Consider the following 141,448-nt stretch of genomic DNA (forward strand, 5'->3'; position numbering starts at 1 on the left):
GACTAGGGGAGGGTGGGAGCTGCAGAGGGCAAAGTTCTGGCCCAAGGTCACCCGCTCAGCAGAGCCAGCGCCAGAGACAGGATTTGGATCCAGGGAGTCTGGCTTCAGTGCCCACAGCCCTGACAACTCTGCAGCACTTCTCCAGCACTCACCCCCTTCAATGAGCACTTGGCAAGCCTGACAATGTGGGGCCAGCCTCCGGCAGGGCCGATGTAAGGGCTCAGCCAGGCCCCAGTCAGGCTAATCAGAGCAGCAGGTGGACCCATGCTGCAAAAGCTCAGGGACGGCTGACATACCACTCACCAGGAAGCCTCCTGACCTGACCATCGTGACAGCCACCCACAATGTGTCATGATTCCCCACTTGGTCTCGTATACACAAGGCTCCAAATGTCATAGGGGGTTGCGGTGACCCAGGCCTGTACCAACCATAACCAACAGCCCATGGCTTTGCAACCGGCTGTGAAGGGAAGCTCGGCTGATAACTGCTGCAGAGTGAGCCTCTTCTCATTCCAGAAGGTGGGGATCAGCAAGCAAACATCAGAGAGCATAAAGGCCAGACTGATCCCCGGGTGCACGCACCCCATTCCGAACCCTGCGTAACACAAGGCTGCTGAACTGAGGCCAACGCATGGTCAGAACGCACAGCTGCAACCACATCAGAGAGGCAACTGGACAATGCTGCCAAATGTTAAGGGGGAAAATAGAACCCATCGGGAGAAGCGTGAAGGAGGTAACAGGCCACTTCCGTTAACAAGAGGAGGGTGGCATTCTTCTCCGTGAACTGGCCAATTATCAGGGAGTGTTACAGCTGCAGAGGCAAAAACCAAAGAGATGCCCATCAATCTGGCACCAGAATGATCCCAGAGCTCCAAGGACTCGCACTGCACACACACCAGGCACCATGACCATGTGAGAAGCAAGACAGTTCTGGGGCTGCCCAGAAACCAAGGTCTGGGTGCTCCCAGGCCTGCAAGAGACCAGCCTCATCTCATCCCCAGTCCATCGTTTCTTTCCCCCTCAACACCTAGTGCTGCCTGGTCTGTCCTCCAGTGCTGTGCCTGGCATGCAAGCTAATGAGTGCTGGGGGAGAAATTAATTGCAAGATACTTAGGATGGAAGAGGTGTGTTCAAGGCTTATGCCAAACTAAATACCTCTTTCAGTAAACGACAACACACCAAACACTTGCGGCATATTTCCTCAGGACAGTGTTTTACTCTTATTCTCTAGAAAGAACTAACTGTGGGATATTGGGAACTCCCAGTTACCCCAAACATCTGGCCCAAAAGCCCACATGTCATACTAAACTGGGAGTGACTATCGCTGCAGACGGTGACAGAGGGCATGAAACAGAAGCAGCATGGGGGTCTGGGGCTGGACACCTGCCATCCTCAGGCACTGGGGGAGGACGGGATGATCACCTGAGGTCTGGGGGTGGAGTCCAGCTCATGAACAGAATGTGATAAAAATACCACCACACTCTAGGTTATCAGAAACCTAAAAGAAGACGTCAGAGGAGATGAACAAGATGAGAAACACCCCCGTCTCCCACTGGCCCAGTATTTCTTGCGTAGTGGCCCCTATTCTGATCCTAGCCAGCCAGCTCATGCCCACAAAGGTGTCTGATTCACCATTTTCCACGCCTTGCCCATCACAACCCATCCTCCGCCCCCACAACCCCCAACTCAGCTCTTCATCCTTCAGTCCTCCAACCCAACAAGGCCACCTCCTCCGGGAGGCCTTCACTCACCTTCCTCTCCCAAAGCTGGTTTCTATTTCTTCCCAGATCTAAATCTTCAATCTGTGTTGACATGCTTATTTACTGTCTGTTTCCCCCTACCAGAACATCAGGAGAGGGACCTCATCTGTCTCATTTGTCCTGTATCCCAAGGCCAGCACAGTGCCTGCCTGGCACGTGTGGGTGCTCCAGAAACACATGTGGGAGGGGGAAGTGGGGTGAGCAAGCCATCCAGCCTGGCATGCAGGAAGTGCTGAACAGAGGGGCAGTGCTTTTATGGGGGAATGACCCATCGTGGTAGTGGGACCAGGGCAATACCGTGTGAGCCAATAAAGCCCTGTAGCGTTCTCTTCCCTTCTCTCTGTTCATGAAGCTGGAGGTTTCCAGCAGGGTCCTCTGGGGTAAGGTTATGGGCATCACAGCAAGTGGTCAGCAGGCAGTCAATCTGTCTCCCGGGATTCGAGTTATGTCCACCTGCTTCGTCTGTAGTCTTCAGTTGGGCAGTGAGCTGATTCACACCACTCCTTGGCTCACAGTCATTAAACCGCTGGAGCATCGGAGAGGGAAGTGAACGGAGTGGCCCTTTTCTCACCCCTGTGCGGCCCCCCAGCCTCCCATCAGACAAAGCACCCTGAGCAAAACCAAGTTTTCCGGTAGGAAGACTCCAACACGGACCAAGACTGGATCTCCTTGGCTCGTTACAGACAAGGTGCTCAATTCCCTTGTTATTTCAAGACAACTGATGTTTATTGCAGGAGCCATTCTAAACCCTGGGGACACAAAGGTTACGATGCTTCCATTTCTCCTCATCTGAACTCTGGAGTCTCCCAATGGCTCCCAAGGCACCACATGCCTCAGAGGCTTGTTCCTCACTGACCTCACCCTACTATACTCTGCCTTGCCATGCTGCACCCTGCTGTTCCTGACACACCAGGCACACTCCTGCCTCAGGGCCTTTGCACTGACTGCTCTTTCTGGCCAAAGTGCTTTTCCTGCAAAAATCTTCATGATTCACTCCCTCACTTCCTTCACATCTATGTTCAACTGTCATCTTCCCAATGAGCCCTACCCTAGCCACTCTATGGAGAACTGCACCCCGCTCAAGCCTCTTAGAGCTGCCCCCCTCCCTTCTCTGCTTTACTACTATCGCTTTTCTAAAGACTTCTCACGTTCTAACATGCTACAATGTTTACTAATAGTTTCATTGTTCCTCTCTCTTCCCATTATGACAGAAGTTCAGAGGTCTGGGGTCTTTGTTTTGTTCCCTACTGCACCAGCGTGCCTAGAACAGTGTGTGGTACCTGTCCAATAATCATTTGTCAAATAGATAAATAAGTAATTCTGACCAGGCTTCAAGAAACTCAGAGTCTCGTTAAAAAACTCAAATGCCGGGGCGCCTGGGTGGCACAGTCATTAAGCATCTGCCTTCGGCTCAGGGCATGATCCCAGCATTCTGGGATCAAGCCCCACATCAGGCTCTTCCACTGGGAGCCTGCTTCTTCCTCTCCCACTCCCCCTGCTTGTGTTCCCTCTCTCGCTGGCTGTCTCTGTCAAATAAATAAATAAAATCTTTAAAAGAAAGAAAAAAAAGAAAAAGAAAAAACTCAAATGCCCACAGAGGCCAGGCGGCTGATAAAAACTAACCAAGTCCCAGGACAGAGACACCAGAAGTACTGGGTGCCTCATTTTTCCATCCCTACCCCTGATTTTCCGAATTTTCACAGAAACCTGGAAGAATTCACAAATGGCTCTATGCAGGCTAGGGAGGGTCCCCATTCAACATTGGGGAGGGGGAGGATGATAATACCACACACCAGGGGGCAAGCAGTCCCCAGCCTTGGGGCCACCCCAGCACACTCTGTGTCATGCTGCCCGGCAATTGCAGAAAAGACATCTAGGGTCCAAGCCACGGAATCTTCTCCACCCCACCTCACCCCCACTTTACCCACTCTGCTTTTCCCTGCTGGCTCCTCCTATATATGGCCATTCCAAGAACCCCTGGCCCTTCTCGGGCTCACTGGACCAGAGGCAGCCTTCCTGGTCCCCAGGTGTGGTCAGCCACAGCGCTGGCTAAAGGCTATCCCCCCGTGAGCCTCCACACTATGGGACTTCCGTCAATTGTCCAGCCCCACCTGCACAGGAGAAAGAAAGAGGTGACTGTTTCTAAGAGGTCTCCCTTTCACAACAGCACCCTACTCGGTAAATGGAAGGTGCTACACTCTGGATTCTCTTTGATTCTGTCACATCCTCTTACACATGAATCAGCACCACCACGCTCACTACTTCTGCGGGCACCGGTGGTGACAGGGACCTAGCATTCCATTCAGGGATTAGGGGACAGACCACAGTGGCCCCACAAGAAAGGAAGAATACACAATGAGTTTGAATTCTTTTGTGGGAATGTTTGTATCTGTGCCAATTAAGGCCCTTGATTTATAGTGGTCTGTCTTTCCCTTCGGTGTGCACCATCGGCCGTCTCCCAGAAGCCTCTTACCACTTTCAGGAAGAACAATGTGTGCGCTTCAGAAGCAGCATTGATTAGCCAGGGATCATGAGTAAGGTCAGGGTCACTGAAAGATTCAGGGGAACTCTAATTCGGGCTGCAAACGGAGTTACTCTGTGTGATGCATTCAATATGCAGAAGGCCCGGCTGACGTCTGATTCAAGCCTGGTTTGCAAAGACAGCCCTGCAACAGTGATCAGGGGACCCAAGCCAACGACCAGTGCTCTGCTTCTGCAAACATGGAAGCCGGAGGAGTCAGACTGCTAGTTTCTCAGCTGCTGGCTCCATATGCCACGACCCAATGAGTGCTCTGCTAGCAGCTGACCCAGCTCCCAGGAAGACAGATGTCATGCAGAGAACTGGCAGCTAACATTTTAGCTGTGCACTCCCGCACTCTCTGGGATCCCCAGAGAATCACCTGGAGACCACTGCAGCTGGCTGAACTGGTGCCTATAGAGGGGTGGTCGACATCCTCATTTTGGGACAAACAAGCCTATTCTGCCCCAGGATTCTCAGTCCCCATTCTGAATTCACAACCATTCAACCACAGGAACACATATAAGCTGGTTAAGCATTTGCACTTTCCAGAGATCGAATCTGGGGCTGGCTGAGTTGCAGGACCAGGAATGCAGAACTCAGCCCACTGCCACCAAACAGCAACACTTAACTGTTAGTGCTATCGTTGTCATCGTTGTTGCTAACACCCGGCCCTCGGTGTCTTTGTGTCTGGTCATAAGGCACCTTCCTAAGGGGTGTTCTAAGTGTGCCCCTACCTTAATCATCCCCAGAAAGGAGGTCCCAAGTAGGGGACTCGGGGTTGTTGCGTGGCTTCAGAAACTAAGATCGTTGTACTGATAACATCTAGTATTTAGGTCCTGATGTGCACTAAGCTTTAGCAGAAGCACTCTACCCTGCATTTAATCCTCTATGCAGGCCCATGTCCTTTATTCTAAGCGGAGAAGGGAGGAAACGGAGAGCTGGGGAGGTAGACTAACTTGCCCTGGGGCATACCTAGTGAGACCAGGAACCAGGACTTGGGGGGCCTGGGCAGCCACAGAGTCCACCCCGCTAGACTGTCCCTCAAGGCAGGAAGCAGAAGCGTACGGAGAGCAACCGCTCTAGCACCCTCCCGAAAGCCTTCCGCGGGGCAAAGCCAAGACGGCATGTGAGGGTTAGGCCCTGAAGCTATTTCTGCTTTCAGAGTCATTAAGAACATCATGAGAGCCCTCGTGACCCGACCCCCAGTTCACCCATCGAGTTGCTCGTTCCTGCAGTGAGCACCCCTGAGCATCTCCGGCAAGCTCATGATGGCACAGGTGATGCCAGCATCTCCAAGACACAGCCCCCTCCGCTTGCCAGGCCTGGGAAGCCCAGCGAGGCCAGGGGTCCTGTCTTCCCTGAGCACCACGGCATCTCTGCTTCAGACACGGACCGAATGAGTGGAAAACGGAGGAAACTATTCCACAGAAGTGGAGGACAAAAACAGGCCCTTAAAAAAAAAAAAAAAAAAGAAAGAAAGCACCTGTAGGTAACGATGCATATCCCATAATCTCATCTATATGTTCATGTTGCAAAAATAACGAGGCGTTAGCAGTTTCAGGATTAGTGTTCTCTTTTTCTATTTCCCTCAACAAGAAACAGGATCTGCTCTGCATCAGAATTATAACAAGAACTGGCCCTTAGCAGGAACCATATGATTTTAATGCACAGATGAATTTCAATTAGACATTTACCTAACCATGTTGATGTGTTTTGAATTTAACCCTAAATTACAGACTTTTCAAATAACTCTGCTCTTCCCTCTGCTTCTCTCTCTTCAATTTTGGTTTGGTTTTGTGAAAGGTCTGCTGGTAAAAATGAAGCAATACCAGTAACTTATCTACAAATTACGGGAAGGAGAAAGTAGGTTAAAAAAGATCAAGAAACTTAAAACAAGCATGATCAAACCACATCCGAGTTAGGCAGGAAACAATAGGAGACCGTTCTTGCTCAGAGGGAAGGAAGGTGAATCTTACCAGGACTATTGTAAACCAAGTCATAAATGGGGTTCACCTCCACTCTGCCCAAGTTTCAAGTGCAGTCATCCGAACACAACAAAGTTCGATTCTGCACCCAGGGAAAGGCGATACCCGGAAGCAGAAAGCAGACACTTTCACTTGGGCCGGCAATTCCTTCCACGCTCAAAACAATCTCATTTTCAGATCAGGTGCCCACCACAACGAGCAGTTGTGTGTCTATCATAACGGAGGCAGGAACTTCATCCCAAAAGGAGGCCGGCAGGAGAAAGAACAGAAAGAACAGATCTCCTAATGCTCCCTCTCATTAGAGGGTTCGACCAAAGTGGATATCCCAAGCTGAGTGGTCGCCAGGAACCTTGTGCAATTTGCTTTTGCTCACATTGCAAACCCCAAGCATTGAGGCTAGTATCCCACTGTGATACTGTACTAGAGTTTTGCAAGATGTGACCACTGGGGGATGACAAGGGCAAGGGTATGATTATTTCTCACAGCTGCATGCCTATCGGTCGCAATGAAAAAACCTGCAAACCCCAGCACCCCAAAGATCTCTGCGTTCATCTCTTGGAACACCAAGTCAAACTGTGGCACTGAATGTCTTACGGGAAGACATTCTGGGACAAAGCCCAAGCAGCGACCAAAGAAAGTCCGGAGGGACTCAGTACATCCCAGCTTGCTATTAACGTAAACACCATACGGGTCTACAGCAGGCTGCGTGGGGAGCGGGCACATCCGATGGCAAAAGCATGCCTCGTCTGATGGCCGGGGCCACCTCGGACAAGCTTACTGCGGAAACACGTGTATAATGAGGACCAGACCTGCTAACTCTTCAACGCAATCCCAAGATCTGGATTTTCCTGTGAAACTTCCTAAATGTTAAAGTTGGTCATTCATAAAATTTTCTTTCAAATACTGCAAAGACCAAACCAAACAGCTCTGAGGGCTGGACTGGACCCCTCGGGTCCTGATGGACACTTTGGACGTATTTCCCTCCCATCCTCACCAACGCCCTCTGGAGTAGGACCTGCTCTCCCTGTTTTCTAAATGGGGTGAAACAACACGTCCAAGGGGAGCCGCTGGCTGGCAGGCCCTCAGCAGCCCTGACCGGGAGGCCCCATGGGTTCTACGCAGTCAGCACGCCACCGCTCGCATTTGGTCAGCAAGACGGAGTTCAAGAGAGTTGCAGAGAAATACCTCCAGCTCCATAAACACCAAGTCCGCCCCACGTTTTCTCATCTATGGTACCCTGGCACAGGCCCCGAGGGGAGTCCTCTCCGGTTCAATACCCATCACCCCTGTCGCCTCTAGGTTACGTCCTCTTGCCAAGAGCTGCTCCTTCCCTTTAGAGCACTTGTAAGACTTACGACAGTACATTTGTCTGTCTATTTGATCAACAGCTGTCTCTCCTACCGGACTATAAAGCTGCAACAAGACAAATCCTCTTTAGGATTTTGTATATTCGCAGAGCTAACACGGTGCCTGATCCAAAGAAAGGGCTTAATAAACACTTGTTGAATGAATCGAAGAAGGGATAGGCCAGACAGGGGCCATGAAAGGGCCCCTTTCAACTCAGCTGAACTAATGCCACCACCAACAAGGACAGAAAGTTTCTGGGAACCTTTTCAGAAGCTCTATGACTCCCTTAAACAGCAAAATGGCCCGGGCAAGCCGCCGTACACCAGAAAAACCAGCAGGGCAGGGACTCCCGATGCTGCACTCCGGGCGGTCCTAGCCTTTCATATTATAGGATCATTCTCCACCCACCTGCTAGCTCAGGTATGGCAACAGAGTCGACTCCCCAAGGGCAAACCTAGCCCTTTTACCTTTGTGCCTACCGCCTGAGAAACCGGTTGCAGACACAGAGCGCTCACGAAACAGCCTTTGTGTGAAACACTGTGCTCATCTCAGCCCAAGCTGCAACAGATACGAGGAGACAAGATGCCTGCCAGAGCTGCTGAAAGCTGCTTCAAGGAGAGGGAACTAGGAGCAAGGGCCTTCCAGGGTGCAGGTACTGTAAAGGCACAGGGACAGAGGCAGAAACACAGGGCACACTGGGGAAAAAGGAAGCTGCACCAGTACCAAGGAAGCCTGAAGCTCAGGACACAGAAGCAGGATGGTAGGAGGGAAAGACAGGCCAGAGACACAGGGGCCAAGCTGGGAAAACCTTGGAAGAAATCCTAACACCAGTCTCGGGAGCCTTCCTTTAGCAGAGTGCAAAATTCACAAACATGCACAAACTGCAGACGTGCTCTGTTTAGGCCACAGCTGGGTGATCATTTAAAACTTGGGAGTGTTTGCATCCAAATGCAGATTTCCAGCTTCTCTGGAAACATGAGGAAACCAGGCACTACTGCATCCATATTCCTGCAGAACTGCAAGCGGAGGTGGAACAGCAGCTGCTGACAGACGATGCATACGCACTCCAACTTGCCACAGTCCCCACCCTTCCCTACTGCACTCTCACGGGGGCCCACATCATTCATAGATGTTCTCTGTCCAGTCTCTGTAGGTATTTGTGCCTTAGACAAGGTATTCTCTCATTCCGTCCCAGTAACAGTGTCTCACAGATACATAACCTGGGGCCCAGAGGAGTACGATTTCTTGTTCAATAACACACGATCAATCAGATCCACTCAGTACCCAACCCAAGTTTTCCTGGGTACACATTTCAAGATTCTGATTAGGTTCCTTGAATCCCAGACCAGCTTACACATCATCGTTGCCGTACAGGCAGAATGTTGGTTTCTGGTTTTAGAGAAACACACACATGAGCAAAATGAGCAGCGGCTTCTTATCAAGGTCTAGGAACAGTCCCAACGCTAATGACTTACACAACTTCTCTGAACATCCTGTTCGGTCTTAGCGTACATCTCAGACAGATCACCGTTCAGAATGACTTCAGCTAACGAGTTCACCAGGGGTGCATGATGTATAATTAGGAAGACCTGGTGAGAAAGAAGACATCAGATTTGCATTACAGCCTGCAATCTCTCCACCACTTCCTTCCTGGATCAGAAACAACTAGGCTGGGCTACTTAGGTCCCGTGTTAAGCAGCATTCCCCGTGAAGCAAAATCCAAAGAATGGGTCCCATTTAGGAGAAGCCAGTTTTGCCTCTCTCCTTCCAGGGTCGGCCCCTCCTTCATTCAGACTCTCGCCTATTTGGCTGGCTGCTCCCCAGCGGAAGGAAGTTCATTAAAGCAAGACTGTCCCTCATGGCTGGGTGAAGCCAAATCTGCCTGAAGTGGAGCAACGTGGGAACTCAGCAGCCAAACCAGCACACTCCTTCCTCTCCGCAGGCACTTCAGTGTCAAATTTGATTATGCTAAGACTGGAAGGCACAGGCCCGATATTTCAGTTATATGGGAAGAAGGGGCCGGCGAGTCCTGTTCCAATCAAGGACTTGGCAAAGGGTTGGCTACCCAGAGATCCCATCGCTGGAATGAGCTCTGACCCCCGCGGTGGGTTTCAGCACACCAAGATTCCACAGCAGCGCTGGTAGGTGTGGACACTGTGGGGAAGGAAAGCCACACGAGCCAGAGTCGGGCCTAGTTGTGCCAGCATGCAAAAGCAGAAGGCGCTGGGCTGTCTGGGATGGCCCTGCTACCCCACCCTGTCGTCCAACATTCAGAAGAACAGCTTTGGGAATCAGGGTAGTCAAAGCTGCCTAGCAAAGCTGGCTCAGACACACCTGCTACTTTGTTGTAAAATATAAAGACAACACCAGTGGTGTAGCACAGCTTGGGACACACCTGCATTTATACAGAAAAAGGGTGTGTGCGCACATTTGCATTTGTTCACATACACATGGAACAGGACTTCTAAACACTGGCCATAGAGGCCATAATTTTTTGTTGTTGGGGGGCTGTCGTGTGCATTGTAGGATGTATGGCAGCATCTCTGGCCTCTACCTAACCGAATTGTCTCCAGATGCTGCCAAACATCTCCGGGGGGCAAAATCACCCCCAGTTGAGAAACACCCCCTGCAGGCAATGTCTCTGGAAGGGCACAGGAAAACCCTGTAACTATACTGGGCTCTGGGGACAGAAATCAGGCGATGAAGCAAAAGTAGAAAGAAAACCTGGTTTTCACCTGTTTGAAACATTTAACTTAAAAAATTTATTAAAAACATAAACATTGTTAAAGAAAGAAAGAAAGAAAGAAAGAAAGAAAGAAAGAAAGAAAGAAAGAAGAAAGAAAAAGAAAGAAAGAAAGAAAGAAAGTTAGTTAGTTGAGTCAGACCCTGAAACACTGCTACATCTGGGGAATGGGACCAGGTGCCTGGGGAACGGGAGTAAGAGGGAGACTTCTCCAAGGACAGCATCCCCAGTCACACTAAATTAGCATTGTTAACGTGAATTTTCTTGGTTCTGCAGCTGTGCTTGTCAAATACTTTGTAAGGACGCTTTGATGCAGGGACCAAAGATATGAGATTTCTACCTGATTCGAGGTTTTCACACATTTTGGCCATCAACATGAAAAAGCTCATTGAAAATGCAGGGGAGGATGAGCCCTGCTGCTTCGGCTGAAAATGCCAAATCACACGTTACACTTTTTTTTGTGAGATACTGAGACAGGTGACTTGGTTCTTGAATTGCTAGCCCTTCTCGAAGAAAACAGGAGCAAAGGGGTTCTCAGGGAAAGGGTGTGGCCTGACCCCATGCTCCTCAGAGGGGACTCTGTCTGTGCAGCACTCCAACAGCTACAGGGTCTTGGGAGCGCTTTCCACGGGATTCCTGTGGCTGAGCATCTGGCTGCTCAGGCCCTGCCAGACTCCCAGAATCCCAAGCAGGAGGCTCAGGCAGATTTGTAATGAGGCGGCGGAAAAGGGTGCCAGGAGAGGCTGGGGTTTGCACCGAGCTCCGTCGCACAGAAGGGCATTCAGAAGGAGTGGGCACCAGTGCAGAGCTCCGAGCAAACAGAGCCCCCAGGACAAGACTCCGGGGGGGAGCAAGGAGCAGGCCGCGTGGACCCCGACTGGCTTAGACACCACAGGGAGGCCGGGGCTGCAACGCTTCTCAGCCCTGCCTCAATCTCCAAATTGCCCAGGGACCAAGGCAGAAGGACATTCTCTCAGCGAAGCCAATAAATACCTGCGCCATTGCAGAAGTGGGAACAGAGCTCTGGTCAAACGTTTGACTACTTGACAGTCTAATGAGATGGCCTGAAAGTCTGGACTGCTTGTAATAAAAATATTTTTAAAGTTATGTAACTGGGTCACCATGGAGTTTTTCCCTTCTTGTAAATATTACATAATTACGAGAAGGAAACACACTTGTTTAAGGAGGGGGAGGCAGACAAATTGGCTCAAGACACAAATCTGGGAATGGAGGCTGCTACAAGATACCTTCCAGAGGTAATCTGGGAACTACAACCATGACAAAAGTCTTTAAAAACAGCCTCATTAGTGGAAGTTTGTTAAACCAAGGCTGCCGCAGGATACACACACTGGACCTTGCAGTTTGGGGCCTATTTCAAAATGCCGTGAATAAGACCCATGCCGCCCACGTTTCCAGAGTATTTAGAACACTCCTTGGTTGTTTAAAAACCTCAGTCCCCATGGTAAAACCAAGCACATAAGTACCAGGTTTCATTTATTTTTCATTTCTCATTCAATGTCTACCCACTACCATGAAGAAGATACCAGCTCCTCTGCTCAGTGTCTGGAAAATAGAAAGCCCCCCTCCCTTTTATTGTTGTTTTACTTCAAGATGGGGGACGCAGAAAGAAGACAGGGCGATGTGGCCTGGTCCTCCAAAGGACCCCCAAATGTGACTGGGGACACAGACAAATGATGAACCATACCTGTGACAGGAGATAGAGAGAAACCGGCAGGCTGATCTTCGGGCGTTCTCCTCCCTAGTGAGGATTAGGGGAGAGACAGAGAGAAGTCCAGGTCACACACACGAGCAGCACAAAATACATGAAGCCAAAAGCCACCTATCTGAAGGTGAGACGCCCTGTCCCCAACTTCCCCCACGCCCCCAAGGGTGTTCTTTCCTGGTACTAGTGTAAAGTCCACTCTGCAAAATAAATTCGCCATCTAATCCCATCCAATACCATTCTCCAGGCCTCTGTTTTTCCACCTGAGAAATCCTTCACCATTAGTCACGGATTAGAGGCTGGGTCCAAGAGAAGAACTCTAGCTCCTTAAATTACCAGGAATGTGAGTTTCCCTTAGCTGGGGCACAGAGCCCACTGCCCTGCAGGAGAGGCCTCTTCTCAGGAAGAGCTTTCAAAATGGGGCAAGGAGGGGTTGAGGTACTCTGGCCTCGGAAAAGCCCCTCGTTTGTACTGAACTTCAATGTGCTCCATCTTGTATCAACCCTGTGAGGATCTTCAGGACCCGGCTTTGGTTCACGGAGGTTAGCTGCCTTGGCCAAGGCCACAGAGTGAGGAAAGGGAAGAAGCAGAATTTGAACCCAGGTCTGAAAACTCCAAGTCCCATGCTTTCTCTCAGCCTCCCAGAGCTACCTCTGAGAGATCTGGTTAGGGCTGCAATTTTTTTCTATTTACTGGTTTTTAGAAACAATCTCCATGTTCCATCTCCAAAAAGAAAGCTACAACCCCCTGGGGCACATCCGCAGAGGCCGGAGCCCCCGCATAGTAACAAACTGGCTCCAGCCTGCCTCCTGCTGAGGTCTCTGCCCCTGAACTCTGGGAAGGACTACTCCCGGTAGGATCTGAGAACCGCCAGCTCAGAATGCCCGGGGGATGGGGGGGGGGGGACAGGGTAAAGATGCAGACTGCTGGCCCNCGGGGGGGGGGGGGGGGGGGGACAGGGGTAAAGATGCAGACTGCTGGCCCACTACAGATCCACTGAGCCAGAATCCCTGAGATGGAGAGCGGGCCCCCGGGAATGTGCATTTCAACACCCACATGGGATTCTGAGCCTAAGTGCGGACAGTCACTGCTCTGGGATCTTTTCCGAAGCGCACTCCATCCCTTCCCACCCATTCTATGCAAGTTCTGCGGCTGGCTGGATCTTCTGCAGATCAATCTGCTCTGGCGGCTACCAGGAGTTACTGGGGAGGAGAGTACTTCAAGAGAAAGATGCACAGAAACCAAAAACCTAAATTCATAGAGGTTCCCTGTTTCCTTCTGGTGTCAGTGTTCTTTTCTCATTCACTTTTATAGCTCCCCCCCACCCCCCGCAACACACACACTCCCTCCCAGACTTCCCTCTCTCCACCTACCCCTCCTCCCCCAGGGAATAAAAGGAAAGGAAAGAAAACCAGTGTGCTTTGAAAGCATCTCTCTCAGGCTCGAAGCCTTGGTCCCTTGCAAAGTTTGGTCCTATTCAAGGGGACCGTTCCTCCCCCTTCCTCCCCCCGAAGACAGCCCTCAGCCCGCAGGCACGGCGGGCCCAGGCCCCAGCCCCACCTTGTCCCGGTTCTCCAGGGAGTACACATAGAGGGGCAGGAAGAGCCTGTTGAGCAGATGGTCTGTGAGCACGTCGTTGAGGAACTCACAGTTGATGATCAGTATGTCATTGAGATAGTGCAGGTGGTCCAGGTGCTCGGCCACCAGGTCACTCAGCTTCCCCCGATTCCGGTGCCTGCCAAGGAAAAGGACGGCCTTAGCCTGGAAGCTGAAGCACAGAGCCTTCGGGCTTCGGCCTGAGACTTAGATCACTGGGAGTGTTTCATTCATACAACAAATATTCACACAACAAGCAGGCTCAAGGGACACTTACACTGGCCCTACTGGCGGCACACACAAAGGGAAAATGGGCAGGTACACTGCGATCGATTGTGGAGGACTGCTTGGGTCCCCCCCACACTCTGGGGGCCTCACTATAACTCACCCACCGCCACCACTACAGCCCAAAACAAAAATGGGTAAATAAAGCAAAAACCAGCTCCCTTAGCAAGCCATTCCACAAGAGTAGCAGCTCGTCAGCGTGGCAAGATCCCCCACCTCCTGAGATAAGGAGTATTAATGGGGCAATAAATCCTTGCTAATTAAACTGCTCAAGAGGAGTTCCAAAGAGAAAAGCAGGCCTCAGCAACCACATCCAACCCCCTGGCCCTGACCATATGGAGGGCACAGCACAAAGATGTGACCCTCGACCCCAGGCCCCAGGGAGGTGTCTGTCTCCTTCCAGGAAAGCAAGAAGCATGCTGCTTGGGCCCTATGGGTCATCAGTCCCCCACCTGCCAAGGACAGAACCCCAAAAACAGCTAGTAGGCACAGTTTCACTACCCCCAAAGTGGTATCACTGCAAAGAGCAATGTAGCTGGGGTAAGGCATTTTGTTTGTCTTATCATTATTACTCAAGTAATGGATGGTCATTTCAGAAGATGGGAAATTGAAGAAGAAAAAGCAAAAAGACATCAAGGTCTCCTAGTCCAACCACTAAGAAATAACATTTTGGGACTTGTGACCCTACAGTCTGTTTTCTTATTCCCATTTCTATGTCCTCCTATAATCACATCTAAATGCAGGTATTATGTATCTATCCATCTAACCATATGTGCTTTAAGAAAAAAAAAAAAAGCAAACATAGGATCAATTTTTTTTTCACATAATTTTTAAAAATTCTTCCCTCTTATACTTTAATCAACTATTTAACGAACATACATAGCAAATACATGTTGTAAAGGCTAACAGTAGGATGAGTACCTAGGAGCCCATCACCCACCTGAGACCATGTTTTGCAACCTTTTCCCCCATTTAATAAGATACTGTGGGAATTTTTCCTCCATAAAGATAGTTAACACACTTCCCTTTTTAAACCTTTAGTTTAAATATATATATGCAGATGGGTTTAAAGGGTACTGATAAGCTGATGATAAAATACAGAAGCTCTGGCCCAGCCTCCCCCACCCTGCCTGCTCTCCAGAGAAGGCATGTTTTCACTTTTGAGCTGTTTCTGTGGATAGTTCCCCCCACACCTCTAGAAAATCTGCAAGATCGTCTATTTTGAATTTTAACCTTTGTAGATATCGTGTAATGACCTCCTGTTATGATGAAACCCTTGACATTCCCTTCCCCCCGAATAGTCATCAACAACTGGAGTTGACATCATCACGACCGTTCACTGAAGGGCCACAAAGAGGATGAGGAGTCCACTTCCTTCCTGGAATAACTTTTTGTCTTTTCTGGAATCAAGTGCTACATTATGTGTCACATCCATGACCACTCATCTCCATAAGGTCCTGCTTTTCCCAAATGCCCTGTTGGATCTGCCACACACCTATCCCCGCTTCTTTCCCAGTACTGGGGCTCACAGTCGATGGCTTTAGCCCCATCCCCCATGAGACCTCCTTCCTGGATCCCCTTATCACCAGGGCTCTGCTGAGCTGTCACTCTGGGGCAGTGGCTCTCCCCGGAGGGCGATTTTACCTCAAAGGAGACATCTGGCCATGTCTGAGGACGTTTGGGGTTGAAACAACGGGGAAAGGGGCACCGCTGGTATCTAGTGGGTAGAGACCAGGGAGGCTGCCAAAGATCCTACAGTTGATAAACAGAGCAAACTGGGGAAGTACGGAACAGCAGGACAGCCCCCCAGAACCCAGAATTCCCTAGTTCCAAGGAGCGATACTGCTGACTTGGAGCAACCTTGCTCTCGAACTTGTAGTCATCGTTCTAGGGCCCAAATCACCACCTTAATCTGTTGTGCTGTTTGGTTTTTTTAACAGATTCACCGATATAATTCCCATACCATAAAGTTCTCCCATTTAAAGTGTACAACTTAATGGTTGTTAGTACATTCGCAGTCTTGTCCAACTGTCCTCTCGAGCCGCTTTAGAACCTTTTTAACTCTCCTCCCCTAACAGCCCTGTATTCCCATTTCCCGCCAACACACCTCCTCCTTCAGCCCTGGGGAACCACTAGTCTACTCTGTCTCTCCAGACCGGCCTGTTCTGGGCATTTCATATAAATGGGGTCACATAGAGTGTGGTCCTTAGCACCCAGCTTCCTTCACCGATCATCGATCATCGTGCTCTCACGGTCCAAGCAGGGCGTGGCCGGCGTCAGGCGTGCCCCGTTTCAGCCCTTTGTTTTACCGCTGAGAACTATCACAGCGTATGCAAACACCGCGTTTTGTTTATCCGCTCACCAGGTGGCAGAGCATCTTACTCTTTTTACCGGCTGCCTGGCACCCCATTTACAGGTGTGCTGAATTCAGTAACCTCTTCCGCGCTAGGAGGTATGAGAGTTGTTTCTAACTTTCCACAGTTATAAAAAGTGGAAAGGCGGGTGGAACCTTTCAGAGGACAGAAGTCCACATTCTGCCAACACACAGGTGGGGGAGTTTTGCGTTAGCGTTTTATTTTTCCTCGATGAAAATGGAATTCTCCCCTAACTACACTCTCTGCCTGGGAAGCCCCCCACCCAACCCCGCCGGCGGTCACTTACTCCTCATCGGTCTGCACACAGTTATCAAGTTCGATCACGTGGCTCCCGATGAACCAGACCAAATTGGAGAAGTAAGGAACGGCAGTTTTATCTCTGATATAGTGCAGCATGGCCTGGTTATCCACTGAGAAAATTCACAAAAAAAGAGAAGAAGAAAAAAAAGTCAAGCTACCAAAAATAACTGGGGGAGATTAAAAAAAAAAAAAAGCCACAATGCAAAAGCTCTCTGCTATAATCTGAACCTTTTCTGTCTCTCCTGGGAATACTCAAAAAATGGTTATCTTATTCATGAAACCAGACACATCAAGGCAGTTCTTATGCTATTTTTATAATTAACAAAATGAATTAATTGGGCTAAACATTAATACTGCAATCAGAAAGCCTACTTCTCAGCAATGCATTTAGCTTGACTGTAATGGAAACCACGCCATTATCAGGCAAGTTTCCTGTATTTACGTGTAAGGATAAGTTAAGAAAGCAGAAAACCAGAAGTTAATAACTTACATGACACTGGAATAAGGAACACGGGAATCGTCATTGAAGGAAAGGCAAAAAACAGACAACAGTTAACAGGGTTAGGAACTGGGATGGTGAGAGAGTTGCTCAGAGGGACAGAGGGCTAGGGCAGGAGGCATCTAAAGATATGGGCTGGAAGAGAACAAGAGAGAGGAGAGAGCAGGGGCTGCAGAACTGGGGCTCAGACCAGGGCACAAACTCAGAAGCCTTCTGGGTGGGCTGGTGACTCAGTGAGTGAGGCCGGAAGAGCCAGCCTGTGAACTAGGGAGCCCGGGCCTCAACCCCAGGGAGAGGCGCTGCTTGTCAGCACCAGCTCACCACTGCCCTACAAGACTGTGGGCCCAGAGCAGCCAAGTCTCTACTTTCAAGTCAGAAATCCAGAGAATGACCCAAGATCTCCCCGTGTTTAAATACTGGCAACTATGTATCTTTTCAAGGAATACCTAAGCCAATCAAAACACGTCTGAGGGCTGCATCCAGCTCTCCGGCCCTCAGTTTGCGACCCTGGGCAGGGGCCCACCGGCTCTTAGACAGGCTCTTCAATTTAACACAATCCCAGAACTAAGCTGGAGTGAGTCCCTGAGAAGCTCCCCCCAATCCCAATTAGGGGTCAACTTAAGTAATAACATCATGACTCATAACCCGTGAAGGTCAAAGCCCTTTAGTCCTTGAGAATATGGAGTCCCAGCTCCAGTGTGGTGACTCCAGGGGGAATAACCCCAATGTCAGGCAGAGAAGGCGTGCCGTCGGAGGCCAGTTTCAGGCCAGGAAACTTGTGTCCAGGCACCCTTTGTGCCAAGGTGGGCAGGAACCCATGCAAGGGCTTTCTCCCGGAGGCGATGTTTTGGGCATTAAGTACATCTGGACAAAAGGACAATTTGTTGGGTTTGCAGTAGGTTGAGAATACAATGCTGCCCCCTGCCGTTAGTGACATGAAATGCTTCTATGCATTATTTAAAGATTCCACAACCCCAGGCTGTACTTAAGTACACTTTATAGCCTGAAACACAAAAGTATAAATATGACATTTAAAAGATAACTTCGCTTTATCTAAGTATCACATGGCTGCTCGGAGTCCCACATATGCCTTTCTTAGGACATTACTACTACCATGTGTCTCTGTATGGAGACTTCAACATGCAGGACTGAGCGCACTCGAAGGCAATGGAACAAAACTTCATGGAAGGGGCCAGTTAAATGTTCCATGATCACAAGCCTTTCATGGGACATGCAACCCCAGCTGTCATACACGAGCTCCCTGTCCCCACCGGAGAAGTGTGTATACAGACTCATGAGAGCAAGCCCCAGCTGTCAAGTTAGAAATCAGACAAGGCATGAGCACCTAAGGAACCTTACCTTTGTAGACGTTCAAAGTGATGGTTCTTACAGCAATTCTAACCATGCTTTCAGGGTGATTGAAAAACTTGATGGCTTCTGTGTACAGGGCAAAGTCATTAGTGTGCTAAAAAAAAAAAAAAAAAAGCACCAAAGACAAGTTACAAACCCATAGGGCAGGCCTCCCCCCACCCAGCTTTCTGAATCCTATCAGACTTCCATAAAAGACGAAAAAACCATCATCCCCCACGAACCTCAAGCTAGTGATTCATTCCCAGAGAGGGGATGTGGGAAGGAATGGCAAGGCAAGACCGCCCCAGAACAAATACAAAAAGGGTCCCGACAATGCCAGCCCTGGGCCTGTGATCTCTTCTCCGCTTCGCAGCTGTGTGCTGTAATATTTCTAAGCCTCTGTGCCTTTGTCAATAAAATGGGGATAACAATTCCCACTTCACGGCTGCTAGGAGTCACTGAGATGATTTCAGGGGGTGGGGCCTCCCACCGGACCTCCTACCTAACAAGCACTCAGCAGCAAGGCTGGTTGTTAAAATTAGAGGCCACTTCAACTAATAAAAGGCAAGTGTGAAGTTTTACGACATTCGGAATCTCTTCTGGCTATGACACATTTCTCCATTTAGAAATACTAAAAGTAGACACATAATCATGGAGTAGGAGGGTTTGGGGAATCTGCTGGCATTAAAAAGATATCATCAGAAGGGATCAAAACAGTTCAGAAACATAGAACTGCACTTCTGGGGCCTTAAGAAAAGCAGGACCGGATCTCGGCCTAGAGCCGCACGGGGCGAGCTCTGCTGCCCTCTCCTGGCCAGTTTTCCCACATGGCTCTGCAACCTTGCACCAAGGGCACCGGTGGGCAGTGAGGGAGTAGGGAAGAGGCAACAACCAACCTACAGCAAGGTGACAACTGTCTAATGAGGACAATGCCACGCAGAGCACCAGATGTGTACCCTAAGCAAGTGGTAGCTGTAGCACTGGCCCACATATGACGAAACTGAGCCCACCTCAAAAATAAGGCTCTTAGCTCCTCTGGTGACCAGTAGGATGTTCTTCCAGAAGCAACGCTCTGGCCCCAGAATCTCAGGGTCTTGCCCTCCCATCCTGGGGTACACAGGCCCAGCTGTACCTGAGTGGAGGTACCTCTCTTTGAACTGAATTTCATCCACCTGGGGAGCCTCTGGCACAAAACAAAGACCACCTACATGTCTCTGGACGGGTTTAATAAGCACCTACCATCTGCCAGAAACCGGGCTATGCAATGTTAATTTTTCAAATTGCCATACATTATGTGGTTGTGGCTGACAACTAATATTTCTTCCCTCGGAGACCAGTCCTCCCCCACTCCTAATCTAGAAAAGGAAACCAAGGTTCAGGCCGTTCTGGCCGCATCATGTGGGGACAGCTAGATAGATTTTGCTCACACTCAGGGACTATGTTTGAGAGGATGGTCTGCCTCTAGAGAGAGGCTGTACAGCATATATGACTGCCGATCAGAAGACAGCTGCCATGCAGACAGCACGTGGCTGCGTAGCAGCCCACCTCCAGGACAGCCCAGTGACCGTCACGGCCTGTACTCACAGGCTATGCCCCCCCCATGGAGTCAGGGCCCACCTGTGTGACCTAAATAATATGGCGGGAAAGATAGTGTGTGGCCTCTGAGGCTGGGTCACAAAAGCTCGGCTTGGTCTCTTAGATCGTCTGGGCGGGGGAAAGCCAGCTGCCACGCCATGAAGGCACTCAAGCAGCCGCTGGAGAAGCCTATGGAACCGAGGCCTCCCGCCAGCAGCCACAGGAGGGGTCCTTCTTGGAAGCAGATCCCCCAACCCATCCAGCTTTCACATCTAGCCTCATGAGAAACCAAGCAGAGCTGCCCTGCGAGGCTGCTCCCAAATTCCCAACAGCCTGCGAGGGAGTGTGGCACGATGCTGACCAGGAAGACACAGCAGGAAGTCTGCTGGGGGGCTTCCGGGAAACAAGTGTTTTTGGAAGTCAGAAAGGAAAACAAGAAGGGAAGCAATCTCTTCAGGCTTTTCGGCAGTGGTACATGAATATGTGATGTTTGGAGCTGCCGCAGCCATCATGAGACCATGAGGGGTCGAGCCTGAGGACAGTTGCCAACTGTACGGTCAGCAGAGCAGGCAGATACAACAGCCTACATCCTCAATAAAGCAGCTGAGCCACAGGATGAACCAGCCCCAAGACAGCTGGCATCGGTACCTTCTGGTACGTGAGATAAACCGACCTTAGCAAGTACCTGTTCACTGGGAAAACAGCAGCAATTTATTTACTGAAATTGCTAGTAATTCTCCCAAGGAATACCAGGAACATTAGCTGGTAAAGGACAGCAATGGCTGTGATTTTAAGGAGCCAGGTACATACTAGGGGCTTTGAAGACATCACCTCATTTAATCCAACCCCTGGAAAATCCTGCAAGGTGTGGATCATCATTCCCCTTTCTCAGAGGAGAAGACTGAGGCTCAGAGGACGGAGACTTCTCTGAGGTCATGCAGCAGGTCATGTGTTTTTCCCACAGAGCAACACAACCCTGAGTTAACTTTCAAGCACTTCTTCCTGCCGAGAATGCAAAGCTCTCGGGTAGCACAAACTAATTTTTACATTAAAAACAGAGGTAACTTTCAATTTAAAAAAAAATGTTTTTAAAGCAGGTCAAAAATCTAACAGTGTCACTACGAAAATCAAGTAACGGTGAGCACACAAGTGCTTTGTCAACAGACACGAGGCCACCTGGCCCAAAGGTGCCGCTCTGACCGGCTAGCTTTCTGCCCCAATGCACCCCTCTGGCATGCACTTACCTCATTGTAAAAGAAGTGGACGGTGTGGTTGTTGAGTTTTAATGAAAGTGTTTTCAGGAACGATATATAATATGCCATAATCTCCTCATCGGAAAAGTCAAACTTATGGACAATGATAGAATTTACATAGTTATTAGAGAGCAAATAATCTAGAGGGAGGAAAAAAAACACAAAGCAAAATAGACAGGTTAATTCGTGCTGGAGGCAAGCCAAGCAGACAAAGTCAGGTAACAGAGGACTCTGAATGTGCTCGAACCCGTCAAGCTGGGTCGCTGGGGCCTAACAGGCCAACAGGGAGCGGCTTCACCTTTAGCCAGCACAGAAATCGGGCAGCCACTATGCACAGCCTCAAGAAAGTTCAAGAGCCATGAGAGAGAAAGGCCTGGGCTACCCTTTCTTCCTACACCAAATAGAAAAAACATCTGAACACTTTTTTCCTTGCTGGCGAAGTTCAACATAGAGCTGGGGTGGGGCAGATGTGCTGGTGTGTGGGCATTTTCACAAACCACCCACAGATCGGGGGGGAAGCACTGGATTTTACTAAAAGCTGCTCCATGTTGCCATCAAGAGTCACACTGCCATCCCCAAAGGCTGCAAAGGGCTACGTGGTTTTTCTCCTCCCATACAGCAGCGTGATTTCCTAAAGGCTGCTTTATGGCAAACCCCCACTACATGCCCAGCACCAGGCTGAGTGCTTTACATCATCACCACAGCGATCCAATCCGGCCCAGCAGGTTCGTTCTCCCCATTTTGCAGAGAAATAAAAAAAAATTCAGAGAGGTTGATTGACTTTCCAGAGGTCACAGAGACCATTAGTCCCAGAGACAGAACTGGAAGTCAGGTCCCAGGTCAAAGCCTGTGTCAGTGTCATGCACTAATGGGGATGAATAATGAAGAATGGGTGGTGAGGGCCTGACGCACTGGGGACAACTGCAGAATGGCCACCCTCCTCCACACCCCCAGCCCCTGCACAAGTGCAGGCCCGGCACCGGGGGAGCCTCCAGCTGTGCAAGGGAAGCTGGAAAACATCTGAATGCTGCATGCCCTGACTCTGCCATGGCGGCCAGGGGATCAACTGGTTCTTCATGACGGACTGGCGGGCTACAGCCTATGGGCCTGCAGTCCGTGACCCTGGCCTGGGGTCCTTTCCAGGCAAGTCCTGGAATCCTCACCAGCCACCCTGCAAAGCGGGCACTGCCACCCCTACTGTGTGTCCTGTAGGCTGCCAGTCTGAGAGCTCTGCATCATCCTACCGCCCCCCCACACCAGTGGTTAAAGGCAGAACAGGACCAACACCCACACCTGCAGGCATTCATGGTCAGGCAGTAAAGCTCAGTGGTTTGAAGCCTGGCTGCTCAAAGTCTGATCCTCAGACCTGCAGCCCAGCATCACCTGGAGCTGGTCAGACATGAGGAATCTTGGGCCCCAGCTCCGCCCACCAACTCTGGGGTGGACCTGACACGCTCCACATGTTAAGGAGCCCTGCCTGTATTTTAGAGGCCTTGCATTCGAAGGGGACTTAGATACACACTGCCCCTGCCATTTCCTAGCTTGGTGACCCTGGGAGAGCCGCTTATCCTCCCCACTCCCCAGTTTCCATGTCTAAAAACAGGAATACCAGTACCTTCCTCAGGGGTCTGCTGTGAGGATAAAGCAGATGAAGCACTAAGGAGAGTGAGGGGCACAAAGCAAGCACACAGTAATGGCAGCTGCCACCATTCCTCTTAGTGCTGTTATGCGGAGACCCCTAATCTCCACCACTGAGCCTCCAGCCACCAGGACTGAACACAGTTGCTCTTAGGGGGAACAGAAAATAGACCGTTATTTGGTGCCAAAGAGGGACCCAACCTAAACCAAAGTATGACTAGAAAGGCTGACATCACCAAACGCACCCCAAAGAGCCAGCCAGGAGCACGGGGCGGCGAGAAGGGCCATGGCAGGGCCTGCCGCTGGGTTCTCCTCAGAAGCCAGCTCTCCAGGAAAGCCACTGGCTTCAGAAAAGCATACTGGGTATTCTTGGCTTTACAGACAGGCCCTGAAGTCTGTAGTCGTAGCACAGTTTTCAGTACCTCCTGATTCTAACAATTCCTGAGGCAAATCTTGGGGCTCCAAGAGAGGAGGCAGTGGGTCTGGGGTGGGGGTCTTAAGAAGCTTAATTGACTTAAGTGTTTAAAAATGATATTACACATATCATAACTCTAAAGTGTACAGCTTGATATGTGTGGAAATGTACATATAGGTGAAGCTTAAATCTATGTACCTATATACTTACATATGTGTGTATACACACACACGGATACATACATCTACATACCACAAATCTTAAGTGTCCAGCTTGATGAATTTTTGCAAATATATACACCACGTAAGGACCATCCAGATCAAAGAGAACATATTTCTATCTCCACAGAAGGCTCCTTGACACCTGCCCAGTCAATCCCCTCTCCCCAACAAGAAGCCCTGGTTTGACTTGGATCACACAGACTTGTGTTGCCTGTTCTAGAGCTTCATGTCCATGGACCACACGACACGCACGCTTCTCGAGTCTGGCCTCTGTCACCAGTCACCACATCTGAGAGGCATCCGCACTGCCGCACACAGTGGCAGTAATTCACTCCTTTCTCCATTTTGCTATGTAGTGTTCTATTCTTTGCACAGGCCACAACCTACCCGCCTAGAATCTTCACCTGTAACAAGCAACCCAGGTGATGCTGAGGCCTAGAGCCCTTCTTCCTGGTTCTGTCCTGGCTGTGGCTGGGGATGAATGAGCTGGCAGGAGAACGGACTACAGAGATGTCACAGGGAGCCCCACTGTGACTGGTTGGCGGCTTCCGGGCCACCAGAGGCACAGACGCCGATGCTGGCAGCTTCAGACAGACAACCACGAGCCTTTCAGCTGCACTCTTGAGCTGGAAAAGCCACATGCTCCCATCATTCCCCAGCGGGGACTTTTCCAGGGCCTCCACAGGATGACTCTGTGGGTGGTGGGGGCCACCGTGGGGCCAGCTGAGGTGCCTCTATTATACGGCTGGGATTTTTCTACTACCCCCTCACTGGGTGGCCAACTTTCTGTGGTATCCTTTTCTCAACCCAGGAGTCTCTAAGTAATCTCAGTCTCTCGGGCCCTCTGTGACTTAGGTCACTGAACCCAACAGGCAACAGGTGCATATGTGAAATGGCTGCTGGTAATAGTGAAAACCCGGAAACCACCTCGATGCCTACAGGCAGGTTGAAAAACTCAGGGCTCAGCAAGATGCAGCTCCGGAGCCAAACTAGGTGGGGGGCATGTGAACAGGCTGCACGACGATCTAAGATACAGCAGGAAGTTGGAAAAACAGAAAACAAATGGCAAAATGGTATGTGTCCGCTGAACTGTGAAGGCGAGGCTCTGCGGAACTTTTGCTTTCTATATGCTCGTGCCGGTTGATCGGGTTGTTGTTGTTTTAGAACGAAGACGTTTGCTTCCTATGATTGGAAAATGAAAATAAAAGCCAAAGTCACGTGTCCTCCTCACCCCCACAAATCGAAGTGCTGTAAAAGCAGTGATGTCTACCGCTTCTGCAGGGCTTATAAAAGCGCTCCGGTGGGTTCGCCCTAAAGACAGTGGCGTCTGCCTGCTTTTCTTACAGCGCAGCACCCTTTCCAGTCCTAATTTGAGAAAAGCCACATGACCCAGAAACTCCAGTATTTTCTACCACCCCAACTACCGTGGCTAGCTCGGCTGAGGCTGGGTTACCCGAGAACAGACATTTGGGGGAATGCTGGATTTAACTATAAAAGCAGCTCAAGTGGACGCCTCCATCTGCCAGACCCCAGGTTCCGTTCTGCACATGCGCTGTCACACTTAATCCTCAGACCACTCTATTCCCCAGATACGAGCATCATCTCCCCTTCACAGAAGCAGAAACCGCAGCTGAGAGCGGAGAGTCCACCCCCGGAGCACACCCAAGGCCACTGTGGCAGAGCCGGGCCTGGGACCTGGTGGGTCGGAGTCCAGGGCCTACACCCCTAAGCTGGGTCTTCCCCGCTCGGAGTTTTCAGAAACCGCACACAATTCATATCCAGGGTAACAAAAGCTGTTAACACGGGAAACCACTTAGGGAGAGTGAGTCAACTCACATCTGTGGGGAAGTGCGAGCAGAGACTCCTGCGACGGCAGCACCACCTAGTGGCCACTTCCCAGAGCCACCGTGCACAGCCCTTCCCCGCCTCTCCCCGCTTCCTCCTGAGCAGGAATGCCCCCATCTCTACCTCCTTTCACCCACCAGAAACTTTTTCTAAACCCGTCTTGGGGACCTAGAGCCTGCCTTTGATACAGGCATTCACTGACTTGTCTTCTCTTCCCGGCTCCTGGGGCGCAGGGCCTGGGGCCTGCAGTAGTCGTCTTAGAGTGATAAAGCGAGAGGTCAAGCACAGAGGAAGAGGAGCTAAACCTGGTTTCTTGCCCTGGGCGCTGCTGACATTTTGGGCTAGATAATCCTTTACTGTGGGGGGCTCTCCTGTGCGTTGTTCGATGCTTAGCAGCACCCCTGGGCTCTACCCACCAGATGCCAACAGCACCCCCACACCCCCACCCATTACCACAACCGAGAATGTCCATGGGCACTGACAAATGGCCTCCAGGGGCACAATCACCCCCCGCTGTGGACCCTGAACTAACTTGGCTGCGCTGAAGCCGCTTCTGGATCTGGGCCTTGCTAGAGCTGTCACCACGGGCCATTGACTGGAACTCCCTGGGCACTAAGTGAGGGACGGGCAGCACCTGCCTCGCAGGGCGGTTGTTTCAGATGAAGAGCTGGGGCTTAGTGAGGGCAGAGAAGCAGCTCCGAGCCGCACCCGGGCTCGTCAGGCAGTGGGGCTGAGGCAGGCAGGTGCAAGGCCCCTTGCACGCTTCTGGGCCATTCTTCTTCACCCTGCTGCTTCTAGTGCTTCTTCCACTGGCTGATGATTCAGCGACCTCAACCAGTTATAAAGAAAAAATGTGAACAGCCCAGAATCACTGAGCAGAGGGGAACCCTCTCAGCCCTTCATGGCATGGTACCAGGCAGGGATAAACATGGTGTTAGGGACCAAACTGCATGCTACCACCATTCACACAGGGAAACCCTAACCCCCACTGCGACTGTACTTACAGACAGTGGCTGTAAGGAGGTAATCAAGGTTAAACAAGGTCCTAGGGTGGGGCTCTGATCAAAGAAGACTGGTGTCCTTCTAAGAGGAAAAGACCCCAGAACTCTCTCTCCACGTGCACGCGCACACACACACAAAGAAAGGCCACACCAGAAACAAGAAGACAGTCATCTACAAACCAGGAAGAAGGGAAGGTCTCACCAGAAACTACCCCTGAAGGCACCTTGGTCTTGGACTTCGCACATCCAGAACTATGAGACAGAAAGCTTCTGTCTCAGCCCCCAGTCTGGGGCATTTTCTTAGAGCAGCCCAAACACACGAAGACATACACAGGAAGCACAGCCATGCAAAACGCAACACAAAAACCACGCCGAGCTACATGCGCCAAAGCGCAGCAGTGAGGAGGCAAGGGTCAGGGACTGTCCTTACAAAGCGAGGTCTCGTGACTGATATTCTCAAAGAGGATGTTCAAGGTCTGCAGCAGCTGAACGCACACGTAGCGGCCTGACTTCTGCCGCAGGATGTTCAAGAAGAAGACGAACATGTTCTTCTCCAGGAAGAAGCTGGGGAGAGAAAGGGAAAGCATCAGTGGTTGGCTTCTACCCGTGGAAATACAAATCATCTGCGGGCCACGTGCGCCGCACACGGGCGTAACCCGCCCCGACTCCCAAAGGCATCTGCAGAGCAGCCCGATGACCCCGCCTGCAAGGCCCCGGCTTCCCCGCAGACACGGTCCTTCACGGCAAAGGGCGGCCGCTCGCGCTCTCTCCCCAGAATGTGAGCACAGTGCTGATCCTGGGAAGCAGAATGGGGAAGATCTTTACACACTAAATGATTACACAGTGATCTACCTATGCTGAGAAACCCGCCAGCCAGCTCTTCCCATCCAATACTCTCTACCCTTAGTTTTGTTTACTAGGCCTCTTTCCTTTGCTTTCCTATCTTTGCATGTTAAACAGCACCACCTGGAATTCCCTACAAAGGGGCAAGATAACGCTAGCAGAAGTTTCCAAATCTGGGGGGAAAGAACTGGAAGGGATTGAAGGGGCTCATAGAAAAGAGGCGGCTACCCAGCCCCCAGGTCAGCTTCTGCCTTTCTTTTTCTAGACAGGACATCTGTGTACATGCAGCCTGGAGACACAGACTTTTGGGGGTACACCCTGGCTCTTTTAGTCTTGCAATGGAGATAGAACCCCCTGATGCCTTTCTTGAAAGGCAGAAAGTGGTGTTTTCTAGTTATGTGCTCTCTGTATGCAAGCTAAAACCAGGTAACCATTCATCTGGGTGACTCAGCACAGGTCCCTGCAGTCACGAGTGTCTGTCACTTGATTCTGGGGGTTTCTCTCTCCTCGGCTGTCAATTCCACAGTGGCAGGATCACTGGCTCTTGTTCAGTGCTACGTAACTTCAGTTTGAATTCATGAAAAGGTAAACGAATCAGCAAACCAAAAAAACATGAATTCAAACCTTTTCCAATTATGATTCTGGGAGCCTGTCTGCCTACAAATGCCCTGCAGGTTGATCCCCAGAATATCTCTCTCATTTGACCTCTTTTGTCTTCCTTTGCTTTGGGTTGAAGAAATTAGTGACTCCCAAGCATCCCCCAAGAAGCTCACTGCAGCACCATGACCAACTTGGGAACCTGTTAAAATGTTTGTACCTAGATCAGGCCCAGGGACAGATTCTGCAGGTCTAGTGTGAAATCCAGGAGCCCAGGTTTTTAAAACTCCCTAGGAGAGGCAGGGCTTCCTTGGAAAAATGGCTAATCCTAGATGTGGGGCAGGGAAAATACAAGATGAGCCCCCAGCATCTCAGAGTACAGGAAAGTAAGGAAGTGCTCAAAAAACCAGAAGGATGGGGTGTGTCGAAGGGACACGGGACCCAAACCTGAAAGAGCCCCCAGTACCCAAAGCTGGAACTGGAGCAACACAATAAATAACACAGTATTGGATCCAAAGTCCGCTTTAATCCAATAACACAGTATTGCGTTTTAATTTAGTATTAATGACACACCATCTAATAACACCGTACTAGATCCACAGTGTGCCTTAATCCAAAGTATAAAATAAACATCTACAGCCCACATTGATATAAATAAACGGGGAGAAGAGACAAGTCTTTCGTGCAGAAAAATTTCAAATAATATATGTAGATACTCACCCCCCCTTCCAGAAGGCTAAGTTCTCATGCCCTCAGGTGGGCTAAATTGAGTGACTCTTTCAAAGATCAGGGTAGGGAAAGGCGAAAAGAATAGGTTTACAGTAGAAAAACCTGGCCGACACCACCTTAACCAAGCCACCAGATTAACCTCACCAGAGAGCAGGTGGAGATCCTGACTGCTGATACTGTGGGATGAGAAGCGCCACGCACCTGTGTGGTGTTCTTCCCCATAACTCCCCGCTAATCATGAGAAAGGCATCACCCCCCAGATGGGGGTAGGGGTCCTTCTACAGGACCCTTGGCCGGTGCTCCTCCAAACCATCAAGGTCAGGAAAACAAAGCTGAAAATCTGTCGCAGCTCGGAGGAGGCCGGGTAGACGTGGCCACTAAATAGACTGTGCGAGCCTGGACCGTGCTGCTAGACCAGCAAGCAGGGCTTCCAGAAAAACTGGCGAACTCCAGTTCAAGTCTGGAGTGTACTTAACGTTAACGTACCAGGGTTAGCTTCTGTTTCCCCAAACGCACCCCAGTCAGATAAGACGCTGACAGCGGGGGAGACAGGGTGAGGGGTGTTTGGGAACTTTCTATACCATCTTTGTGACTTTTCTATAAATCTAAAATTATTCTAAAATAAATGGATTAAAAACAAATTCTCCTGGGGACCCTATTGGGGAGCCATTTAGGAAGCACTGGGCCTCTAGGGGCTCAGTGGTTTTTCTGAGACAACAGATGCTCTCAGAAAGTCCACTCTAGTCAAAGGGGACACAGTCTCCGCCCTTTAATCCAGAGGTCATTCACATTTCCAAAACAGACACCAACCAACCTATTACCCATGATCCTCAAAGGAAGCCAGCCCCGTTTGCAGACAACACCTCCCTCTTTATTCACGTTTTTCTTTGGGGAAAAGGCCAGTGTCACAGGTTTGCATTTTCCACGAATAGCTTTATCTTGGATAACCCTACTGATGAAAACAGAGAGCTGTCTGGAAAATCAGAATATCTAGTAAGAAGCCAGGCTGGAAACGGAACACCTTTATTTGTTTTAAATGGGTTTTTTAAGTGGCCTCAATACTTACAGTTGAGATTATTTTACATAAGAATAAAATCTGTATTTGGTGGTTGTCATAACCCAGATCCCTCTGCACTCGGAGACAGGTCTACTGGGGAAGCTGTCCACAGCTTCTAGCCTTTTTGCTTTTTAACTGTCCAATAATAGGGACATCTTTATAAATTACCGTGTGCTAATGATTCTTGAGTGCCTACTCTGTACCAGGCACTGGGCAGGAACTTTCTCCCTAAAGATGTGGAGGGGCACCTGGGTGGCTCAGTCGGTTGAGCATCCAACTTTTGATTTCGGCTCAGGTCATGATCTCAGGGTTGTGAGACCAAGCCCTGCGTTGGGGCTCTGCACTGGGCATAGAGCCTGCTTAAGATTCTCTCTCTGCCCCTGCCCCCCTTTTAAGAAAAAATGAGGAAACTGAGGCTGGCTTACAACTGCTCATCGAGGAAGTACACGAATGAGGAGAAGCCCCTTCGCTGCTTACCAGCTGTGTGACCCTGAGCATACATGGCGATGCTCATGACAGGAGGCCTCCACCCGGGAGCAGCTGGGAGACTTAGATTATCTCACCGAGAACTCAGCACTGGGCCTGCCCAGCAGTAAACACAATAAATATGAGCTCTTCATGTCTCTCCAGGGCAAGGTCCTTTCAGTTCACATAGAAGCTAACTTCCCAGGACATTTTCACCTTCCATTGGGGGAGACTGTCGGACACTATTTGGAAAATTATCCATCACATTTTCAGATTTTTCGAGAGACACTCATTTCCCTGACGTTCCCACTGCCAGCTTACATTTCTCCAGTGTTTCAAGGACACTTTATATAGAGATACAGATCTGCTCAAGACCCAAATGGATGTCAAATCCTGACGTCATCAGGAATGACTCATGGCATACATTTCAAAGGAAGGAGAAAAATATTCAAAGGAAGGAGAGTCAAAAAACAAAAAACACTGGAAACCCTTACTCAAATACGGAGCTGTCATTTTGATCTCCCCAAATCAGGATCTCAGTGATGGAACGGATGGTCTCCACTAGCAGGTTCCGGTTCTGTTCTGTGACTGTGGTGTTTTTGGTTAAGACGTGGTACAGATACCTGACAGAAAGGAAAGAAAATTAAGGATTACCAACTGAAATATATGCCAGGCTCAATGACCACTAGTGACATTCTGGGAATAATTTGCCTGTGCTTTTTTGGATGTGATTAGCCCAACTCCCATTCAGAGAAGAAGCAACTCGCCACCCAAGAAAAATGGCAGACAATGCTGTAAAGTGTTAACCAGAAACACGCCAACCCAAAAAGATGTAAGAGAATCATCAAGCTCTTGAAGATGGCCATCCTCAAACTCTGATGTGCAAGAGAATCATCTGGAGAGCCAGATAAAGTGGGGCTACTGGAGCCCATCTTGAGACTCAGAACCAGCAAGACTAACGGGCCTTTTCACGCCCCCAGGTGATCCTGATGCTGGTGGAGCAAGTGGAGACATGTGGCCCAGGCCGAGCATCTTGCATAAAACCCTCAGCCAGGCTGATGCAAAGCTTTGGAGAGATGAATACCAGGTTAGCGAGGGGAGGTCACAAAGCTAGTCGCTGGGACAAAAATTGCGTACAATCAAGACTATCCTTGGGGGAGAGAGGGGTACCTAGGTAGTTCAGTCGGTTAAGCGTCCGACTCTTGATTTCAGCTCAGGTCATGATCTCAGGGGTGTGGGATCGAGCCCTGTGCTGAGCTCCGTGCAGAGTCTGACCCTCTCCTACTGCTCCTTCCCCCGTTTGCGCTCGCGCGCTCTCTCTCTTAAATCTTTAACCAAAAAAAAAAAAAAAAAAAAAAAAAAAAAAAAAAAAAAAAAAAAAAAAAAAACCACGGGCACCTAGGTGGCACAGTCGGTTAAGCATCTGACTCTTAGTTTCAGCTCAGGTCATGATCTCAGGATTCTGGGATCAAGCCCTGTGCCCGGCTCTATGCTCAGCACGGTGTCTGCTTCAAGACGCTCTCTCCCTCTGCCCCTCCCCTCTGTGTGGGGGCTCGCGCGCTCGCTCGCTAAGAAAACTTAAAAAAAAAAACCCACCTTTGGAATGCCTATGAGAACTCACAGCTCAAACGAAGTGGGTGGCTTGCAGTTCAAGGCACTGACCTCATTTGCTGGGTGTCCACTGTTGGGTGGGTCTGGGAGGCTATGGCACTATGCTTCACCCACCCAAATATTCCTAGAAGGCCTCTGCTGCTCCAGCCCTGTGCCTGCCGCTGGGGTAGAGGCAGGTAGACCAAGTCCTAACCTCAAGCCTCTACCAGGGGTCAGGGCAACTGGAAGAATCACTGAGGCCAGTCCTGGGCGGTGTGGGGACTACTGCCTGGCCAGATGCTCTGGGAGTGCCACCGCACAGCTTTAAGAGGGTTATTGCAAATGGCAAGACTTCACTCTTTTCTATGGCTGTGTCATATTCCATTGTGTATGTGTACATCTTCTTTATCCGTTCATCTAGTGATGGATACCTGGGCTCTTTTCCATAATTTGGCTGCTGTCGATAATGCTGCCATAAACATCGGGGTGCATGTATCCCTTCCAACAGGACTTGAAGATGCTGACATCCCTGCTTCCTGGCTCCCAACAGTGCTCCCTTCCCTACCTCAGGGCTGTCCCTTCCATTTTTTTTTTTTTTTAAGATTTTGTTTTTAAGTAATCTCTACACCCATGGTGGAGCTCGAATTCACCACCCTGAGCTCGAGAATCTCACGCCCTACCAACTGTGCCACGCAGGTGCCCCCTCTCCCTTCGAGTTAGTATTTTTGTATCTGATGTGGATGTAGCTAGAAAGCATAACACTAAGAACTTAAGTCAGAGAAAAACAAATAGCATACAACTTCTATGTGGAATTTAAGAAACAAAACAATCATGGGGAAAAGAGAGGCAAACCAAGAAACACTCTTAGCTATAGAGAACACACTGCTGGTTACCAGAAGGGAGGAGGGGGATGGGTGAGACAGGTGATGGGGATTAAGGAGTGCGCTTGTGGTGAACGCGACATTACATTCTACACCTGAAACTAATTACACGGCTAACTACCTGGAATTTAAATAAAAACCTGAAAAATTTAAAATAAAATAAAAAGCGTCTCCAAGGGCCCACAGACTGACTTCAACTGTCATGGTTTGGGAAGAAAAGGGGGCGACCAAGCGGGACTGACTCAAGAAGAGTCACCTTCTGACTTTTATGGCTACCTTCAGTTTGGAGGTGGGGCTGGTGAGAGCAAGGCGGGGGAATAGACAGGATCCTACCATCGAGAATCTCTAAAAACGGGTAGGGTATAAAGAGGTAGAACCTTGCAGATGAAACAGTAAGGCCTAATCTGCTTCAGGGGGTGGGTTTTACTTAATATTGCTACTGTTTGTTATGTTTTAAAGACCGTATAGTGAGTGAGTCACTTAATCATTTAATCAAAGATTGCATGCAACTTTTAACACACAGTAACTACAACAGCTCTCCAAATACAGAAATCTCCGCCACCTGTGCCCAAATCTACCAGCAGGGCTGCACGTGGGCGTGGAGGCCAGTGTCCCCCTCTGCGAAGGGGGCTCCACAGCACTGAAGCGCTCCGGATGACCTGCAGGAGGACCCACTCGTGAATCTCTGCCTCCACCTCCCCTCCTGTGCATTTTCCCCAAGAAGCTCAGAGGAGTTTTTCCAACTGTGCTTCGAGGGCCCTCTGTGTCCGAATCCCCTTTCAGTTGCAGATTCTAGCTCCCCACCCCAGACACCCACCGCACCCACCACCGCACCCACCAAAGCTGCCTCCTGGGCACAGGGGCCCAAGTTTGCATTCTGAACCAGCTCCCACTAAGCTGCCCGCATCGCCGCATCACTCACCCCATGGCCATCAGTGACCCACAGTATGCCCCCTAGGCATCGCTGGGACAGGCATCGCTGGCAGCCCGGGGGAAGGGCAGGTCTTCCCCACTCCAGCGTTTCCTTCTGTGGAGATGAGGGCATCCACAGCATCCCACTAACACACTCCTGGCCCCGTGGGAGAGGCAGTGGCTTTTATGGCTCCGAAGACCCCCCGGAGGGATGAGAGTGTTTAAAATCTTTAGCACCAGCCCTGACTCCTAACTCCTGGCATCTCCTGGTGAAGCCTTCTGTGTTGGGAAGCAGAGCTGGTGTGCTCAATTAAGAAAGTGCAGTTGCATGAAGAGGCACCAGCCACCCACACGGGGGCAGTAGGGAGCTCCTTAGCATGGACGCTCCCACCCTGAGGAAGTGAAACCCACTGGGTCGTTTTGATTGGAGGTGTAGTTTCAGTACACCCATGCAAAGAAGTAGAGTCACAAGATTCATTCCTTGCAGATCCCAGAAGCTGAGGGCCAGGGGTTGTGCGATGAGCCAGAGGATGGGCAGTTCTCCAGCCCTGGTCAGGGGAGCAGGAGACAGACAGTAGGGTAGCCAGCACCTGTTACTGCGATGTTTCTGTTTTACCTTGAAATTCTGACTTAGCATACATCTGGAACTGATTTTTCTGTGTATGGTGTAAGTTATTGGCCAAAATTCATTTTTTCCATGTGGAAATCTAGTTGACTCAGCATCATTTACTGAAAAGGTCTTGAGTTCTCCAATGCACTCTGTCACCTCTGTCATTTATCAGATGACTGCACATGTGGGAACTTTCTGAACGCTCTAATTCCACTGGTCTACTCATTTACCTTTGTGTTGATACCACGCTGATTACTGCAACTTTATGATAAATCCTGCTATGCGATCGTGGAAGTCCTCCAACTTTTCTCCCTCTGTTTTTTTCATTATTATATCGGCTATTCTTGGCCCTTTACATTTCCACATAAATTTTAAAATCACCTTCTCAACTTCCACAAAAATACTTGCTAAGATTTCCCTTAAGATTGCCCTAAATCTCTAGCTAAATATAGAGGGAACTGACATCTTTACAATAAGGTAACATCGTGACATTTACATTTCTTTCAGTGTTGGCTGGATCGGGCCTGGCACATCTTTTGTTAGATTTATTTGTAGGTAACAGATGTTTTCTGATGCTCTTGTAAATGGTAGCATCTGCAATAATCATTTTCTAAATGTTTGCTGTTGGTAGATACAAATACCCACTACATCTCAACTTCAAAACTTCTATGATGACTGTACCTGCACCTTGCTCATCTTTTTACACCCACTGTGCCCTATTACCCATTTTAGGTAATGTTTTAGACAGAAATAGGACCCTCAATCCATGTTTGCTTAAATGTACTGGGGGGGGGGAGCTGAATGGATTAAGGTTTAATAGGTCAATGCCACATCTAATACCAGAGCTTTGGAAGATCAAGTAATTCAACTACCCAGAGATATCAATACAGCTTAATAACTTTCTGATTTTGAGCATAACACTCATTTTAGGAAGGTTGACTACTTCAACAAAAGAGAAATGTCAATTATGCCACCGCCCTGAGATGAACACTGCTGGAATGTGATGTTTTTCTTTGGGTCCTTTCCTTTGCTGTGGATATTCACATAGTTGAGCTCATACTGTAGAGCCAGTTCCCTGCCCATCTTTCCCACCCCTTCTTAGGGTGATAAAAGCATTTTTGTTACAACTGTCTGCAAGCCTCTGTAATGGCTACATAGTTCACTGCTGACAGGACAAGCACAGCAGTTACTCCTCTACGGGACATTAGGATTCCTCATTGTTCAGATGATCAACAATGTTACTGTGGCTATCTTTGTGTGCAATGCTGTGTCACTATTTCAGTTAAGTTTCCAAGGTCAGAAGGACAGAGTTTTCTCTTACAATGATCACTGGTACAATGAAAACATTTTCTCTCAAACTCTGTGTGTGCACATTTTTATCATCCTCATCAAAAACAGTTGCAGCTAGGCCCTCCTTTTGCAAGCCGCTCTTCTGAGTGCTTTAGATGTATTCATTCATTAAACCTTTAAAATAAGCCGGGTTGACGCTCTGGGGATCTGAGGTTCTGGGAAGCTAGGACCTGCCCAGAGTCCCGATGCAGGGGACTCAAGCAGTCTGACTCCAGACCCCTTGCATATAACCATGATAGGATAGAAAATGCAAACAATGAAGTAAGCACTATTATTAACCAAGCATTTACATGAAGTTATAAATGAATGCCTAGCATGCAAGGAAACGAAGCAGAAAAACAACAAACCAAAAAGGCATGGAAAATACGTATCAGATCTTAGTCAGTCCATAACGGACCCTTACTCTATTTCTTTGGAAAACAGCCACCATCCTATCTCCAGCACAAGCTCTGTAGAATGTAGAATCCCAGTATCAGACCCGTGCACGCACGGGACTCTACCTTGAGTGATAAGCTGGAGTCTGAAATACCTGGATAGAAAACCATAGCCTGTTGCCAGTGTACAACCAACACACCAGAGGCTCCTCGCCAAGGACAACAGACTGTAAACGAATTCTGCCTCCACAGACGCTGCTCTCAAGAGTCCCGTATTTCACAGGTTCAACCATTACAGTCAATAATCGTTATGTCCACTTATGAGACAGACACACTAAGTTCATACAAGTTTTATGACCTGTATCATAATGTGCCTCTTAGGATGCTCCTACTGGAAGATCCTGAAACTTACCCGTAAGCTAAAGTGTGAGGAAGGATAAGGGGAGTGGCAGAAGCTTAAGGAGACTAGAAATCCACTCACCCCAAAGCACACATCCCCAAATAACAATGTCTGGGGGACAGAGGAACTCGGAGCCTTTGTCAGGCTGAGCGTCCACTCCGTGCCTTGGGAAACCACACGTGGTCAGTGCCCGGCCCTCCGGCCAGCAAAACAAGGAGACGCTCCACGTGGGGTGCAGTGAGACCAGAGGATTGGGGAAAGGTGTGATAGGCGGTGCTTCTCCCAATGAATCACCCCAGAAAGATGTCAAACTGGGCCAGCCAGTGAGACTGGGTCTGACATTTGGGATGCTGACAACCACACAGGGGTGTAGGCAGGGCTTGTAGCCCTATACACAAAGTCACAGCTCCAGCACGGACACTGGGACCAAACTGGCCAGAGCAGGCCTTTGTTAAGAAAAGTCCGGCCAGAAGTTGCCTCTTCCGTTCATCCTGTGACAAATACTCACTGATCACTCGTTGTGTGCCAGGTCCTATGCCAGTATCTGACAACTCCCAGGTGAACAAGCCACTGAGGTCTCTGTCTTTATGAAGCTTATGCTCAAGTTGGGAGAGACAAGACCATTTCTGATAGCAAAAGGACAAGCCTGAGGAACCTGGCCAGCTTCCTGGGGCTCTAACTCCCGGCTGGGATAAAGCCTGAAAAGCCCAGAGCATCTAACAGCTGGTCTAACTCTGGCGATGGGAAGACTGTACGTGACAATGTGGTAATTGAGTGGGACTGTGGGAACAAGAACAAGTGACATGAGAGATGACAGTAGAGCTTCCGGCTGGCTGAAGTCACCAGGGCAATTTTTATGGAAAAATTGGTATTTCAGTGATAAAGTGGGCATTTGGATGGGCAGGAAGAGGAGCAGAGCTCAAGTGGAGAGAGCAAAGATGCAGAGAGGCAGGTGTGTGAGGTGTGTGTCAGAGAGAGACAGGAGGTCCATCAGGGCGAAGTGGCACGAGAAACACCCCTGGATTAGGGGAGGCAGCCACCCTCACTTCCCAGAAGGCGGCAGCAGTCCAACTTGATGCCCACCTCCTGCCGGGCCCTCCCCCAACCTACCCTCCAAATTTCAGCTGGACCACGACACTCCAGTTTAAAAAAAAAAAAAAAAAAAAGAAACTTCAACAGCCGCCCACTGTTCTCAGCGTGATGTCCAAAGTCCTTAACGTGACTTAAGAAGAGGTCTCTGTGACCTCTCCTGCCTCATCGATCTGCTCTGGGGTCCTACACTTCCCCGTCCCCCCATATGCACCCCCTTGCCGAATGACCTGGGTCTCTCTCTCTCTCCTCTAGGTCTCTCAATCGCTGTTTCCGCTGCCTACAGCAGATCCCTTTCCACCCTCCCCCCTAGGGTCTGGCACACTCCCATCTTTTAGACCTCCCTTTAAATGGCTGTCTGTCTACCAAGGATACTCCTGACTCCCTAGCCTGCGTTGGAGGACCCTCACCAGCGCTCCAAAACTAGATGGATGGCAACAGACTCTAGAACACTCCAAAGGCCTGGAAGAACTTGGACTTGACACAATGGGTGCCTCCGGCTCATTGTAAGAGATATGATGAATATGATATCCTCAAAAAAAAAAAAATCAGTCTGGCAATACTGTACCCTTAAAAATAATCAGTGCTTGGGGCGCCTGGGTGGCTCAGTCATTAAGTGTCTGCCTTCGGCTCAGGGCGTGGTCCCGGAGTTCTGGGATCGAGCCCCACATCAGGCTCCTCTGCTGGGAGACTGCTTCTTCCTCTCCCACTCCCCCTGCTTGTGTTCCCTCTCTAGCTGTCTCTCTCTCTGTCAAATAAATAAAATCTTTAAAAAATAATAATAATAATCAGTGCTATCATAGACAAAAGTTGACTAAACCGGGAACAGGTGAGCATCTGCCTGCTAGATACACATTGCCCTTCTCTTTGGGTAATAACCCCAGATTTTCCCAGGGGGAAACCACCCCTTTCTCTCATTCACTCTCCACTAGCTTGGGGAGAGCTGATGCCACCCCAGTTCTAGGCAAGGGCCAATTAGAGCACCCCATGCCCATGGCCGCAGTCACTAGCTCAGGCTTGCGCATGAGATCCCAGGTTGGTCCAACTAAACTCGCTTCTGGACAATATTTAGAAAAGAAGCCCCCTTCTTCCCCATGGATTGCTAGACTGATAAGATGTAAGCCTGGAGCCTTCTGAGAAAGACACCAACACAGAAGAAAGTGGAGACAAGAACTGAAAAGAGACAGATGCTGACAGCTTTGTCTGAACACCTGGACTTGGCCATGACTTAGCTAGGACGGACTGCTCAGTGACAGGAACCAATCAATTCCGTTTGGGGCATAAGGCAATTCCAGCTGGGTTTCACTCATTTGCAACCAAGAATTATGACCCCCACACAAAGGTCAGAATTAAGGCAACAGCACAACACAACACCAACATAGTTTTACCAGTCTGTGGACTCACAGTTCTGCTAAAGGTGATCTTTCAGAAACAATCACACAACTCCATCAGTTAAGGTTCCGTTTGCTGGTGGGCATTTGTTAGTCCATGTCATGGCCTTGCCACTAGTCTGGGCAATAAACCACCCGTGCCGTGTAGCCAATAACCTCTTCCTATCTCAGTCTGCCTCAACTGAATCTCTAACTCGATTCAGTACACAAAGACCACAGGCGCACAGTTTCCTATTTTGCAAAAGTACAACCCTAACAGAAAGGTTCCTTTGAAAGCTGAGAATGTTATAAAGAATAATGTTGGTTCAAAAGCAATTCTAGCTCTCTACTATCTTCTCGATTTTTCTTTAAATCTCAAACTGTTCTTAAAAATAAACTTTTTAAAATGGGGAGGGTTCCTAGGTGCTTTGCATGTCCAAAAACACCTTTTTTTTTTTAAATACTAAATTCTTTTATTTATCTTAATCTTTCCACCCACACTGCCCTTGGTCAAGCCAAGAGTCTACTAGGGTGACCAGGACTTCCCCAGTTTTAGCACTGAAAGTCCCATGTCTGGGGAAATCCCTCAGTCCCAGGCACACTGGGATGGTTGGTCACCCTTCGTGTCAGATGAAGCCCAAGCCCCATTCTACCTCCAGCCTTATTTCCTACAAGCACCAGCCCCACCTCGATATTCCACAAACCCAGGGTCCCCCTCCCACATTCTGCAACCCCACATCATGGCTCCTGCTTGTCCTTCAAGAGTCTGCTCTGGTGTTGCCTCCCCCCGGAAAGCTTCCAAGGGTTCCTACAGAACCCTGAACCTACAGAGATCCCAGCACTTGTCAAGCTGTACAGTCACTGGCGTTATGGCTCTCTCCCCCACCAGCCTGCAAACTCCCTCAGGGAATGAGCTGTTCTATACCTAAGGCCCAAGATGTTTACTATCAGAGCCAAATGAAGAACATTACGAGCACTGGGGTGAGCGCTAGCTGTTAGGACACTCTTCTCCAAGTCATTTTGGGATCTTCTAAGCCGCACAGCAGTATGCAAATTGCCAGGCTCCTCAGACTGTAATATGGATTAAGCTGATGTGCCTGACCCAGGACAGGCAGCTCCGGTTTCCAAAAGCACCCAATGGCCTTTTAACCTAAACAATGAACCTGGTTAGTTCCCAGATACTTCAACGGAATCTGAGAACCTTTACCATTCCCTGGCTGGCTGGAGGGTGAAGATGCCCCATCCAGCAGAGACTCGACCAAGCTGAAAATCCTCCCAAACTGACTTAGGCCGTTTTATTCAGAAAGTCAGTGCTATCATAGACTGTGGGTGCAAGCACTGAAGTCAGATCCTGGCTTTGACCGTTTCAGTTAGTGTCACCTTGTGGCAAGTGACTTAACCTCTTTGAACCTTAGTTTCCACTTCTATAAAATGGAAAACAATAACAGTTCCTATAACTCACAGACTTGTGAGGACTAAAGGAAACAACACACAGGAAGTCCTGAGTAAGTACCTGGCACCAAAAAACAATGCATTCAATAGTAATTAAAGTACTTTACAAGGGCTGGAAGCAGGCAGAGTTAGGTGAAAGCCTGCAGGTGCCTGGATACTGGCGAGAGGCCCAACCTCCTTTAGATAACCATCCTCCCCTTCTCAGCCACATCCACCCACTCCCTAAATTCCTGAAATCCTTCTGCCTCTCCCTTTCCAGTCCAGCTGCCCTCCCATTTAAGATTCCTGGCTTCCCTACACACCCCCACCCTGTCCTGTGCTTCTCTTCTTCGTGTGTCCTCTCTCATCACTCCCCTAAAATCATTCCTTACTACATACTGATCCCTCCTGCCTCCCCACTCTGTGAGACCCACAAAAATTTATGAAATGCCTGTTTCATGCTAGAAAAGACACAGCTGAGAAGCAAAGCACTCTCACCCCTGGCCAAATGAGAAGCCCCATCTAACTTCCCTCCCACCAATCCTTTCCCTGGGCCCCTGTTTTTCTTCTACAGCTCCCTGCCTCCCCCCTCCATCCTTCTTCCTTCCCATTAGTAATTTTCAGCGCTCCCTCTGGAAACCAGTCTATTTCTTACCACCAAAGGACTGCCTACTCCCTACCCAACTGCCCCCCCCACACGCACACACTAGATTTTCCTCCCTGAAGTCATTCCCTCCAAAAAGTCTCAAAAAGTCTCTATTTTCCAACGCCTCCCCCCCACCAAAAAAAATCCTGGGTTTGTCTGCATGCTCTGCCCTGTCCCCAGTTCCCTCTTTTTCCCACTCTTCCAGTAGCCACTGAGCTCCTACTGTGTGCCAGGCACTAGCGCTAGATGCTGGAAATACAGCTGTGAGTAGAACAAGGGGTCTTTGCTCTCCTGGAAGTACCAGTTTAGGAACAGACAGAAAAGGAATGAAAACAAACAGGGTAAATGAAGGTAGTGAAGATATACATTGAATGAAATCAAGAGAAAGATCAGATGGAAAGGAATTGAAGTGGGGAAGCGCTTTAGGTAGGGTGGTCTGGGAAGGCCTTACCTAGCTGATAAACACAGCTACGAACATTAGCCACCTACTGTGTAAGAGACACTGGATCGATCTCTTTCCATGCACAACATTATTAAATCCTTGCACAGTGTATACCATCCCTATTTGCAGATGGGGAACCAGAGGCTCAAGGAGGTGAAGTAATTTGTCCAAGGTCACATAGCTATTAAGCGGTAGAATCGGGATTTGAATGCAGGTCTGACTGCAAGGCCATTTTGTGCACTCCTGCTTCCCAGGACCACGATGGCCACCTGTCCTCCCCCAGAGCTCTACTTCTGATAGTCCCCTCCTTAGACTCCCCCAAGAAAAAAAATTTTAAACGACTGCCCTTTCTTGAACACTTGTACATGCTTTCAGTTTTACGTGTGTCCCCTTACCCAACCCTCCAAACAATCAAAGGGAGTAGATGCTGTCACTATATCCACTTTACAACTGAGGAAACTGAGGCCTAAGTTCACACACTTAGAGTCGAACCCCGATCTGACTCCCAGGTCCAGATCTCTGAGCCCTAAGCTGTCGAGCCTAAGAAGTACCACCCCCGGAAGCTTGGTGCCCACCGCTGCCCCCCGCAACAACGAAGTGTGCGCATCCGTAAACTGAAATCTCTCCCCTTACTTTACAAATGGGGATACTGAGACTCCGAGAAGCTAAGCCACTTGCCCAAGGTCACACAGCGAGGAGCGACGGTGTCAGGGTTCAATCCCAGGCGCCCTGACTCCAGAGCCCTCACTCTTAACCGTGGTACTGCCTCTCCCGGGCGTCTCTCTCCGCCCTCCACCTCGCTCTCACACCTCACAGCGCCCCCCGGCCCGGGGCTATGCGCCCCCATCCCCACGTCCAGCCCCGCGGCCTGCCCCCCTCAGTCCCCAATACACTCACTTGAGGTGGTCCAAGGAGTGGATATTGCGGGAAGACTTGCCATGGCCCCCGCCCACCCAGCTCCGCGAGCGGCCAAACATGTCGGCGGCCCCGACCCGTTGCCCGCCTCACGGTCTCATGCCCGAGCGGCCCAGCGGCCGGGCGCGCGCAGGGGCAGCACAAGCGGAGGAGGCAGCGGCGGAGGTGGTAGAGGGACCGCCAGCCGCCTTCCTCCCCGGCGCACAGCTCCGCACTGACATTCAGCCGGAACCGGCCGTTCGACCGCCGCGCTTTACGGCCGCCGCCGCGAGAAACGCTGGGAAATGCAGTTCGCCCGCGAGGCCCCCGCCGACGGGACTCTGCGGACGAACTACAGAGCCCGGCGTGCATCGCGCAACTGCGGGCCTGCGGCCTCGGAGAAGAGGCGGAGCGAGAGGAGGAGAGCCCGCAGTATCGGATGGTGGGCGGGAAAGGGAAACCTGTGCGCGCAGCCCTGAGGAGGGAATCGGTGAAGATGGGTGCTTAAGAGTAACCGCAATGTTTACAATCTTTAGCCTGTATGATAAGAATAAGAACAGCTATTGCGTGGCGTATACTATGTGCCACTGTCCTGAGCGCCTTACATATACTGATATTTAAGGCTAACAACCAACCTATGCGGAGGGTACGATCATCCCCAGGCTACCCACAGGGGAAAAAATCACAGAGCGGTTGTCCTACCCAAGGTCATGCAGCTAGGAAGTGTGTGGTTCAAACCCTGGCACCTTCATTTTATGCCCCAGTAAGCTAATCCGTACCAAATCGGTAATGGTCTGGACTGTCCTTACAGCTTTTTTTTCTTTTTCCACTTCAACTTAAAATATAGATTTTGAAAGGCCTTCGGGTAACAGTGTACCAAAATTGAACGTCCGGCGCTTTCAGAGGATTTCTCTAGTCTTCACCCAAAATCCAAGCAATTCCCTAAACTACGACATTAAGAAGAAGAAAAGGAGAAAAGAAACACCCAACTCCCCACATGAGCCTATAAGATATGTTTAAATTTCCATCCTGGAGTAGGATTGAGATGCTCCTTGGAGGCAAGACTGCCCTGTTCACCATTCATTCATTCCTTTCTACCCCGCACAGTTATCTAAGGCCTACTGTGTCCCATTAACTGTGCTCAGAGTCGGTCTAAGGGCTCATGTTTTCCCTGCTGCCTAGCACAAAGTTTGGCACATCATTGGTGCTCAACAAATACTGGCAGAGTGAATGAGTGATGGAATGAAGGTTTGCTTCACCTTCAGCAGTTGGAGAATTAACGGTTTCCTCTGTAATTCGTCTAAAGGGGCAAGGAGACAGTAATGGAGAAAAAAGGGCAGGTCTGATCTCCAAGCACACAGAGCCCTAGCATCTTCCTGGGCCCTCCCTTTTCTCTGGCCCTAGATTTCCTCATCTGTAAAAAGAGGTAGCACACTACCCAGACATGTCTAGCTGCAATTAAGCAATGTCTGAAAAGCACCCAGCTCAGTGACACCGGAGACTTAAAGGTCTGTGCAGTCAGCAGAGCATGCGACGCTTGATGTTGGGGCTGTGAGTTCAAGCTCCACTTCGGGTGTAGCAATTACTTAAAAACGAAATCTTTTAAAAATCATAAATGTCGAACTGGTCTGGAAGGCACTTTGGGCAAGATCAGTCTCCTGAAGGATATACAAGAGTTGCTCATGAGAAGGGGAATCAATGAGTGCGAGACTCACTTTTCTATGTATTTCTTGGTGGTTTCCATGTTTAACCACGTCCTGTTTACCAACACGGTTTACAAAGCAAAAACAAGCAACCCCACGGCTGCAGGTCTGACCTGCCTGGGAATCTCTTTATTCGGGTGTCCCTGAACCCTGTTATGCGCATCCTTGCAGTGGGCGGTCCTTCTGGCTTCCAGAATTCGGAGAACTGAAGGAGGCACTGATCAATCTTCCCCACCACGGAAAATTGCCTCTTTGGAAAGTCCGAGATTTTCACTGGTAAATTCACCCCCCCCCACTGCCTCCTTTTGACAGGTAAACTGAATCCCAAAGAGGCGTGGGGCCATATCCAAGTCCAAGGCGGGGCGGGGGTCGGCTGAGGAAGCTCAGCGTTTCCTTCAGCTCTCTTAACCTTTAGGATACGTCTAGTTTTGAACTGTGTTCGGTCTCTTTCCCCTCCCGCTACTTCGTGGGGGATTCGCAGAGCCAATTGCATTTGAGACCTGGGAGGAGCCCGGAACCCGGGAGGCAGTTCAGAGGCCGGCGTCCCAGAGGGGCGGGGCGAAGCGGTACCGCCCCCGGATGGCTCGGGCCAATGAGCGCGGGAGTCGAGCGGGCCAATGAGCGCGGGCAAGGGGCGGCGGGCCAATGAACGCGGGGCCGCTCCGGAGGCGGGGCTCGGAACGCGACCAGGAGGGCGACGCGGCGGCCGCAGCCATGGGCGCTGGGCCTGCGGGGGCGCGGAGGGGGCTCGAGCAACTGCCGGGCGGGGCTGGAGAGACCGCCGCCGGGACTGGCCCTCGACGCTGAGCCGCGGTGGGGTCCCCGCCGGTGCTGCGAGGGCCTGTGAGCGCGAGCGAGGCGCGTCGGGGGAGCCGGGCAGCCGTCGGCCATCTCAGTGGGGGGCCTGCCTGGCAGCTGAGCGGATTGGGAGGACCGTGTGGGCACATCTGGGGGTGCGTAGACCCCGCCGGGCACGTTTCGGGAGCAGGGTCGCGTCCTCAGAAGCCGCCGTACACCGCCGGGGGCACCGCCGGGGCCCGGCGCCGCCTGGGTCAAGCCCCCGGGGCGTCCCTGGATGGCTGAGTTGACCCCTTGCCGGCCGCCCGGGCGCCGCAGCGGCTGAGATCGCTGGGATCGCCGGGCCGCCGCCCTCGCCGACCCCTGCATGCCCGGCGCCCGGGTCGCGGCCCACTTGGACGCGCTGGGCCCCCTGGTCCCCTACGTGCCGCCGTCGCTGTTGCCCTCTATGTTCTACGTGGGCCTGTTTTTCGTCAATGTGCTGATCCTATACTACGCCTTCCTCATGGAGTACATTGTCCTCAACGTGGGCCTCGTCTTCCTGCCCGAGGACATGGACCAGGCGCTCGTGGACCTCGGCGTGCTCTCCGACCCCGGCTCGGGCCTCTACGATGCCGATTCGGAGCTCGATGTCTTCGATGGTTACTTGGAGTAGGCTTGACTGCAGTCCTCCCCTGCTCCCAACGACCCGCACCCCTCGGCCTGGACCAGCCGCCCAAATCATGCCGCCGCTGCTGGTTGGGGGCATCGTCGGGCCAGGGATGGGATCCCCAGGACGAGGCCGTCTCCGGCCTCCAAGACCTGTAAGTGCCCTCTCTGCGACAGATGGGGGTGGGTTGGGGGCGCTGGCGAAGAGGCTGGCATCTCCAGACCGGACACACACCCTTCCCCCAGGCTCCTGGAGGTCTGCTTGGATGCCAGGAATGGCCAGACCCCGTTAGGCCTTTAGCTGGGCCTGGGAAGCTTTCCCTGATGAAGGTGACAGTTGTTGAAGAGGGGAAGGGAGGCAGAGCCTAAGTGGTGTTTGGGTTAGCCATGGTACCTACTGCCACAGCTGGTGGAAAAGCCTTTGCATCCAGATCCCTTTGAGGCAGAGCCGTCAGCTGCTCCCTTCTGCCTCAGTCTGGCTTGATGGTGACCTTGGCTTTCTGGGGATTCCCATAGTCCTGGAAAGATAAGAGTTTGGTGTGTTGGAAGAGATAGCAAGCCAGGCAGTGACCATCTTTGTCCTGTGGCCCTTGGGGGAGTGGGTGGAGACTCGAGAGCAAGGGCAAGGGCCCCAGCTGAAGCAGTGAGAGGAGAAACCTCCTTCAGCAAAGTCTGCACTTCCTCTTGGCCTTGCGTTTGCTGCTTCTTGGGAGTCGGGTTTCAGGGTGCCCCAGCTCGGCAGTTCTGCAGCTCGCATCTGCAAGGGCTGCCAGTTCGCAAGTTGCTTTTCCAGACCAGGCAGGCTGGGGCTGGCTTCACCTGCAGTGTTTGCAAGGCCTTAAGGAGCTCTTGGGCCCGCAGGAGTAGGGACCACAGGATCTTTGCACTGAGGTGTTCAAGTCCTGCCTCTAGGCTGTAACCAGGAAGCTGTGTGTCCTGCCCCACCTTGTGTGTTGATGGGAGGGAAATGAAGGTCCAGGAAGGAGAGGGACCTGGCCAAAGTCTCAGAGCTGGAAGAGAGGCAGCTGAACAAGATTGGGGGGGGGTGGTAGGCAGGCTTTTGGGTCTGGTGAGCGTTCGTGGGACTTGCAGGCACCCTTTGGCTGAGCCTCTCCACTGGACAGTGTGCAGTGTCCTGAATGGCAATGAAGGGAGGATACTGAGGTGGCAGGAGCTCTTTCTAGAAGACAGACACTAATGCCACTTTCCCCTAGCAGGCTGAGTTAACTCCCCTCCTCTGTGGGCTGCCTTTGCCAAGTGACCATAGTCAGGGAATGCAGGGTGGGGCAGGACCTGCTGGTAGTAATGCTGAAGCTGGGGGCTCCCGCTGAGAGGTGGACAGTGAAATTTCTTTGATAAAAGCTTCATTTGAGCTCAGTGAGACCTTAGCAAGAACCAAGTGCCGGGTAGAGAATGGGTCAGCTGCCCTGCATACCTACCCAGTCTCCTTGCCCACCTGTCTGCCTGCCATCCATCCATCCACCCGTTCTTGGGTTGAACAAATGTTTACGGAGTACACACTGTGCCCCCTGGGTGAACACAGTGAACAAGAGAGACTTAGCCATGACCTCCTGGCACTTGGTGAGAAAAGACAAGGAGATTCCCAAACAAGATGATCAGATTTTTTGAGAGCCATGAGAACATGTAGGAAGGACCTGGGCATCCCTAGTGAGTTCCTGCTGCTTTCTCAGTGCTTAGAAGAGTGCCTGGAATCTAGTAGGCACTCAATAAATGTCTGTTGAGCAAAGCTGAAGAATAGAGATGGACTGCGTTAGAAAGGAGGGTCAGAGAAGGTCTCTTTGGGGAGATGACACATTTGAGCTGAGCCCTAAATTGGTAGGAGCCAGACGGAAGATCTGGAGAAAAGCATTCGAAGCAGAGGGAATCACTAATGCCAAGGCTGAGGGGTAGGAGAGCTCGTTTTTACAGCAACCAAAAGGAGGCCAGCGAGGCCAAAGAGCAGTCCCAAGAGAGGCCTGTGGGGCAGGTGAGGGCAGACCCTACAGGACCTGGGAGGCCATGGCCATGAGCAATGGGAAGCCGTCAGAAGGCTTGAAGCAGGAGATGACACAATTTCAATTCACATTTTGCAGAGATGACCCTGGCAGTTGTGGGCAGAATGGCTGCCAGGGCAAGTATGGAATGGGGGAAGCCAGTGAGGAGCAGTTTAGTCGCTCAGGCTGGAGGTAAAGGGGGCCTGGATGGGGCAAGGTTGCTGAAGGTGGAGAAACACAGACTGAGAACACCTTTTGAAGGTAGAACGTGTGGAGTCCATTCAAAATCTGGCCCGAGTATCGATCACGGACCATGCCTGGTTCTAGGCCCTTCGTGTGTTCGCTCAGTCAGTCAGCCATTCAACAAACTTCGCTTCTGCCTGCTCTTTTACCGAGCCCTGTGCTCGGCCTAGCAGATCCCAAACTGAATCTCTGCCTCCAAGCCAAGCGCTTGACTTTGAGACAGTGTAACTTGGTGAAGAATGTCTTATTTTATCTCTTCACCGCATCAACAGAAACACTTCCCCTTCCAAATGAAAACATTGGCAGACTCCGAACCAAAAACTGAAGCCCAAATGCTTCGACAAACTTTGCAGCAAAGGCTGTTTGCGCAGAAACGCCAGGGAGTGTGTCTCAGGGACACCCTGCCTTGCAAAGCTGTCAGAGTGCCTGGGCCCGAGCTGGGAGGCAGGGAGGCCAGGGGCTGGGTGAGATACTCAAGCCAGAAGAAGTGGGGAAGCCATGCACAGCATTCCTTCTTCCCCACTCCCGAAGCCAGGCCGAGGCAATCTTGGCCCCAGGACCAGGGAAGCCCAGCCTGGGGGAGGGGAGGGGTGACCAGCAGCAGGACAAGCCTTTGGGAAAGCTCTAGAAATGGTCTGACTGGACCTCAGCTCTGGGCCCCTTTCTGTAACCAGAGGAGCATCGGTAGTCAGATCTCATTCTTTCTGGCTCGTTCTCAGGTGGACGTATTCTCATGTTACGCACGAGAAGGTCATGGAAGCACTGACTAAGGGTGTGGGGCATGCCAGGCAGTGGGGACTGGGGTGGATCTCAAGGTGCACTCACTTGCTCTCGTTCTTTTTTCTTTTGGGTGTGTGCCCACACGGTACGGTCCACCCAACATCTGTTGAGCCCTTACTGAAGGAGGCAGTATTAGGGTTGGGGTAAAGAACAAGAACCTGGTGCAAATCCCAGTCCTAGCTGCCCTTGGGCATGTTCTGTAGCTCCCTGTGTGTCAGTGTTCTAAAGAGTGCGATAATGTTCCTCATCGTGAGGATTAAGGGAGATGTACGTAAAGCTCGCAGACCTTCCTGTGTGCAGTGAGTGATACATTAATATTAACAGCTGCTACCGTTAACGGTCAGATACAGTGGGGAGTGTGTACACTCAGGCCCTTGTAAGTGTATAAACCTGCACGTGCACACATGCATGGATACTTACAACCCAGGATGAGCCGAAGAGGACTGCCTGCCCGAGTGCTGGGTGGGTTCAGGTGGGGACCACCGAGACAGACTTCCCACTCTGTCCTCCTGCCTGGGACCCTCAGGACACCTTTCCCATGGCTTGTGGTCTCCACAGTCCACCAGATCTGGAGCCCCGTCGAGGCGTGGCTCCGCAATTTTCCTAGAGTTGTCATCATTGCCTGGGAGCAGGAAGTGGGGAATCAGGAGCTCCCTCCTTCGCAGGAGAGAGGGCCATTGCAGCTGGCCTGGGAGCCAGGGAGAGTCCTCACATCCCAGCACTTCCGATGCGGGGGCAGAGCAGCTGGATCGATCTGTCCCTGTTCCTGGCACAGCGGGAGGGGTGTGGGAGAGAGCCTTTGTGCAGCGGAAATGGAGAGGCTGCAGAACGTTGTTGCCGGGGTCGGGAGGGCCTGGTGTAGCTCGGATACAGAGCCAGGGAAACGGGCCCCATCAGTCTACGTACTACAGGGTCTTCCGGCTTCCGGGCCCTGACTCGGTGCCGCAGCTGCTGCTTCTGATCTGTTCTGAGCCTGGTCCCGCCATCCCAGTCTGCAGCCTGTGCCAGCAGCAGAACACCCCGGCTGGCATGTTACTGCCCTGCTCAGAATCCCAGACCTTCTGCAGGGACATGGACCGTAGATTGAAGTCACAGGAGAGCCCACCCACAGGCAGCTAGTAGAGCTGTGGGGAGTGAGGGGAAGGAGAGCGGTCAGGGTAGGTGAGGGAAATGAGTCGGTCTCCCGTAGCTGTGGTCCAGACAAGAGATAGGTGATGGTGGCGAGGAGAGGCAGGTGCACCCTGGGCCTGGCTGACTTTCCAGCTCTGTCCTAGCACAAGGCTCACCTGGAAGCGTGCTGGCCACAGTGTGCTCGGGTGCTGGCTGCCCCTGTGGCCAGGAGAAGGCCCCGTTAGGGGTCTCAAAACAGCTGAGATGCCAGGGGTTCAGCTCCCTTGGCCCCGAGTTACGCAAACTGAAGGTTTCATCCAAGGAAGACCCTCATGGTCCTTGTGTCAAGGAAATTAAGGGCTCCTCTCAACTTGACCATTCGTATTCCTGGTTTACCTTCTGTCTTTCCCCCAAAACTTCCAAAAGCTTAGCTTGCTTGTGGGAAATCAAGATCACAGTTAAAGGGAGAGGCAGCTGAGGCCCAGAAAGGAGGAGTGAGGGGCCAGGGTAGCAAAGCTGAGTGAGACAGCTGAGCCCCCCAACCCAGTGCTGGGTTTGCAGGGGCTGCAGGGGGACTCCAGGAAGGGGCTCCCAAATCCCACCTTGGAATAGCGCTCACAGCTCTGCCAGGCCTGATGCATAGACCTCACTCCTTTTTGCTGAGTTTCTTAAATAAAACTGTATTTTGAAATATATTGTATCACTTCACAAGTATTTTGAAATATACTGTATCACTTCACAAGTATACAAAAATTGTGAGAAGAGTGCAAGGAAGTCCCCCCACCCTTCACCCAGAGTCACCAGTTGTACGGATTTACATTTTGCCACATTTGTTCATGTAGACAACGTGTGCCCACGCTGTATACGTGTGTGTATATACACATATGTGTATGTGTTTAGCAATTTTTCTGAACCACTTGAAAACGATTGCCGACATTGCGTTCCTTTACTCCTAAATATTTCACTGTATAGTTTTAGATCAGGACATTGATTTCCATAACCGCAGTACAGTTGTCAAGATCAGCAATTTAACACTTGATGCAAGCCTATGACCGATTTTCTTCAGATCTCACCAATTGTCCCAATAAAAACGTAGAGTTGGGGTCTGGGATCCCATCACACAGGTCACCCTTTGCTTTAATTCTTGTCTCTCGAGTTGCCTTCAATCCTGACCTCACTCTGTCTTCATTTTCATGACAGTGACATTTTGGAGGAGTACAAGTCTGGTATCTTCTGGACTGTCTCCGTTTGGGTTTATCTGATGTACTCTTGTGATTAGGCTCAGATGATGCATTGTTGGCAGGAACCCCCGCAGAGAAATGAGTGCAGGGTATCTGGGAGACAAGTGATGTCTGTCTGTCCCACCGCTGGTGATGGTAACTTTGATGGCTTGGCTAGGGTGGTGTCTGCCAGGTCTCTCCACTATAAAATTATTTCTCCCTTTGTAACTTGTAGTTATGATTAAATCCACTAGTGTTAGTACTTCGTTTTTCAAAAATCTACTTTTTTATGTGACTTTATTTTTAAAAGGATGGCGTGTAGCCCTTCATAAATGATGCTGTGTTGATGGTGTGTCAGACCAGAGGGGACTCAGCCCAGGAAGCCTCCCCTTTTTTCAGATACTTGCCTCCTCCTCTCAGGGGCCCATTACCAAGGAGGATTTGTCTGTGCCTTTAAGGCAAAGGGTGATCTGGGATGGGTTCCGGGACCTCACCTCTGCTTTTGTACCCGGTGAGTCCAGCTCATGCTGATGACATCACAGCTGCCGTCCCCTGCCCAGAGACTGGGGAGGGGCTGAGAGTGAGCTCGACTTCCCCACAGAAGGGGAAGGCCTCATTCCTGGGATTCCTTCCTGGCAGGGGTCTTGGCTGGGTGGTTAAAAATAACTATGTCTCCCACATCTCCCAGCTTCCCCCAAGCGTCATCTGCAAAGCAGGCGGGGCGGGGCTCATTAGCTCCATTATACAGGGAGGAAAACTGAGGCTCGGGGACGTTCAGTGACTCATCCCAGATACCCAGCCATGAGGTGGCCAGTTGGCCTCCTAGCCACAGTCCCAGTGCTTCCTCGAGTGAGGTCCTCTGCCACCCGTGAGGCCGCCGAAGCAGAGTGTGGCCAGGCTGTCGATGCTCTGTCTGTCACCCTTGGGCACCTGCTACTTCTCCATTTGACCAGAGAAAGCAGGCCCAGGCTCAGTGTTGCAGGCCAGGGGTATCTGGCTAGAGCTAATGGTTTCATTTTCATCATGTTTGTTTTTAGCATTGCCTTCTGTTTATGACAAATGATTCTGTTTTTTATTCATGATAGTGACGTAAAGGTTCCTTTTAAAAATTTGGAGATAAAAAAAAAGGTTCATTGATGTAAAGTACTAAATAAATAATCGTCCGGGCAGTTCTCAGGTGTGGCAAGACTTACAGGCAAACACTGCCCTTCAGAAGGGCCTCAGTAAGTCTGAGGCACCGACCAGCTGGAGACACGTTCTGGATCAGGAATCTTCACAAAACCCGCGGCTGGTGAGCGTCAGCAGGTGACACATAAAGCAGAATGCGGCTTTGAGAAATGGGTCCTGGTTTCTCCAGAACACTGACTTCCATCAGGAACCCAGGCAGCCGGGCAGCATCTCCTTTCCCACCCCCTCCGTCCGTGAACTCTTGGACTAGCCAGGGCAGAGGTCCTTCTGCCACACAGCCCATCGCTGAGACGATGGTGGACACACAGGGCCAATTGGCTCTGGGTGACATCTGTCTTTAGCCACTTGAATTGGTCAGTTGGTACATGGGAAAGAGGAATGAGCAGTGGGTTTCCAGCACGCGAGGTCTTTGGAGGGCGACAGGGCTCCTGTTTCCAGCAGCCCCCCAGCACTGTGGAGGCCCCCTGCCTGGTGTGTTTGCTAGCGGCGAACAGGTGGAAGGAGGGGAGGGCTGCTAGGTATTGATGCCCGTGTATTGTAGGCACGTGATTTCATATCATCCTCACAACAAACAGCCCGATGAGGTGGGCGCTGTTCTCCTGTTTCAGATGAAGAAAATAGGCCCAGAGAGAACTTGCTGAGGCCACACAGCTAGGAAGGGGCAGAGCCAGGATTCCCCCAGATCGACCTTGCCTTGACTTTCCCCGAGGAGGACCGTGGGAACACAAGAGTCTCAAAGGAGAGTCTTGCAGCATGTCCAGAGCGTTGCCCGCCAGCACCCCAAGACCCAAGGGCCCATCCCAAACTAGGCAGCCTCTCGCCGGAGGCAGTGAGCCGAGACGTTGCTTCTTAAAATGGATCCTTTGCCCAGCTGTCCTTCTTAATGACAGAAATGAGTCAGCTGGCCACTCCCTCTGTCCAGCTCTCTGGAGTAGCCTGGAATGAAAGGTTACAGTTTCAGAAAGAAAGGGGGGGGGGAAACCAGTGGTTAATGAATTGTCTGTCATGCTCTAATGATAGAAGGTTGGAGAACCCACTGCTTTGGATTCTGCAAGCTGCGGCTCCAGGATGCTTTCAGCCCGAGGCTTTTGATGCCTCGGAGGAAAGAGATGAACCTAAGATCAGACTACAGAGGTTCAAATCCCGCCTGCGCCATTTGCAAGCCCGGAGGCCTTGAGCAATTTACTGAAGCCTCTCTGAGCCCCTGTTTGAAATTCCCAGTGATGAGCCTGCTTGGCCCCACCTCCTAGGGTTGTTCTGAGGAGCGTGTGAGCTAGGCCAGGAGTTAGAGCAGATGGCACACAGTAAGCATAGAGGGGCTGGAGAAAGTCCTCCTGTGACAGTCTCAGGACCCTCCCTGGGGTTTGCTGTGAGGCTGGACTTGCCAGTTAGGGAGCAAGGGGACTGATCTTTAACAGCCACCGTGGGTGGCACTGGTGAGTCGTCTCAGGACATGCTGCAGCCAAGGCCCCAGAGACCTGGGCTGTCCTCGCCTTGCTGTATGACCTAGGGCAGGTCCCCGCCCTTTCTGGGCCCTTCGTGGAAGGAGTGGGACTGACCCCGATCCGGGTTCCCCAACCCCGTCTGCCACTGTCAGCAATTCCTGCTCTGTTGTCTGAATTCTCATTTGTGTCATTGTTTTCCTTAAACGAGCTCTTTTTAAAGTGAAGTAATGCTCTGAAGGGACAGGAACTTTGTATTACTATCAGAAGTAGGAAGCTGGCATCACTTGCCATAAATAGAAGCTGACCCTGCAGATAACACAGTGAAAACCGAGAGCAGCAGTGGATCCAGCTGGAGCCGGCGCCTGCAGGGCCCTGGGCCCGTTCAGATGGGAGATTGGCACGTGTCAGAGACACGTTCCAGCCACTGACACTCGTCTGGACCCGGTGCTGGTGGCAGACATAAAGATTGGGAGAGGAGTGGGTCCCCATGCGGGGGGTGATTCTGTGCTCTCTGACACCCAATCCACACAAGTCTGAAATGGGCTTAAGTGTGAACCCCTGCCTTGAGATCTCTGGAGTGAGCCCTGCTCTCAAGAGCACCACCACTGACCCCCACAGGGGTCCCCTGTGGGATGGGAGGGGGAACCGTGGATGCCTTTTGAGAGCCTGAGCTCACCAGTGCTCTGGCCACAGCCCTGCCTTCCCATCCCCATGCCAGGTCCAGTGGGGAGGTGGGTTGGGGCCCCAAGACACAAGGACTCGGCCTGTGTCATCAGTGGGAGCCAGGGAAGGTCTCAGCAGTGGAAGGATGTGTTCCCAGCTGGCCTCTAGAAGGTGAATCTGGCAGAGAGCACAAGAAACTTGGCTGAGTTGGCCCCTCCTCCCCTCTCCAACTGTGTCTACCATGGCCTGCCTGCTTGCTCCCTTCTCCCACCCTGTACAAACCTTAGGGGGTTCTAGGGCCTGCTGTGCCCTTGTCACCAGCCTGCCCCCTGCCTGGCGTGCTCTTCATGCAGCCTTTCCCGGGCTCTGGGCTCCATTCATCCCCTGGACTCCCTGCTGTCGGGTGTATCACCTTGGGCTGTGATTACTCACCACAGGGTATCTCAAAAGCATGACCACATTTATCGTGGGTTCCCCAGCACCCAGCTCAGGACCTGGCACGCAGGAGGTATGGAATTAGGTAGTGTGGAAAATCTCCAGTGGAATGAAGCCCTGAAGAACTGAGCATCCTGGACAAGTTACTTACCGTGTCTGGACCTTAGTGTCCTTGTCTGTAAAATGGAATCCCAATAGTTTTAGGAGAGCTGAATGACCTGACATGTGTAAGGCTCCATCTCAGGTCTGCTCTCCCAGGAGCAGACCCCGGGACAAAGGTTCAAGGGCAAGGTGTGTATTCAGGAGGTGATCCTAGGACTACCAGTAGGGAGTGGGTTGGTGAGACAGGAGAGGGTTCTGTCATCCAGTAGGTCACCACTGCAGCCCTGAGCTTAGTTCTGCTCAGGAACTCCGGAGACTCAGCTGCAGGGTGCAGGAGCTGGGGTACTGATCCACCACCTTCCTGGTCATCCCTGGTTGGAAGGCAGCTCTGGGGAGACATTGGCTCTGCCTGTACTTGCAGCCTGGGGGCCAGGCAGGCTTTGGAGGCAGGTCCCTACAGGTGGAAGCTGCCAGGTCAGCATGCCCTGGAGGGGTGAGTGGAGGGAATGGCACAAGGCATCCACAGGCTCTGCCTTGGGCTCGTGGCACATGGTAAGAGCTCAGGGAGTGGCAGCTCCCCGATTGTGATGGTTTCTACCATTGTCACCAGTCCAGTGCCAGCTCTGCCTGTCATAGTTGTGTAACTCGGGTCACTTGGCTTCTCTGAACCTTGGGGAGATGCATGGTTCTCAAGAGGAGCATTTCTGCCCCCTCGGTGCCCCTTGGAAATGGGGCGAGAGTGCATTTTTGATTGTCAATGTGCCCCGAAGCGCTACTGGCATTAGTGGTCCGGGACCAGGGATGCTGTTAGCGGTCTTGCAATGCCCAGAACTGCCTCCCACCTCGGAGAATTCTTTTGCCCCAAATGTTGGTGAATGACCGTCCACGTTGTGTATTTAACGTAGAAGTTACATTTGGTGCACGAAGATGTTTGCAGAAGGTGTAGTCCGAGCTGGCCGTGGTGAGGCACAGAGCTGGGGCAGGCGGGTGGGCGTGGGAGCTGAAGGTGCCACAGAGCCCCTGGCACCTAGTATGGGAAATGGGGACCAGCCGAGGGGCCAGGCACCATGGATGATACCATGTCCCGGGAGGACCAGAGCAGTGAGGCCGGTGAGGAGCTTGGCTGTGGCCACAGCCTTCCCGTAGCCTACGAAGCATTTTCCGGGCAAGGTGGGAGGTGCTGCCAAGCCCCGCCCTCTACTAGAGCTTGCTCAGCCACCCCAGGGCTCAGGTCAGCCCACAGGCCCTGGGTGACCCCTGAGCACACTGCCCTCCTTCGTCAGATACCAGGATCCCCCTCTTCCCTCCCAAGTGTGGACCATCGTTCCTCTTCCAAGTGAAATTACACTGGCTTTCCCATCCAGAGTCCTTAGAAATCAGGCAAATTCATTAAAAAAGAGTTAATAAAAGTTAAAACCCAGCCTGCATCTGGGGTTTCTGATGGCTCCCTAATGCAAGGTTTAGAGGAAGGTTTCCCTGCCCCGCCTTGAGCCTCCTGAGGCCACCACCAAATAAGTGACGACTGCAGGACAGTGCTTCCGTGCTGGTAACACCCCTTTTCCCTTCTCGGTAGGCCTGCTTCCCCCGAAAGCTCCGTGCCAACAGAGAGGTTTCCATCCGGACCCAGGAGGGTGGGGCGGAGAGATTGAAACTGAGAGCGGAGGCCCAGAAGGCCTTTGCCCCTAACCAAGGGGAAAGGCAGGGGCGTCCGAAGACCTCCCCCGCCCACAGCGTCGCACAAATGGCCTTGCCTTGGCTTATGACCTTTCGCAGTTGCGATGGATGTTTACAAGAACCCAGCCAGAGTCTGCCTCCCCGCTCTTCACCCCCGACTGCACCTGCTTCTCCCACTTAATCTTGCGAGAGGATACTTCAAACTGCGGACACACACAGAAGCCACTCCCAGCTCCGTCTGATGCCAGTGGAGCCCACAGCCCGGCCAGGTTGGGCCCGAGGCTGGTCTTAGATGCTATGACTATTTCAGGGAGTAAGTCAGAAGGAAAAGAAGCCACAGATCGTGTCAGGGGCCGAGGGTCGGGTGTGACTTATTCATTTCAAGTTGCTGTCCTTCATCAGGTTGCCAGGACTGGTCCATCATGCCAGGGGCATGCCACGTTGCTCCTCTGGCCAGAAATATTTTTGAAAATGTGAGGGGTATGAATACTTGATGTTGATAAACCTGTAAAAGCAATACTTAGGCTGACTTCTTTCAATTAAAACATGTATGCAACTCCAGCCTGTGGGGGCCCTGCCTTTTTTTTTTATTTTTTATTTTTTATTTTTTATTTATTTATTTTTTTTAGATTCGGGAAAGGAGCCCTTAGGCAGGACCTCGCAAAGGGCAGAAGAGTCAGGGCCTCCCTGGCTTGGGACCCAGCAGGGCTGGGAGAATTCCCCCAAGCCAGGCTGGCAGGTGAGTCAAGCCAGAGAGGCAAGGGCCAGCTTCTGGAGCGTGGCGGCCCAGGCTCAGTGGCCCGGATCCCAGAGACTCGGGAGGCGCGGTATCCCCTTGCGTGCACACAGCACACCCGGGAGACCTCCACTAGCCGTGAGGGAGTGAGGGAGGGAGGGAAGGAGCAGGTGAATGGATGAAGTTGGGTTGACTTGCAGTTTCACAGGAAAAGAGCCGTGATTCTCCGTTCTGCAGAGCTGCTGCTTCTCAAAGCACCCTCAGGTATGCACCGCGTTACACAAAGCACAACGATTGGCTCCGTTGTGTGGGTGAGGACACAGGTGAGGAAGGGTCAGGCCCCTGCAGACTCCAGAGAAAAAACAGCCCAGCACCCCTTGACTTCTTGTGCTGCTAAGAAAGGGAGCTAGGGGCTGTGAACAGAACACACCTGAGAGGCCCAGGAAGAGAGGTGAGCGGGCGAAGGGAGAGGTTTGTGACGGGGGAGAGGCCTGAGGATTTATTTAAAAGATGTGGTAAGGGGTGCCTGGGTGGTTTAGTCGTTAAGCATCTGCCTTTGGCTCAGGTCATGATCCAGGGTCCTGGGATCGAGCCCCGTGTCAGGCTTCCTGCTCAGCGGGGAGTCTGCTTGTACCCTTCCCTCTGCCTCTAACTCCCACTCATGCTTTGTCTCTCTTGCTCACTCTTTTTCACAAGTGAATAAATAAAATCTTTTAAAAATAAAAAAATAGGGGCGCCTGGGTGGCACAGTGGTTGGGCGTCTGCCTTCGGCTCAGGGCGTGATCCCGGCGTTATGGGATCGAGCCCCACATCAGGCTCCTCTGCTATGAGCCTGCTTCTTCCTCTCCCACTCCCCCTGCTTGTGTTCCCTCTCTCACTGGCTGTCTCTCTCTCTGTCAAATAAATAAATAAAATCTTTAAAAATAAATAAATAAAAATAATAATAATAAAAAAATAAAAGATGCTGTAAAATTGGAATCATGCCATCAACGTACAGCATGACTCCAGACAGATTCCCTGATTGCTCCGGGCATCGCTCTTCCCACCCGGGAAATGGCTCTCAGAGAGCAATCCCAGCACACTGTGCCTGGGCCCGTGGAGACCCACCCTTCCACAGAAATCCAAAGGGGAGTTTGCATTTCAACTCCCTCCTTTACAGGGGTGTGGCCTTAGGCAAGTCACATCTGTGAAATGGGGACAGTAATTTGCGTACCTCATAAGAGCTCTTTGTGCTGATAATTACAAAGGTGCCCCGCTGGGCTGACACGGCTCCGCATCAGGACTCACAGCTTGGCAAGCAAGAGTCTACACTGGTTTGCAGCCCTCATTTGCCCCCTTGTTTGGGTGCATTTGTGCAGTGCACGGACCACCCAACCACACCAGACAGCCCTGCCCAGGGAGTTACTTTCAAATTTACTAAAGTACAAGGCTTCCCAGAGCAGGAACCTTGAGCATTTTATTGAGTACCCCTCTGTGTCCTCTGTACATATTTGTGGAATGAATAAAGCACACAAGCAAAGTTGCGGTGAGGATCATTCATTCCACAAACATTTATTGAGCACCTACTGTGTCCAGGCACCTTGCAAGGTACAGAGGGCACAGCAACAAATAAAGTGGACAGGTGAGCTGCCCTCTGGAGCTCACATTCTAGGAAAAGAGCAGACAACACAACAAATAAGCATGAAAACGATAAACTAATGACCAGTTTGGAGAGTGGGGGAGGTGGGCTGTCCATTTAATAGGGTGGTCTGGTGGACTTTCCTGAGGAGCTGTCCTTTATAAACAGTCCTACAGGATCAGCAGTTGTCCAATGAGAAAGGCCTGGGAAGAACATTCCAGGCAGAGGCAGGAACAAAATGCATATTCATACATAACAAGGACAGCCAACAAGGATTGAGCTGTATGCCAGGTTCTTGCTGTCAGTGTCTTAACTCCTTGAATCTCTGCATAATGAAGAAGGCACTGTAATTATGCCCATTTTACATGTGATGAGACTGAGGCATGGAGAAGTAATTTGCACAAGTGGTGAGCTGGGCACTGAGCCCACGTGGTCTAGCTCTGGAGTCTGCAGCTGGCCCTAGTCTGGTCCCTTTGAGTAGGAGGGGCTTAACATGGTACTGGCACAAAGTAGTAGTTGCTAATATTTATTGAACACCTATTATATCCCTTCTACCGTGATGAGCACTTTACAGGTATCAACTTATTTAATAAATGGTAGCTATCCCACATTAAGCGAGAACTACGAATAATCACGGCCTCTGACTATAGTTTGTCATCTCTGAACAGACCCAAAGTAGTGCGTATGATCGTGCCGTCCCCATCCAGCTGAGGGGTGCCCATGCCTGTGGACTCCACACAGTCCACGAATGTGGACACACCCTGAGGAGTGATGCCCTTGCTATTTAAAACCCACGCCTGGGTCAGAACGCCTGGTGCCTTTAGCAGCAGGGCCGAGGCAGAAGGCAACACCCCTCTCTGCAAGCACTGCCAGCTAGGTAGCTGGGTCCAAATCCCTCTGACTCTCCTGACACCTGACTCCAGCTTTCTGGGAAGAGGAGGGGAGTCTGGGAAGCGGGCACCAGGGCTGGTGCACTAGAGCTGAACAGACAGCTCCCGCTGCCACCAGGAGAAAGCCAATTTGTCCCGAGTTGGGACTTCTGACCAAGCAGGCCACGCTCCAGTAAAAACAACAACAGCTGAGCTGGCAGCTCTCGGCGTAGACAGCAAAGCTTCTAGGTCCCTTCCAGGCTCACCATGGCTAAGGCAAGATGCCAGCTTGACTAAGAAACAGCTCTCAGGATAGAACATCGAGTCAGACAGGCAGAGGAAAACATGCCCTCTGCTAAGGCTTAACAGTGCTTCAACCTTGCCGATCCCCAAATACTGAATTTGCCGCTAAGTTCAGGATGCGTAGGAAGATCCTCTCCAAAGAGACAGGACTTGGGCCCCAGTGCACTCTGCTGGGGGGCTGGGGGCGTGGGGGGTGGTAGGAGAGCCCCAGCCCCTGTCCCACTGGACAAGGAATATGGAGGGTGTAGTGCTATGTGACTCCCAAGGCTGGGGTATAAAAAGGATACTTTTCCCTGTGGTCTCTGTCTCTGTTTCTGTCTCCCTCTTCCATGTTGCGTGATTGCCCTTCAACCCTTCTTGTCAGTTCCGTAGAGGAACCAAGGCCCCAGGCCCCCAGCCAGCATGGAGTCCCCGAGCCTTCAAATGATGCCAGCCCCAGCTAACACAAACTGGGGCAGAGACGCGCCATCCCCACTGAGCCCGACTCACGGGACTGGTCTGGGAGCAGAATCAGCGTGCGTGTCCTTTTAAGCCCCTGCATCTCAGGCGAGTTTGTGATGCATTTGATAACCGAACGGTGGGTTCCCCAAAATGGTGATCACGGCACAAACTCAAACAGTGGACACTGAGATCAAACGAGCCCTTTATAATGTAGTGAAACACGACACAAGAAATGAAGGCCGAGAGGCAGGTGTGGTTCCAGCCCACCTCCCTTCCCCCCCAATTAGTGTACCGTCAGCTCTTTCCAGCTCAAGTCAGTGTGTGTGCGCCAGGCCGAGCTCTGGCCTCGACAAAGTTAGTGCAAAACAGCGAGTCGTGCGGCCGCAAAGCAGCTGCTGCGAAACCCGTACCCGTCACAGGCGGGAAGGAGCAGGCGGGGCGGGCCACTGGTGTCCGCGGAGCGCGCCAAACGTGCCCTCTTAGGAGAGCAGCGTGGACAAGTGCTTCCTCCCCAGGCCGGCGGGGACCTGGGGAGGCAGAGATGGGGCCGCCCCGCTCCCTCGCCCCGGGCTGGCCACCTCTGTCAGAAGCGACCCGCAGGGGATGCCTCAGGGCTCCTGGGTGGACCGCAGCGGCCACCCAGCTCCCACCCCGTCTGCCAGGGCTGCCATCGACCTGGGCCCCGCGGGGGCCTGGAGCCGGGCCCGGTCTGTCCGCAGAGCAGGTCCTTCTCGCCGCTGGGTGGGGGCGACCCTGAGCTGGCAGGGCTGGGCGCCAGGCTGCTTGGCTCGTCAGCCCCAGAACAACTGTGTCCACAGATAACCGTTCCAAGGTCCGGCGTGGTCAGCATCCTCAGAGAACGTGCTGTGAGAGGTCAGGAGAAGGGGTGGGTCAGAAAGCTTCAGGCGGGGACAGCTCGACACGTGGACAGAGCACTGTCGAGATTGGGGGTGAGGTGGAGTTGGAAGAGGGGGACATCAGGTTGGGGGAGCACAGAAGTGGGGGGACAGTCATTTGCACAGAAACGTGGAGAGCAAATTCCTATGTAGACCGTGCAGGGCAGGTGGCAGGAGTGGCTGGGGGGATCTTTAGGGAAGCTCTTCCCCAGACTAAGGGCTGTGGATAGCTGACCAACCCCCCCGCCCCGCCGTCCTTTCCCCACCTCTCCAGGCCCCGCCGCAGGGAGGAGGCTCAGGGCCCAAGTCCCCAAAGCCTTTAAAGACACCTCCACCAGTCACAGGAGGAGGCCCCAGATGGTGCATGTGCTCACCCAGCAGCCCCCCCCAGTTCTCCGGTCCAAGCCCGCCTCAGTTACCTCGTCCCGGGCATCACGGAGCTCATCTCAGGCTGATCCGTGAGTCCAGCTGCTGCAGATGTTCATGGACGCCAAACGGGATGGTGGGCGTCCACATCCTGCGATGGGCACGGCATGCGAGGGCCAGGTTAGAGGAGAGAAGGGGGCCCCGGTCCCTCCTATCACCCAGCCTAGAACCTTGGAGACTTCCCACCTGGCAGAACCAGACCAGTGCAGGGTTAGAGGGATTGCAGAGGCCTCGAAGCCCCGAGACTCCTTTCTTTAGACCTGGCTCTGCTGCTGACTTGCTGTGTGACCTCAAAAAAGTTAGCCTCTCTGTGCCTCATTCTCCTCATCTGTAAAATGGGTCTTATAAATTCTACCCTAGAAGATACAAGGGATTATGTAGGTGAAAGTGCCTTGAAAGAGTACTGATATTGGACATTTGACCCCATGGTGACACATAAGTTTGAACCATATGAAATTGCCAAATTTGCCAGGTCCAAAATAATAGAATATAAGTGATTTCATATCGTTCAACCTAATACATTGAGCATTTTCAGGTATCAGACACTATTCTAAGATTAATTTGAGCCTCACAAAACTGCTTGGGGGTAAAAATTATCACTTCCATTTTACAGACAAAGAAACTGAGGCCAGGGTAGCAAAGTTTGCTCATCCAAGGTCCCACACAGGTGAGGGCCAGAGCAGGATTTGAACTCAGGACTCACAGGAGCTGCACCCCTGGAGAGCTGGTGGCTCTCCGCCCACGGGGGGCCGAGACTTACGCCAGTGTCTCCACATGAGGGCACTTCCTCAGGCTGGCGGCGAGCTGCTGGGCCCCAGCGGCCGTGAACTTGTTATACTGGACACTGGGGAGAGAAACCTATCCTGGGGCCTGGCCCTCTCTCGGGGCCATCCAGCCCCAGACCAAGGCCACCCCTGTGCTCTCAACAAGCAGCCCATCCCAGCATGGCAGCAGGAGACCCCGCAGTCCCCCCGAGCCCCAGACCCCTGCCACCCACTGTCCACACTCACTCCAACACCCGGAGAGACACCATGTCTGGAAGCACGTGTGCCAGGCTCTCCGCTCCCACGTCACAGATGCTGTTATTGTAGAGGCTGCCAGAAACAGAGGTCAGAGCCCATGGGATCCACAGCCAGCCAGATTCCCTGCCCCATTTTACAGACAGGCAAACTGAGGCCCAGAGACTCACACAGTGAGTCCAGGGAAAGCACCAGGAGCGAGCGGAAGTAGCTTCCTGGCTGAGACTTCCCAAGTTCAAATCCCAGCTACGGGGCTTGCTGCCTGTGTGACCTTGGGCAAGTTACTTAACGCCTCTGTGACTCAGTTTGCTCCTCCAGAAAATGGGCACAATAGAGTAATCACGGGGAGGAGTAAACAAGTTCAGGCTAGTACAACACCCAAAACAGAGACCAGCAGGTTTTGGAATGACTAAATCCTAGCTGTGGTTATTACTACCTCCTGGGGGGGGGCGGTGAGGAAGTTTATACGGGTTACCGTAGATGGTGTGACCAACACTGGGGAATAGTAGGGGAGAGAAAAACCAGGATCACTGGGCCAGCACGGGTTTCTGTGGTGTAGGCACAGCTGCCACGAGCAGCAGAGTAAATAAGGCGGTGGGTGTCGCCAGTGCCAACCGAAGCTATACACTCAACAATCATTCTTTTAACAAGCCAGGTGCTCCCGTGGTTCTCATTTCAAGGCCATGACTTTGCCATGACTCAGCCTCGGGGCTCCACCACAGCGCTGCATGTAAAAGCAGCAGGTCTACACTGCAGCAAAGCAGATTCAGGCTAAACTCCAGCATCCCCTGCTGTCACAGGTTGGCCAGGACCAGGGCCAGAACCAGGCGGAGGCTTTACAATTTCTTCCCGGGGTGGGTCTTCGAACCCAGGGGGCTTCCCCCTCCTCCCACCGACAGAAGATTCTTCCCATATTTCATCGATGCCGAGATGTACGTGTTCACCCTGAGTATCCCTGAGACCTGGAGATGTCTGGTTATCAATGAATATCATGGTTTAATTAGCAGTGTTTTGTCCTCCTAATGGTGTCTTACAGTGTATGGCATCTTAGGTTCCATAAAGTAGGAGGTTTTCTACATTGGCGGTCAGATCAGATATTGCCCCCATACACCCCACTTGCTTCTCCATTCACAATGGAAAAACTCCAAAAGCCCCCTCCGGACCTACAAGGGCCTCCCTGCATAATCTGGCCTCCCTACCTCTCTCACCTCACCTCCCACCCTCCGTCCCTCATTCCCTGTAGCCAGCCACAGTGGCCCTTCTGGCAAAGACTCAAATTCTTTCCCACCTCAAGGCCTTTGCATCTTCTGTTCCCTTCTCCTGGAATGCTTGTCCCAGAGCACCTCCCACAGAAGGGGGGATCTCCTGACCTCCTTGAGGAATTCAATACTCCCCATTGTACCCTCTTGGGCCCTTGTAAGTTTCTTCCCCAGCATGAATCACTATTTAAAAATATTTTGTTAGTATATATGCTAATTATGCAAGATGCTTCAAGGCAAGGAATATTTGTTTTGTTCATAGCTGTATGTCTAGTTCCTAGCACAATACTGGCCCATGGTTGATATTAGAGGTAATCAGATGCCCTGCACAACCCTAGGGAGTGCCAGTCAGATCAACTATGATTTGTACGTACACAACCCATACAGCTGCACATGGTGACCCTGGCTGGAATGATAAAAGAGGGGAGTTGTCAATAACTAGATGAACCAGATACCATCTCCCCCAGGAATGTGACTCTGGCTGTCCTTGGCGGGTGATGAGGGCTGAGAAAGGAGTAGGAAAGCCTGGCGAGAGAGGAGAGCTGGCAAGGCTGAGCTGAATGGCTGGGGCTGTGGTCTGAGCTCCCCTCCTCAGTCCTGAGACCACCAGGGAGCCAGGCCGGAAGTCATCAAAAGCAAGGAGTGCTATGCCAAGGCCCACCAGAAGGTGGCAGTGCAGGCACTGCGTGAGCGGCAAGAGCCTACCAAGGCTGCCAGCGCGCAGTCAACCTTCTAGAAACCGTCACCCCTGGACTCCAGAAAAGGCTCAGTGCTGCCACCCCCTGGGGAAGGAGGACCAATATTGTGCACTAGAGCCAGGCGTGGTGCCAAGGGCTTTCCATAGGCCACTGGGATGGTACCCATTTTCCAAACAAGTAAGCAACTTGCCCAGTTTGTCAGATGCATTTTCCCAGGCCCTGCTATCCTCCTGTTGGGGGGGTGGGGCATGTTCATATGGGATTTTAGGTCAAAGCCCGCCCCCCCCCTCCGCCCCTGTACCTAGCTGTGCAACAAAGGCCAGCGAACACAACAGCCTGACGGGATGCCTCCAGCCCCAGCCTTGGGCTCTGTGGCTCTGGCACAAAGCAGACTTTCCACCCACCCCCAGCCCGCCAGCTCAGCGCCTGACCCATGACAGGGGGAGGCCCCACTCACCTCAGCCTGAGGAGGGACGCAGCCAGGGAGGGCAAGGCCTCGGCGAGCTTGCAGGCGCCCACGTCGGTGATGCTGTTCTGGGACAAGCTGCAGGGACACAGCGAGGGGAAGGGCTCAGGGCCAAACTCCCATGCCCCTCCCCATCCATGCCCCCCTGCCCCAGGCAGAGCTGGGAAACTCTCACTTCCCCACCGGGTGGCCCGAGCAGCAAACACATGCTCATCTACCTCGCGGAGAGTTGTGGGTAACAGGGTGTGAACAACTTTGTGGGTAACACGCTGATTCTTAGTAAATAAAAGGATACTGTCCCACCCTGTGGCTGCGGGGGTTGTGGGGGTGATGATAAAAAGAGAGAGATCACCCTCCCCCCACGCCTGTCCTATGATTGGATAGCATCCTTCTTTTCCCATGGGGCCATATTTTCACACGAGAATAGAATATGTGTTCATATTATTTGTTTAGTGGCAGGTCTGTTTTGTTCGTTACTGTGTCCCTGTGTTTACATCAGTGCCAAGTACATAGTAGGTGCTCAATAAATACTTAAGTGGGTGAGAAAAAGGAAGGAAAGGTAGGAGATGGAGGGAGGGACAAAGAAAGGAGGGGTTGGGAGGGGGAGACCTAGCTTACCCACAGCTTCACCCAGAATACTCTAAATTACTGGGCAAGTCTCAGTGTCCTACAGTCAAGGAAATCCCAGAGTGAATCCTGCAGCCATCCCGGCCCAGTTATGAAGCAGAGTGTGGACCGACTTTGATGATCCCCTCTAGGTTCAGTAAACAATCACGCAGACCCTCTTTCGTCACATCCATCCACTTCCCAAAACCCAGGACAGTTTTTTTTTTCCCTAAGTAGGCTCCACGCCCAGTGTGGAGCCCGACATGGGGCTTGAACTCATGACCCTGAGATCAAGACCTGAGCTGAAATCAAGGGTTGGACGCTCAACAGACTGAGCCACCCAGGCACACCCTTTTTTTTTTTTTTAAAAGACTTACTATTTTGATGATAATGTGTCAGTGACACATCCTAGTTCCTCTCTCCTCTGCACCACCCAGCATAACTTCTTCTCCCTAAATGTTCTTTACATTCATCACTGTGTGCTTCATCATTATGGATTTATTTGTTTGTTTGTTTACTAGGAGATCCCTGAGGTCAGGGGCTTTGTTTGTTCTGTTTAAAGCTGGATCTCCGGGACCCAGAAGGGTGACTGCATGTAGTAGGTACCCCTCCTCCGGTATTTGCTGATTAACACATGAGCGGCTACGCGCGTGATTGAATCAAGAAATGACTGAATGGGTAAGTGGACGGAAGAAGGCAAAACCCAGTGCAGCAGGAAGGGCAGTTCCACACTCACTTGAGAGTCTCCAGGGCCTTCAGCCGAGGGAAGGTGGCTGACAGCTGCTCGACACCCTTGTCCCCGATCTTGTTCTCGCTCAGTGAATCCAGGCTGTGGGCGGAAGCAGACGGAGGGGCCATCAGCTCACACCCCGAGGCCAGCCAAGCAGCAGCCTCCTCCCATCCCCCCCTACCTCGGACACACCATAGGCAAACTTTCGAGAGCAAGTCCGCATCCCCTGGGGATGCCAGTTGGCCAGCCAGGGGACAAGGTTCTGACTCTTCATGGACCTGAATCTTCTCCCCCCCCCCAGCACCATGAGCTCAGGCAACTTCCTTAACTCTCTTGGGACCACAACTGTGCAATGGGATCCTGCGCCCAGACCCTGCCTCCTCGTGGTGGTGCTGCGAACAGCATGGGAGCCCAAGGAGGGAAAAGTTTCAGAGGTCACAAAAGGATTCAATCTTTTTTATCTTGGGGATTCTCCCATCCATCCTCCCTTCCCTGCAGTGGGGTCATCTGGTCATTCACACTAGCCATACTGAGGAGGGAGCAGTAGGGAGGGAGGGAGGGAAGGAGGGGGGGACAGAGAAGGTCCTTCTGAGTGCATTGTCCCCAGGGGCAGGGTTTGGGGTAATCAAAACCAGAAGGTGCCCGTGTCCATACTCACTCCAGATGCTGAAGGGAGGAAAAGGCCTCGAGGATTCTCACCAGTTTGGGAAAAGCCTGGGGGCCCAAGACGGAGCCCAGCCTAGGAGGCAAAGAGCAGAGTTAAGACCCCGAAACAGTCACAGCTCCTCATTGTGGCGCCAGGGTGGTGTGGACAGAAGGCAGGCCCAGTCTGAGGCCCCCTCCCCCTCCCCCTCCCTGCCTGCCCAGTGCCCTCCTTCCCTTGATACCCACCAGGTGGCACCCCAATCCCTTCTGCTCTGGCTGGACTTCACCAAAGCCCCCCAAGAGGCCCCTGGGCTCCTGGCCTGGGGAAGTGGTTCCTAAATTCTGGCCTGAGGACCACCACCAGTCTGGAGATAAATGACTTTACTTATCCGCCATTACATTTTTTAAAATTATTTTTTAATTTGTAAAAAAAAAATTATTTCTTTTTTTAAGTAATCTCTACACCCAACATGCGGCTCGAACTCACAACCCTGAGATCAAGAGTTGCACACTCTACTGACTGAGCCAGCTGGGCGCCCCTATGTCATTACATTTTAATAACAAATAAAACCATTTATTGAGTACTTGTTATGTGCCAGGCACACATGGGGTCCTTCACCAGGTTAGATTTCATTTCATCCTCACAACTCTGAGCTAAAGGCACTTCTTATCCCCATTTTCCAGATGGGGAAACTGAGGCACAGAGGGATTAACTAATACACAAGGTCTCAGGGGCTAGATCAGCATTTACACCCGACTTCCAGGGAATGAGAGAAATAAAGATAGTGCAGGGCTGTTTCATTCTGCTTTTAAAACATGGTTAAACGGACTCAACGTAAGAAACATCTTTTACTCTGAAATTGGGTCCTTTGGAGTGTTTTTGGCATGAAAATATTCATTCTTTGATAAAAGTATCATGTGGCTTGTTGGAATGAACACGCCTGATAAAAATGAAAAGGTGGTACTGCATATAGTCCTCAAATTTACTCTGAAATATTCTGTCTTTGCAATCTCAGAGTCTGGGAACCGCGAGCCTCCATGAAAGGTCACGAGATGGGAGTCCGGCATCTGATTTGAGCCTGGGCCCTACCACGTGGCTCCCGTGGGGCCTTGTGGACAAATCCCTTCAGTTCAGCCTTGGTCTCGTCAGATTTAGCCCCAGTCTCATGAGCTTGTTGGAAGGATTAGGGAGTTAATGCATCCAGTATTGATTGCTCGCCTACTGTATGCCAGGCCCATACAAGCCTGTCACGGACAGGGCCATGAGCAAACCAGAAATCCTGGCCCTCCTCTGTGGAGCTGACAGTCCCGTGGGAAAGACAGATAATCAAAGAAATCGGTAAATTATCTGGCACAGGGGATAATCAGTAATACAGAGAATAGTACGGTGGCAGGCGGGGTAGAATTGTACTTTCAAACACGGGAGCATTTGCTCGGTGGAAAGCAGAAGGAAGTGAGAAAGTAGTGGCGTGGGCTGTGCTGATATCTGGGGAAGAGGATCGTGGGCAGAAGGCACGGGCAGTGCAAAGGCCCAGGGGCCAGACTGTGCCTAGTGAGGATGGAGGCCAGCAGGGAGACCCCTGGGGCTGGAGTGGAGGGAGCGGGGAAGGCAGTCCGGGAGACGGAGGGTGCCTCATCAAAGCAGATGAGAGGCTGAATCAGGACCCTCATCCCCCCACAGAGTGCCTCACGGGTTCTGAGCAGCCAACAGGCCTCATCTCCAGGCCTCTGGGGCCTGCGTGGTACCAGGCACGGTGGCTGCCAGTCACACACCCGAAATAGTCCTTTCCTTCCTTCCTTCCTTCCTCAGAACTTCCTCAGGGCTTCTGGCCTCCAGGTGGCTAGTCTCCTGGTTCTGGGCCGTTCCACCTCACAGCCACTGCTCCCCAGAGCACACTTCCGACCTCGAACTAGGGGCTTTTTCAGCTGAAAATAAGTCAAAGCCAGAAGCGGCCCTTGGTGATTGTTCTCACACATTTCCTCTTTCCAGCAACATTTTTATTTCTGCACAAATGTGGCACGTTGTCTCTGTTCAAAACCAGAAATGCTTGCCTTTTTCTGGGGTGCGGGGGAGCAGAGATCAGGAGGGGCAGGTAGCTGGTGGGTGGGGGACCTTGGGCAAGTCACTGAACCTGGCTAGGCCTCAATTTTCTCATCTGTGAGATGGGGACGGTAGCGGCTACCTCCCAGATCATTTATAAATTGCACTGAGCACACTGTAGGTGTTTAATAATTTCTTCCTAATCGTTAGGTGATTTTAGATCCCTAACCAGGATCGCACACGAATTTAGCTTCTTTCTTTGTTGGAACAAGAACCAGGCAAGCTTCAGCCCTTGGGTCACCTTCTCCAGAGAGTCCCCTTGGCTTCCTCCCCCCCCCCACTTCCCCAGACAGGCCACTGATCACAGCAGGGGGTAATTGTCTGTTTACCCTAGACTTGAGGCTCGTGAGGACATGGCCTTAGTCAGTGCACTGTGTCTGTCCAATGAATGAACGGGGAGCGTGTCCACCAATAAATGGGCCACTTAGCATCACACCCGAGAGGCCCCAGCCACAGCCCTGACCGCCTGGGCCCCAGATGCTGGAAGCTGGCTTCCAAAGAGGCAAGACAAGAGGATAAGAATGATTTGTGGGGGGCACCTGGGTGGCTCAGTCAGTTAAGCGACTGACTCCTGATTTCAGTTTAGGTCATGATCTCAGGGTCCTGGGATCGAGCCCCGCATTGGGCTCCAAGCTCAGCACGGAGTCTGCTTGTCCCTCTCCCTCTGTTCCTCCTCCTGCTCTCTCTCTCAAATAACTACATAAAATCTTCCAAAAAAAATTATTTTGGGGACCCATCTCCATTCCTGGTGGCACAGGCCCAGTTAACAATGCTGGTAAGAAACCTCACGGGGACCCGAGACAATTCACCCTTCTGCTTACGCAAACTCAAGCTTCTTCAGGTCCCGGACAGCAGGGAGTTCTTCAGCTGCGTCTTCCGAGGAACTCCTCGTCCTGGAGAGAACGGGCAGTGTTAGCGGGGAGCAGGCTCTTCGCCTCTCCCTGAGCCCCTACGTGAGTGATCCAGGATGTCTGCCACAGTACCCCAAATTCCTGGGGAGGCCTGCCTTCCCTGGGGGATATTGTTGTCCCCCATTAAAAAGAAATACCCCAGAACAAGACGTTACAAAGGCATTCCTATGGGTTTCACAGAAAAGAGCCTCAGAGCAGGGGCTCACCAAACCCGGCCCAGACAGCACACAGTAGGTGCTCACAGAATGGATGAAGACAGAATGAGAAACAGTTATTCTATGGTCGAGTTTCCTCTGCCCCCTGGACCTCAGAGCTCTGCCATCTCTCACATGGGGACAGTACTTGTCCTGGCTGCCTTAAAACGTGGCCATTGGTGTCACTTCTGTTCCTAGATGCAGAAGGCAAGTCCTCGGTCCCTAGCAGGGAGTCCCTCTCGGGCTTTAGCTGAGGACGAACTGGGTTCACGATGGCAAGTTTTGAATGGCACAAGGTGATGGGTCCTGGGGGAGGGCACGGGATATCCCCAAGTAAGGGAGAAGTACCAATGGCGAACTTAATGTTGGGTCCTAGCTGTCTGAGCCACCTCTCACGCCCTCTCCCCCTCACCTCTGGATCTGCACGAGGTTGCCCAGGTCATCCACATCCTTCGGGGATTTGGCCTTGAAAGGCTCGATGGTGAACTTCTCCTCCACTGCCCGGAGCAGCTTGGTCTCCCCACGCTGCTGTAGAGACTCCCAGAGCCCCACCGTGTCACTCAGCGAAGCCCTGTGGAGGAAGGGCCTCAGACCCAGGCACAAGGACCGGGCTAGACCATAACGGAGGGGCAGCTCCATGAAGGGACCTCCTACCAATTCAGACACTTTCTGTCCTCAGCTTCATCCCTACCTCCTCCAGGAAGCCTTCCAGGACCACACCAGTTCCTACTGATTCCTCCCTTTTCTCAGCCCACCCAGTGGTTTTATTTCCCTTTTTGCTTTGGCTACTAGGAAGCTCAGTGGCAAATTCTTGGTCAAACCACTAAAATGGTATAGAACTTTAGAGCTTGGGTGAAATATATTTGGGGGGAAGGTGGGAGAAATTCTCTTCAGATTAGGTGAAGTGATCAAATTGATCACAGAAGGATTTAAATGAGCAAGTTAAGGAGTCAGAGGGGTGGGATATGATCCAATGCAAATTCTGGGAAGACTGCTCTGACGGTTGACTACGAAGGAGAATAGAAAAGGGGTGTTTGAGGGCAAGTTGTGGCTTTAACCATGACAAAATAGTGGCTTGATTAGGGGATGGAGAGAATACAAATTTGAGCCCAGATCAGTCTTACATCCTAAATGTGGCCCAGTGCCTGGCACCTGTCAGGCCTTCAAATATTGGTTGAAGGGGCACCCGGGCAGCTCAGTCGGTTAAGTGTCAGACTCTTGGTTTGGGCGAGGTCATGATCTCATGGTCATGAGATCGAGCCCCATATCCGGCTCTGCTCAGCGTGGAGTCTGCTTGAGATTCTTTCCCTCTCCCTCCCCCACTGCCCTTCCTCTCCTCTCCCCCACTGCCCTTCCTCTCCTCTCTCTCAAATAGAAAAAAAATTTTTTTTAATTAAAAAAACCACAAATGTTGGTGGAAGACGCTGTTCTTCACTGCTGTGTGACCTTGGGCAAGCTGCTGTCCCTCTCTGAGCCTGGACGTCCTCATCTTAAAAATGGAAGGAATCACTTCTGCCCCCGCCTGGCTACCACGCATACTAAATGAGACCCCACAGGGGTGCCCAGCACCGGGCACAGCGCCAAGAACACAGCGGAAGCCCTCCCCCCGCTCCCCTGCCCCCACCTGAAATGGGTGACACAGCCGAGTCCCACAAGGCTCCCCAGCCCAGAGGGGTCAATGCCCGTGCTGCGGAGGTCCAGGGAGAAGTCTCGGCCTGCCGCCGCCAAGGCGCTGCACAGCACGTAGGTGTTGGGGGGTGTGAGCCGGGTGCCCAGGAAGGAGAGGCGGGCCGGGAGCCCCTGCACCACGTGCTGCCAGAGCCCGGCGTCCGAAGCCTCGTGGGCACAGTGCAGCAGCTCCAGCAGCCGGCCGGCCCGTAGTGTCCCCGGCTGCAGCCGCTTAAGGTACCTGCTGAGGACCTTCTGCTTCCTGGCCCCCAAGGCAGCCAGCGCCGGCCCGGCCAGGGCTCCGAGGCAGTCGGCGTGGGGCTGGAACAACAGCCCAGCCAGGAAGCGCGGCACGCCCTCCAGCCAGTTGTCGTAGGGCCTCTTCTTCCTCGGGGTCAATGCCAAGTACTGTGGCAGCTCCTTGTCCTTGATTTCCGTGCTCAGCGCCAGCCACATGGCCCCCAGGAAGCACTGCAGGAGGAAGCTGGAGAAGGCCAGCTCCGCGTCCGGGGCCCCCGGGACGGGCTGCACCAGGCCTCTGGCCACGGCCCAGGCCCTCACCTCTGCCGACGGGAACTGGCTGTCCTGCAGGGTGCCCCGGTGTCTGCGGCCCAGCTCCCATGCCAGCCTGGCCAGTCCTGCCAGGGCCCCCGGGGGGCTGTCGCGGGCCGCAGGGCCCAGCAGGCCCACGTAGAGTCCCGTGAGCGTGGAGGGCAGCTCGGCCTCGCCGCCCAGCTCCAGGAGGGCCTCGGAGAGCTGGCACACGGCCCGGCACACGGTGGGGCTGTGGCTGTGGCTGAGCAGGAATGGCTGGCCGCGGAGGAGTGCCAGGGCTTGCTCCCGGTGCTCGGTTGCCCCAGCGCGCTCCAAGTAGCGCGTCACATAGGTCTCAGCCTGCTCGGCTGAGAAGCCGGTCACCTCGAACAGGATGTCGGCCTTGCTCAGGCTGTGGGCCAGGCGGCCCCGGGGCCGGGCCGTGAGCAGCAGGGTGCAGCCTCGCAGCAGCTTTCGCTGGAAGAGACCGGCCAGCAGCCCCCGGAGGGAGTGGGGCTCGGTGGACACGGGTCCACCTGCGCTGTGCAGGAGGCCATCTTGGCCCTCGAGCCCCTCGAAGGCATCCAGGATGAGCAGAACCCGGTCGGGCCTCCTCAAGATGTGGCCGAAGACCTCCTCGTCCACGGGCTGTGGCTGGGGGCCCAGGCAGAAGAGCAGATCCTGCAGGCGGTAAGTGTCCTTCGCGCGGTCCAAACAGTGGCAGGGCAAGTAGAAGACGAAGTCATACTGGGGCAGCTGGCCGCAGGCCCAGGCTCGGCTCACTTCCCGGGCCCAGTGGCTCTTGCCCTGTCCTGCTTTGCCCAGCACGGCGATCACCTGTGTCTCCCGCGGCCGCCGGCGGTCCCCTGCAGCCAGCAGCACCTCGGCCAGCCCCCCGCGGACCAGCTGCCGCTCTGCCCAGTCCGGGGTGGCCAGCTCCCTCTCCTGGCTCTTGCCGCTGTTCCTCTCCAGCCGCGCCCTCACCAGCTCCACCTCCACGAGGATGCCTTCCGGGTCTGCGGGCTCAGCCTGGTACTTGTCCCGTAGGGAGCTGCAGAACTGCTCCACGGTCTCTGCAAAGGCCCAAGAATGTGTGTGTTGGGTGGGGAGGGTGCTAGCAGCAGGATGGGCCATCACGAGGTCAGCCCGACCATCATAAATTTCTTCCCCCTGCGCCAGTCCGTCCCCACCCACGGCTGCCTTTATCACTGCCTCGTTCAGTTATGCAGACGTTCACTCATTCATTCATTCATTCATTCACTCTCACACCCATCATTCACCTGTCTTCTCTCTTGTTTATCTATCCGCCCCTTCATTTACTCACGAACCCCCTTCTGCTTTTGCTCCCTCACTACAGGAAGGCCATGAGGTGGGGGGCGGTGTTAAGGGTTAAGAGACAGAATCCACGTATCTGGTTCAAATCCCAGCCCCACTGCTAATTACGGTACTCTTGAGCATGTTATCGACCCTGCTACGGCTCTGGGGATGCCCCAGGAGTCCCTCATCTGCAAAAGGGGGATAACATTAGGGCTGTGTGCGACACGTGTGGTTTAACGTATCTGCTTAGAAGACCACGCAGAATGGAGTAAGACAGGAGTTTGGTCATCCTCTCATCATCCCACCTCCCATCACCCCCTTGCCCAGAGTCCACTCCCTCTTTCATCCACTCTCCCCCCATTCATTCCCTCGGCCTGGAAAAAAGATGCCAACACCTGGCACGGGCTTCCGAGGGCAGGACCTCAGCACACACGACTTACGCGTCGGTGAGTAGCAGAATCAAGTGAGCAAGTGAGCGGATGCATGAGCCAGCTGACAAACGGGGTGGGTACGTGGCGAGTGAGTGCAGGAGAACCCGATCTGGGCTTCCACCTCCTGCCCCAGGGCACAGAGAGCCCCCACCACTCACCAGGCCATTTCGGAGGCTTGCTGGAGACCTCGTGAGCTGTCAGGCATTGCGTAGGGGACATCTGGTCCTCTGGAGAGGAAGAAGTTCGGGTGAGGGGCCTGCCTGGGACCTTCCCGCCTCGGGGACATTCAGTCCTCTGAGTCTCCCAAAGGCAGAACCAATGGGGGGGGTCTGGGTCTCCCCAGAGACAACAGTCATAACGTGGTACCCTAAGGCTGTATCCCACTCAAAGAGGCCTTTCTTGGGCCGGCTGTGCTTTTACCAATGCTTTACAAAATCACAGCATCTAGGGGCGCCTCAGTGGTGCAGTCGTTAAGCGTCTGCCTTCAGCTCAGGGCATGATCCCAGCGTTCTGGGATCGAGCCCCACATCAGGCTCCTTCCTAGGAGCCTGCTTCTTCCTCTCCCACTCCCCCTGCTTGTGTTCCCTCTCTCGCTGGCTGTCTCTGTCAAATAAATAAATAAAATCTTTTTTTAAAAAAAATCACAGTATCTATGTAGAAACCGAGATTTGCAGATTTTGCAGACAATTCAGAAGATCTGGCCACGCTGGTCTGGTTTCGTGCCGGGGGGCAAGTAGCTGAAGGCCAGTGGGAACATGGGTGGTTTAGGTGGAACATGGGTTCTCCTACGCCCTCCACTCCCTGGAGCCCTCCTCCCCCCTGCCTTGTTTTATCCATAAATGCAACCTCCCTGGTCCTGTGGCTCAGAGACCTGATTGAGACAATTCCTTCCCCCAGGGCCTCTGTCCTGCCTCCTGTAAGTCTCACCAGCCCCCAAGGGGCCTTACCGGTCATATTTGCACGGGAGGTCAAGGCCGGCTCTGGCATGCCAGGAAGGTCAGCTGCAGACGGGGCAAAGGGGCTGGTGGAGCCGGGCCGCTCTGGGGATTTGGGGAGGCTCTGCATGGCGGGACCACTGGAAGGAAGCACTTGGCTGGCCTGGGGCATCTCGCCTACAATGGGACAAAGGGAAGGGTCAGAACAACCAGGTATCCACCCAGGACCCACACTGGGCCACCTCCCACCACAAAGGAGTCTGTGTGGCTTGAGAAGTCTGGGGACGAGACAGGAACTTCCAAAGTAAGACATTTCAGGACAGAACTGAGAACTCTGGAGTTACACCTAGCTCACCGCGACTTGGTTTCCCCACGTGTGAAATGGGCACAGTCAGCTCACAGGGAGCTTAGGGCAAATGCTACTATAATACTCTTCCTGCTATATGGTCAGTGCTCATTTGCCTGGATGTCAGGTCAGGGATGCTCCCTTGCTTCTGGGCCCCCAGGGCATTACACAAAAACCTGACATATGCCTTTAAAGGGTACTCTTGGGTTGGGTGGGAACCACCAACCCCCCCCCCCCCCCCCCCCCCCCCCCCCCCCCCCCCCCCCCCCCCCCCCCCCCCCCCCCCCCGGCCCTCATCCTCTCTCCCATCCCTGAGAGCCCAAACGAGCCTTGCCCTGGGCAATTCACAACTCCTCAGTGTGGGAGCTCAGCCAGGACCATCCTGCTGATCAGGAAATAAGGCAATTCCAAAAAAGCCACGCAAGGATGCACACCGAACTGTTTACCACGCAGTAGTAAGAGAGTGCAGACGAGAGCCTCATTAACTCTCTTAAGCATCTCGTTTAGTTTGGCTTGTGAATGAGCATGTATCGATGTGATTTTTAAATATAATAAGGTTTAATACAAAGAAAAAAAGGCAAAACTAAGGCTTGGTGGGGGAAAGTGATACACAGAAAGCTACAGCCGCTGGGTGGGTCACTCACCCAGACCACTTTAGGGAGCTCTGCCTTTATGCTTTGGTATTTGGGAAAGGGGGTCAGAGAAGGGTGTTCTGGGGGAGCAAGGATCAGAAGAAGGTGCAAATACCTGGAGCTGAGGGAGGACGGGGTCAGGGAGTAGGCAGGTAGCTGCGAGAGGGGATGGGCGGGCAGGCTTCGAACACTCACCTTGATAGATGACCATACCAGACACCCCTGTCCCAGGCCCTGAGATTTGCCAGAGCCCCTGGGGCAGGGAGGGGAGGCTGGGGACGATCTGGATGCGTCCAGCAGAAAGACTCAGGCAGCTCAGCAAGGAACTGGAAGGGGGCACTGCAGGAGACAAAGGCAGTGAAAAGGGGTCCTCCAGAGCGCCAACGTTTGCCATCCCGTCTTCTGATTATGCAATTAATATCCGACTCCCTTTCTAAAGGGCGGGCTCCACTGTCCCCCAGAGCAGCAGCTGTGTCTGTCTTGCCCACGGTGGCGTCCCCCACCCCCGGCAGAGTGGCGGGCACAGACAAGGTGCTCAGTGCATAGCTGGTGAATGAAGAGGGCTGGTGGGCAAATGCCCTCATGGTGGGGACTCCCTACTGTATCTCCCAGATGTTTCCTTCCAAGGCACATTCTCTGACACAGGGTGCGCCGATGGGGACCCTGAGGATGGGACTAGCTGGGAGGGAAGTCCCAAGGCAGCGGGGCAGGGCAGCCTCCCCTCTCCAAGTCCCTAACGTACCAGGCATCAGGACGGGCTCCTCCAGCCAGCTCTGGCTGGATGCTGGCTCCTTGTTGAACACAGCAGGTGGTGACAGGCAGGGCAGGGCTGAGGAGTCACTCGCTGACCCGACCAGGAACGTGCCAGTCACTGCAGGCACAGCGAGGGCCTCAGCTGTGAGGAAGAGGACCATGTTAGATTCAGGGGACCGTGGGCAGGGTCTGAGTGGATGCCTGGAGGGGCCCTTCTGGGGAGGATCGCAGAAGCAGAGTAGATCTCTCTCCTGGCAGCTGGCGGAAGCGCCTGTCCTCCTCTCAGCCCTGGGTAATGCTTTGCTGGCAACTTCTCGGTGCCAGGCAGCCCCCCACCCCCCAGCCCTCTCCCTGTGACTAGGTCCTGAGAGCTTCCTGAGAGGGAAAGCCACAGGCAGGCCAGGACCCTGCCACCTTCCACAGCCAGCCACTGAGCCCCTTGGGGGACCCAGAGAGGTCCCAAGCGCTCCCCAGTGAAGGCAGGGGCTGTCCTGTGCCCCCTTGTCCCCATCTGACTGGGACAGGGGTTTTTCTCCTCCGTTTAGTAAGGAGACAGAAGAGGGTAAAACCTGCTTCTCCCACAGATTGGGGGCGCTCTGAACATAGGAACTGCTTCCCTATCCGGGGCTTCGCAGGCACAGCTCCTGTCTCCCCCATCAGACTGGAGGTCTTGGAAAGTAGGAACCCAGTCTCTCCCATCAGACTGAGAGATTTCTGAGGACAAGGATCACTTCTCCATCATTCCAGATTCTTCATGGGCAGGGCCCCAGTCTCCGCCATCAGATTAGAACTTGCTGAGGGCAGTGACTAGGCTTCCCTTATTAGACTGTGAGCTATTTCCTCAGTCTGTGCCACTCAGGGGCTGGTCTCCCCGCCTTTGCAATAACGACTGGGTGGGATGAGAGGGGAGATAGAGTGAGAGGAGGCAGCCTCTGGTGGGAGGAGACGGTGAGCCTGGGGAAGAGGCTCGCTGAGGCATGGGGCTCTTGGGAGGCCAGAGGGCACTGGGTGACCAGCTGACCCTAGATGACTCTGGACTCTAAAAGGAGAAGTGTGGCCTGGAGAGCCAGTGGAGTAAGGCAGGAGGCGGGGTCTCGACTCTGACTGAGAATTAAGAAGGGGTGTCGGGGGAGAGGCTTTGTGGGAGTTGAATCTCCCAGCAGCCTTCAAACCGCAGAGCAGGGGCTATGGAATCGTGATCTTGGTTTGAATCCCAACTTCGCCTCTCACTAGCTGTGTGATCTCGGACAAGTGCCTTCCCCTCTCTGAGCCTTGGCTTTCCACTGCCAGTTCGGACATGCACCCGAGCGGCCCCGGCTTCCCTGCCTCATGGTCTCCCCAGGCCCACCCGACCGTGCTCACCTAGCTTCCTGTGCTTCAAGTCCACGGGCAGTTCCTCTGGGAAGGCTGCAGAGAGAACATCACGGTCAGCCACCCCAAGGAAGGTGTGGTCCTAGCCACGAGGGGCCCGTGAACCCCAGCAGCCACATGGCCTGGCCTTAAATGGCTGGGAAGCGGCCTTGCAGCTCCCATTCCCTCTCCTTCCTCTGACCCTCCCTGCCCTGCTTGTCCACTTGTGCCCAAACCCCACCTTGAAGACCCAGGGCAGCGAGGGATTAGAAGAGGCAGAAGGGCAAAGGGGACACCAGACGAGTCTGAATTTAGAAAAATAAAACAACCACCTGCTTGGGGTCCCTCCCTAGCCCTGTGTCTTTGCAACAGAGCCTCTGTGAGGCTTCAATCTCTCATCTGTGAAACAGGGGCGGGGCTTCCTACTTCGCAGGAGTACATGGAAAATGGGTGAGCTAAGAATCCCGGGCTAGCACACCAAAGGAGAAAAACCCTATATGTCTCCCTCAGCAAGGGGGTGGCTAAGCAAATCACAGTTCACCCAGCCTGCGACATTCCACGCAGCCCTAAAAAAGAACAAGAATGCTAACGGACGTGGGGGAAGTGTCCTGGTGTCTGCAATTCACTTTGGAACGTTCCCAAAATAAAACGAATGGATGAGTGGGTGGCTAGAGGGATGGACAGATGGATAGAGACGTGTTAAGGCAAATGTAACCAAACATCCCTGGAGAATGTTCGTGCTATGTGGATGTTTGCAGTACGATTCTTTCACCTTTATTCTATGTTGAAAAGTTTCATAGTAACATGCTGGGGAAAATATTTATCAAATAAAACCAAAAAAAGCAAGCAGAAGAGGAATTCCCTGGAGGGAACCAGCCACATAGGCTGTTTTCAGAGAGGGAAACCGAGGGTCTGGGGGACAGGGTGGGCGGGCGATTTTTCTTTTTTTCACTGAATATCCTTGCACTTTTAGAATTTTTGTAGCCTACACCTGCTTTACCTGTTGACAAATCAAGAAATAGGTACCAGTCTGACACATGGTCTGGAGCATAGTAAGATCTATGTGGACGGGTGGTCAAGGAAGGCCTTCCGGAGGAAGTGACTTGTTAGCCAAGAGCTCAAGGATTCAAAGGAGCCCACGATGGGAAGAACTGGGAAAAGGGCATTCCAGATAGGACTGCAAGTGCCAAGAGCCCTGAGGCTGGAAAGGGTATGCGTGTTCTAGGAGTAGTAGGAAGCCAGTGGGGCTGGAGTGTCCTGGCCCCAGGGCGAGCTTGGAGAGGTGGGAAGGGCCAGATCCTATAGGCCTTTTGTACGTATTTTGCAGCCATTAGAAGGTTAGCAGGACAGCAGAATGGTCTGATTTGCATTTAAAAGCTCATGGGGACTGCCATTAAGGACAGACTAAGGAGACAGGGAGACTGAGGAGGAGGTTCAGAGAGGGACAGGCACTTGCTCAAGGACACACAGCCCATAGATCGCAGACCCGGGACTCAAACCCAGTTCTTGCTGACTCCAGAATCTACAGTGGAAGACACCTCCCTCAAACACAGGGGTGATAACTAAGGATGAAAGGGAACCCAGAGCCCAAAGGTCCTTTGGGAAATGGCAATCAAGACAGCCAGGGGCAGAGACACACCTGGAGAATGGCCATTAGCACCTGGGCTGTCTGCTTCCTCCCTGGGTCACCAGGGTGCAGCAGTGAGGGGCGTGGGGGGTGGAACACCCAAACCCAGGCGGAACAGACAGGACTTAACAAGGGAAGCAACTGGGAGCCACAGCAGGCTCTGGAGTGAGGGCGGAGCCAGAAGTCAAGCAGGCTGAGGTCAGATCAGAGAGGGGCTTACTCACGTCTTTTCTGACTTTTCTGCCCTGCTTCCTCCACCTCCACACTCTCACTGATCATTTCTTCCAATCCTATGTGCTCAACTTTGGGGGAAAAAAAAAGACACCAACATATAGTCAGTGGATGCCCAAAGTGAGCCTTCATTGTCCCTATGTTGGGGCAGGATCCGACCGCCCTTTGAGGGGTGGTCATCAGGTATTACGATGCTCCCCAAGGAACAAGGAAGGAAACGCACACTGAGCCAAGAAGCCCCCAACTTACTGAAAATGTCTTTGCCCAGACCGTCCAGTTGGGAGTCCTGGAACACATACTGGTCCAGTTCCGCTGCCCAGACAAGGAAAAGAACAGTCAGTCCACGAGTTTTCTGAACGCCTCTTGTGTGCTGGCCTTGGGGTAGGCACCAGAGAACTGTGACCCCACCAGCCTCGGCACACATGGGGGGGCTCCATCCGTGTGTGCTGAATGAATGATAAAATTAATGAGGAACCCTGAACCTTCATGGGCTCTTAATCTCATTGAAGGGACGATACGCATCCATGAAAACGTAACTGTTGCTATAAAGTAATACAATGCGGTGTGGCGGTTGTCACGGGCTTTAGGTTTAAATGCCAGCTCTACCCCCATTAACCGCACTAGCTGTGTCAACGGGGACCAATTACTTCACCTCTCTGGGACTCCACTTCCTCATCTGTGCAATGAGAATAAATAATGCCCACAACCCAAGGATGAACAGTGAGGATTAGAGAGGCCCCACCTCTAAGTTAAATCATCAAACACAGTGGCCAGGACGCCATAGGCACTTAATAAATAGTGGTTAATTATATAAAGTGGTACATGACTTGGATCCCAGGAGAAGACAGCTCTCATGGCAAGAGGTCAGAGGAAAGAGTGTATGGTGACAAGGGTCTGTTAGGAAGGGCTCCTGAGGGAAGGGACCCTGGAGCCGGCCCTCGAAAGATGGTCACAGTCAGAGAGGTGGAAAGTGGAGGGCTTCGGGCAGTGAGGACAGTGAGGAAAGGTGTTTGAGAAACTCAGAGACAGGTGTCTGCGGGAAAGTTTCACGTTGGGGGAAAGGTAAGGCTTGACTGCATCAGCGATGGAGAGCCATAAAAAGGCAGCAGCGACCGTGATGTCTATGATGATGGTGATGGTGGCGGTGGTGAGCGGGAGGGGGGCGCCTCACTTACTCTTTGCAAATTCCTTTCCTAAACACTTTACACACAGAAACTCATCCGATCCGCAGCCATCGCACGAGGCAGGTGTGATGATTATACCCACCATGCACATGTGCAAGCCATTTTCTAGACATAGTTCAAGGTGCCTCAAATGACTGGATGCTCAGGCCAGAGCCTGGCTTTCTAGAAGCACAGAGAAAGCCCACAGGCTTGAGGAGCACGTTTGGATGAAGCTTCTGCCTCCCCTTGCTTTTGGCAGCTTCTATTCCTGTGTAGATGCCTTCAAGCGAATAAGCCCCTAAATCCTAAGTAATGCTCAAATCCTTCATCACTGCTTCCAGTTGGAGGAATACGAATGCCCTCAGCACCAAACACGTCTGCTCCCTCAAGTAAGTTCCCAGGAAGGAAAGGAATGAGCAGACCTCTCAGTTCTGTAATTTTTGAGACACGCACTTATCACTCTCCATTTTCCACTTTGTGTGCTGCAGGATTAACTGTGCACTGGGGAAAGACTGACCGCATTCACACTAAGCACAGACCACCTCAGTGATGTGGTGCTTGGGGTTGCCAGGAAAAGGGTCAGAAAGTACAGTTGTGCAGGTTGTTCACTGCACAAGGGTGCCTGCCCAGCAAGAGGACAAATGGGGGCTGCATCCTCCAGAAGAAGGGGCATCTTTTTCTAATTCAACAGAGCCTCTGTATGAGATAGTGGTGAGGAGGGAGACTTTACCCCACTCCCCTCCAAAAAACAAAAACAAAACCAACAGCAACACCTCCCTTTAAAGAGTTCTGCCCTTGTCTGCAAGTAGTAGCTGTTTTTAAACCTGCAAATCCGCTTTTCAGCTTAAGCCTTAGAGAACCTCCCTCACCCTAGACACTTTCCTTTTTGTGGCTAAAAATAAGGACTTTGAAATGAGAGAGACCTAGTTTGACTCTCAGAGCTACCCGTTGCTATCTCTAAGGCCACCTCGGGTACACTGCTTTCCCTCTCTAAGCCTCGATTTCCTCCTCCACAAAACGGAGATACTAGTAGGACCTACTTCCTTTGTTGTGAGGTTTCAGTGCAATAAGACACATACAGTGACCTGCGTGCAACAAGTGCTCCCCTCCAAATGGTAGATATGACAAATACTAGAGTAATTTGGCTTAGGAGCTAGGGAGAAGACCGGGAGGGGTATATGGTGTGGCTGTGTGGACGGAAGGAAAGAAGAGCAAGAAATATAAAAAGGTATAGAACTGAAGAGAGAGGACATAAAAATGAGACTTTGTTTGCCTGGTGGTCATTGGCCAAGGGGTCAATCTCCCTTCTTCCCTGGGGTCTCTTTTCCAGCCCTTGCTCTGTGTTTCCTCTTGCCCTAATTTATGAGGGAGGAGCCTGCTGTGGCTTGCGGTGAATGGGTGAGGTGAACAAAAGAGAAAAAGGAACTCTTCCCCTTAACTGGCCTTTTTTCTGGGTTCAGAATGCTTCCTCACCGATATTGGCATAAGCCTCCCTGGTCTCTTCATCACCTTCCATGTCACACAACAGTCTGCTGAACTGGTCGCAGTTGATGGTGTCCACGTCGGCTTCTGGGGGGAAAAGCCCAATGGATGAAGCCGGAAAGCTCTGGGAAGAGGGCTGGTGGGGAAGGAAGGAGAGGCGGGGCGGGGCCGGGAGAAGCCCCCTTTGGAAGCAAACAAGCAAGCGTTTGGAGCTGTCCGTGGTGCTGACCAGAGCTCAGTGGCCAGAACATCACCGGGTGGCTGACTGTCTCCACTGCAGGCTGGGCGGGGCGGGGGGGGGGGGGGGGGGGTGAAGAAGGACTTGGGAGGGGCCAGAGGGAGGAGAGCCCACCTGAGCAGAGCTCAATCTCTTCTCTAGCCAGGTCTGTCTGGTCATAGAGGTGGTAGAGCTGCAAGGGATCGGCACTGCTGTTGAGAAGCTCCAGGTACCCGCCTTCTAGAGGCCCCAACTCCATGGCGGCACACTGTCCACTGCCTGGAAGAAAGACACATTCAGTCAGCACAGGGAGCACTGGAAAGATGCAGAGAATTCATAGCTACCACAGTTCCTAGCTGGGTCACACAGTGAAGGCCAGAGTTTGGGAGAGCTAAAGAAAGTGAGCAGACATGCTCATTCAGCACCTCTTATACACTCCAGGCAGTGGAGAGAAGAAGTCCTATCTCCTTCCTCCAAGGAACTTATAATCACTCTGGAAAGATGCCGATCATACAGGAAAGGGAACTGGGAGGTGTAGGTTCAAGATACCTTACACCTGGGATCCAGGAGACTTGAGCTCCACCCCTAGTGCTGCCATGAGTGATGACAGTTGAGATTTGTAGAGCACCTACTATGTGCCAGACACACAGGCTAGCGCATTTCATTCTCACATCAACAACCATAAGAGGTAGATACTCTTACTATCCTCACTTTCCACATGAAGACATGGAGGATCAGAGAGGTGAGGAGACTTACATAAGGTGACCCACGTCCACGTGGAACCAGGATCTGCTTGGGGGCATTCTGATGCAAGGATATGCAATTAAGTGCTATGCTGTACTGCCTTGGGTGACCTCGAGCAAGTCTCTGCACCTCTCTGTGCCTCAGTTTCCTAATCTGTAAACTGAAGGAATTGGGGCAGATTCTAAGATTCCTCATTTGGTGAAGGGCATATCAGACACCTTAGGTACCACTTCCTTCAGTCTTCCAGACACCCTGCACATGTCCACACAAAAACCTGGATATGAAATTTCATAATCGTGCAATTCATAATAGCCAAAATCTGGAAACAACTCAAGTATCTATCAATAAAGGAATGAATAAACAAAATGTGATAAATCCACACAATGGAATACTATTCAGCCTTTAAAAGAATAAAGTACTGGGGCGCCTGGGTGGCACAGCGGTTAAGCGTCTGCCTTCGGCTCAGGGCGTGATCCCGGTGTTATGGGATCGAGCCCCACATCAGGCTCCTCCGCTATGAGCCTGCTTCTTCCTCTCCCACACCCCCTGCTTGTGTTCCCTCTCTCGCTGGCTGTCTCTATGTCTGTCGAATAAATAAATAAAATCTTAAAAAAAAAAAGAATAAAGTACTGACACAAGCTACAACATGAATGAAACTTGAAAACATGATGCTCAGGGGAAGAAACCAGACACAAGGGGCCATAAATGGTATGATTCCATTTATATGAAATGTGCAGAATAGGCATATCTCTACCGATAAAGTAGATTAGTGGTTGGCTAGGGTTGGGAGAGAGTTGTGGAAAAAACTGGGGAGCAACCGATCACGGAGGTGGGACTTCTTTTGGGGGGACGTCAAAAATGTTCTCTAGGTAATGTGGGGATGGCTGTACAACTGTGTGGACATACTAAAAAGACCACTGAATGGTGCATTTTTAATGAGTGAATTGTGGGGCACTCAGTGGCTCAGTCGGTTAAGCATCTGATTCTTGTTTTCAGCTCAGGTCATGATCTCAGGGTCCTGGGATCGAGCCCCGTGTCAGGCTCCACACTCAGCAAGGAGTCTGCTTGAGATTTTCTCCCTCTCCCTCTGCCCCTCCCCCCTTTCTAAAAATAAATATTAAAAAAAATAATAAATGGGTGAATTGCATGCTGTGTGAATGACATCCCAATAAAGCTGTAAAAACAGAAGCCAATCCAGGAAGATAGAAATTATTGTCTCCATTTTGCAGATGAGGCCAACTAGCCTCCCTGACGATAGGCAGCTCTTGCTGGCTAGAGCCACTGAGGCCTCATGTGTGAGGAGACCCGCTGAACAAAGTACCACTAAGAAAGGAGCTTAAAACCACAGAGCTTAAGTTGCTCACAGTTCTGGGCGCCAGAAGTCCAAAATCAAGGTGTTGCCAGGGGCTCTAGGGGACAGTCCTTCCTTGCCTCTTGTAGCTTCTGGAAACTCTTGGCATTCCTTTACGTGCGACGCTGTGGCCGAATCACTCTAATCTCTCCCTCCGTGGTCCCATCATCTCCTCTTCATGTCTCAAATCGTCTGCCTTTCTCTTAAAAGGCCACTTGTCATTGGGTTTAGGGCCTACCCGCATAATGCAAGATGATCTAATTTCAAAATCCTTAATTTAATTACACCCGCAAAGACTCTTTCTCCAAATAAGGTCACATTCCCAGGTTCCAGGGATTGGATGTGGACATATCTTTCGGGGGCCCCCATTCAACCTCGTCCCCCTACATGAAATGCAGACACTTGCTGGAAGTGTCTTGGAAGAGGTAAGAGGAGAGTTGGCCTTGAAGGCCAGAGGACCTACCAGAGCCTTCTGAATACCCCTGCCTGGACCACAGGGCAGTGGAGGTATGGTGGGAAGGACCGAAGAGGGTGGGGTCAGGAGAATACACACAACTGTGCGTACCTTCCAGCTGCTTCTTTCCTTCTGACTCATTAACAGCCCTCACCACCCAGGGAGGGTCTCTGCACAGACCCCAGACATCACAGGGAATGAACTCTCCAGTCCAACATGGGCCCTGCCTCGGGCTGCCTGTTGATAACGGGTTGGGTGGGGGCTGCAGGAACACAAACATCACAGACTTGCCTCAAAGGTCCAGCCAGCCATGACCAGAGGAAGCAGAACTGAAAGACTGGGGCCCCTGCCCTTTTCTTGTCATGAAGCCAAGCCTGGGGGAGGGGGGAGAAGAATTCCACCCGTCCCAGCACAGTGGCCTGAGAGCTAGAGAAGAAATCTGTTCTCTCCAGGGAGGTAAGAAAAGATGTCCCCCGCCTCAAATCTTGCCCAATGCCTTCCTCCCCTTTCCAGTCTGTGGTATGTATGGACAGCGCGCATTGTAGCAATCTGCCTCCTTTTCCAGGCAGCTGGATCAGGCGACAGCAGCCCTGGATGGAGCCCAGCCATTTCACCACTGAGTTGGGTGACTTTGGTCAAGTTACCCAAACTGTCTTTTCACAGGGTAACAGGTCGGCCAGGGGCCTTCAAGACCAACCTCCTTCACTCTACAGAGCAGTTGAGACCCTGAGAAGGGACCCTACTTGCTCAAGGCTGCATAGCCTGTCCCTGGCCAAGCCTGCACCTGACCCCTCCCAGCAGAAGACTCTCAGTCCAGTGCTCTTTCCTGCCAATCAAAATGTTTCCATTCAATGAACAACCCCTGTCATATCTAGGCTCAGGAATGGCGGGACCAGGTCCTATCACAGAGCCTGAGGAAGTGTAACCCAGCCTCAGTATCGACGGGCTCAGCTTCAAACTTTGGACAGCATTACCCAATGCGATCAGACACCAGAGAAACACACTGACAGAAGAGAAAAGTCCAACATGTGTGAGCTTTGGAGCCAAACTGCCTGCCTCTGAAACCACTCCCACCTACCAACTCACCACAACCTGGGCAAGTTCGTTTTATCAACCTCCTGGAGCCTCACTTTGCTGATCTGTAGAATGGGAATAATAACAAGTAACTCATAAGGATCAGATGAGTTAGTTCTCACAAAGCCCTCAGAAAGGCGACTGGCGCTTAGCAAGCGCTTAGTGAATGGTGGCTCAGAAAGGCATCCATCACATACGTGGCGAGCAAATGTGGGTGATGGCCTTCACCATCGCTATTGTTATTAATGATTATTAATACTATTAATGATTATTAATTTGCTTTTAACCTCTGTGAGGTTGACAAAGGGACCCCTTCCCTTTCATTCCTTTGTAAGTCATAACATCATGAAGCGAAGCGTTCTGTTCTTCTATATAAGGGGGCCCCACAGAGCCCACAGGCACAAGAAAGCCCCACAGCCAGCAGTGTAGCCTGGCAGGTCTGCTCATGTCCCTCATCACTACCCCTGAGAAGGCGCCTGGAGAAACGCATCCACGGGCCCAAGTTCTGTGTCCTTGGCTAAACCCAAACAGGAGGACATCTACTCTTGGGGAGCTTGGGTGGCTCAGTCGGTGAAGTGTCTGACTCTTGGTTTTGGCTCCGGTTGTGATCTCAGGGTCGTGAGATCGAGCCCCGCATTGGGCTCCATGCTGAGCACGGGGCCTACTTAAGATTCTCTCTCTCACTCCCTCTGTACTCCCAACCACCCTGCTCATGTGCTCTCTCTTGCTCAAAAAAGAAGAAAAAGAAAAAGAAGAAGACGACGACATCCACGCTCAGATGCCCCCCCAACATACACCCCAGCACCTCCCTTCCAGCTGCCCCGAGATGAGCCCTGCACCTAATGCCCTTCTCTTGACGAGACAGGGATTTCCAGCTCAGAATGAATGGGCTTCTGCCTCCACCCAACCCCCCATCTGAGCTCCCAAAGAGCTCTAGGGAGAAGGCAGGATTTAACGTCCATCTGATAGACAAGGATACTCAAACACTTCCAAGAAATGACTTGCCCAGGGTCACCTGGTTGGAGAGTTTGAGTCTGAATCCTGGCTAGGAGGCATGAAGCAAGTGCCTTCACCTCTCTGAGTATCAGTTTTCTCACTACTAGATCAGGATTATGACACTTCCCTTGTGGGACCATTGAAAGGCCAAGAGAGGCTCTTGGAGGCACACAGGAGGCCCACGGTCAAAGGAATCCCATGATGTTGGGACACTGCAGAGCTGGCGCTCAGTTCCGGAGTCTAGTCTCCTGGTCTTGATCTCCCAAAGCCACAGTGCGTCGCACTCATGCCCAGATCGACTCACATCTTGGCTTGGGCCCTTCCAGTGTTCCCACAACCATGTTCCCTATGTCTCTAGATGTTTAAGAAGTGCTTCAAAGGCCCCTGATTAGACTCTTTCCCCCATGTGTCACTCTAGTGGGGACTGGGGACAGAGATGGCTCAAGTCACCCCACTGTAGAGAAGAGGGTCCCCTTCAGCTACCCCAGCACAGGGCAAATCACACAGGCCAGGAGTCCTGTGAGGGCAGGAGCCCTGTCTGTCTAGCTCACCTGTCCCCAGGCCCCAGCAAGCTCCTGCACATAGCAGGCTCTCTCCATCCACAAAACTGAAGCATTAACTAGAATTCACAGGTGTCCGCTGAGTGCCAGGCACCAGATGACGTGATCTACAGACCTTATTCTCTTCGGTCTAACACACACATTTGTGATTTGTCTTCCCATTTCTCCGATAAAGAAACAGGCTGAGGGGCGCCTGGGTGGCACAGCGGTTAAGCGTCTGCCTTCGGCTCAGGGTGTGATCCCAGCGTTGTGGGATCAAGCCCCACATCAGGCTCCTCTGCTATGAGCCTGCTTCTTCCTCTCCCACTCCCTGTGCTTGTGTTCCCTCTCTCTCTGGCTGTCTCTATCTCTGTCAAATAAATAAATAAAATCTTTAAAAAAAAAAAAAAAGAAAGAAAGAAACAGGCTGAGAGAAGACTGGTAGGATCTGAGCCAACTACCCAGCTCCAAAGCCACGGCTTCTTCAATCGGTTCTTGGTCCCCAGGCACCCCGGGGAGGTGCCCTCGCCTGGTGACAGGAGGCGGGGGTGACAAGATGGTTTCTCCTTTTGCGGAGCTGTCTGGGGCACAGCAGAGAAGTGGTCTGTGTCTTTTTGGTAAACGAGCAGTATTTTTAGAAGGTCCTCTTTGAACATGCCCTTCCCCCTGGGCTACCACCTTCCACATCCAACTTGAGAAAAAGTTCCTAATCTTTTGGCGACCAAAAGTCCCTTTGGGGGTTCATTTCCATGTCCGCTTTGTACTACAACGCAGGTTTTGAAAGACCGTAGGCACCAAGATGGTTTCTGGAATAAATTCATTTCCCTCTCCTCTGAGGGAAATCCAGTATTACCAAACTGTTCTAACCGCTCCTTAAGTAACCTGACAGCCCGTGTCTGCTGACCTAACAGTCCTTCCCCGCTGGAAGATCCGGTTGGGTTGGGGGCGGTGCTGGACACCTGAGATGCACAACCTTGTTTCCACTGTCACAGCAACTCTGGGAAATTGGTATTATTATATTCATTTCACAGATGATGACAATGAGGCTAGGCTCCGTTTAGCAGGTGCTTTCTTCCCAGAAAAGGCGGTATATCCTTGAGGGTCTCAGGCAGCACTGAGAGGGAGAAAGGGGCACCTCTGCTCCCCCTGAACTCTCCAGCATTGCTCCGCACTGTGATACAAGAGCAGGAGAGGAAATACTTCCCTGCATGCCGACTCCACTTCTCCTCCTGAGGAAGGAACGAAAATCTGCGAGCTGCGCTGCATGTCTAGGGCCATGGCGTTGCATTCCAGCTCTGCCTTTGATCTTGAGGACCCTCTGAGCCTTAGTTTCACCAAATGGGGGTGGAGCCCACTCAGCGGAGGTATTTTGAGATTCTAGATTCCTCACTGCTTGTCAGCCTTCCCCCTCTCCAATCCAAGCCCCTCCCCCAACACGGTCTTGCTCCCCAACCTCATGACACGCTGCTTCCGGGGGTCACGTGGTGGTAGGAAGCCAGGAGACCACGGCTACCTTATCTGCCACGACCAGCCCCCAGTCAGTATCTCTGTGGGGCTGATCGATCAAACAAGTTCCTCTTCCCTTGCCCCTTGCAGTCCTCCAGATAAATTCTGAAAGACACACTGCACTGCTTTTCGTCCAAATCTGTAAAACAATGATTAACGGAGCATCTCCTACCAAAAAAAAAAAAAAAAGTACGAGACTCAGTTCTCCAGAGGCGCTAAGGACGTTGACAACACAGTCCCTGCCCAGAAGCTTGCAGGGTAGACTCAGATAATATTTTAAGAGGGAGACAAATCGTGATGATAATAATACGGTGGTTAGGAGTGCGTGCTCTGGGTTCGAATCCCAGTCGCCGCTAAGCGCATGACCTCACGTAAGTCCCTCAGCCTCTCCCGGTTGTGAAACCTCCCGCGTTTGGCTGGCAGAGCCTCTACCTAATTATGTGGCTGTGACTTGCCCAAAGCGACATTTCCGGAAAGCGCTACGATGATGTAAATTTCCAAGTAAAAACAGCAAGCTGCCACTTGATACTGCACCACTGGTCAAAAGTAGAAAGCTCCGAAATGCCAAAGACTGGCAGACGTGGGCTGGGGCAGCCACCCCGGCGAGCAGCCCGGCACCTGCTCGAACACCAAAGGAGGCGGAGATCCTACAACCTCCCAGTTCCAGGCCGGGGATGGATCTCCCAAAGAAACGCTCCCACAGCTGCACAAGGACAGCCATCAGGCGACGACGCACTGGACTCTGCGGTGACAGCGGGTGGATGCCATCCGGGTGCCGCTGGCTGAGGGAGGGGCAGTCAAAAGTAGCCACTGTGATCCACGGCGGATGATGCTGTGTGAGAAGCGACAGACCAAACGCACACCCAGCCACGGAGCGCAGACTGAAAAGTCCGAAACGGAACGAGCTCTGACAGCCCAAAGCTAGACGTGCAGAGTGACATCCAGGTGCATGAAAACACAGCAGAGAGCTTCCAAGAACACAGGCAAACACGGGGCCACACCTCCAACGCATCAGAAGGCAAATCTCAGAGCAGGTGACGCTGCTTAAAGGGGTCGGAGGGCCCACAACCTTTCCTTCCCAAAAGGGGCTGCAGAGTATGGTGCAAACGCTCCGGAGAAGTGTTTAGACCTTGCCTTCTGGATACTCTGACTTAACCATTGTAACTGGAGTGATGTCTTACACATAGTATCCGGCTACAACACGGATGAACCCCGGCAAGGGGCTGAGGTCAGGGTGCCCATCTACCAGCTGCTGGAGGGCAAGGGGCTCACAGCTCACAGCTCTGGGCATAGCTCCAAGTCACACCCCTTCTCCAAGGGGAGCCCATATCCCCTTGGTCCCTGTGGGGTGCAAAAGTCCGGTCTGATGCCTCAGTTTGCAGTAACCCTGAAGGCTGTCCCAGCTTCAGTGCGCTCCGTGGGGGCAGGGGGAAGGTTGAAACCCCTGTTGAGACTTATGGCTAGCAGCCCACTCCTGCTTCTGCCCGGTCCTTCCTCTTCCCTCTCCCTGCGGTGTCCCCCACCTCACGTCTCCCCAGTAAGCCTCCCACGTACAAATCAACTCCGAGTCCGCTTCCTAGGAACCTCATCGCAGACAAGCTCATTCTGTTTTTCCACCAAGGGGTCTGGCAACCACACAGAACCTCACAAAAGCACCCCTGCCAAAGACCACCTCTGAGAGCTTGGGCAAGCCACCTATCTAGTCTGGACCCCTACTGAGGACATCCGCCTCATTGTGACTTGGAAAACCTTTGGGATTCGAATGATCCCACCTCAGCTGGCGCGTGTGCCTAGAGACGGCAAGCCACTGGGGGTGAGGGGCCTGCTGGACGCAGGATGAGAAGACAGCAGGCCAGCAGTAAGAGCGGCAGCTGGGGAAAGAGGTGTGGCCAGTGCTTGTCCAGAGCACAGGTCCCCTTCCTGCCGGCCTGGCCCCTCCCACCTCCAGGTGGCCTTCCCTCTGCACGCCCCAACATTCCGAGCTGCAGTCAGTGACCTGGAAAGGAGTCCAACATGTTCCCTCCCCTGCCCCCCCAAGACAACTTGAGCCAGGTATTGGAATGGGGAGGGGAATGAGCACCTTGTGGTCAAGCCAGGCCCTCGGCTCCAGTCCTGACCCCCAGCTTGACCTAACGGGGTGCCTAAGCCACCACCAGTCCCTCCGCTGGGTGCTGGAGCCTCTTAGCCATGAATCATGGGCCAGCCCTGCAAGCCAGCATCTGACGACAGAGAGGAGCCGTTGGCAGGCTTGGCTGTGAATCAAAACCGCCCGGAAAGGGGGCTCAACAGACAGGAGCTGGGGGCCTGACTCCCAGAGAGTCTATATTTTTAAACGAGCACCCCCTGTGCCCCTACATACACACCTGCCTTGTAGGAATTAAAATGGGTTTTCTTTTCAAGGCAGCCTGAGTTTCCACTTGTCAGGAAAACACGGCCCCTCCACTGGTGTGACTTTTCTTGAACCCTGGGAGGTCTGCAATTCTCGGTCTCCCAAATGACCCTTCCAGACTCTCCCTTTCTGCCACCTTTCCACTTCTTCGCAGCTGAAAATCCTAGAACCAGACTAAACACCTTCCTTAATTCTTCTCCTTCTCCTTCCAAAAGTCCCTGTCAACAGCCATGCCATTGATGGAGGAGCCCCCAACCCCACACCCTGGATTGTTACAATTGCTACCGGGTCTTTCCCCCAATCCAGTCTCCCAAACTTCAGCTGTTCATCAGTCAATTTTTGGGTCAGATCTGCCCACCACCTGTTCTATAATTTACCTTTGTATTTTCCTTGAATTAACTTTTTATTCCTTTTTAAAAAATATTCATTTGAGAGACAGAGAACACAAGCAGGGGGGAGGGGCAGAGGCACAGGGAGAAGCAGACTCCCCACTGAGCCAGAAGCCTGGCACGGGGCTCGATCCCAGGACCTGGAGATCACGACCTGAGCCGAAGGTAGACACCTAACCATCGGAGCCACCCAGGCGCCCCTGAATTAACTTTTTTAAGGAAACAAATATATTTATGTTCAAAGAAAACCTTCCAGAATTGAAAATAGGCAATCAAACGCATACCAGTACACCCATGTTCATAGCACACTTTTTGTAAAAGACAAAAGGTGGAAACAACTCAAGCTTCCATCAACAGATGAATGGATAAACACAATGGGGCCTCTCTGTACACTGGAATATTACTGAGCCATTAAAAAGGAAGGAAACACGGACACCAGGGACAACATGGATGAGTCTCAAAGACACCACGCTCAGTGAAAGAAGCCAGACGCAAAAGGACACACACTATAGAATTCCTCTTACACGAGGCACCTAGAGTGGTCAAATCCATAGAGACAGAATATCAAAGGGTGGTGGCTGGGGGAGGCGGCTGGAATGGGGAGTTAGCATGTCATGGGAACAGAGTTTCAATTTGGGGCGATGAAAAAGTTCTGGAGACAGGTGGTGGTGATGGTGGTATAACAGCAGGAATGTGTTTATTACAGCTCAATTGTATACTTAAAATGGGTTCATTGGTAAATTCTCTATTACCATTAAAAAAAAAAAAAAGGAAACTTTCTATAGCTCCCTCCCATGGGGGGTAAGAAACCAGTATCACTTGCCACTAAAAACAGAACAATGTTATCACAATAAGGTCAACTGCTCTCTTACTCTGTTAAAAAGAAACATCAGCCAGTACGAGTGTTGTTAAAGATGTCTACACCCAAAAAGGGGAAGGCGGATTGAGAAAGAATCTGAAAAGCAGGGATCTCCTCTACCAGGAGAACTGGGGTAAATTAACTCCTCTTTGAGAACTGTCTTTGGGCCACCCATCAGGTACATGTCACAGTCTAGAAGCCTCCCTTCCGCCACAACTTGCCCTCAAATCTTTCCATACGATCCCTGCAGGAGCTCTGACGCTTACTCCTGGCATTGGCGCACTCTTTGCTGACTTTTCCCAAGTTTTTTCAAGACAGGGCTCATGTTTTAGCCGTCTTAGAGATGCACCTTGGAGAGGAAAGTCATGTATCCTGAGTGACTGATGGCAAGTCTGAAAGCCAAGTCCAGAAGCTTCCCCCCTCTTCCTCAGGCCACTTCTCTGATTGCCCGGGATTGACCCCGGGGCCCTGGCGTTGAGTCCTTTTGCTAATTTCCTGACTATTCTTCACGAGGGAACAGGGGCTGAAGTCTCAAAAGGTCAAACCAGGTCCCTGCCATCTGACAGGCTTTGCTATATCCGTAAGACTCTGACCCCCCAGGACCTGCCCTGCGTTTGTGAAGCCTCACGCCCCTGCCCAGGCACTGGACTGGGCTCTCCACAGACTTGGACTCAAATCTTGACTCAACCAACAACACGACTATGTGACCTTGGTTACAAAATCTCCTGGGGAAGTCCCCAGAGGTTTTGTAACATGGTGAAAGAACAGGGTTTGGACCACATCAATGCCTCTCGATGCATGTATAACCTCTGGGCCTCTGACACAGGAATCACCAAGATAAATGGTTTAGCCCAGGTGGGGCTCAGGGGCGGGACCCAGGGGCCTCCCCGCTAAACAGGTGACTTCCTTGTGCCGGAAGCCTGGCTCAGTTCCCTCTGAGGATCTTTCCATCGTCCATCCTGGGATCTTGGAGACCAGGTCCTTATCTAAGGCAGCCTGGGATTTGGAAGGTGACAATTTTCTAGGGTCTCTCCCTCTTCCCCCTCAGCTCCACCAGGCCCTAGAGCAAGAAGCACCAATTTCTTTAACCTTCTGATCGGCTGGGAGTATTTCCCTTCTGGGTTTGTGGGAAGGGGAGCTTCACAGATGGAAGCCGTCTTGCCAAAGTCAGGAATGCCTGGCTGTGATTGCAAGTGGGGCGTGGTGGACTGCTGGGCGTCCGTCTCCTAACCTGTGTCACCTTGGATGGGGGGGTAGGGGGTGGGACTGAAAGGAGAGCGGTGGCCTTTAAGGGTCCCAGACAGAGCTAGACATGGCAGTTCCCAATTCTGGCATTCTGGGACCCCGGAGAGACCCGTTTCTGGGGCTCCTTGGTTTCTCTCCTTGGAAGGCAGGGCTCAGGACCCCAAAGCGAGGTAGAGATGTCAGCCCTGTCAAAGCAGTCCCGAGAAAGCTGCGCCCCACCCCCCAGCCCAGATTATCAAAGAGAGGCTTGGATTGTATAAAATTCCTGGACATCCAAAACTACATTTTAAAGTTCCATTTTCCTTTCTAACTAATGAACTCTTGAACTGGGCCAGAAGTGGTAATTGCTTTATAAGCAGTTGCTCATAAAAAGTCAACAGAACAGCAGGCATTCAGACTGGACGGGGACAGGAGAGTTCGTACCTACGAGGGACAGTGTCATCTGATAGCACCAACAAAATAATAAGATCACACACAGAAGCAGCTCAGCCGGTCAGCACCCAGCTAGCAGTCTTTTTCTTCTCTGCTCTTCTTTACCAAAATCATGCAGTCACCCCATCCTTTCTCATAAAAACCCCTGGCTTTCCCCACATGAGCAAGAGGTTTTTCTGTGCTCCCGGAATTGCAATTCTGAGACACCCCCCCAAATCAAGGTCTTTGTTCTTTTTCAGTTTAGCCTCTGGTTGAGAGAGGTGAGGATTTCCCCAGAGCGCCCACTAAAGGCCGGGCCCCCCCACAACCCTTCCTGCCAGGCACCGCACCCCAGGGCCGGAAACCTGCGCTCCTGAGTGGGAGAAGTGCTATGATACCACTGGAAAACTGAGGCTCGGAGAAGGACAGCCCAGGCCCAGGTTCCCCGTCTGGTCTGTGTGCTCCTCTGCGCGCCCTGTCGCCTCTCCACACTCTAGGAAGCACCGAGGGGGTGTGCGTCCTGGCTTTGGCGCCGAAGCCGGGCTCCGCGGGGCGTGTGCCTCCTGTGCCCTAGAGTGTCTGCAAACGCCCGACTCCCGCGCGCCTCCCCTGGCCCCGCGCTCTGGGCCCCGCTCCCGGGCACTGCGGCCCACCCTGTTCCGCACCCCCAGTCCCTGCGTTCCAGGCCGGGGACGCTGGAAACGCGGGCTTTCCCAGGTCTGCACTCCGCACACTCCCCTCCCCCTCCTCCCAGCCTTGCTGTGTGACCTCAGGAATGTATCTGCCAGCCTCTGAGCCTTGATTGCCAGGCCGATTTTCGGGGTGCACGGGGTTGGGGGGGGCCCTGGTTACCTGCCGCTGCTTCCCGGACTCCCGCGTGCTGCCGGTGGCCTCTCCTTCCCACCAGTCTCTCACTTCGAGGAGACTGGGGCGGGTCTGTTGCCCAGCCACCCCACCTCACCCCCTGGGACTGTCCTTTTCTCTTTCACTTTCTCTCTGCACTGCGGGATTTGAGCCAAGCTGGGGAGTAAGCAGGCTTGCTGGACCCACCACGTGCTTTCTCAGAAGCTCCAGAGTCCCTTCCCTACACCCCTAGGCACTCCCAGAGCGTCTGTCAGCTCCTGGAAATGGCCAGTCCCCCGCTTCGGGGCAGCCAGCACGCCCCCGGCGAGCCGTCCGCAAGCCCTAACTTGCAGACAGCTCACCCTGGCTTTGGGGTGGCCTCTGTGTCTCTCCAGCTCAGCCTAGCAGCAAGGGTGGCAAAACCACCCTTGCAAGGCGCCCAGTCCCAGACACTTGCTCAATGAGCCATGCACTCCAGGGAAGGCAAATGCCCTCCAGAAGCCGGGGAAAGTGCCTCAGGCACCTTCATGGGCTGGAAATTCAGCCTTGGCAACCCTGCCTCCCCATCACCACATCCCTGAGGACATTCCTCCTGCTTTTCCTCCTCCAGAGGTCCTGGACCCCAGCTCCACCTACCAGGAGAATTCGGGGAGGGTGCTTCCTTTCCCAGGCTTAGAGTTCCTATCTGGAATTGAAGGGGTGGGTCAAGGTGACTCCTGACCTCCCCTTCCCCATCAAAATTCCCAACAGGCTCAATCCAACAGAGCTGGCAAACGTGACATCAACGTGTGGGTTCAGAGGAACCCACACATTTCGGGGGTGTCTGAGGAAAGGAGTCTCACCCCTCTCAAACACACAGCACAGCAGCACCAGTAATATTGGGCTTCTGTGGTGATATTCAGTTCTTACAATGTTCCAGACACTGTGCTGGAGTTTGATCCCTCATCATTAGCCTGCCCTAGAATCTTCAACGGCCCAGGAAAAGAGCCTCAGAGAAGGTTGGTGAAATGTCTTGTCTCACATCACCCAGCCAACAGTGCAGCCTGCCTCGCTGACTTCAGAGCGGGGGCCGTCTGTCTCCTTGCCCCGCTTCTTCCCCAAAACACAATTTAGAAACTAGGGAGAGGGGAGCATCCGTGCAGCCAGCCGGGGCTCAAAGCTACACCAAGGAGCTGACTCCAGCTTTGATTTTCCTGCTTCTCCCGGGATTGGGGGGGGGGTGGGGTGGGGTCTGGCAGGGATCCTGTCCTTCAAGGGCACCCCGCAGTGTTTACCTGCTGGAGAGAGGACCTGTGGTTGGCTGAGCAGGGCCATCAATGCTGAGAGCTAAGGACACGCCTCCTGAAAGTTGGCCCTCTAGAACCCTTCTGCGCTGATAAAGTCCTCTCACATGCCAGGCACCAGGGCCGATCTGAATGTCCCTCAAGTAGAAGGAAATAACCAACCACCTCACCTTTTCCAACAGCCCCGACAGGACAAGGACCCCCTCTCTGCCCCCACCACCCAGTTCTGAGACGGTGGGACCAGCTGAGACGTTCCGCTAAATCAAGCATCTCAGCCCCAAGTTCCTTCACCCCCCTTTTTACCTTGGGGCTCCGGCAGGTAGGACCCTGCAGGGCGTGGAGCCAGGCAACGCATGGTGTGGGAGACCCAGTCAGGCAGCCGCTCCTGGTGCCCTCAGCCTGCCCCACGAAGCCTCTGAATGCCCAGTTCAGGAGCAGACTGCTTCATCTCCAGCTTCTCCGCCTATACCGGGCAGGAGCCCGCCAAGACGGAAGACCGCATGCAAAAGACGCAAGCAAGGGACCAACAGAAAACTCTCCCCCTATGAAGTGACATCCAGCTGCCCCAGTTCTCTAAAACTCTCGAATTTGCCCACGCTCCCTTAAACTCTCCCCTGTGCCTCTGATGGTAATTTTAGTTCCTTGTGGTGGACCAAAGAGGGGCTGTGACCGTAGAATGTTGAGAGTTGTCTCCTGGAGGGGGACCTTCGACACAATGACATTCTGAAATTATGGTGACCACAGTGGAGCCCCACTGGTGCCAGCTGGCAATTCCTGCCGTCCTCTGCTGGACGGGGCCAGGATCAGAGGCCCACAAATGCTTCAAGGCAAGCTGACGCGCAGCTGGGGTCCAGCAGGCTTCCCAGATTCCACTTTCCTCCACCGCCTCACCCCCATGCCAAACTGCCCTGAATTGCCTTGGAGATCATGCATGGTCCACTCACGATTTTTATTCCAAGGCATTGATCAAAACGCAAATTACACATAAAACAGTGTCGCCCCAAATGTGGTCTACTTCAGCCAGGTGGTTCGGGGTGGCACACAGATGCAGTGCGAAATAGCACTGACCCGCAGGGGGAACGTCAGCGCCTCTGCAAGTCTCTACCCACGCTCCTGATGGCATCTGGGAGAAAGTCTTAGGCTAAATAGGTCTCTAGCAGCTCTTCAAATGCAGGATATATCCCTGTTTCCCAGAAAACATTCCCTAGCTGCAAGCCTTCCGTGAGACAACAGTATCTGGCTGGACTTGTGCAAACATTGCCCTGCCTTCCTGTTTCATAGTTCGCTTCAGTGGGTGGTATTCCTTTCACTTACGGTGAACATAACTTTCCTGGGAAAACAAAGTCGAATTAAAAAAAAAAAAAAAGTGAGCGCTTTGAAAAAACACCTGTCAAGCAAATAATAGTATGACGGTGCGTAGAAATTGTGAGGGTGGTCGAGAAGTGAATGAAGTTTGGGAAGCAGTGACAAGTGCCTCCTTCCTACTTTTTTTTTTTTAAGATTTTATTTATTTATTTGACAGAGAGCGAGAGCACAAGCAGGGGGAGCAGCAGGCAGAGGGAGGCGGAGACGCAGGCTCCCCACCAAGCAGGGAGCCTGACGCAGGGCTCTGGGATCATGACCTGAGCTGAAGGCAGATGCTTAACTGACTGAGGCGCCCAGGCGCCCCTCTTTCCTGCATTTTTACCGAAAGAGCGCTGGGTTGGAAGTGTGAAGTCTGAAGAGTTGCCGTGAGTCCCTGCTGTTAGTAGCAGGTGTGTGACCTCGGACCCCTCACTTCCCTTGTGTGGGCCTCGATTTCCCCACATACGAAATAAAGATAACGATGCCTATCTTTGCAGGGTGGCTATTTTGAAACAGTCCCTGCTTTTAGAAGGCCCAGGGAGGAAGTACGCAGATGAATGGGAAATGCTAATAGTCAATTTGAAACACGGTCTTGCCTTGTTAGGCTAATAAAACAGACGTGACAAATATTAGAAATCTCAAGAAGTCTCATCTTCCCGTGACCCGGTGCCAGGGGAGAGGCACCCCTGCCCATTCACTTGTCTCAAAGCCCCTTCTGAGAGTTCCTTCCCATCCTCGGAGGCAGCCAGTTCTGACGGCCGCGGCCGAGGCGTTCATGGGCAGGAATAAGCTTGTAGTGAGAGTCGGTCCGACTGGGGTCTGCCTGCCTGAATGCCATCATCTCTCACCAGGTCCAATCTCACCTCTGCTACCTGGTCTTTCCACGTCCTCACTGAACTGCCCCTCCCCCTCCAGACCCACACTCCAGACCCAAACCTGTCCATGCATATGTCAACACAGGTCTCTGAGCTGGGAGGTGACAAGAACCAGGCTGCATGTTTGGCTGATGCCAGAGGCTGTAGCTTAGCACGGGAAGGGCCCCTGGCAGAGACAGTGAAGAGGAGCCATTGCAGTGCCCAGCCAGGAGCCGATGGGTCTTAATTTCGACAGGGGCAGTGGAAACAAAGGGGTCAGGAGTGGGCAGGCTGGCACTGTAGCAAGCTAGAAGGCCAAGCCTCCTGACTGCATGGGCAGAGCAAGGAGCAGGGCAGAGGGGATAAGCCGAGCCTAGGATTTCTCCCTATTAAAGCATCCTGCATTCCTTCTGCTAACATTCCTCTTCGAAACTCCCTCAGAGACGGTGATCTTTCTCCTGAGCCCAGGGATGCTTTGAATAAAATCAATTCCCTCCCTACTGGAGAGCCCTCCCAGCGCTGTTCAAGCCAGCCTTGCCCTGGGCATGCAAATGGCTTTGCCTCCAGTGGGGATCCAGCAGGAGAAAGTCCACTGTCTACCAGGAGAAACACTGTGAAAGTTGCCAGCCGGGGTCCCCTGCCAAGTCCCACGGGGAGGACATGGGGCAAACTTCTCTTCTGAGTAAGCTTGTCATCCCTTGCTGCGGTCTCCCCAAACAGCCCTGCTCGACCTAGGTGGGTACCTCTCTGCTCATGCAGGGCTGAGCTCCTGCCTTCTCCCCACCAGGCTCTATTTTAGCCATCCTTCAAGGCCTGAGTTCTTGCTTTCAGCACCCTTCCAGGTAACATCAATCTTCTGCTTTACTCATTTTTAGAAAACTTGTTGCCATGTATTTGGCAATGCATCAGTGAACTTCCCATTTCATAAGCAGAGGCTCTGTTCCCTCTGATTAGATCATGAATTGCAGTCTGGGACCCAGTGTTTTATTTTCTTATGTAAAAGTCACACTACTCCAAGACTCTTTGAATGAAGGAAGCAAGTCTGGATTGGCACGATCAAGGCAGACTCAAGTTCCCAATAGTGAAGGGTCCCCTCTCCCTAGGTTGTAAGTGCCTTTACTTATGCTTTTTGGTAACCACCACAATCCCTAGCAGGTGTTAAGACAATGATTAAGGAGGAGGGAAGAAGTGTAAGTCAGGAAGGGAAAGAAGTGAGTAGAGAAGCAGCTGAACAGATATGATAAAACTGGCATGTGTCCAAATTGGCAGGTAGGAAGGTGCATGAGAACGCAGGCCTGTTAGTCGGTAAATACGCAAGCAGATGGGTTGGTAGGAAGGCAGGTAAATAAGTTGATACAGAAAACTATACATGGTCAGATAAATAGATTTTTAAGTATGTAAAAGTGGATAATGGATAGAAGTTGATGGATTGATAAATAGATATTGGTAGGCGGTTATGAAGACCAGGTCAGTTTGAGGGTAGGCAGGTAAGGTGTCTGGGCAGCTGGCTGGAGAGATGAATAGATACTACGGAAGGATGCAGGTGGGCTGCTTAAGGTAAGGACAATAGAGAACAGAAACCAGCTCTGGTTGGGTCAGGCGCCAAGCTTGGAGCCAAGTGGAGTATGGAATGGGCCACTGGTCAACCTGGGAAAACCCACGGGGAAGTGCCAACTTTCGACTGTAGGCGCTTTTCCTTCTGCGGCTCCCAGGGGGTGAAGGTGAAGGGGGTGTGGTTGGCGGGGACACCGTCCAAGGTGAACCGACAGGAGCTGTTCCTGCCCGTACATCTCCTTCCAGGAGGCAGAGCAGTCTCCCCAGATTAGAGCAGAAATGGGGCGTGGGAAGGGAAAGAGGAGGGTAGGAGGGCACAGCGCCTCTCCTCTCCAAGGTCCGGGCTCCAGTGGCTCTCAGGCTAGGGGCCAAATGAGGAAGGAAGCCGGAGGAAGAATTTGGCAGCCTAGGGCTGGGGCATGTCCCTTCCTTTCCAATAAATCAGGCAACATCCTGGAGGGAGGTTTGGTTCTATGGTTCCTAGAACAAAGTCCTCGTGGGCCAATATAAGGCATCAGGAAAACACAGAGTGACCAAAGGACAAAAGAAAGTCAAAGAAAGCAATAAAATATAAACGCCCGGGGAGTGGGGGGTAGGGAGGTTCCTACGGCCTCTGAGAATACCTGCCCAAAGGCACCGCTGGGCAGACCCTCCATTCACAAACCCAAGCCGGCTGTCCCCTCGGGGCTGTAGCTGCCCGAACACCACTACTGAGGCCGATGAGTCAGAATCCACTCTCTTCTTGCCGGAAATGCAAGTTCCCTAAGTTGGATGAGGTCACTGAATCCTCAGAGCACCACCCTGGGTACCATTATCGCCTCCATTTTACAGATGTGGGAAACTGAGGCCTGGAGAGGTTCCCAAAAATGCTCACAGCCGCACCCCTTGGAGTTAGGGAGCCATTGACCAGCACTCAGGCAGTCTGAGGGCAGAGACCATGTGCTAGCCCAACAGTGGGGGCACATTGATGCACTTCTCAGATATACACAGCACCCAAGCACTCAGCACTGTGTTTCACGTGGAACAGGTGTCTAGATATTCTGTGTGGGCCCCAACGAGACTATAGACGCAATTGTTTTCTCTGCACCTCAAACCCCTGGTTTATTCTTCCCTGTCCGATTCTCCCTGCTGTGACCCCTCTAGACTTAGCCATCCAAGGCCAAGCACTTCCATCTCATTTAATCCTCACTATAGCCTGGGGGGCTTTATATCATCATTCTCATTTTCAAGATGAAGAAACAGAGGGTCAGAGTGGTCCAGTCATGTGGCCGAGGTCACACGGTTTGTAAGAATCAGAGCATGGCCTCGGACCCAGAGCTCTCCAGGGTCCAGCCTGGTCTTTCTCCATCCCTGCCATCCTCCCTGTCTCTTCTCTGTCCCCAGACTGCCTGCCATGCATTGTCACCCATTGTCGCCAAAGAATGCCCTGAGCCTTTGCTTTGATTCCCCAGGGAAGCTGCCAAGTTGTGTCAGGACAAGGACCTTGACTCTCAGGCCTCCCCCCACTCTTCCTGACCTTGCCTGGGGTTGCGGGCACCCATGCTGCCTCCTGTAGCAGAGTTGGACCCCCGAGGTCGCAGCCCCAGAAGGAGGCGTTCTGCACAACTGCACCGAGGCACTGTGGCAGCTAAAGGTGACTTCTGAATCAGTTTGAAGTTTCGGACCTAGTTTCAGTTTGAAGACAGTCAACCTGTTTCGGGTAGATTTACGGTATCCCTCGGGTTGTTTAGAAGAGGCAGCCGAGCAGAAAGTGCAGCGGTAGATCTGGCCTTGTAACAGCCAATACCCCCCTCCCCAGGCCATCTCTTAACCTCTCTGTGCCTCAGTTTACCATTCTGTAAGGTGAGAATAATGTGCCATCCACCCACCCACTCATCCACCCATCCCTCCCTCCATCCAACCATTCAACATTCAACAGATCTGCCTTACACACTTACCCAGTGCCAGGCACTGTGCCAGGCGTTTGGGATACGCTGTGATTAAAATGCAGGTCCCTGCCCACGGGGAGCTGATTTTCTAGTGGGAGAGTCAGACAATGAACGACGAACATAATACGAAAGTAAAATATATAGAAGGTGAAAAATGTCAGTCTAGGGAGGGGGCTCAGAGTGTGGACAGGGACCTGCAATTCTTTTTTTTTTTTTTTTAAAATTTTATTTATTTATTTGACAGAGATAGAGACAGCCAGCGAGAGAGGGAACACAAGCAGGGGGAGTGGGAGAGGAAGAAGCAGGCTCATAGCAGAGGAGCCTGATGTGGGCCTCGATCCCATAACGCCGGGACCACGCCCTGAGCCGAAGGCAGACGCCCAACCGCTGTGCCACCCAGGCGCCCCCTTTTTTTTTTTTTAATATTTTATTTATTTACTTGTCAGAGACACAGAGAGCACAAGCAGGGGGAGAAGCAGGCTCCCCATTGAGCAAGGAGCCTGACGCAGGACTAGATCCCAGAACCCCGGGACCAGGCCTGAGCTGAAGGCAGATGCTTAACCGATCAAGCCACCAAGGTGCAGGGACCTGCAATTCTAAAGGGGATACTCGGGGTAGGCCTTGTTGAGAAGGCGAAATCTGAGCGAAGAGCTGAGGAGGTATCCTCCAAGGGGATAGCTGGAGAAGTTCCAGGTAGTAGGAACAGCACGTGCCAAGGTCCTGTGGTAGAGCGGGTGCCAGGCCTGTCCCAGGGACAGCAGGGATACCAGTGTGGCTGGAGGAGATGAGCAGAAGTAGGGGCTGAGACCAGAGCAGTGACGAGAGCCAGATTGTGACGAGCCTTGTGGGCCACTGCCTGGATTTGGCTTTTCCTCTGAGTGATGGGGCCAGTGCAGGCTTTAGAGCAGTGGAGGGTAAAGATCGTTAAGGGTTGTGGAGAGAGTTACAAAACCTTCGCATGATGATTTCTTTTTCAGAACCTCCGTCGAAACCAGAGTCAGGGCCCTTTCTTTACAAAGCACGCTATTCTCTTTCCCCTTCCCCTCTTTCCCTTCAAAGGCTGCTCCGTCCGGCTTCTACCACGGCCACACACCTAGCAGCCCTGATGGGGGGCTGACCTGGAGGACAGTAAGAAAGAGCAGGGACGGGAGGCGCCTTGCCCTTCTCTGTCTCCCAGCCCCCTGAAGACCATGTCGCTCTGAGCCCAGTTCCCTTTCTAGAGTCACATGGGCTCAGAAATAAAAATATGACATCCCCAGGGAGGAAACAGAGTTAAATAACAGGAACCAGCAGACAGAGGAGGGGGTGCCGAGGTGTCAGGCAGCCTCCACATAAAGGAGCAAGGAGCATGCAGTTTGCAAGGAGGGAGGACGGGGTTGACTCCCCCCCCCCAACCCGGGGTGGGGCTGCTGCACCCCCCTCAAGACCACACAGGCTGCTTGCACCCCCATGAAGAAATCAGGGAGATTCTGCAGGTGGGAAAGGGCACAAGTAAGAGACATGTCCAAGAAACCAACAGAGACGATCTGGGCGAGAATTTAACCATGAGGAAAACCAACCCCTTGTAAATTCGGTCACGGCAGAAGAGCGGGAGAAATGCATACAACCCCCGCCCCCACCTGGTGCCCCAGTTAAGACCCTCAGAAGGCTTTTTACTCCTCAAAGCTGGATCGAAGATAAAGTTGGTCTGCCTTCCAATCCAGCCTCCAGTACGTCCCACCTGGGGACCTGGGGTGGGGTCACCTCTGGGTGGTCTGTGTTTTCTTGGTTTAGGTCAGAACTCAGCGCGGCCATGTGATAGGTGGGTCTGGCACACGGTCAGTGCTCAATAAACGTGAATCATTGTGACCCTCTCCCACTTCAAGTAACTCAAAAACCGTAAAGGGATCTTGAAAGCCTAGAATCTACGTACCGTGTTATTAAATTGGAAAAGCCCAGATCGGGGTAGAGCAGGAGGCAGAGCAGACACGCATCTTTAGGAAGAACGCTGTTGGCAACAAAGCGAGCACTTCTTTGCAACAGGGAAGGAAAACCTACAAGGTCTGCGGGGCCGGAGGCGTGGGTGGGAGCAACATGGTTTAGGCTTGTTTTTCCGATTTCAGATGCGTCAAGTGGCGTCAATACACTAAAAGTAAGACCCTCTTCCTCTCTTTTCACTGATCGGGTTCCTGTTCTCTGTCTCCCTCTTTCTCTTTCTCTCTCTCCCTTCCCCCCACCCCTCCCCCTTCCTTCTTCCCTCAGTCCTCTCAGGCTGCCTCTTTCTGTCTCTCCCTTCCTTTCTCTCTCACCCTGCCTGTCTTTTGATTTCTGTCTCTCGCTGACACAGGTGCACACACACGCACACACGTACACACACGTGCACACACAAATGCGCGCGCACACGCGTGCACACACAGCATCCTCCGTTCTCCAGCTTCTTGGCCCGTCCTCTCTCTGGCACCTCGTTTCTCCACATTTGAGACACAACGAGTGCCTGCAGCCGTCTTCCCCACTGGACCATGAGCCCCTTGCAGGAAGGAGCTGATCCGTAGCCCCCGCCAGCACCCAGAGCAGAGCCTGACACGTGAAGGCCTCTCAGAGTGTAAATCAAGCAGGCATTGGATGGCACGCCTCCGGGATGGTCTTTTCTTAGGCAGAGCGGGAGGCACGCCGTACGTGCCTTCAGCACACCCAGCATCACAGACCGAGTCCTCCAAAGCACTTGCTGCCCCTACCAGCTCATCCAGAGGCCCTAACTCCTGTCCAGCTCTGCCTTCCCATCAGGGGGTGGGGACGAGCGCAAGACTCTCCTTTCAGAGAGGAGGGAAAATCCATGCGCTGCCTACGGCCAATCATTACTACTAGGGCAAAGGGGATGCTGACTTACCACTGTGGTCCTTGGAGTCGGGGTCCCTCTCGGCCACCGGGGCCTGCCACCCACTCCATGCCCACCTCAAGAGGGCCAAGTCTGGGTCTCCTTTTTCCAGCAGGGTCAAGGAGATCTTCCTGGCCAGGGCCTCGCCGTCAGGCTCGCGGAGCAGGGCGCCGTGGTACTCCTGGGACAGGAGCTCCTTCTCCAGCATGTGGTCCAGGAGGGCCTGCACCTGACCCGGCCGATAGCTGGACAGCAGCATCCGGACCCTAGGCAGGATGGTCTGGAAGTGGTTCATGGCAGGGCTCAGAGGCAGGCCAGCTGCCTGGGCCAAAGTCTAGGATCTCTGCTCACCCAGCCTGCAGCATCCAAAACACGAAGTGAAAAACAGGATGAGGGAAACTCTGCAGTTGGGTGCTGTTAATTCCTGCTTAGACAGGTTTCCTCATTTGTGCTGTAGGCTGGGGTGCCTGATGTATGGTGGGAAATGGTTGCTCTGGCTGATTTGGACCTCACCGATACTCGCTGGGACCGCCCACGTGCCTGGGTCAGAGAAGCCCGCAGCCTGTGGCTTCCATTTGATCCAGTCTGATATTCACTAAACGGGAAGCGAACTTGCCTCTCCGGGAACTTACACCATGATGGTCCTTTTCAGATGTTTTATCGTAACAAGTAGGCAGTTGGGGCATCCAGGTTAAACAATTGGCCTTGGAGCAAATCTGTCGGCGTTCACATCCCAGCGCTGCTCGCTAATTCTGTGAACCTGACAACTTGCTCAAGACCCCATTTCTCCACCTGAAGTTTGGGTGATGAGAATCTTCCTGACCTCCCAGAGCGCGGAGTGACAGTAACAGCGCTGAGCTGTGGAAAGAATGAACTGAGCTAACCGAGCACATTATCTACAACATGATAATAGTTTGATAAAGACGACCCATTATTATTATTATTATTATTACTATTACTATTACTGATCAATCGTGCATACGACTGTTATCTTGGGCTCAACCTCACGAAACCTCAGTCCCCTCCTTGGCAAAATCTCCCAGTGAAAGTAATCCAACCTCACTGAGTTGTCTTGAAGATTAAAAAAGATACTGCATTGCAAGGGCTTAGCGCTGGACCTAGTAAGCACTTAGTGAACACTGACTATATGTGAAAAATCATCCCTGATATACTGATGCACAAAACAGAGGCTTTGCGTAGGAGGCAGCCTATTTTAGGATTCTATTCTAAAAATTCCCAGCCCAGGGGCGCCTGGGTGATGCAGTCCATTGAGCCCCTGATTCTTGGTTTCCACTCAGTTCATGATCTCAGGGTCGTGAGATCTGGCCCCGCATTGGGCTCTGCGCTCAGCCTGGAGTCTGCTTGAGATTCTCTCTTCCTCTCCCTCTCCCTTCCACTCATGCTCTCTCTCTCAAATAAATAAATACATCTTTTTAAAAAATTCCCAACCCCAATTTTTTTTTTTATCATAGCTGATTGCTCTCCCTTACCATTTTGAAACACACCCGTGACCTCATTTCCTAGCCTAGCCTCAGCTTTACCATCTCTCAGATGCGGACCATTTGCATTGTTCATTTAAGTGAGACAAATCAGGATTTCAACTTCCAGCCTGGCGGAGTAGCTCCTATCTGACAAATTCTACCACAGATAACAACAAACCAAAAGACAAAAAAAAAAACTACCTAAAGGCACTGAAGAGTGACCAGGGCTGGCAGATGCTAGAAGGGAATCAACACATGAAAGACAAGAATACCATTGGTGAGTTCTCAGCTCACCTGGGTTTAGCCTGAAGGCAAATCTCGATCACTACTGCTCAGAGCAGCTAAAACTCTTAAAAAATGCAAAGTTTTACTACCCTGAATAACCAGAGGACGGAATTTGGGATAACGATAGCTGCTGGAAAGTGGGAGTAGAAATTTCAGAAAGGGGAGAGAGAGGGGTTGCCTCAAATTCTGTGTATAAACTGCCCAAATATCTAGCTGACTTCTGAACCCTATACGCATTCACAGTCAGACTCCAAACAGCTCAGCTAAGGCTAAAGGAACTGAATTGAGATTTGAATTGCAACTGACCCTAAGGGTGGGGAGGGAGTGGAAGACTGCATTTGATTCCAGACAAGTTAGGAGCCAGCTAGATCAACAACGACGAAGAAATGAACATTGTTCATATTATAACAAACCAGAGTATTTGCGATATGTAACATGCAGTATACATCCAAAATGACTTGACTATAAAGAAACAGGAAAAAAGGACCCATTCTCAAGAGAAAAAGATAACCAATGGAAACTGACCTCTAGGTGAGGTGACCCCGACGTTGAAGTTGGCAGACAAGGATTTTTAAAGCAGTGACTATAATTATGAATGAAAAAGACATGAAGGGGGGCTCCTGGCTGGCTCAGTTGGTGGAATGTGAGACTCTTGATGTTGGGGTGATGAGTTCAAGACCCATGTTGTGGGTAGGGATTACTTAAAACAATAAAATATATATTTTTAAAAGAACCATTTCGAAGAAAAGAAAGAAAAAGGAAGGAAGGAAGAATCATAAAGGATGTAAAGGAAAATATGCTCATAAAAGTGAAAAGATAGGAAATTTCAGCAGAAAACTATAAGCTATTCAAAAGTTATCAAAAGGAAATTATCAAAGTAGAAAGTACAATATATGAAATTTTGTCACTGGATGGGATTCACAGCAAAATGGGGAATGACAGAGGAAACAAACTTTCAGTTGGAGCAGTAGAAAGTATTTGATCTGAAAAACAGAAAGGATTGGGGGAAAAAAAATGAGCCTCGGGGACCTGTGGGATGATATCAAAAGGTCCAACTTCTCCATATTTGGAATCATAGAAGGAAAAGAGAGAGAATGGGGTAGGAAAAAGATTGAAGAACTAAAGCCCTAATCTTCACAAATTTGGCCAAAGGAAAACAAATCCATGAAACTCAGTAGACTTTAAGAAGGGTAAATACAGGGTCGCCCGGTGGCTCAGTTGGTTAAGTGACTGCCTTCAGCTCAGGTCATGATCCCAGGGTCCTGGGATCGAGCCCCACATCGGGCTTCTGGATCAGGAGGGGAGCCTGCTTCTCCCCCTCCCCCTGCTCATGCTCTCTCTCTCATTCGCTCTCTCCCTTTCAAATAAATAAAATCTTAAAAGAAATAAAAGAAGAAGAAGAAGAGGGTAAATACGAAGAAACCACACCTGGGTACATCGTAGTCAAACTGCTGAAAACCAAAGATGGGCAGAGGGAGAGGGAGAGAGAGAATCTTAAGCAGCCTCCAAGCCCAGCGTGGAGCCTGACACGAGGCTTGATCTCATGACCCTGCGATCATGACCTGAGCTGAAATCAAGAGTCAGTTGCTTTACCGACTGAGCCACCCAGACGCCCCATCAACACAGATTTCTAAACCCAGTGAAAATACCCTTCAAGAATGCAGGAAAAATAGATACTTTCAGATAAAGGAAAAACTAAAAGAATGTGCTGCAGCCCAACTGTATGTCAAGAAACCCAAAAGTATGTTCTTTATATGGGAGGAAAAGGATGCCAGTTAGAAACTCCGATCTCATGAGCATCCATCCCCAAGCATCCAAGGTGGGGAAGAGGACCCGCCATGAGGACCCATCCCCACGCATGGAAGGTGGGATAATGGATAGTGAAAACAGCAAACGCTGGGAACACAGAACCAGGGATAAGGGTAGATTCTCTCAACCGCCTGTAAGGCCACCTTCCTCCATCCTATCAATCCAGCCACTACCCAGTCATGTGCTTGGTCAGGAAAACTTGAACTCCAGCCTCCACTCAACCACCGATTCCCTGTGCCACCACAGGCGACATTTCCTCTCTCTGGACCACAGTTTCGTCACCCGTGAAAGAAGCGGTTCAGATTACATGATCCCTATGATGTCTTTCAGTTTTGAAACACTCAAAGTGTTACCTAGTTGCAGAACCCTGGTCCCAGAGCTCCACAACATTCCCCTGTGACGAGTCATGAGTGTTGCATTTCCCGTGTCTTTAGTCACTCAGGTCTCCCTGCACGACTTGTTCTCCCCTCGTGATCACATGCAGTGTGTACTATTCTTTATCTGGCCTATTTATGTACCATCCAGGGAAATTTCCTGTTGTTATCAGAATTGGGAAGTCACACCACACGCCCAAGTGTGGTGAGCAACTGTGGCAAACACGTGGCGAGTAAAATGATACAAAAGTGTAGGTTCTCCTTCTTATTAAAGCTTCTGATCCTGGGGTCCAATCTCTCTCTGTGACAAAGTGTGGTTTGCAGGTGGTCGAGAGAGGTGAGAGCCTAGCCCCAAGCTGGACCAGCCTACATCCACACACCAGTAAAAATTGTCAAAGTTGTCCATAAGCATGTAGAAAAATGAGAACTGTCCTACTCTCCTGGAGAGCATATGGAAAGGTGCAATCACCTAGGATAGCAATTAGGCAGTACTTTTTTTTTTTTTTTTTTTAGAGAGAGAGAGAGCAAGAGTGGGGGGGGCAGTGTGAGAGAGGGAGAATCTTAAGCAGACTCCCGGACTCTGTGCTCAGCACGACCCTGAGATCACGACCTGAGCCGAAATCAAGAGTTGGACCCTTAACCAACTGAGCCACCCAGGCGCCCCAGAGATGGGCATTCTTAAGCCTTACACACAATATACAGAAATTCACTATTAGGGGCGCCTGGGTGGCACAGCGGTTAAGCATCTGCCTTCGGCTCAGGGCGTGATCTCGGCGTTATGGGATCGAGCCCCACATCAGGCTCCTCCACTATGAGCCTGCTTCTTCCTCTCCCAGTCCCTCTGCTTGTGTTCCCTCTCTCGCTGGCTGTCTCTATCCTCTGTCAAATAAATAAATAAAATCTTAAAAAAAAAAAAAAAAAAAAAAAGAAATTCACTATTAGGTTAAAAACCATCCAACTTCGCCAAGCTAATCGAATAATTTTAAGAAGCACAGAATGCAGCCAGAATTGGGAGTGGAACTCAAACTCCCCCAACACCTTGCTAGGCTCCAAAGAGCTGGCACCCACCAGGCGGGTTTGTTTGGTCATTTTCCCACTGCGGGATTATCAGACAGAAATCATTTAAAGACACTGTCCTCCGATACACATAAAGAGAGACAACACTTTTCTCTAAAATTATCGGCTTCCCTTGGACGTGTAGCCACATGGCCCTAACGACACATAACTATAATGATTCTGGAAGAAATTACAGATGGGAAATCACAAATAACCAATGCCACAAAAGTTATGGAGAGATTGTACCAGCAGATGAGCTCAGAAGATTCTGGAATGTCTGTATCTGCATTCATAGCCCTTAGTAACCTCTTTTAAGGGTCTCTTAGAAATATAACGTTCTCATGGATGTCATGGCTGTTAGTTTTAATGTGTAAGACCACCCTGGTATGAAAGAAGGAGAGAAAATTGTAAAGACTCAAGCATTAAACCTTTAGAACATGGCCTGTATCCCAATGTAGAATTGATTTGACCAACTTTATTTTGACAACCATTAAATTCCTCACACAATGGGTTGGGTCCATTGAGCTCAATCTGTTGAAGCCACACTTACTCCAGAATGCTTATAAAAGACATTTATAGCTATTTTTGTGTTGATTTCTGTTTATTTATTTTTGCCATCGCAAATATGGCCACCTCGTGTACTATATACACATATGTAAGAATTTCTCTGGGTGTATACTGAGGAGGGCCACTCAGGGTCTGCGTTTCTCCCGTGTTAACAGGTGTCATGTAGGGGAACTCTAAGAGAAAAAACGGCCATCTCCGAGAGGAAGGCATTATAATGTTTACGAGCAGTGACAGAGCACTGCACATATCTACAATTTCATTTTTCTTTTTTAAAATTTATTTTGTTTTTGTATAATTTCCTTTTTCAGTGTTTGCAACTTGTTTAGTTCCCTCCTCCCATGTGATATGGCCACGCCAAGAACCAGCCAAGCCCTTGTGAAGTTTTGTGGGGCTGTAGGCGTCGGCAGCATGAGAACAGCATGTAAAGCAAGGTTTTATGATTATAGTATCAACTGTAATGGACTTTTATTATTGAAAGTTGAACCTTCACAGGTATAAGCAAAAGCCAGTAAGAGAATATAATCATTTCTTTGGCTATAAAAAAAATCATCCCAAGAACCGAGAAATAGCCTCACTGTCCTTGAAAAACAGACTAGGTCAGCAAGCTGTATACATTACTCAGCTGGAACCCTGAACACAATTCAAATGCGAGAAGCAGGGCTACCTAATTTATAACCTGCAAAGCTCAAAAACTTAATGAGTAGAAAACCAGCTTGCAGTCCACGGAGCAGCGTCTAGGGGTGAGGTACACATGGGGGGTCAGATGTGCATGAAATGATCAATTGCCAATTCAGGAGACTGGTTCTTTCTACAAAAAAGAGAATGAGTGGGAGGAGGGGCAGGGGAAAGGGAGAGAGAATCTCAAGCAGACACTGTGCTGAGCATGGAGCCCGACACGGGGCTCGATCTCACGACCCTGAGATGACAAACTGAGTGGAAACCAAGAGTCAGATGCTTAACCGACTGAGCCCCCCAGGTGCCCCCATATTCTCCTTCTTTATGACTTCTTGTATATCTAAATTATCCAGTTAGGTTGAGTCATATGAAATTGTCGATATTTGTATTAATCTACAAAAACAGCCATTTCATATGGTGTAATTTAATATAATGATAATAATGGGCGCCTGGGTGGCTCAGTTGGTTAAGTGTCTGACTCCTGATTTCAGTTCAGGTCTCAATCGCGGGGTCATGAGTCCAAGCCCCATGATGGGCTCCATGCTGGGCATGGAGCCTACTTAAAAGAAAAAATATATATATAGATATATATCTAAATATCTATATATATAGCGATAATGATGATTCTTGTAAAGCATGGGAAGGAGGCTCCCTTTCTTGCTATGGGATGACATATTTCAAGCCTTCTGTTCTCTGGTCCCCAGCAGGCTGGTACAGGAACCACACTTTGGGAAACGCTGACTTAGTAAATATTGTCATGATTCCATCACAAATCGAGGCCGGGGGTCTGGCCCTGGGGATGGCAAACTTACGGTCTGAGACTACACAGGGAGGACGCCAAAGGGTCTGCAGAGGGAAGGCAATGCCTCTGGGCAGTGTGCAAGGTGTTCACGCTCTAGGCGCCCAGAGCCAGGTGAGGGTTCAGGTCGTTGTCGGGGTCCCCAGTCCGCACAGTGAGAGGCAATCACATTCTCTCTATCTCTGGCTCTTCCTGTTGGGGCTCAATGATGAGAAGGTTGATGTACTAACATATTCAAGTGCGACTTCCTGAGTGAGACCGGTGAGCGGCTAGATACTTTCCGTATGTGGTCTCAGCATCACCAAAGGCACCACGAGGAAGGCATTAATCATCCCATTTCACAGATGAGGCCCAGAGATGTGAAGTCTCAGATTTCGAGCAGGAACCTGGGGAGAAATTCCAGGCTGTGACATGCAAAAGGAGAAAAGGGTGGAGCACAGTGTCTGCTGGAGGCTGGGGTGATCAGCTCCCTGGGGCCACGGGCCCCGTGAGCATGGCAGGCCTGAGCCCTGTGGCTGCGGTGTGGCTGCCCACAGAGCAGAGAGAGGGGCTGCTACGTCTCAGCCTGAGTCACCTTGACCACCGCTCGGGGACTTGGCCTGCTGCCTGTGCTTCCTGGGTTTCCCCCGAGGCTCAGGGAGTCCACTGCTGGCTGTGACTGTAGAGGTGAAGTGGGGAGCGTGGGTGGGGACTGGCTGGAGTCTGCGGCATGATGACACCATCTGCTGTGGCTCCCGTGGGCCAGAAGTGGGAGGCAGGGGACCTGGTCTGGTGGGGTACTGGAGTGGCTTCACCACCTCCCCCTCCAGCACCTCCACCCATCGCTTCCTCCCTCCATCATTTCCACCGTTACCATCATCACCTCCCACTCCACCACCCCATTGTTCCCTTCAGGGTCACCACCACCTCCACCAGCCCCGCAGCCTCCTCCTGATACGCGCTATCCGGGCCACCACATTATTACTACCACTGCACCAGGCAGCACCTTCTTCAACTCAGAAATTGCTACACCAGCCTACAAAGTGGGTGTTCTTTCTATTGCCATGATATATGAAGCTTGAGGAAGATTCAAAACCAGGTCTACGTGATTCCTTCTGACACTTAGCAAGGGGATGTTGAGCCCACTCGTTGACATGGAACTGGACCCAAGACGGAGATGCCATCTGTCTCCCCAGTGGGTCAGTTCTGGAGGAGTAGAGAGGATCTAATGGTTCTCTGCAATAAGGTTCACACTTACGCAAGGAGTTTGGAAATCACAGGAACCTGAGGATCAGAGACATCTAGTGTCCTCCTCAAGGCCACACAGCCAGTAACTGCCAGGATGCTGTCAACGCCTACGGCATCACAGCTAGATCTGTCTTCGGCACGGAGCAGGAGTGATGCAGCTCCTTCGCGACCATCAAGGCTACAGTAGCCATGGGGACATGTCACTTAGCTCTCTGCAAAAGACCACCTGCCACAAGTACAAGGCACGTGTGGGAGTCAGTTGAGAGTGTCCAGCCGTGGATGGCTCGGGCTCAGCCTCAGCTTGTAAATTCAACCCAGGTGCTTCTGGGCAATCCCTGGCCAACGACTGAGCATGGTGCTGACACAAGGTCTCAACATTTCTGGGCAGTGCAGGACTCTGCTACGGGCCATCTCCAAACCCAGGCTCCCTCTTGACCTGGCTGCGCTTCCCAGAGCTGAACCCCAGTCTGAAGTTCTTCCTACATAATCCTCCTGTCTTCCCTTTCTCTTTTCAAAGTGTCAGATTCCCCTGCCTGTTCCTGCTCTCTGCCCCCTTTATCTTTCAGCGGCATCACCTGCCCCCCTAGATGTCTCGTACTCCAGCTCTGGCTTGGTATCTGCATCCTGGAGGACCCCAGATGACACAAGGTGAAGTCTGCACCATCACAGCAGAGGGAATTACCTTCCCCGCCCTGGACTTAAGATCTGACTTTAGTACTTTTTTAAGATTTTATTTTTAAGTAATCTATACACTCAACATGGGGCTCAAACAGACAACCGTGAGACCAAGAGCCACATGCTTCAACAGCAGGGCCGGCCAGGTGCCCTAAGATCTGACGTTAGACACACACACTCTTCAGCCCTGTGGAATGAGTGTATACTAACATGATTGCTTCCTTTAGTAACAATACAATTATGATAAACCAACCACTGCATCATTAACACTGCACTGACACACTTCTGGCCCATGGTAGGCGAAAGGAAGCCACAGGAGAAGAGGGAATGGCTGGTTTGGTTGTTAGCATAGGGAGATTTGGATCCCTGTTCTACGAAGTCCAAGCTGGAGCGGGTCCTTTTACTTCTCTGTGACTTTAATGCCTGGATTTCCTTCTGTGGACCATTCCAAACATCCCGGGTTCTTCTGAGGTCCAAACTATTTAAGTTAGCAGAACACACGTACACATAGCCAGGCATATCGTAGGCAACCACACATGGATTCCTTCAGTGAGTGCCTAACCCAAGCGCGGAGCTAACATCAGGACCTGGGAATACAGCAGCGAACGATAAAGAGAAAAATTCCTGCTCTCAGGCAACTCACAGTCTTATTAGTTGAAGCTAAATCTGGAATGTCTTGAAGATACCTTCATAGCTGTAAAAGCCAAATAAAATAAGCTTCTCCTTCGAGAAGGGAAAAATACGAGACCAGATCTGTGCGTATCTTTTAAGAGGGAAATCAACTTTCGTTAAAGGAAAACAAGGAACAGTCACTTGGAGCTTTCAACCCCTTGGTGCAGTAAACTCTCTCTGCCTCGACAGATGGGGCGTAGATTAGTCAATGTGGGTTAGTTGGATCTCCTTCACTAAGGTCAAAGGTTCTGAGCCAGACTGCATTTGCTGCTTCTTGCGAAGTCCTGTTATCTCAAGGTGCAAAGAGATCAGCGCTCTCTGCAATTCAGGCAAAGTCTGTTTTTACTTCGTTCGGTTATCACATTATTATTTAGTTTTAACTTAACGAAGACAAGAGGTCAGAGAATGTAATCTACGTGATCTTTGTTAAGGTTGATCCTAGCTCATAGTCAATGTTTGTAAACATCGCACGTAATGCTTAAAAAGAATGCGGATCTGGGGCACCCGGGTGCCTCGGTCAGTTAAGTGTCCGATTCTTGATTTCAGCTCAGGTTGTGATCTTGGGGTGATGAGATGAAGATACAGCTCAGACTCCCCGCTTAGCGCGGGGTCTGCTCAAGATCTCTCCCTCTCCCTCTGCCCTTCCTCACCACCACCCCTGCCCCTTCCCCACCTCACTCGCGTTCTCTCTCTTAAAAAAAAAAAAGAAGAAAGATTAAAAGAAAAAAAATACGTTTAACAACTAGTACTCTTTCTAAAACATACATTTAAAACGAACAAATAAATAAATACCCCACTTTACTGTGTTTGCCAGCTCCCGTGGTGTCCGCGCTCCTTGGGGCCGATTTCAAGCTACCAATGTGCTCTTGCCAAACACAGAGTAGAAAAGAGACACTCAAAATCAGCCCCTCTGAGCCATCACGAGCTGGCTGAAACCCATCGCTGGTGTTTACGTGTTTTGTATTTATATCCTAGACTCTGAAGTCCATGGGTCTCTTTCTACCATCATTTCTACTCATTTTCCACTTCTTTTTTTTTTTTAACCATGAACTCTTCATTTCTTAGAACTTCATTGTAGGCCATCTTTGAGTCCTGGTGTAAAATCAAATTGCATTAGTGAGCTCGTTGGGGTCCAGTTCTATGAAGGAATCTACTGTTAAAGTCTCACCTGGGGTGTGCCCGACATTGTGTCTTGCCTTCGCTCTTCTGTGGCCGTGAAAGGGGAAGCTGACGTTTTTCAGAGTTTGGAAGAAACCCTCAAGGAAAAGACCGCCTTTGGTCGGTGCTCACCACCTGGCATCTCCGACTTTGTGTCTTTGGGAACTCTGGATTTATTACCTTTGTACCAACCAGCAATGTGCCAGGTACCTTATCCAGCATTTACTTGTTTCTGTGGGCAGAGTATTAGGGTATCTAGTCCCTCAAAGGGCTGGAATTAGGCGTCTCTTTATTACCTCTCAGAAATAAATGACTTCAAGGTGTGCGAGGGTTACTAGCATTTTTTTCCTTAGTCCTCTCCCTCCTTGAACAAAGTCGATTGCTCCTCAGGCTATAAAAGTTTGGCGTAACCCCACTACAGTTGCTAGGGTTCCTTCTGGAACTATACATGACAAAGCTGCAGATACACAGATAAAGCGACCTCACTGCCGTCGGCATCACATGCTTCTGCCTCTGCTCAACACCGAGCCCACCGCTTCTGAACTCGGCACCTGCTCCTCCTGGCACCTGTTTGTTCCTGGAGTCAATGAAGGAGACTCCCTCCAGCTGGGCAGCCAGATCCTGACCCAGAGTCCAACGTCCTCCTGCACCATGTCCTCCCCCTGAAGTGCCCTCTGTTCCCAGATCATCTGATTAGAGGGCCAATGTATTTCTGGAGTTTCTCATCCTTTATCTCTACCCAGGCTAAATTATAGTCCTTAATTTCAACCCTTCCCATCATCCCTCCTCTAGCCTCCTATGGGTCTTCATCTACCAGCACATTCCTTGAGAGTTACTCCTCCTGAAATCCCGGGACGGAGGTACTGTTATCATTCCCATTCTACGGATGGAGAAGCTGAGGCTTGTCAAGGTCCAGTGGGGGGGGGGTCCCAGGGCTGGTCTGTGGTAGAGCCTGGCTCCACACAGGGTTCTAACCCAGAGCCTGGGTGTTGGCTCCTGCTCTCCAAGGTTTGTTTTCGTGCCTTCATGCCTTCAGCCTCACCTCCCTCAACGCACTCTCCCCTTGCAGCAGCTAGAGGGATCTTTGTAAACTGCAACACTGATCGTGTTCTGCCTCAGCCCCAAACCTTCCGGGGGTTGCCCATTGCCGTGGGATAAAGCACCATCGCTTCAGTCAGGTTCCTAGCCACAGCCCCTGCTGCCTCATCTCCTGTTCCAGAGAATCACCCCTCACCCCACTCTGCTGCGGCACATCACAGCCCACTCACAGCATCCGAAGTGAGGCCATGCTCTTCCACCCTTGGGTGACTTCTACTCCCACTACCATCTAACTGCATACATTTTCTCCACTTGGTGAACTCCTACACATCCTTCAATACCCAGCCCAAATGTTACTTTGTGGAACACTTTCCTGACCTCCCCCAGGCCGAACTAGTCATTGTGTACTTAACCCTATAATACCTTGGCAGAAAATTCTTGACCTCTGAGGATCATTAGTACCCAGGACATTCATGCTAAAGCAAATCTGGTTAGAAGGGGACTAAAATTTCATAGTAAATATTGAGTTAAAAAAAAAAAGAGGATTTGATTGATGCTTTGCCTTTAAAAAATGAAACTAAATGAAACTAACATTTAAGGGCATTATTCCATCTTTAGCTAAGAAAATTACAATTGAAATTCTGTACTAATTCTTAGACCAGATTATGGAGCCAGGGCTAATATATATACCTTTTTTTTTTTTTGGCCTGGTATGATTTCCTGACCAAAATTTGCTTAAAGTCATGATATGACATCCTTTTCTATAAGTTTCACACCATGATCCCACAGAGAGTCATTTTTGAAAAAAACAAAAAACAAAAAAATGATAAGATGCTATCAGTTTCCCAGCAGGGTTTTCTTAGCCTTTTCATACTGAAATTACGTTCTTGTGAGCACCTGTCCTGTCCTCTCATTAGTATCTCCTTGTTTAGTTGTTCATTGGTCTGCCAATGGGATGGGCCAGATACTCATTTGTCAACATCTTCGGGGTGCTTTGAGCAGTTCTCCAACATCCAGTGACATCAGCTTCGGGAAATTCTGTAACTTCGCAAGCAAGGATGGCAATCTTATGGGGCAGATGTGGCAAACTCTCAGAGTGACCAACACCCAAGAAGGACGGTGTTGATGTCAGGGGCAGAGCCAGACAATGGGTTCAGCACGAGAGTTCAGTTAGTAGCTAATTCTATAGGCTAATGTCAATTTCCTGGTTCTAATACACTGTCCTAAGATGTTGCCATTGGGGGTTGTCGGGCAAGGGACACAGCACACTGCTTCATACTATTTTTGCAACATCTATGAGTTCATGATGATTTCAAAATGAAAACTTGAACATATTACAGAAACAACTCAGAGCCAAGAGGAGTCTAAGGAAATATAGAGACTAAATGCATTGGAAGTCCTAAGCTCGTAAGTTAAAAGTATAAGTGACCAGATACTTTGTTAACATTTTCTTGTAATAATCATTTTTATTTCCCCCAGGCAATCTCTTCACCAGGTGGGGAGTAGGGGTTCCTCACTGAATACTTAGGTTTTCACTACATCCTTCCATGGAATTGTGACTATTACGTAACTAACTTCTCCCTTTGGACTGTGAACTCCTTCAAACCCAGGAGTGGCTCCCAGTCATCTTTTTGTTTCCAGTGCCCATCGTAGGGCTTGGCATTGATTAAGCCTCTGATAAAAAATGAATGAATGAATGAATGAATGAATGAAAACATGCACAAAAACTAAAAGATGGGATTTCTAATTTGGTCCCAGCATAGCTTAGCCCTGGGAAGGACAGGGCCAGAGATGTTTCCTCCAGCGGTGGTTTGGTTTGAGTCTCAGATGTAACAATAGCTGGCGTAGGGGATGGGAAGCCTACCGGAAAGATCTGCTCTGCTCTCTCCGTAGACACAGGCGGGTGGTGCTTGCCCACATACCTCTTCTGGCCCCCCTCATCAGTAAGGAGGGCTTGGGGAATTTCAGGGATGGTATCTTTGAGAAAGCCCAGGTCAGGGCGAAGCCACCTCTAATGCCCCCCAGAAGGTGCCCCATAGCCCAAACCAGCTCTTCCCCATGCTGCTCAGCCCGAGACTTAGTAAGGGGGTCTAAGAGTTGGCTTTGTTCTCCTGGGAACTAACAACTCCATCTGCCCGGTGGGCATATCAATTCTCCCACCGTCTTGGCCTCTTTTCTTCTCCCTGAAACTGATAAAAAAGATAAATCCCGCTACCCATGCTTGTCTCTCTCCCCAGAGGCAATCTAGGGAGATTTTCTGACGTCATGCTATAGCCTCTGTTCGGAAACTCATTTTTCCTATTTTTTGTTTCATGTATTTTGGACATCTTTCTATACCCTCGTGTGCAAATCTCCTCCGTTCTTCTTCATAGCTCTGTCATGTTGCACAGAACAGCTAAAGCATTGTTCACCTAAGCGGTTCCTCCTAATGATGGGCCTTGATGTTGATTCGGTTTGGGCATAGCGTGCCAATGGCCGCACACGTCTGCACGCCTACACGGTACTGGTTAGCACGCAAAATGCCCTCCCTGATAGTAGCACTGCTTTTCACACTCCCAGCTATAGCTACGGCCATGAAGCCCAGGCTTGTGAAAGAAAAAGAAACCCCATTACCCATGATGGTGATGCTTTCCATAGCAAGAGAAGAAGGGACCTTGCTTGACAAGGAGCTTTCTTGGCATTTTTTGGTTTTGTTTTTATTTCACTCTCTGTCCCCTAACAACCTTGTGGGGACCGTGGAGCTGGGGACTGGTCTTGCTATTATAATCATTACTGAGTTGACAGACATTTTGTGCCAGGTTCATGCTGGATGCCGAGTGGGGGGCTGGGAGGGGGTGATGGCCAGGAGAGGGCAGTCCTCTGAGGCGCTTTGCTCAGCTGCTGTCCCCTCCATCCCTTGTGTCCCTTCTCAGCTCCCTTTATTTCTAATTTTTCCCCAACTTGATGAGATACAGCTGACATATAACATGGTACGAACTGAAGATCTGATACCCTTGTATATTACAGTAGTGCGACAGCGCTCTAAGCAGCTGAAGGATTCATTTGCTTCAAGTTTGTGCAGTCCTTGCTGCTGATCTAACTCCCTTGGTTTGTAGCAAAACTAATCTTTTTCCTTGAGATGTGCAGACTGCTGGCCTTGAGGAGTGGAGGACTGCACTTTCCCAGAAGACAAGGCCTGTCTGCCTTCTGAAACAGCTGCCATTGATGTGAAGTCTGTTCAGGGTCACGTCCACAGATGACTACCCGCCTGGGCACCTGCTTCTCCTGCATGCAGCCCCTCCCCCCCCTTCCAGTGCCTTGCCCTTAAAAGCCCTCCAGCTTTGCCTGGACAGGACAGCAGCTTTCTTAGGTTGCTGGCTTCCTGAATAAAGTTGCCGTTCCTTTCCCTCCATCCTCCATCACTTGTGTCTCGAGTATTGACCTTCGAGCAACAAGCAACCAAACCTGAGTTTGGATCCGGTCCTCTGGCAGGTAACAATATGATTGTCACCGTAGTGTTAGCTAGCTTCCCCACCCTGCCATTGAATCACCACTTCTTTTTGTGATGAGACCATTTAAGATTGACTGTCTTTGCAACATTCAGATATATGGTCCAGTGTTTTTATCTATAGTGCATTAGACCCCAGAACCTATTCGTCCTCTAACTGGAGGCTTGTACCTTTAGACCAACCTCTCCCCATTTCCCCCACCCCCTTGCCATTTCTCACCACCACCCTGTTCTCTGTTTCTATGAATTCAGCTTTTTTTGGGATTCCACGTATAGGTGAGATCATACGGTGTGTGTCTCTCTCTGTCTGACTCATCTCACTGAGCGTAATGTCCTCAAGGACCATCCGTATTGTTGCAAATGGCAACAAAAGGATTTCATTCTTTTTTGTGGCTGGATAATATCCCATCGTGTATATACACCACATGTTATTTACCTATTCATCTGTTGACAGACGCTGAGCTTTTTTCCATGGCTCTTTTCCTTGGCTATTGGGAATAATGTAATGAACCTGGGACCTTCAATATCCTGTTTCCATTGCTCTTGGATGTCTCCCCAGAAATGAGATGGCTGGAGCCTACGTTAGTTTGATTTTTAATTTTTTTTGAAGAACCGACTTCCATACTTTTTTCCACAGTGGCTGCACCAACTTACATTCCCTTCTCTCCTCATCCTCACCAATACTTGTCTTTGTGACGACAGCCATCCTTACAGGTGTGAGGTGGCCTCTCTCTTGCTCCCTTTCAAGTGAGACTTGAGAACCAGCGATGACATCGCACTTGAACAACCAGCAGCGTTTGGCCCTGTGCCCCACCCTCTCCTGGAAACACCTTCCCCACTGTGTCGTCCCATTGCCGTCTCCACCCGAGGGCTTTGTCCTCACACCTCTTCTCCTCTCTAGCCATGCTTCCTCCCTGGGTGATCACATGCAGTCCGGTGCCTTTAAATAGCATACGCTCGTGACCCCAATCTGCATGTCACCGTCCCAGACCTCCACCATGAACTCTGCGTGTCCCGCAATCTTTGCATCGTCTCCACCTGGACGTCCAAAAGAAACAGCCCAAAGGTAACACATTTGTGCATCAGCAGATGCATTAGCCATCAGGGAAATGCAAACCCCAACCACTTCACGCTCACTAATGTGAGTGTCGTCAAAAAGATCAATGGTAGTGAGTGTTGGCAAGGATTTGAAGGAATTGGATCCCGCATACAGCGCTGGGTGGGGGGAAATGCAAAATGGGGCAGCCACTTTGGAAAATGGTTTGGCAGTTCCGCAAAAATGTTACACAGACAAGAGCACCTGGCTGGCTGTATCGGAAGAGCGTGTGACTCTTGCTCTTGGGGTCGTGAGTTGGAGACCCACACTGGGTGTAGCGATTACTAAAACTAAAGAAAGCTAGAAATAACCTTTAAAAAGTTACGTGGACAGTTATCGTGTGACCCAGCAATTCCGCTCTTAGGTGTCCACCCAAGAGAGGCGAGGAAACATCCACGCAGACATTTGTATACGAACATTCGGAGGAGCGTTATTCAGAAAAGCTAAAAAGTGGCAGGAAGCCAAACGCCTATCAGCGGATGAGTGGATAAACAGAATGTGCCGGAGCCTCACAGTGGGGCATCACTGGCCGGGGTGAGCCTCAGCAGCACGACCAGTGAGAGACACGAGTCACAAAAGCTCCCACGCTGGATGATTCCCTTTCCAGGAAATGTCCAGAATACGCAAATCCATGCAGACAAAAAGCAGATCAGTGACTTCTAGGGACTGGGAGGAAAAGGGGTGGGAAGTGCCTGTGGAAGGGGTTTCTTCTGGGGGGATGAACATGTTCTCAAGTTATGTAGTGATGATGGTGGCATAACTTTGTGAAAGCACTAGAAACTCCTGAAAAGTACCCTTCGGAAGGGTGACTCTCATGGTTATGTGAATTTATCTCAATTTTTCTAAAGATTTTATTTATTTATTTATTTGACACAGAGAGAGAGCACAAGCAGAGGGAAAGGAAGACGCAGATGCCCCACTGAGCAGGGAGCCTGATGTGGGGCTCGATCCCATGATCCTGAGATCATGACCTGAGCCGAAGGTGGACCTTTACCCGACTGAGCCCCCCAGGCGCCTCTATCTCAATTTTTTAAAAAGTTAAAACCCCTTTCAGATTTTTTAAAGAGAGAGAGAGCAAGCAAGAGGAGGGGCAGAGGGAGAGAGAGAATCTCAAGCAGGCTCCACACCCAGCATGGAGCCTGATGCGGGGCTCGATCTCACAACCCTGAGATCATGACCTGAGCTGAAACCAAGAATCAGATGCTTAACCGACAGAGCCACCCCAGATTTTTTTTCTTTTTTAAACATAACAAACAATTTCCTCCTCCAAACCAGTCGGCCACCCTTGCACCCTCCGTCCTAGCCATCCACAAAACCTGCTAGCTTTACCTTTGAAATTTATCCTGAGTCCAAACCCTTCTTCCCACTTCCCCACCGCCAACTGTGTCTGAGCCACTAGTCTGTGTCATCTGCCTTACCCCATAACCATGACAGTGTGTCCTCCATCCAGCAGCTAGATGTTCTCCTGCAACAGAAGCAAATGAGCCCCTGCTTGCTCACAGCTCCGATGGCTCCCATCTTGCTCAGACAAAAAGCCCAACTCTTCACTGTGCCTGTAAGACCCTGACATTTCCACCCCTCCTCGAGCTCTCTGGCCTCCTCTCCTCCCAGCCTCCCTTTGCCCACTCTGTTCCTGCTGACCTCCCTTCTGTTCCTCAACATGCCTGACTCACCGCAGGGCCTTTGCACTTGCTGTTCTCGCTGCCTGATTGTTCTTTCTCTCAGGTATCATTATCATTATCTTTCTCTACACTCCTTAGCTTTATTACTGTCTGTAGCATGTGTCTCCCACCTGAATGTGAGCCATTCGGGGACAGGAATGTTGCTCTCGTCCACTGTTAAATCCCCAGAGCCTGGCAACCTACCAGTTGCTCAGTAAATGCTTGTTGAATGCATGAACCAAACAACTATACACAGGTCATGCTTGGAAACGCCCAAGCGGAAGGGAGACGGGAAGTCTCAAGTATGGAAAGTTTCCAGGCTTACAAAAGCTTGGTACCGGGCCATCTGGCTGGCTCAGTCAGAAGAGCAGGCAACTCTTGATCTTGGGGTCATGAGCGAGAGCCCCACGCTGGTAAAAATAAATAAATACATAAACTTAAAAAAATAAACAAGAGTCTGATACATATTTTTTTTTCATATAATCTAACAGCCCTATGAGATAGGCAAGCATTTAAACTATTTCCAGATAAGGAAACAAGTTCAGAGCTAACTTGGCGGAGTACCCAGCATAGGGCAAGCCTTCAATTAATATTAACACTATTGTGGTTGTTTTATCATTCTCCCCGCTTACCATTTCAAGCCCACCTCAGTTCACCTCAGCCTTCTCCCTGAGACAGAGCCCATCTGCTTCCCCATCCACACACACAGCAGGCTAACTCCCCTTCCTTGCTTTTGCTGACATGAGTCCCTCTACCTTGAATCCCCTCATCCTTCCTCTCTACTTGTCAGTAGCCCAAATCCACTGCACCACTGACTTCACTACTGCTTCCTCCAGGAAGCCTTCTCGGATTAACCTGCCCACTGCTCACTACTTCCGTATTCTCCTCCCCTCCACTCCTGGTCCGCTTGCCACTGCTGGCAACATTGTAGCTTTGCTTGAATCTTGACATCTCACGAGTGTTTTCACAGATCAAATAGCACACTTTGGTGAGCCTGACGACCTTCTCCCGAGCTGTGTGACCTTGGGCAAGTTGATTGACTTCTCTGAGCTTCACCTGTGAAGTGGAAATAGAACTCTCTTAGGGTTGCCATGGGGCTAACACGAGACATGGTAAATCAGACAGCTATGTCAGCATGCAGTGAAGGTCCAGTCCAGATTAGTGCTTATTATTATCTCAAAACGACCCTGCAAGTTACGTAGAGCAACACGAGGATGGAGTGATTTGTGCAGCTCACGGCAGCGAGCTGGGACTCGAACCCCGATTCCTGCCCTTCTGTTCGACTTCACCACATCTTTTAGGGATCGTTTCCGACGGTTCACATTATGCCCACTGGTGTTGGTGTCGTGCGTGATCTCGGAATCACTCTTGGATGTCTGGTTTCACCCTCCGGCGAGGACAATGCCCCGAGCTCAGGCTTGGAGACTTTTGAGGGTGTACTCATCTTGGCTTTCACACCCAAGCTGCCCAGCCCCCTACTAGGCAGGCGAGGCACACCGTCATTTTGCAGACAGGACAACCGAGCCTCCAAGAGGCCAAACCACTGGCTCGTGACCTCACAGCAAGAAGAGCAGAAAAGCCGTCATGAGAACCAGCCCGGCATTTCGTCCTTTGGTAACTCACGGCCTTCTCTTTTCTGCTCTCCGGTGCCACCGAAAGGCTGTGCCTTCTGCACCCACCCTCCAGGGTGGGGGACGGTAAAGGCGCGTGACGCCATCTACAGAGACACTGAGGGACATGGGAGAAGGGGCAGGTGGGGTGAGCTGTGGCCTTAGACCCACCGGCCCTGGAAATTCTCCTGTCCCCGAGCCAGCCTCAGCTGTGCTCACCCGTGCGTGATCTCAGACTCCGGGGAGGGGTGATGGCGGTGGTAATTCTAAGTACCCAACATTTCCTGGGAGAAAGTATTTCAGTAGCAAGTTTTGTTTGTTTATTTTTTGTAAACTTCCTCATAGGATGGAGAAACCACAGGGGTGAGTTCTCCTTTCCCAGTAAGGGCTTTAATGTGTTTCTCCAAATCAGAACTGTGTAGGGGACAAAGATTCAGCCCTGTTCCAGCAAACTCTGGCTCATCTCATCGGGGAAGCTGCCTTATTCACTGCTCGCTGCTCTTCGATCCACGCACTCCTTCACAGCCAGCAGCCCTGGGGGGGGCTGAATGTGGGTGGTTTATAAAATGGAATTATTTTTTCACCCATAAGGGAGTATTCTCGTGAACAGTGTCATGGGCTGAATTAGAACTCCTTTCCCGAAGGCATATACTGAAGTCCTAACCCCCAGTGCCTCAGGATGTGACTGGATATGGAGATGGGGTCTTTAAAGAAGTAATTGAGTCAGGGAGCCTGGGTGGCTCAGTCGGTTAGGCGTCTGCCTTCAGCTCAGGCCATGATCTCGGGCTCCTGGGGCCGAGCCCCACGTCCGGCTCCCCACTCAGCGGAAGTCTGCTTCTCCCTTTGCCCCCGCCCCTTGCTCAGGCTTGCTCGTACTCCCTCTCTCTCTCAAATAAATAAATAAAATCTTTTAGGAAGAAAAAAAGAAGTAATTGAATTAAAATGAGGTCACTGTGGTGGGCCCTGATCCAAGGTGACTGGTGTCCTTATAAGAAGAGGAGACTGGAACACAGACATGTGCAGAGGGAAGGCCAGTGAAGACCCAGAGAGAAGACAGCTCATCTCCAAGTCCAGAGAGAGGCCTCAGAAGAAACCCATGCTGCCGACACCTTGATCTTGGACTTCTGAATTGTGAGAAAATCAGTTTCTGTTGTATAAGCCGTGCAGTCTGTGAGAGTTTGCTGGGGCTGCCTTAGCCATGGCACAGAGAAAACGTCTCCTTAGCTGGGCACAATCTCCACCACTCCCTATTGCCTTACACATGCCTGCGTTACCACTTACATTGCCTCTTCTCCCGATGGTGTTTGAATTTACATCTACTAAATGGCTATTTGTGGAAGAACAAAGACTAGCGACTTTTTTCCCCTCTAAATGAAATACACGAAAGAGTAAAATTATCATCCGAGCCCTTTTTAACTGTGCTGCTCAGTGGTGTTAAATATATTCTGATGTTGTGCTACAATCCCCACCATCCATCCCCAGAACACTCTCACCTTGTAGGACTGTAACTCTGTATGCATCAAACAATAACTCCCCGCTCCCCACTTCGCCCCAGCTCCTGGCAACCACGACCGCCATTTTACTTTCTGTCTCTATGAACGTGGCTACTCCAAAGATCTCATGTAAGCGGAGTGATACCATCTTAGGCTTTTTGCTGAGTCTAAGTCTATTTCACTTCACATTTGTCCTCAAGGTTCATCCATATTGTAGCATGTGTCAGAACTTCCTTCTTTTTGGGGCGCCTGGGTGGCTCAGTTGGTTAAGCATCTGCCTTCTGCTCAGGTCGTGATCCCAGGGTCCTGGGATCGAGCCCCACATCAGGCTCCTTGCTCAGTAGGGAGTCTTCTTCTCTGCCCCCCAAATAAATGCATAAATTTTATTTAAAAAAAAAAAAGAACTTCCTTCTTTTTGAAAGCTGAATACTATTCCATTGTACGTACACACCACATTTTGCTTACTCATCTCTCGATGAACAGAGATTGCTTTCACTTCTTAGCTGCCGTGAACACGGGCACACAAATATCCCTTTGAGACCTGCTCTCAATTTTGGGGGGTTTATACCCAGAAGTGGAATTGCTGGATCATAGGAGAAGTCTACTTTTAATTTCTTATGGAACTACTATCATATCGTTCTCCCCAGCAGCTGCACCATCTGACACTCCCGCCAACAATGTGCATGGATTCCAATTTCTCCACATCCTCAGCAACACGTGTTTTCTATTGTTGTTGTTGTTGTTATGGCAGCCGTCCGAACGGGTGTGAAGTGATACCTCATTGTGGTCTCGACTGGCATTTCCTTGACGGTTAATAATGCCAAGCACCTTCTCATATGTTGATTGTTCATTTCTGTATCTTCTTTGGAGAAATGGCCATTTAAATCCTTGGCCCCATTTTGGATCAGGTCGTTTGTCTTTTTAATTGTCGAGTTGAAGGAGTTTTCTATATAATCTGGATATTAATCCTTTATCAGCTATAGGATTTACAAATATTTTCTCCCATGGTATGGGTTGCCTTTTTTTCTGTCGATAGTATCTTCTGATGCATGGTTGTGTGTGTATGAAGTCCAACTGTCTATTCTCTCTTTTGAGGCCTGTGCCTCTGGAGTCACATCCAAGAAATCATTGCCAAATCCAGTGTCATGAAGTTCTTGCTCTCTGTTTTCTTTCAAGAGTTTTTTTTTTAAAACTATTTTTAGTTATTTATTTTTAGAGAAAGCAAGGGTGGAAATGAGAGAGTGGGGGGAGGTGCCTGAGGGAGAGGGAGGAAGAGAATCTCAAGCAGATCCCCCCCTGAGCAGGGAGCTCAATACAGGGCTTGATCTCACGACCCTGAGGTCATGACCTGAGACAAAATCAAGAGTCAGACGCTTAACCGACTGAGTCACCCAGGCGCCCCTTCTTCCAAGAGTTTTATGGTTTTAAGTCTTACATTTAGGTCTTTGATAACATTTTAAGTTAATTTTTGTATATGGTGTGAGGTAAGGGTCCAACTTCATTCTTTTGCATGTGGATATCCAGTTTTCCCAACAATTTTTGTTGAAAATACTGTCCTTTCCCCATTGAACGGTCTCAGTGACCTTGTTAAAAATCATTTGACCTGGGGCACCTGAGTGGCTTGGTCAGTTAAATGTCTGCCTTTGGCTCAGGTCATGATCTCCAGGTCCTGGGATCGAGCCCGGTGTCCAGCTCCCTGCTTGATGGGGAGTCTGCTTCTCCCTCTCCCTCTGCCTCTCCCCACTGCTTGTGCTCTCTTTCTTACTCTCTAAATAAATAAATAAATAGAATCTTTTTAAAAATCACTTGACTGCATAGGTGAGGGTTTACTTCTGAGCACGCTGTTTTTTTCTATTGGCCTACATGTCTGCCTATATGCTAGTGTCATATTTTGTTTACTGTAGCTTTGTAGTGAATTCTGAAATCAGGAAGTATGAGTCCTTCAGTTTGCTCATTTTTCAAGATTGTTTTGACTAATCAATTGATTGTTTAACTTTGAGATCCCATATGAATTTTAGGATGGATTTTTCTATTTCTGCCAAAAACACACACACACACATTGGGATTTTAATAAGGCATTGCATTGAATCTGTAGATTGCTTTGGGTAATATTGACATCCGAACAATATTAAGTCTTCCAGTCCATGAACATGGACTGTATTTCCATTTATTTACGTACTCTTTAATTTCTTTCAGCGATGTCTTGTAGTTTTCTTTGTATAAGTCTTTCGCTTCCTTGGTTAATTCCTAAGTATTTTATTCCTTTTAATAACATTATGAATGGAATTATTTTCTTAATCTCCTTTTTGGATTGTTCATTGTTAGTGTGTGGAAACACAACTGATTTTTGTGGGTTGGCTTTGTATTATGCTACTTTGCTGAATTCATTTATTAATTCTAACCATGCATGCGTGTGTGCGTGCATGTGTGTGCGTGTGTGTGTGCATGCGTGTGCGTGTGTGTGTGTGCTTGTGTGTGTGTGTGCGTGCGTGTGTACTCTTTAGGGTTTTCTACATTAAGTTGATATCATCTCCATAAAAGAGATCATTTTACTTCTTCCTTTCCAATTTGGGTGCCTTTTATTTCTTTTTCTTGCCTGACCTGGCTAGAACTTATAGTACTATGTCAGACAGAAGTGGTCAAAGTGGGCATCCTTACCTTATTACGATCTTAGAGGAAACGCTTTCAGTCTTTCACCATTGAGTGTAATGTTCGCTGTAGGGTTTTTCATGTAGAGTTTTTATTATGTTTATGATGTTTCTATTCCTGGTTTATTGTGTGTTTTTATCTTAAAAGGGTGTTGACTTTTGCCAAATGCTTTGACAATTACATCTGGTTTTCCACATCGTCTGACTGCCAAAGCACCATCTTTAACACACTCCCTCACCCCATTCATCGAGCAAACTATTTTAAGAACCACTATTCATCCACTGCTCTGTGTCCTTCAGTTCCAGGACATTTTCCTGTATTATCGCTTTGGTAATTTCCTCTCTTGGTTTTCTCAGTTCTCTTTCTGGAACCCCTTCTCATGAGATGTCAGTCATCCTGCATTGACTCTCTCATGACTGTGCCCTTTCTTTCCTGTTTTCTGCATCTGTGTCCCTTCTTGTCAGCTCTTATGTTTCTCCTTTCCCTGCCCTGCCCATCCATCACTATCTATTAGCTTTTTTTTTTTTTTAAGATTTTATTTATTTGGCAGAGAGAGACACAGCAAGAGAGGGAACACAAGCAGGGCGAGTGGGAGGGGGAGAAGCAGGCTTCCTGCCGAGCAGGGAGCCCGATGCGGGGCTCGATCTCAGGACCCTGGGATCATGACCTGAGCCGAAGGCAGATGCTTAATGACTGACCCAGGTATCCCGTTTTTTCTTTTTTCTTTTTCTTTTTTTTTTTTTTTAAAGATTTTCTTTATTTATTTGACAGAGATAGAGACAGCCAGCGAGAGAGGGAACACACAGGCGGAGAGGGAGAGGAAGAAGCAGGCTCATAGCGGAGGAGCCTGATGTGGGGCTCGATCCCATAACGCCGGGATCACGCCCTGAGCCGAAGGCAGATGCTTAACCGCTGTGCCACCCAGGCGCCCCTGTTTTTTCTTTTTTTTAAGATTTTATTTATTTATCTGAGAGAAAGAGAGGAGGAGGGAGAGAAAATCTGAAGCAGACTCCATCCTGAGTGCACAGCCTGATGCGGGGCTCAATCCTACGAACGTGAGATCATGACCTGAGCTGAAACCAAGAGTCAGACACTCAACCAACCCACTGAGCCACCCAGGTGCCCCACCATCTATTCACTTTTACCTTCCAGAAATGTGTTGATTTCTCTTGTCCATTTTTATCTCCTTTCCATGCTTTTTCTCTGTTCCCCTCTCCTTTTTTCTTTTGTCCATTTCTGTATAAGTTAAGCTGATAAAGTGATAAAGCCCATTCACAGAGACCTCCCCAGGAGGAGAACAGGGAGACACCCACCAGATTCATGGACCTGCTCGGGTTTTCTGCCCCCAGCCTCTCTCTTCTTCTATACAGAGAGCAGAATGGTGGAAAGAATAGAAACAGGTAGAGGGTAGTCAATTAAATTGTGCCTCCCAAAAGGTGGGTCCAGATCCTAACCCTTGGTATCTGTGATTTTGATCTTATTTGGAAATAGGACTTTTGTGGATGTAATGAAGCATCTTGAGATGGGCTCAGCTTAAAATTACAGCAGGTACTAAATCCAGTGACAATGACCTTTAGACAAAGGATGGAAAATGTGAAAACACAGGGGAGAGGACCACACAAAGATAGAGGTACAGAAAGGATGCTGCTATAAGCCAAGGGACACCCAGGATTGCAGGCAAGCACCAGTCACTGGAGGAGGCGGGGAAAGTTCCTCCCCTAAGGCCTTCAGAGGGGAGGGTGGCCCCAGGGACATCTTGCTTTTGGATTTCTGGCCTCCGAAACTGTGAGGGAATCCATTTCTGTTGTTAGGACCCAGCCCTGGAAGAAGCTAAAGACAGAGCTGGATGAAATTCGTGTGTCCTTGAACAGCTCACTCCACTTCTGAAGGACATCTTCTTTCCCACCCAACCCCCCCCAATGGGAATGGAGATAAGAATCTCTCTCTCCCGGGGCTGTTGGACTTTAGCACCCCCAGAATTCCCTAGGGGGCTTGTGAAAGCCAGACTGCTGGTCACCAACCCCAAACTTTCTGGATCTGGACGAGGCTTGAGAATCTATGAGCGCTGCTCATCTCAGAACCACCGCTGTAGAGGCTCCAAGAACTGCGCCCACTAGAAAAAAGCAAACTCCACAGACATTGCACCGAAGAAGAGCTGAGAGAAGGGAGAGACCAAAGATGCAGGGAAGCCACTGGGCTCACAGGGGAGGGAGAGAGCAGGGGATGAAGAAGAGGGGCTCTCAATCACGGTGGCTTTGCGGCCGTGCGTGGAGTCATCTTTGGTTCATACAACTGGGGGACGCGGTACTACGGGCATCTCAGGGGTGGAGGCCAGAGATGCTGGTAAAGATCCGACAGCACACAGGACAGCCCACGACAAAGGACTAGCTAGCCCTGAATGTCAGCCTTGCCACGACAGAGGGACAGCGGAGACGGATGGTTCTCACTTCTGCTGCATTATCAGAATCACCTAGGGAGTTGTTAGAGCATCTGATGGCCAGAGCACATTAAATTCACACGGGTGCGACCCAGGCGTCGGGGTGATGGCAGTGAGCAGCCTCGGTGAGACTCAGAGACTCGCTGACGGGGACAGTTGAGAGCAGTATTTATCCACACAGCAATCACGCCGAGACCTTGTTAAAATGCGGATTCGGATTCACTGGGTCTGGGGTGGGATGAGATTTTGTTTCCAACAAGCTCGCAGGTGATGAGCACATTGGGGATTATCTTTAAGAGCTGGGGCTGGGTGTGGGGGGGTGGGGGTGTCACTGGGATCTCCTCACAAGCTGGAGAGGTTTTTCTAAATCCTTTGTCCTAAATCTACCACCCCAAACTCTTTCATCCGGGACCCAGAGAGTCTCTCTTTGAAATGCAAACATTCAGGGAGAGAAAGTTCTCTCCCAGTCCCTGTGGAAGGTTAAGGGCCAAATTCCGTGGTCGCCTTCCAGCAACCCTCACCGCCCCCCCCCGCCCCGCCTTCTGGCATAAAGGTAGCAGAACTTGGCTTCTCCTCCAGCCAAGTGTAAAAAGCCAAGCGGCCTAGTCACAGGGGCAAGCCCCCTTCCCAACCCTCAGTGCCTTTTCCCTTAGCAAAAGCCTTTCCTTTCAAGGCGAGTCGAATCTGGTTTGCATGGGGGCAGGAGAGGGTTCCTGGTTACAAGAGCAGGGCTGACGAATACACCTGTCCTCACCACTTTATTGACCAGCTTCCCGCTGTGCGGGTCGCTGATGGAGGCCTTAGAGGAGTGAGATCCTCAAGCTCAGTCTCCTCCACGGCCCCTTCTCCTGTCTGCCCGCCCCCCATTGGCCGGTAAGCAGGGGGGAGTGGGGGGAGGGCACGGCTCGGATCTTGCCTGGGGTCCTGGCGGGTCAGCCTGTGCGGAGAGGCTCAGAGGCACCTGAAGGGCAGCACAAGGGCACCCTCACGGCAGCCTGACAACGGTCATGCCATCGGTTTACCTTGGCAGAGCCCTGAAAAGGCTCCCCCCCACTTCCCCAGAGCATGCTCCCAGCTACGGGACCCCCACTCCCACCCAGCTGTGTCTTGGCCACGCTGAGACATCCAGCTCTCCAGGTGACCTCTGATGGCAAACACACTCTCCAGGGCTCTCAGGCCACACACTGCGGCCGTGACCTTGAAATTGTGTGTCTGGCCCATGCCCAGATCCCAGCCAAGGATGTAGCAGCCCAGACAGAGCCCCAGCTTTCCGTTTGGGGCCCAGTGCAGGTGCCGGGGGCCAAGCGGCGCCTAAGAACGCTAGAAGACGTCTCCTGGCTCTGCAACTTCAGGAAACCCCCTAAAACTCCCAGTGGGGTGGCTGTGGCAGCCCCACAGACCTCCCTCACTCTTGACTCGGGAGTGCGGTTTCCCTCCTGGCAGCTCCCCAGCCTGAGGCTGCCCGGCCTCCATGGCCTCCCTGCCTCCTCCTTCTGGGCATGGAAACAGGAGTCCCTGGGAGGGGAGGCGGTCTGTTCTTGGAGCTTGCTCAGCTTTCCCGCTATAATGAACAGAGAGAGACTGAGAAGCCACCCAAAAGCATTGCTGAGACCTGGGAAGGTCTGAGCCTGGGGGCCCGGGGCTCCCCGTGCTGGAAGGAGGCATGGAGTCATGTGTACGGAATGGGCCGCAACTTCTCACCAGGATGGAGACTATTTTAAACCCAGAAAGGAAAATGAAACTGGGCTCTTTGGAGGCAGGACAGTGGCTCCCCTGAGGGAGGGCCCGGAGGGCTGGAAACATTGTCTCCTGACCCCAGCGCTGGTTACGAGCGAATGCTCAGTTTGGGAAAATGCATTAAGTTGTCCTTTTTGGTTTTGCACTTTTTTTGTGTGTATGCTATGTTATACTTCCAGAAACTTTTTTTTTTTCTTAATTAGGTAAGGCTTTGGAGAACAGTCTGGTTCCTCAAAAGGTACTAGAAAGGGGTCCTGAGACAAGGATGTGGGGGGAATGGTTTCTTTAGGAAGGATCCCAGGTAGGAAAGGAAGCCCAACAGCTGATGAGAACCTGAGGGTCAGTCCCACCTAGAGGCTGGGGGACGGGAACATTTTCTCCTCCCCACACCCCCCACCCCCTGGGCTGCCCTGGGGGCATTCGCTGCTTCCCTCTTGCCCACACAGGCTGAGAGCGCCTGGGCAACAAGGTATAGGAAACTGCAGTGGGACACGGGGTACACCAAGGGGTAGGGGTGGGCGGCCCCCTCCGCCCTGCCTCTGATAGCCCCTGGGAGCTGCGGAACCCTGAGTAAGCCCTGACTGCAGGCCACAGTGTCCCTATCCAGAAAGGACACCCAGAAACCGATGAGAGCAGTGTCATCAGCCCGAGTGTTGTGCCCCCAGGGACACTGGGCAAGGTCTACCGACATTGTTGGTTGTCACAACCGGGTGGCGGGGTGGTCTCACCACTTCTGGCGCCTAGCTGGTGGAGGTTAGGGGTGCTGGTAAGGGCAGAGTTCCATGCCACAGGGATCCAGCCCAGTATGTCCATAGGGCCATGGTTGAGAAACCCAGGCTGGGCAGAAGCTAAGAGTGGTATTTCTAGCTTGAACGTGCCAAGCCCTGAGTGCACACAGTGAAGGCTGATGCCGACCTTATGCTGGGCCCGAGTGACTGTCCCCTCAGCCTGCCGAGGGCCCCAGCTGCCCTTCTGAGGCAGAAAAGCTGGGCCTCCGGGCTCCAACATTGCCATAGACCTTTCCTGCCCCCACTGCCATAACCCGGGGGCTCCCCCAGCGGACAAGGGGGACAGAAATGAGGACCAATGCTGGGGTCTGGAGATAGGCCCGTGGGCCCCCTCTCCTGATAACCTGGATTTTGAGGCAAGTGCAGGCTTCAGGTCCCACACACCTGGACTCAAGTCCACCTGCCTGTGGAACATTGGCCAACTTGCCTTACCTCTCTGGGCCCTGGGAGAAGTGACAGAGCTACAAAGTAGCCCTTGTGTTTCCAGAGTCCACCCTTGTGGCACTTAGACCAGGACTCATACAGAAACCGCTGTTGTCTGCGGTTAGCATCTTAATCCTGAAGGTCCCTCTCCCCACATGGCAGTCCCCAAAATCTCTGATTGTGCCCAGTTTCTGCTCCCCTGGAAACTGGATGACTGCCTGTATCTATAACGTGGGTCACAGAGCATTTTGAGTCCAACCATCCTAACCATAACCCCCACAGCGGGTGAATATCCATCTAGCCGTTTCTGCATGACATGGTGCGTGAGAGAAGCCAGAGTTACGGCTGCCGTAACAGACTGGTGGAAGTATATTTCTCTCTCCTGTAACAGTATACACATCAGCCATTCGGAAAACAACGTGGCTCCGTGGGACAGAAACCAGGCTCCCTCTCTTGTTTAGCTTTCTCATCTTTGTTCATGGCTTCCACCTCAGGATCCAAAGTGGCTGTTCCAGCTCCTGTCATCATGTCTGTATTCCACCAGAGGGAAAGGCAGAACCCAGAAGTGGCATGATTGACTCCTGCTAGCATGGTCACATGACCACACTAACTGCGGGGGTGGGGGGAGGCCAAGAGAGGCAGTCTTTCATCTTTAGCATGAACCAGCTAAAAATTCTCTTTCAGTGTAAGAAGATCTTGGGGTCAGCTGGTAGTTTCTGCCACATCTAACGGAGGAACAGAGAATAATTTTATTTGTGTGGCTGGGGGAACACACAAATCAAGTGGTGTGAGGAGAAGCCCCCCAAACCCTCTCAGGGTGATGGGCAGGAGGCTGGAGTGAAGAAGGAACCCCTCTGGAAAAGCGGTCAATGTTTTCCTTCCGTCAGTCAACGTACATGCGTCAAGCATCTACTTGGTGTCCATCTAGAACACGAGCTCGTGTGTAAACAGGAGGAAGTGGGGAAGGGCCTGGGTGCCCCCAGCTGACACGGCCGTCAGTGTGTTGTACACCCCCAGTCACTCAACGTCTGTAAACTGAGCGCCTACTCTTCACCAGGCCTGGAGAGGATACCAAGGAGAAAACAGCCCCAGCCTGACCCCAGGACACTCTCACCATGAATCTGCAGTGCCCACAAACCACATGGGAAAATCCATCTGTTAGAACCATGCCTGCCCTGGGGGGCGGCATCCGCCCATCCCCCCTCAGCACGGGCTGCCTGGACCCCCCGGACCCCCAACTCACTCCCACGCTCTGTTATGACCTCCCCTCTGTTATGACCAAGTATCTGGAACAGGCCCCCCAGGGCCTCTCCCGTGGGCAGCGGGGATCCCTTCCTCTAAGAGTGGCCAATGTGGGAGTGTGGCCGGTTGGGGAGCACTGAGGGGTCCGACTCACCCTGGGTTGCTAGGGTGGTCCTGGGTTTAGCAGTTGCAAGGCCTGCATCCCGGGAATCCCCCAGGCTGGGCAAACGGGGATGGTTGGTCACTCTAGAACTCTGACCCTGTCTTGTCCTCTCCCCCTCCCCTCAAACCAGGGTTTCTCAACCCTGGCCATGCGTTGGCATCATGTGGAGGAACTTTCAAAAAAGTGCTGCAGCCTGAGTCCCACGTCGGACCAGTTCATTCGGAGTCTCCGGGGCGGGGTGGGGCACAGGTCTTGTGACAAAGACTCTGGAGGCTTCTAATGAACAAGCCCCCAGGGCTGAGAGCTCTGGGGTCTGTGCTGAGTTCAGTGTGGGAGAGATGGCTTGTTTGTTTGTTTCCCCGATCAGGTAGGAGGTGAGGAGGGGTGGAGAAGGAGCACTGGACAGGGGTTCATGGGTCATGCCTTCATTCATTCGCTAGTTGTACCTGGAGGGCCTGTCACGAGTCAGGGGCCATCCTGGGACTGGAGGTACAGGGTGGGGAAGAGGGCAGTCAGGACCTACGTCCATTCTAGCGGGGGACCACAGCGGAAGCAGTGACGTCAGCTGGGTACTTGCCGATGAAGGTGCTCAATTGAGTGACGCGTCCCAGGGGGCACGATAGGTGGGGTGCAGCTGTGCAGACCCAGCTGTGTTGCTCCCTCGGGTGGCTGTAACAAATTGCCACAAACCAGGGGCCTTAAAACGACATGAGTTTATTCTCTGCGCATCTAGAGGCCAGAGTCTGAAGTCAAGGTGTCAGCAGGGCTATTCTCTGTGGCAGCTCTGGGTAGGGGGGAGTGCATCCCACTCCACTCTCCCCACTTCTGGGGGCTGCCACGGATCCGTGGCGTCCTTGGCTGGTAGATGCACCGACCTGCGCCTCTTCTCCATGTGGCCTTCTCTTCCCTGTCTCTCTGAGCCTTCACCTGCTCTTCTCGCTCTCTCTGCGTCCTCTCTTCTTATAAGGACCACAGTCACTGGATTTGGGGCCCACCCATGTCATCCAGGGTGGTCTCATCTTTAGACCCTGAATTACATCCACAAAATGTTATTTTCCCATTTTCAGGTTCCAGGGGTTAGGATGTGGATACACGTTTTCTGGGATGACAGTTCAACCTCCCACAGGTATGGGGGGGCAGGGAAGGCCTCCGGGGACATGTTCTGGTGTGAATCATTCTGAGGCCAACTCCAGAGTGAGAATGTGGGGTGATCGCAGGAAGTGCTGCTGGGGGACAGGGAGGTGAGGCCAGGGGACAGAAGGGGCCAGTTTTGGGGTGACTCTGGAGCAGATCACCCCTGTGGGCTACTGGGGCTCAGGGGGACCTTCAGGAACCTCAGAGGTACCCACCCACTTTGGGGGTGAGGGCATGGGGCACTGAGACACCAATTCCTGAAAGTCATTGGTGGGCTGCTACCACCCCCGCACTGGGCCTAGCAGCTTCTGGCGGACAGATGGAGCCTCCAGGCAGAGATCGGAAGGCACTTGCCGGAGTGGGGACCGTGAGTGCTGAGAGGTCCTGGTGGGACCCTGACTGTGGCTGCTGCGGAAGGGACGTTTGAGCTGCAGCCTGCAAGATACGAAAGGGCCGTATGACAACTGTGCAAGAGCACGTGGAGGCCACGCCAGGCAAGGCAGACAGTCGGGGCAAACTCCCTGAGGCAGGAGCGAGCGGGGTGCACTCCCAGAGCAGCAAGGGTGCAGGGCGGCTGCAGTCAGGGAGGGTGGGGAGGCACCCGGAGCCCCGAGAGCCCAAGGGGGTGTGTTTCCAGGGCCCATCGTGCAGGGTCAAGAGCTGAAGGGAAGCCTTTGGAGAGTGTGAAGGAGGAGTCCAACGGGGTCTGGTTACTGTTTGACAATTTGACAACAGCCTGATCCGGACAAGGAGATGGATTCCAGGGAGTGGAGGCGTGAGGGCGCAGCGGGGAAACTGAGCTGGGGAGGCTCTGGCTCTGTGTCCCCCAGCGGCCGCGTGGCCGCGGCCCCTCCCTACTCCAGGCCTCAGCTTCCCATCTGAAAAACGAGTCCCACAGGCTGGGCCTCATCACTGCAGAAGGGCGTTTGGCGACTCTGGAAATCCTGAGAGAAGTCCCCTGGGCACAGCTGGGTGAGGGCCGGCCCGCGGTGCTGGGGGCAAAGAGCCCCTCAGCAGAAGTAGCCATGCCTGGACCAGTCAAGGTCAAGGGAGGCCTTTCTCAAGGTCTGCGCTACTGGCTGAGTTTTCCCAAAAGTGAATTGAACTAAAATTATGAATTATAAGTGCAGTGTCCTGGAGGCGTGAAGACCAAGGGGGGCTGAGAAGTGAAGACTGAGTCTTTGGGGTAGCTTGGCAACGTGCAGCCAGCCCTGGGGTGGGCCGGTCAACTCGTTCAGGGCTCTGGGAGGCAGGGGCTAACATGGCAGTCACTTGGCATTCACAGCTGACTGGGAGGAAAGTTGCATTGAACCCTGAGCCTGAAGAGGCTTGGTTTCTCCGGATGGACTCCGAGTGCGGCCATGGTTCAGTGAATGCCTCAAATCTCACTAGGCCCAGACCCGCCTGTAGTCCAGCCCATCCATGGTTCTCCTCCCCAGTCATTCCCAAGACCCCCAGTGTGGCTACAAGTATCCGGGAACTTCAGATACTCATTTATCAAGGGTTTGCCACGTGCCAGGCATTGTGCGAAGCACTTTACCTGAGGAAGGATGGTCACCTTTCCCATCTTAGAATCCAGGAGTTGGCACCCCAGGGACGCGAATTCACCGCGGAGACTCATGCCCCCTCTGTGAGCTGTGCTCCTGAGCGGGGCCCACAGCAAGGCTGCCAGGGTCCCGCACACTGCTCGTAGCACTTCGGTGCCAAGGTGGCCGGGGAGGGGACGGATTTCGGCACCATGGCGTGTGGTGCCTGGAGCCACCGTCCCTCCCTGACCCCAGGTGGGGTGCTGAGTCACATTCACCACACTAGAACCCTCGGTGCCCCCCACTTATGCTCATTTCTGATGCCCCTCCTGCATACAGATTCTTATTTTCACCAGCGGGGTTCGGATGCCCTGAGTACCCACAAGGGGAGCCTTTAGAGCTGGGGGTGTGTTTCTCGCAGGGCTCCTTGGCCACTCTGTCAGCAAGGCTGACAGGTGCAAGGGCTGTGCACACCACCACCTGCTGACCGTCCTTGAGTGACGGCCAGACAGGGGACACATGGACAGGGGTGGGGTGGTATGATCCACTTCTGTCCTTGGCAGCTCCAGTGCCAGCGAATGCGGCTGGTATGCAGAAAAAGGAAGGCACTCAGCTGCCAGTGACTCATTTAGGGTCATTCCGAGCCCAGCGAGTGGGCGGCCAATGCGGGATAAAGGTTATGCCTTCTGTGCATTCAATGGACGGTGGGCCGCGGGGTCCACATCCCTCGGATCCCTCTCCCACCTTCATGCCTCCCACACCCCCCATGAACTTTCAGTCCTAAACATACCACCTGTGCCTCTGCTGGAGGATGACCCCCACTCTGGCAGACCCCACTTTGCCAGTGTGTGCCCAGAGCCAAGAGCACCTGGAAATTCCTGTCCCGGCTCGCGGCAGCCCTGAAGCAGTGCGGATGGGGGGAGAGCAGAAACACTCCTGCTGCCTCGCCAGGCTGGGCTTTCTGAGTGAGCCTCGATTACCTTCCGTTCCAGGCTCAATTGTGTCCCCTGCGCCCCAAGCGCATCCGCTGAAGTCCTAACCTCCAGCAGTTCAGATTGTGATTTTACTTGGGTAAAAGATCACGGCTCGTGTAATTAGTTATGATGAGGCCCTATTGGAATAGGGTGGGCCTTCAGTGCAACACGACTGGCGTCCAAATAAAAAGGGGAAATTCGGACACAGACATACACGTGGCAATGCCACGTGAAGCTTGGAGCTATGTTGCCGAAAAGCTATCAGGAGCTGGGGGGAGGGGAACAGATCCTTCCCTAGTGCCTTTGGAGTGGGCACAGCCGTGCCAACCCTGTGATCCGGGACCTCCGGCTTCTAGAACTGCAAGGGGAAAAAAAAATTCTGTTGTCTAAGCCGCTCAATTTGTGGTATTTTATTAGGGCAGCCCCAGGAAGCTAATACACGGTCTGTGGGATTTCGCCTAGTAACACACGCCGGCACGGCCTCCCTCCCTGGGGACACTGCCTGATATCTCGTGGTCTCATGGGTCCTTGTCACAGGGTCGGGTCTGCTCCTGGACAGTACTGCCTAAAATAGTGGGATTTTAAGGAGCAATCGCGAACTTACCATGGGCAAACAGCGTAAATGAGCAAACGCGTGGCTGGGTAGGGTGAACCCCATGGGAGGGGACAGTCCCTGCTCAGCTCCTGCCATGGGGGACACAGGCTTCGTGTTGCCTGAGTTCCTCAGGAGAAGCCAGAGGGGAGCCTGGCTGGCTCAGTCAGGAGAGCATGCAACTCTTGATCTCAGGGTTGTGAGTGTGAGTCCCATGTGGGGTGTGGAGATTACTTAAAAATAAAATCTTAAAAAACAACAACCACCCAGAACTGTGAATTTCCAAAGGAACAAAAGGTGACATGCGATTTTTAAATATTGGCAACTGACTCCATTCTTGTTTGTCCTTTTAACCTACTCAGATTCAACTCAAACAGGTCTGGGGGTCAGATCTGGCCCTGCTTGGCGGGGACAGCACCCCCCACGCCCAGCCTTGTGTGGCGAGAAGAGCTGCGAGCGGGGCACAAGGCATCTGGCGTCCTACTGCCCGTGAGCTAGGCACACCTGTTTCAAAAAACCCTCGCCGAGCCTCAGTCTCCATATGCACCTTGCTTCCCTGCCGGGGTGGTCATGAGACAGAGGAACGTAATACACTTAGCAAACGCTGTACACCAGCAATGCTCTGAGCCCGGAGGCTTTGACTCCGCCCCCCCCGTGCTCAGAAGTGCGAGCTGTGATGACTCTACTTCGGTCTTACACAGGAGAAGGGGGCCCAGAGGTTAAGTGACTTGCTAAAGACCGCCCGGGCCGGTTGGCAGTGGCAGTGGGCCTCCCGTCCAGCCGAGCTGACTGCCAAGCCAATGCACTTGACTGCCTCTTGCAAGGCATTAAAATACTTTCCAGACTGCTTTTTCCTCTTCTTCTTTCTTTTCTTTTACAAAGGGGGAGGAGGGGACGGATGGGTACCCTTTGGCCTTTTCTTAGGGAGCTCGCTCTCTCCCCTCCGGCAGCTGCTGGGCTGGGAGGAACTGAGTGTGGGCTGACGTAGCGGCACAGGCTTCCTGACCCGTCTGGACCGGGGCCAGCGTGCTGGGCCAAACACCACGCCACCCTTTCTCCTCAGCAGAGCATTTCCCGTAAGTAGTGGCTCCCTGCCTGCTGGCACACAGACTGGCCACAGCCCACAATCAGGTGTCTGGGCTCATCCTCCATGTGGCCAGGCCAGACCTGGGCTGGTGGGGCCAGTGCTTCCCAAATGGACATGGGCCACCTGGGCCACACTGCCCGCTCTACCCCAATCTGTATCTGTGGGGTGTGTGTGTGTGTGTGTGTGTGTGTGTGTGTG

General features: G+C 51.6%; 3 protein-coding genes across 16 annotated transcripts in view; 1 reads left to right on the plus strand and 2 right to left on the minus strand.

Annotated features, from left to right (window-relative positions):
* CLEC16A (C-type lectin domain containing 16A) overlaps positions 1-42,392 on the minus strand; it is a 200,762-nt gene extending 158,370 nt beyond the window's left edge. For 4 of the 10 annotated variants that reach the window (XR_002143384.2, XR_002143385.2, XM_034670367.1 and 1 more), the window contains exons 1-10: positions 42,115-42,391; positions 30,617-30,745; positions 26,862-26,995; positions 21,303-21,451; positions 18,493-18,598; positions 17,125-17,130; positions 16,621-16,744; positions 13,639-13,813; positions 12,061-12,114; positions 9,088-9,201 (exon numbers count right to left, since the gene is read on the minus strand). Coding sequence is in view for 8 of the 10 variants with exons in the window: in XM_034670367.1 (XP_034526258.1) it covers positions 9,088-9,201; positions 12,061-12,114; positions 13,639-13,813; positions 16,621-16,744; positions 17,125-17,130; positions 18,493-18,598; positions 21,303-21,451; positions 26,862-26,995; positions 30,617-30,745; positions 42,115-42,194 (1,071 nt within the window). In the remaining 2 variants the exon portion in view is untranslated. Of the gene's footprint in view, positions 1-9,087; positions 9,202-12,060; positions 12,115-13,638; positions 13,814-16,620; positions 16,745-17,124; positions 17,131-18,492; positions 18,599-21,302; positions 21,452-26,861; positions 26,996-30,616; positions 30,746-42,114 lie in introns of all 10 variants that reach the window. The other 6 variants (XM_019803169.2, XM_019803168.2, XM_034670368.1 and 3 more) reach the window with 4 other exon arrangements.
* Positions 42,393-44,474: 2,082 nt separating this feature from the next.
* Positions 44,475-56,675, plus strand: DEXI (Dexi homolog). Its single transcript, XM_002922639.4, has 2 exons — positions 44,475-45,415; positions 56,014-56,675. Exon 1 carries the CDS (start codon positions 44,980-44,982, stop codon positions 45,265-45,267), a length of 288 nt encoding a protein of 95 aa, XP_002922685.1. The 5' UTR covers positions 44,475-44,979; the 3' UTR covers positions 45,268-45,415; positions 56,014-56,675.
* A 3,591-nt stretch (positions 56,676-60,266) lies between these two features.
* On the minus strand, positions 60,267-105,737 carry CIITA (class II major histocompatibility complex transactivator). 5 transcript variants are annotated; one of them, XM_034670372.1, is made up of 20 exons: positions 105,348-105,725; positions 82,854-82,997; positions 82,493-82,588; positions 80,106-80,168; positions 79,850-79,927; positions 78,011-78,055; positions 76,638-76,790; positions 76,091-76,234; positions 74,930-75,094; positions 74,141-74,209; positions 71,942-73,307; positions 70,445-70,603; positions 69,749-69,820; positions 66,840-66,920; positions 66,188-66,280; positions 64,837-64,923; positions 62,414-62,497; positions 62,164-62,247; positions 61,397-61,494; positions 60,267-60,945 (listed from the first exon to the last, which is right to left on the minus strand). In XM_034670372.1, exons 1-19 carry the CDS (start codon positions 105,628-105,630, stop codon positions 61,419-61,421), a joined length of 3,342 nt encoding a protein of 1,113 aa, XP_034526263.1. In that variant the 5' UTR covers positions 105,631-105,725; the 3' UTR covers positions 60,267-60,945; positions 61,397-61,418. The 5 variants fall into 5 exon arrangements, with proteins under 5 accessions (XP_034526263.1, XP_019658730.2, XP_034526262.1 ...); XM_019803171.2 differs by having other exon boundaries at positions 71,657-73,307; positions 105,348-105,723; XM_034670371.1 differs by lacking the exon at positions 105,348-105,725 and adding an exon at positions 97,105-97,278 and having other exon boundaries at positions 71,657-73,307.
* Between the last annotated feature and the right edge of the window lie 35,711 nt (positions 105,738-141,448).

Source organism: Ailuropoda melanoleuca, chromosome 10, assembly GCF_002007445.2.
Source record: "Ailuropoda melanoleuca isolate Jingjing chromosome 10, ASM200744v2, whole genome shotgun sequence".
Lineage (NCBI taxonomy): Eukaryota > Metazoa > Chordata > Mammalia > Carnivora > Ursidae > Ailuropoda > Ailuropoda melanoleuca.

Coding starts and splice junctions, on each gene's coding strand:
- DEXI (XM_002922639.4), top strand. CDS start 44,980: ATGCCCGGCGCCCGGGTCGCGGCCCACTTGGACGCGCTGGGCCCCCTG.
- CIITA (XM_019803171.2), bottom strand. CDS start 105,630: ATGAACCACTTCCAGACCATCCTGCCTAGGGTCCGGATGCTGCTGTCC. Junction 62,248..62,413: donor GTGTCTCTCCGGGTGTTGGA/GTGAGTGTGGAC, acceptor TTCTCTCCCCAG/TGTCCAGTATAACAAGTTCA. Junction 61,495..62,163: donor CCTCATGTGGAGACACTGGC/GTAAGTCTCGGC, acceptor TGCCCATCGCAG/GATGTGGACGCCCACCATCC.